This window comes from Schistocerca nitens, chromosome 2 (assembly GCF_023898315.1).
Source record: "Schistocerca nitens isolate TAMUIC-IGC-003100 chromosome 2, iqSchNite1.1, whole genome shotgun sequence".
NCBI lineage: Eukaryota > Metazoa > Arthropoda > Insecta > Orthoptera > Acrididae > Schistocerca > Schistocerca nitens.
The window spans coordinates 76,948,802-77,071,803 of NC_064615.1; the positions used below are offsets into that span (position 1 = coordinate 76,948,802).

General features: G+C 42.3%; 1 protein-coding gene across 1 annotated transcript; it reads left to right on the plus strand.

Annotated features, from left to right (window-relative positions):
- The first annotated feature begins 33,493 nt into the window (after window positions 1–33,493).
- On the plus strand, window positions 33,494–104,004 carry LOC126235752 (serpin B6-like). Its single transcript, XM_049944544.1, has 8 exons — window positions 33,494–33,645; window positions 52,311–52,400; window positions 65,249–65,428; window positions 71,147–71,354; window positions 90,126–90,340; window positions 93,853–94,038; window positions 95,378–95,516; window positions 103,615–104,004. Exons 2-8 carry the CDS (start codon window positions 52,323–52,325, stop codon window positions 103,758–103,760), a joined length of 1,152 nt encoding a protein of 383 aa, XP_049800501.1. The 5' UTR covers window positions 33,494–33,645; window positions 52,311–52,322; the 3' UTR covers window positions 103,761–104,004.
- Window positions 104,005–123,002: the final 18,998 nt, after the last annotated feature.

Below are 123,002 nucleotides of genomic sequence, written 5' to 3' on the forward strand. Positions count from 1 at the left end.
TTTGTGACAAAAAGTGATACGTGAGCCATAACTGGTAGAAATCGCTTCAGGCTTTACCCCACGTGGGAAACGTTATTGGCATTGTCACCAGTTCGGCTAGCTGCCCAGAAAACTGTGGACTCGATACTAATGTGGGTCGTTGTCGAATTTTTTCACATGTCAACTCATCTAACGCGCCACCCGCACACCCGAGGTGGCAGTGGTATATCGTCCCAGGAGTATTTTTACGCAAGTTATTATATTACCAAGTAACAGAGAGTGATGTAAACACAAAATTTGCTAGAAATGTCTCCAGACGTTTCGTGAGTTATGTTCGTACGTCACTCCTTTGTCAACCGCGTTTATTACTAGAAGCGGGTGGTTCTTACATCTACCTCTACATGATTAATCGGCAATTCAAAATTAAGCGCCTGGCACGTACCCACAGCAGGTTACATTTGCACCAAGTTTGGCTGAAATCGATCGAGTGATTCAGAAACATGCATACATACAATAAACAATATGATTTTTATAAATATTTAGATGGTGCTAAATATATAGGTAAGGAAGTCTGATTTCAAACCTTTTAGGTTGCAACTACTTCTCGTAGAAACAGCCGTTTTGTACCACTAAAAATCCGAGGAATATAATTTCTTTTTTGAATACAAGGCGGAAGAAAAACTGACGTACGAGGTGCATTCAAGTTCTAAGGCCTCCGATTTTTTTTCTACTTAACCATTCACCCGAAATCGATGAAACTGGCGTTACTTCTCGACGTAATCGCCCTGCAGACGTACACATTTTTCACAATGCTGACGCCATGATTTCATGGCAGCGGCGAAGGCTTCTTTAGGAGTCTGTTTTGACCACTGGAAAATCGCTGAGGCAATAGCAGCACGGCTGATCAATGTGCAGCCACGGAGAGTGTCTTTCATTGTTGGAAAAAGCCAAAAGTCACTAGGAGCCAGGTCAGGTGAGTAGGGAGCATGAGTAATCACTTCAAAGTTGTTATCACGAAGAAACTGTTGCGTAACGTTAGCTCGATGTGCGGGTGCGTTGTCTTGGTGAAACAGCACACGCGCAGCCCTACCCGGACGTTTTTGTTGCTGTGCAGGAAGGAATTTATTCTTCTAAACATTTTCGTAGGATGCACCTGTTACCGTAGTGCCCTTTGGAACGCAATGGGTAAAGATTACGCCCTCGCTGTCCCAGAACATGGACACCATCATTTTTTCAGCACTGGCGGTTACCCGAAATTTTTTTGGTGGCGGTGAATCTGTGTGCTTCCATTGAGCTGACTGGCGCTTTGTTTCTGGATTGAAAAATGGCATCCAAGTCTCATCCATTGTCACAACCGACGAAAAGAAAGTCCCACTCATGCTGTCGTTGCGCGTCAACATTGCTTGGAAACATGCCACACGGGCAGCCATGTGGTCGTCCGTCAGCATTCGTAGCACCCACCTGGATGACACTTTTCGCATTTTCAGGTCGTCATGCAGGATTGTGTGCACAGAACCCAGAGAAATGCCAACTCTGGAGGCGATCTGTTCAACAGTCATTCGGCGATCCCCCATAACAATTCTCTCCACTTTCCCGATCATGTCGTCAGACCGGCTTGTGCGAGCCCGAGGTTGTTTCGGTTTGTTGTCACACGATGTTCTGCCTTCATTAAACTGTCGCACCCACGAACGCACTTTCGACACATCCATAACTCCATCACCACATGTCTTCTTCAACTGTCGATGAATTTCAATTGGTTTCACACCACGCAAATTCAGAAAACGAATGATTTCACGCTGTTCAAGTAAGGAAAACGTCGCCACTTTAAGTATGTAAAACAGTTCTCATTCTCGCCGCTGGCAGTAAAATTCCATCTGCCGTACGGTGCTGCAATCTCTGGAACGTATTGACAATGAATGCGGCCTCATTTTGAAACAATGCGCATGTTTCTATCTCTTTCCAGTCTGGAGAAAAAAAATCGGAGGCCTTAGAACTTGAATGCACCTCGTACAACCACCACTGGAACCCATATCTGTTCTCTGAAAATATTTAAATTCAGAAATAAGTTTACTGTTTAAGGCTCCATATCTCTGTCTATAAAAACGGAACTCTTATAGTATCACTTGGTTGGCCGTCTGTCTGTCTGTCTGCAAGACCATTTTTGCTCATGAAGAGGTAAAGGTATGAAGTTGAAATTTATGTCGAATAAAGTCCACCTTAAAAAATTTAAGCCTCTGTTTCAGTGCAATAAAAATATTCGGCCATTTACGTCACATACTTTGATACTCGAAAACTCTCTCATCAGAACCTATACATGGTGTTACAAAAAGGTACGGCCAAACGTTCAGTAAACATTCCTCACACACAAAGAAAGAAAATATGTTATGTGGACATGTGTCCGGAAACGCTTTCCATGTTAGAGCTCATTTTATTACTTCTCTTCAAATCACATTAATCATGGAATGGAAACACACAGCAACAGAACGTACCAGCGTGACTTCAAACACTTTGTTACGGGAAATGTTCAAAATGTCCTCCGTTAGCGAGGATACATGCATCAACCCTCCGACGTATGGAATCCCTGATGCGCTGATGCAGCCCTGGAGAATGGCGTATTGTATCACAGCCGTCCACAATACGAGCACGAAGAGTCTCTACATTTGGTACCGTGGTTGCATAGACAAGAGCTTTCAAATGCCCATATAAATGAAAGTCAAGAGGGATGAGGTCAGGAGAGCGTGGATGCCATGGAATTGGTCCGCCTCTACCAATCCATCGGTCACCGAATCTGTTGTTGACAAGCCGGCCGCGGTGGTCTAGCGGATCTAGGCGCTCAGTCCGGAACCGCGCGACTGCTACTGTCGCAGGTTCGAATCCTGCCTCGAGCATGGATGTGTGTGATGTCCTTAGGTTAGTTACGTTTAAGTAGTTCTAAGTTCTAGGGGACTGATGACCACAGATGGTAAGTCCCATAGTGCTCAGCGCCATTTTTTTGTTGTTGAGAAGCGTACGAACACTTCGACTGAAATGTGCAGGAGCTCCATCGTGCATGAACCACATGTTGTGTCGTACTTGTAAAGACACATGTTCTAGCAGCACAGGTAGAGTATCCCGTATGAAACCATGATAACGTGCTCCATTGAGCGTAGGTGGAAGAAACTAAAATGAGCTCTAACATGAAAATTAAGCGTTTCCGGACACATGTCCACATAACATCTTTTCTTTATTTGTGTGTGAGGAATGTTTCCTGAAAGTTTGGCCGTACCTTTTTGTAACACCCTGTAGATAAAGTATCTACAAACATAACTAAGTTTGTGCAGAATCCTCAGAGCGGGAGTCAAACTCAATTTTTTCCGTTTTCTATTTTTAATTTAATTTTTTTTTAACGGATGGATTGTTATGTCTTACGGATATGAAACTGTTACGTGCTAATTGCATTATTAAATATACGTCTGGAATTGCATATTTTGCGAACTACAAAAACTATTAGCCATAACATATCAACAGTTTTTTAGATTAGCGATTAAAAGATACAAAATAAAAATTTGTAGGCGAACATTATAGGATACGATCAGTCTACAAGAAATCTAATTAGGGATTTGTCCATCGCTGTAGTAAGCTGGAACCGTGTTGTTCTAGGGACTCTGGCCCTGGAGGTCCCATGTTCACAAAAATATTTGCTAGTAATAGCAACTACAATGTTCAAGAAGAACAAGAGAGGAGAATCGCCAGGAAGAATCAGTGTATAACAAAATGTCTGTTGGTAATAGCATATACACTGTTCAAGAAGAATAAGAGGAGAGAATCAACATATAAGGAAGCTGTGAACATAACACTTTTTTTTTAAGTCATCAGTCTTCTGACTGGTTTAGTGAGCTCCGTCACGAATTACTCTCCTGTGCCAACCTTTACATCTCAGAGTAGCACTAGCAACCTACGTCCTCAATTATTTGCTGAATGTATTCCAATCTCTGTCTTTTGGCCAACTCCATCTAGTAGCATCAGATAACGCTACAGAACGAATTGATTCTTTTTTACCCTTTTCCTGTGCTTTCTTTTTCCTTATTTCTGTTTCATTTTCGTGACGCATTGAAAGAGATGTTTCAGGATGAGCGCTGTCAATTTATTTCTTTGTACAACTGCGTTTCTGCTTAAGTCATGCCGTGATCATGAGTGTACAGCCCATCAGAGTAACTTTTTACCTGTGATGTATCTTTGTACCACTTACTGCCTTTGTTTCAAATGGCTGCTGCTCCACCTACTTGGGTTATTTAGTACGAAAAGTTCCTTTGTGGTTTCTAGTTAGTGTTTCAACTGTCTCTCTAGATTCTTACAAGCTCTTAGGCTCGTGGTTATCCTTCATTTATGTTGATTGTGAATAGATCTTCTGGCGACAGTGGTCTAAGTTGAACAATGCCAGGCCGATAAAAACATTTTGACATTTCAAAGTAAACTTGCAGCACTTAATTAGTACTGCTTGCTTTTACTTCTTATTAGCACATGATTTCCTTCTGGCGGGATCTACATATACCCAGAGCATTAGACGTAGGAAAAATTCTTTGTTTTTTAAAAGTAGTGAAACGTTGTCCTGAATGACAATGTAACTTTGTACCAGCATTAAAATTGAAATTTTGCTCTAATAGGACATATTTATTATATATATTTACTTCCAAGCACTCAGCAACTAGAGAGGTAAAATGCTGCAATGTCTGTTTTGAAGTGTAATTTAGAGGAAAATGTATAAAATGGGCGCAAGTGTAATTATGAGCACCCCTCACGAAAAGGACATGGGAAGTGCTGCAGTCTGGCGACCAGGACTGAAAACAGTGCCTGTTGTTGATAGACGGTAGCGGTGAACAGTTGGAAGCATTGCTTCAAGCAGTGTAATTAACAGCGTCGGTTATTGTGTGCATTGGTGTTTGTTCAGGACTGCAAACGTGTGGCAGGTATGTGAAATCATCTTCTTTTTATATCCTTCTGATTAATTTAAAACAGTTTCTCAGTGATATCCGGAATAACGGAATCCTAAGCTACTTCTAGAAGCACGTTTTGCGTTACACCTTCTCTTAGGTTAGATGTGATGGTGGCCATGTTGCTTAAGACTGGTTCGTGTAAATATGGGTCCATTGGGTTGGTGTAAAAATGGGCCCCTAATTAAGGAGGGCCCATAATTACACCATCTCTTCTCTTAAACAATGTAAAACACATTTAAATAATTTTATGGAGATATGGCTAGTCGAATTTTGTTTAGAGTTCATATATATCGTACAATTCACACAGCAACAAACAAACAAATAGAATTTTCAAATTGCGATAATAGGCCCTAGTGCTTTTGTTCGTCTTTGCAGGGTGCCTAAAATAAAGAAGCGCTATGAATGTAAGGACCAGAGGCATCAGTGGGATAAATCTCAGATGGTACGTGTCTTAGCAAATGTGAAAGCGAAGGAGGCTTCTGTAAAAGGTGCTGCAAGAACAATTAGAGTGCCTCGTACCACTTTACAGAGATTTCTTAAACTTGATAAAGTTCCTTGGAAGGAAACCGATTTTAAATGCAGACCTCGAAAAACAGCTAGTTTCTTATCTCCTTGACATGGAGCAAAAATTTTTTGGGTGTGCTTTGGCGTATCTGAAAAGAATGGCATTTTTACATGCCCAGAGAAATAGTTTGACAACCCCTTTCAATAGAGGAGAAGACATAAAGATCAGCTGTCAATTCGCAAACCTTGTGGAACTTCATATGCCAGAGCCTTAGACTTCTATAAAGAGAAGGTGGTGGTTTTCTTTGATTTATTGGCAGACGCCTTTAACGCTCATATACAACAGACCGAGTGTATAACGTGGACGAGACAGGCTTGCCCATTATCAAAAGAAAATTTCCAAAAGCGATGGCGATGAAGCGGAAGAAACAAAATCCAGCTCTAACATCTGGAGAATGAGAGGCTACAATCACATTTATCGCATACATGAGCGCTTCGGGACATTATGTCCCGCCAATGATAATTTTCCCTAGAACCAACATGTCCCAAGCTCAATGCATCCTTCAGGATGGGTTCAAAACAATTTGTTCACCGAAAGGTTCGTTCACTTAAATGAGAAAACATGTCCGACTGAACAAAGACCTGTTCTCCTCATCTGCGATGGTCATTAAAGCCACGTTCAAAATCCAGATGTGGTTGACTTAGTGAAAGAACACCACGTGACTATCGTCTCCCTTCCTCCACATTGCCCCCACAAGCTGCAGTCTCTAGATATCACGTTCATGGAATCTCTGAAAACGTATTACAGCGAGGCAATGAGAAAATGGTAGCATCACAATGGGCCTCCTCTCACACCTTACGACGTTATGGAGGTTTTTGACCAAGCCTACCTTCGTACCCAATCAGCTGAGATAACAATAAACGGATTCAAAGTAACTGGGTTATACCCTATGAATAGTTACATCTTTACCGACACTGATTTCATAGCTTCTGACTCGGTTGCAGGAAAAACTTGCTCCACAGTGGAACGTAGGCCTAATGTTTCTAAATAACATGCTCCTCTACTTGCTATCTCTGGACAATCGATATCATCTGCTTCTTCTTGGAGTTATCCTGCTGCACAGTCACATCAAGTTCTAGCTATGCCAGTTGATGAAGCCACTGAAATGCCGGGAAGTTCTCCAGAGACTTCAACAGATGCAGTTTCAGCATTCGACATATCTCCCGTCCCCAACATTAAGAAGAGAATCGCAATGCGGGGACGAAAAGCAGCAACCGCCTGCCACATCACTGGAACGCCATACACATATCGGTTGACTGTCACTTGACAAAAGTTCTGTCAAGGAGAGGTCGTTGAGTTTCTCTCGGGTTAGAGGCCGCCCTGCGGACAGAGGTGCAAAATCCAAAGGCCTTCAGAGAAAGAGAATTTGTTCTACAAAACTGTATGATTCATCATCGAACTCTTCAGGCTCCTGCAGCCGTCACCTTGTGGACAGCGATAATGACCTTGATGTGAACGATGGGGACACACCAGACTCTAGCGATGCAAGCTGCATCTCTTGTGATGAAAAGTTCGCTCAAGACAGGAGAGGAGAAGTGTGGATTAAATGTGCTACGTGCCAAATGTGGGCACACTTAGATTGTTCTGGCGCTGAAGGAGCTATTTGTGTTTGCGATTACTGTAAATAATTTCGGATTTCATGCATAAATGTACAAAATTTGCTTTTTGTGGAGTAGTGTACCATTTTGTATTGTTTTAACCCATTTCATTAAAAAATTTCTTAAGATTTCTTGCACCGTTTTGCGGATGCCCGTATTGGCACCACCTTTTTTTAAGTTCCATTTTACAAGCTTTTTGTAAATCTTAGTTTTCGATCAGAAATAATGGACACTAATCATTGTTTCGCCTCTCATCATTTCTTAAACTTGTTATAGTTGTTAATGAAGGTATAAAATCTAGAATTTCCTTTAAGTCAAAAACAAAAGAGGGTGTCCATATTTATACCTTTTGCTATACCTTCTGCTCAGTACTTTCAAAAAATGATAAAAAATGGTACAAAGTTGGCGCAGTTGACCGTAATTGCTATTTTCATTTGTTCTGATGCTGTATGTTTTCACATTGGTTAACATGTTCTTCAATTTTTTTCCCTTGAAGAGAATAATGTGAAGTTGTAATTTTGAACAAAAGTGTAAACCTATGTACCAGGCATTTTTAAAGTGTAATGTGATGCAATTATGTGTTGAGAGACGTAGAGACCTAACGATAAGCAGACAGAGAAAAGCACCAACAAAGAGTCGGAAGCGAGAACGGGTATGGGATTGTCGTGCCGCATGTGTGTTCTGTGTACGTTGCTAATGTTAAATATCCGTTCGTGATTCTGGTGTGTGCCACGGACAAAGAATTAATTACGTGTCGCGTTGTTTATTATCTGAAATGCTACTCGGCACTTTAAGCTTAAAAACTATTATGTGCTTACCGCTAGGCTGTGTGAACGCTGTTAAGTGCACTGTTTTGGTTGTAGATAGCACAGACTGGTTAATGCGTACCGCAAAACGAGAAATTAAACAAAAACATGCTAACGCATTTCCTTGTCGTTAACTGATGTCAATAACTTTAATCTTAAATGTCCGGTGTACCGACCACTGCGACGTTTATGTGGATACGGTGATTACAGCACACGGTACTAATTCAGAAAACATTTTTTTCCTAACACGATACTAATTGTTTGATGTATACCGAGGACTGTTAAGTCAAGATACATGTAACTTAATGTACATTCGTGATGTGGAATCTGCCGAGCCGCGATCAAACGGAAAGCCACAAATTTTAAACGGTGACTAGCGACCTCTAACGAACATTATGGTGTCGGGATGTACCTCGCGTTAAACGAGGGAAGCGTGTGACTTTCGTCTTTTGATGTAGATGTATCAATTACAATAGTTCTACAAACATCGCGCACTTCTTCTGTAACAGCAACGGGAGGCTACAATCAAGAGGATCAGCAGGACGTCTGTAATCACCAGACTACACGCCGAAGGATTACGGACCAGTAACACGGACGTCGACGACTCGCCGAACGCACCAGTTAAGTGAAAACTAATTTACAATACGAAAGCTAAACCCACATGAATAGTTGCTAAATATTCAACTTATTAATTGTGTGAAAGTTACGTTAGCTTTTCGTAGTTACCGTCTTTCTAGTAACTGAAGTTGCACATAACACTGAATAGCATATTTCAGAGACTTTCAAAATTAAAGATTAAAATCACTTCTGTTCAGTAAATAAATTGGTTTTACAGGTGTAATTTCCTTGCAGGAACATCTTTCCTTTTATCCGACACAGTCCTCACTATTACAAATAACTGCTATGATAATCAGTGAGAATAAAATTATTCAGTCATTATTTTTAATCGATGATAAAATCTTCTCGGTTTGACAGCCGAGTCAATGCGTTGTTCTGCAGCAACGTATCAGAAAGTTCCTTACTTGCCATCTTCAGGCGAATGGCGAGTAAGAAATTAGCTGAAACGTTGCTGGAGAACAACGCATTGACTCGGCTGTCAACCCGAGCAGATTTTATCATCGAGATACGCCAAGAAAGCCTGCATTGTCATATTATTTTTGATTGCTTTTAATTGCTTATGCATATTTATTTGAATTGTTTGCTGGTGTTTTTTTACTTGCATGTTCTTTCGTTTTTGAGGCACTTCTCTTCTGAATTATTGTATGTTGAGCAGTTAAGCACTGTCCGGTATTACGTTAACAAATTGTAGCTGATCACGATTTGCTCAGTGAGTTTGTTGGTAGGTGGAAATATTTTTGTTTTTGACATATGTGTGGGTATTCATCATGTTATACTTATATTTGCCTTTTTTCCGTACGTCGACGTAATACACAATTCAAAAAAGTTTTGCATCACCTCGGTTCCTAGAGTTCCGGAACCTGTACAGAAAATTGGAATAGAGATCAACATAAACATCATTTCCGCCCTTTTTATTGCTCATGAAAACCTCACATTGCATGTCGTACCACCAAACAGCGAGACCTTCAGATATGGTGGTCCACATTGCTGTACACACCGGTACCTCTAATACCCAATAGCACGTCCTCCAGCATTGATGCATGCCTTTATTCGTCGTGGCATACTATCCACAAGTTCGTCAAGGCACTGTTGGTCCAGATTGTCCCACTTCTCAACGGCGATTCGGCATAGATCCCTCAGAGGGGTTGGTGGGTCACGTCGTCCATAAACAGACCTTTTCAATCTATCCCAGGCATGTTCGAAAGTGTTCATTTCTGGAGAAGATGCTGGCCGCTCTAGTCGAGCGATGTCGTTATGCTGAAGGAAGTCATTCACAAGAAGTGCACGATGGGGGCGCGAATTGTCGTCCATGAAGACGAATGCCTCGGCAATATGCTGCCAATTTTGTTGCACTATTGGTAGGAGGATGGCATTCACTTATCGTACAGCCGTTACGGCGTCTTCCATGACCACCAACGGCGCACGTCGGCCCCACATAATATCACCTCAAAACAGCAGGCAACCTCTACCTTGCTGAACTCGCTGGACAGTGTGTCTAAGGCGTTTACCCTGACCGGGTTGAATCCAAACACGTCACCAACGATTGTCGGGTTGAAGGCATATGTGGTAATCATCGGTGAAGAGAACGTGACGCCAAACCTGAGCGGTGCATTCGACATGTTGTTGGGCCCATCTGTATCGCGCTGCATGGTGTCGTGGTTGCAAAGGTGGACCTCGCCATGGACGTTTGGAGTGAAGGTGCGCATCATGCAGCCTGTTGCGCACAGTTTGAGTCGTAACACGACACCCTTAGCTCCACGAAAAGCATTATTCAACATGGTGACGTCGCTGTCAGGGATCCTCTGAGCGATAATCCGTAGGTAGCGTTCATCCACTGCAGTAGTAGCCCTTGGGCGGCCTGTCTCTTTGTATCTCCTCCATGTCCGAACAACATGACTTTGGTTCACTCTTGAGACGCCTGGACACTTTCCTTGTTGAGAGCTTTTCCTGGCACAAAGTAACAATGTGGACGCGATCGAATAGCGGTATTGACCGTCTAGGCATGGTTGAACTACAGAAAACATGACCCGTGTACCTTCTTCCTGGTGGAATGACTGGAACTGATCGGATGTCGGACCCCCTCCGTCTAATAGGTGCTGCTCATGCGTGGTTGTTTACGTCTTTGGGCGCGTTTAGTGACATATGTGAACAGTAAAAGGGGCTGTGTCTGTGACACAATATCAGTAGTCAACGTCTATCTTCAGGAGTTCTGGAAACCGGGGTGATGCAAAACTTTTTTTGATATGTGTATATAGTTAGTCATGGAGAGAGTCAAGAATTCTTGGTTTCGGTTACCGTGAAACATACGTAGGTGAGAAAGTAGGGGAGACCTATCAGGCTTCCTCCACGTTTAGTGTTCTAGCAAGATTAACGTTTAAATGGGTCCAGTTCCGTCATAAGGTATGGAAATATTGTGGAATGATGATATGCATTTGAAGTTCACTGAGACTGCAGGTACTACGACAGTGAATATTGCAGTACACAGTTTAATTGCAGAGGAGTAGACATCACTAAAAAGAGGAATCACAGGAGTTGTGCAGATAAATATGGATAGGAGAAGGTAATGGCGAAGGAAACCTGTCTAACAGAAGTAATATATCAATTCGTCTCTGAAAGAAGCAGATACAAAAATGTTCAAGAATGAATTGAATACAGCAGTAGCAGTTTCCACAAATAAACTTTGTCTCGAAACCTGGCAGAAAATCCAAAGAGATTCTGGTCGTAAGTGAAGTACGTTAGTGGCAAGAAACAATCAATACCTTCTCTGCGCTATAGCAATGGAGATAATATCGAAGACAGTGCTGCCAAAGCAGTTACTAAACACAGCCTTCCGAAATGCCTTCACAAAAGAAGACGAAGTAAATATTCCAGCATTCGAATCTAGAACAGCTGTCAACATGAGTAACGTAGAAGTAAATATCCTCGGAGTAGTGAAGCAACTTAAGTTACTCAATAAAAGCAAGTCTTCTGGTCCAGACTGTATACCAATTAGGCTCCTTTCGGAGTATGCTGATGCATTAGCTCCATACTTAACAATCATATACAACCGTTCGCTCGACGAAAGATCCGTACCCAAAGACTGGAAAGTTGCACAGGTCACACCAATATTCAAGGAAGGTAGTAGGATTAATCCACTAAATTACATGCCCATATCGTTAACGTCGATATGCAGCAGGATTTTGGAGCATATATTGTGTTCAAACATTATGAATTACCTTCTATTGACACACAGTCAGCATGGGTTTAGAAAACATTGTTCCTGTTAAACACAACTAGCTCTTTATTCACATGAAGGGTTGAGTGCTACTGACATGGGATTTCAGATCGATTCCGTATTTCTGGATTTCCGGAAGGCTTTTGACACTGTTCCACACAAGCCAGCTCGTAGTGAAATTGCGTGCTTATGGAATATCGTCTCAGATACGTGACTGGATTTGTGACGCCCTGTCAAAGAAGTCACAGTTCGTAGTAAATGACGGAAAGACATCGAGTAAAACAGAAGTGATTTCTGACGTTCCCCAAGGTAGTGTTATAGGCCCTTTGCTTTCGTTTATCTACTAGTAAAGTTATCAGAAGATCAAAACGAATTGCAAAAAGATTTAGAAAAGATATCTGAATGGTGCGAAATTTGGCAGTTGATCCTAAATAACGGAAAGTGTCAGGTCATGCCCATGAGTGTTAAAAGGAATTCGTTAAACTTCGATTACACGATAAATCAGTCTAATCTAAAGGCCGTAAAATCAAGTAAAAACCTAGGTATTACAATGACGAACAACTTAAATTGGAAGGAACACATAGAAAATGTAACAGATCTACTAAGGAGACTGCCTACACTGCGCTTGCCCGTTCTCTTTTAGAATACTGCAGTGTGGGGTGGGATCCTTACTAGATAGGACTGATGGAGTACATAGAAAAGTTCAAAGAAGGGGAGCACGTTTTGTATTATCGCTAAATATGGGACAGAGTGTCACAGAAATGATACAGGATTTGGGCTAGACATCATTAAAAGAAAGGCGTTTTTAGTTGCGACGGAATGTTCTTACGAAATTCCAATCACCAAATTTCTCCTTCAAATGCGAAAATATTTTGTTGACACCGACCTACATAGGGAGAAACGATCACCACGACAAAATAAGGGATATCAGAGCTCGTACGAAAAGATAAGGTGTTCGTTCTTTCCCCGCGCTGTAAGAGTTGGAATAATAGAGAATTGTGAAGGTTGTTCGATGAACCCTCTGCCAGGCACTTAAATGTGATTTGCAGAGTATCCATGTAGATGTAGATGTAGATGTAGAATAGAGACGTGCGGCCTACTTTCGGTAGAATATCGTCCACACCGGTAGAATATCATCCATACCAACCCAAAGATACCAAAGACAGATAAATACGAGAACTATCGCTCAATCAGCTTCACAGCTAACGCATCTGAGTAGAGGATTTGTTGACACTGAAAGAATGTTCGGACCCCTAAAATGCAGCCAGATACTTGAAATGCTCAACAAAATAACTACACTCTATGGAAAAAATACGGGTAATATGCAATACGTAGAAAAACAAAAAGTGATCAATGAGAATGGAAGAGCGAGAGAAAGCACAAGGATTAAAAATGGCGGAGCAATGTTAAACCTGTACATGTAATAAGCAATGACGGAAATAAAAGAAGGGTTCCGAAGTGTAAGAAGATTATGGGTGGAAAGTTATCAATGATAAGATTCACAGACGAATATGTTATAGTGGGGAATAGTTACAGACGTGTTGCGTATTATTAAATCTAACGAGCACAGAATATGGACTCAGAGAAAGCAAAGAAAGTCGAAGGAAATGAGTAATAGCAAATATCAAATAAGTGAAGCACCTGACATCTACACTGAGGGCCATTTGGGAGACAAAGTGAAGGCTTTTTCGAATTTCGGAAGTTAAATTACCCATTAAGCACGCACCAAACAGACTAGCATAGGCAATCTTCACTAAAAGAAGTCAACTTGTATTAGAATGGTTCAAATGGCTCTAAGCACTATGGGATTTAACATATGAGTCCTCTAGACATAGAACTGCTTAAACCTAACTAACATAAGGACATCACACACATCCATACCCGTGGCAGGAATCGAACCTGCGATCGTAGCAGCCGCGTGGTGCCGGACTGACGCGCCTAGAACGGCTCGACTAGTATTATTAGATATAGGGCTTAATTTGAGGAATTAAAGTACTGTATACCCCGTGGTCTAGGGGTAGCGTCTTTGATTGATAATCAAAACGCCTTCGGTCGCGTGTTCGATCCCCGCCACTGCCTAAATTTTGATAAATAATCAGCATTGGCGGCCGAAGACTTCCGGCGTAAGAAGTCAGCCTCATTCTGCCAACGGCCTTGTCAAAGAGGGCGGAGGAGCGGATAGAGGTTCAGGGCACTCTCTTGTCCTAGGGGTGGGAAATAGCCCCCAAAGGCGGGAGAATCAGCAATGATCAACGACATGAGGATGCAGAAGGCAATGGAAACCACTGCATTAAAGACACGTAACGTGTATCCACAGGACATGTGGCCTGTATTTGAAGAAGTGTCATGATGATCTCTCCATTGGCAAAAGATTCCGGAATAGTCCCCCATTCGGATCTCTGGGAGGGGACTGCCAAGGGGGAGGTTACCATGAGAAAATGATTGAATAATCAACGAAAGGATAACGTTCTACGAGTCGGGGCTTGGAATGTCAGAAGCTTGAACGTGGTAGGGAAACTAGAAAATCTGAAAAGGGAAATGCAAAGGTTGTTGTTGTTGTGGTCTTCAGTCCTGAGACTGGTTTGATGCAGCTCTCCATGCTACTCTATCCTGTGCAAGCTTCTTCATCTCCCAGTACCTACTGCAACCTACATCCTTCTGAATCTGCTTAGTGTATTCATCTCTTGGTCTCCCTCTACGATTTTTACCCTCCACGCTGCCCTCCAATACTAAATTGGTGATCCCTTGATGCCTCAGAACATGTCCTACCAACAGATCTCGTCTTCTGGTCAAGTTGTGCCACAAACTTCTCTTCTCCCCAATCCTATTCAGTTATGTGATCTATTAGTTATGTGATCTACCCATCTAATCTTCAGCATTCTTCTGTAGCACCACATTTCGAGAGCTTCTATTCTCTTCTTGTCCAAACTATTTATCGTCCATGTTTCACTTCCATACATGGCTACACTCCATACAAATACTTTCAGAAATGAATTCCTGACACTTAAATCTATACTCGATGTTAACAAATTTCTCTTCTTCAGAAACGCTTTCCTTGCCATTGCCAGTCTACATTTTATATCCTCTCTACTTCGACCATCATCAGTTATTTTGCTCCCCAAATAGCAAAACTCCTTTACTACTTTAAGTGTCTCATTTCCTAATCTAATTCCCTCAGCATCACCCGACTTAATTCGACTACATTCCATTATCCTCGTTTTGCTTTTGTTGATGTTCATCTCAATCTAGATATAGTAGGAGTCAGTGAAGTGAAGTGGAAAGAAGACAAGGATTTCTGGTCAGATGAGTATCGGGTAATATCAACAGCGGCAGAAAATGGTATAACAGGTGTAGGATTCGTTATGAATAGGAAGGTAGGGCAGAGGGTGTGTTACTGTGAACAGTTCAGTGACTGGGATGTTCTAATCAGAATCGACAGCAGACCAACACCGACAACGATAGTTCAGGTATACATGCCGACGTCGCAAGCTGAAGATGAACAGATAGAGAAAGTGTATGAGGATATTGAAAGGGCAATGCAGTATGTAAAGGGGGACGAAAATCTAATAGTCATGGGCGACTGGAATGCAGTTGTAGGGGAAGGAGTAGAAGAAAAGGTTACAGAAGAATATGGGCTTGGGACAAGGAATGAAAGAGAAGAAAGACTAATTAAGTTCTGTAACAAGTTTCAGCTAGTAATAGCGAATACCCTGTTCAAGAATCACAAGAGGAGGAGGTATACTTGGAAAAGGCCGGGAGGTACGGGAAGATTTCAATTAGATTACATCATGGTCAGACAGAGATTCCGAAATCAGATACTGGATTGTAAGGCGTACCCAGGAGCAGATATAGACTCAGATCACAATATAGTAGTGATGAAGAGTAGGGTGAAGTTCAAGACATTAGTCAGGAAGAATCAATACGCAAAGAAGTGGGATACGGAAGTACTAAGGAATGACGAGATACGTTTCAAGTTCTCTAACACTATAGATACAGCAATAAGGAATAGCGCAGTAGGCAGATATGATTGTCCGAAGGACAGACCCAGCATACAGGAAAGTCAAAACAACCTTTGGTGACATTAAAAGCAACGGTGGTAACATTAAGAGTGCAACGGGAATTCCACTGTTAAATGTGTTGTGGCTTGGCAAGACAGCCAAGCCACTATGAGGAAGCCGAAAGGCACGCGTTTTAGCTCACGCAGGCTGGCGTGAGGTCTGGAACAGGACAAGGTAATTAATATAGCCAATAATGTACGTAGCTGCTGGAATACTTAACTTTAATCCACAATTGGTGAACATCGCTCGTGACGGTACATGTTTTACAGCATCAATAGTAACTGGTAATGGCGCCTTGCTAGGTCGTAGCAAATGACGTAGCTGAAGGCTATGCTAAATATCGTCTCGGCAAATGAGAGCGTATTTTGTCAGTGAACCATCGCTAGCAAAGTCGGTCGTACCACTGGGGCGAGTGCTAGGAAGTCTCTCTAGACCTGCCGTGTGGCTGCGCTCGGTCTGCAATCACTGATAGTGGCGACACGCGGGTCCGACGTATACTAACGGACCGCGGCCGATTTGAAGGCTACCGCCTAGCAAGTGTGGTGTCTGGCGGTGACACCACAAAATGCAGAGGAGAGAGCAGATAGATGGAAAGAATACATTGAAAGCCTCTATGAGGGTGAAGATTTGTCTGATGTGATAGACGAAGAAACAGGAGTCGATTTAGAAGAGATAGGGGATCCAGTATTAGAATCGGAATTTAAAAGAGCTTTGGAGGACTTACGGTCAAATAAGGCAGAAGGGATAGATAACATTCCATCAGAATTTCTAAAATCATTGGGGGAAGTGGCAACAAAACGACTATTCACGTTGGTGTGTAGAATATGTGAGTCTGGCGATACACCATCTGACTTTTGGAAAAGCATCATCCACACAATTCCGAAGACGGAAAGAGCTGACAAGTGCGAGAATTATCGCACAATCAGCTTAACAGCTTATGCATCGAAGCTGCTTACAAGAATAATATACAGAAGAATGGAAAAGAAAATTGAGAATGCGCTAGGTGACGAGAAGTTTGGCTTTAGGAAAAGTAAAGGAACGAGAGAGGCAATTCTGACGTTACGGCTAGTAATGGAAGCAAGGCTAAGGAAAATCAAGACACTTTCATAGGATTTGTCGACCTGGAAAAAGCGTTCGACAATAGAAAATGGTGCAAGCTGTTCGAGATTCTGAAAAAAGTAGGGGTAAGCTATAGGGAGAGACGGGTCATATACAATATGTACAACAACCAAAAGGGAATAATAAGAGTGGACGATCAAGAACGAAGTGCTCGTATTAAGAAGGGTGTAAGACAAGGCTGTAGCCTTTCGCCCCTACTCTTCAATCTGTACATCGAGGAAGCAATGATGGAAATAAAAGAAAGGTTCAGGAGTGGAATTAAAATACAAGTTGAAAGGATATCAATGATACGATTCGCTGATGACATTGCTATCCTGAGTGAAAGTGAAGAAGAATGAAATGATCTGCTGAACGGAATGAACAGTCTAATGAGTACACAGTATGGTTTGAGAGTAAATCGGAGAAAGACGAAGGTAATGAGAAGTAGTAGAAATGAGAACAGCGAGAAACTTAACATCAGGATTGATGGTCACGAAGTCAATGAAGTTAAGGAATTCTGCTACCTAGGCAGTAAAATAACCAATGACGGACGGAGCAAGGAGGACATCAAAAGCAGACTTGCTATGGGGGGACTAATGACCTCAGCAGTTGAGTCCCATAGTGCTCAGAGCCATTTGAACCAGCCATTTGAACTTGCTATGGCAAAAAAGGCATTTCTGGCCAAGAGAAGTCTACTAATATCAAATACTGGCCTTAATTTGAGGAAGAAATTTCTGAGGATGTACGTCTGGAGTACAGCATTGTATGGTAGTGAAACATGGACTGTGGGAAAACCGGAACAGAAGAGAATCGAAGCATTTGAGATGTGGTGGTGTAGACAAATGTTGAAAATTAGGTGGACTGATAAGGTAAGGAATGAGGAGGTTCTACGCAGAATTGGAGAGGAAAGGAATATGTGGAAAACACTGATAAGGAGAAGGGACAGGATGATAGGACATCTGCTAAGACATGAGGGAATGATTTCCATGGTACTAGAGGGAGCTGTAGAGGGCAAAAGCTGTAGAGGAAGACAGAGATTGGAATACGTCAAGCAAATAATTGAGGACGTAGGTTCCAAGTGCTACTCTGAGATGAAGAGGTTAGCACAGGAAAGGAATTCGTGGCGGGCCGCATCAAACCAGTCAGTAGAGTGATGCCAAAAAAAAAAAAAAAAAAAAAAAAAAAAAAAAAAAAAAAACGATTGAATTATGTACTGTGGTAAAACCGAAATGAAGAGAGCTGAAGTGTTTGAAATGTTTAGTTGCAGAAGGATGGTGAAAATTAAGTAGACATAATAAATGAGAAGCCCCATCGTACAATAGGTGACGAAAAGAATGTGTGGAAAAACACTTATTACAAACGATATTCAGTGCCTATGTTGTTAAAAAGAACAAAGAGATCTTCCTTCTGACACGCAGGTATGTTCGAAATTGCATCGTACCTCTGCACAACACAGACAGTGTAATATCGTATTTATCGACCGATACCAGGCAGTGACTTTCAATTAAAGCATTCTCCCCTCTAAGGAAATGACGTAATGCGTGTAAGAGTAGAGGTTATGACGCAGGGACGACGACATATGGAAGTTTCGGTGCGGCCGAGAGTCGTGAACGGATAGCGGTTAAGGCGAACCCTCGTTTAAACCGGGAAATCCGGGTTCGAGCCGCGGTCCGGCACAAATGTTCACCGTCGTCATTTCCTTATACAGCTGTCGGTTGGTCGTATGCACAGCCGCGAATACATTTCATGTACTTATTAGGAAGAGAAACATGGTGATTGGACACGTTTTTCAATATTAGCGAACAGCTTCCGTACTACCAGAGGGAGACGTAGAGGGCAAAAACCGTAGGACAGAGAGTATAGAATATAAAAAATCGACAACTTTCGATGTACGTGTCACTCTGAAATTAAGAATTATCAGAATACTAGAGTAGAGAGACTATTGGGACAGTGTAACATCCACGAGATAAATTTTAGCTACAGTACGACGAGAGGAAATTATAACTCTAACAGTTATAAACATTATCTATCCGACATAGAGAAAAATAGCGAAATAAAACACAACGATGATAAATATTAATTTTTTATATAATATTTTATGATGTAATTAGATCGATGTGTATCATACAAAGACAATGATAATTGTAAATTCCTTTTATGATCTGCGTTAGTCTTCCTTTGTTTTTACCTTTTTTAGTTGGCTTTTGTAGGTTGCGGACTCAAGACGCATATCAAACTGAGGTCTGTTAAGAAATTGTAATTATTTGTCAATCATTACTTGAGAATAGAGTTCATTATTATTATAAATATGAGTGAATAATAATTTGTAACTTTAATTCCTCTCTCAATAAGCGTTATCTGTGTTAATTATTTCTTTCCGCTGCAAGGAGCGCAGCCATTGATGATAACGATTTGTATCGCATTTTTATCTGTGTTTCTTACGAAAGTATCAAAGGTTTGCTTGGTGAAAATTAGTCTAAATAGTGCACAATATAAAAGTAGAGTTTGACCGGCATTAGTTCAGATACTTATCCTTTTAAAGGAGATTTGCTCTAACAATAGAAGGTCTCTGTCAATTGTCTGCCTCCATCTTAACAATTATCTCAGCGGTAAATTCAAATTATGCAACTCTGTAGACATAATTGCCGAATGTAATAAAAATGTGTAAAAATAAATGTGCACCGGTGGTCCCGAACTCATTTTAATGAAAATAATTCGAATCAGATTGGTTCTTTAAAAACAGTGCACATAGCACGATCCATATAACAAACTTTTTCTTGCTGGTGTATGGAGCCGAAATTAATTAAGCACGAGTTGCGAAGAATATTGTTTAAGGTAACATTCGTCAGTGTTGTGCGCGGCTGATATTCGGTGGTTTGAATGATGATTTTGCTGAAGATAACTGTTTCCGTTATAATCAATAGTTGTATAGAATCTGTTGTATGAACTGTGATTTAGCGACACTTACACGGCTTACAGACAACACTTTAACACAACGTTAACTTGGTTTTCTTTAGCAGCTTGACCAAATCTTTAGCCGGGAGAAAAAATTATTTTGTAATTACTCACTGTAATGAAATAACACTATCATTTTCATTTACAAATTAGTTAAATACCAAACCACTGAATAACATAGCGAACGCCACAACAAGTTACCGCATTAGGACGTTTGTTTGAATCGTAAGATACATATCAGCTATAACTACTGAAAAATTGAGGTAAAAGAATGAATAGTTAAATGTATCGTCACAGCTGATAAGGATAGGGGAGAAAGTAGGGTAATATTACGTTAAATGTATTCCCAGAGCAGGAAAATTTTAAGAAAACAAATAATGAACGTGTGTCACTAAACAGTCAAAATATATGGGCAGGAAAGGTAACAGTCAACGTGGATTTTACTAAAAGAACTATTGTAATAAATGAAGTTCGTCCACCAGGGAGAGCCGCGTTGCTTCAGGTAAAGACGTGTTTACGTCGCACTGGCAGTTTACCGTTGCGTCAAGAGGAAGGCAGCAGACGGGCTAGGAGCAAGCGGACGACATTCCACCGTCCTCGCCTCTCTAGCTACGACTGCCAACCGGTAAGTGCGCTAGAAATTACGAGACAGAATTGTTTATGGTTCACTGTTCTCTTCTGTGTTGGCGTTACCTTTAGCACTGACGAATAATGTGTCAAGGGTGTAGCGTTTTGAATGATTGTCTCACTCTCTTTTATGTTATTGTTGGTTCAATTGTCCTGCATAGCTTGGCTTTTCTTGATTGTAGATCAGAAGGTTACTGCAGTATACAGTCGAAAGCCATTGAATGGTTAAAAACAGTGTCGTTCGGAAAATTAAACTAAGAAACGTCAGTCTTAATTTTATTCATACCTTACAATTTTACTTTATTTTCACGTGGAGACTGTGTCAGGAATCAAACAAATATTTGTTTCTTGCTAAACTCAGTAGCCATTTATTTTTTAACAGTGTTTACATTTCGTAGCACGCGCGCGTTTTGTGCGTGTGTGTGTGTGTGCGCGCGCGCGCGAGAGAGAGAGAGAGAGAGAGAGAGAGAGAGAGAGAGAGAGAGAGAGAGAGAGAGAGAAATTTACAGACATTTCATTTAGTGCAAGGCTTTTTGTGTCGTAATTACTTATTAGCCTACTTTTACGACTGTTCATTCGTATTACCATATTGTCTAGTATTCATTAGCTCAGAGCTACGATTTATTAGATGTCCTATCACAGGGGGAAAGCCATTCTTGGACTTCTAGTTTAATCTCTTTCTTGTAACGTTCTGAGATATCTTCAGTTCCTTCAAAGATTGACAAATGTATAGCAAATGTAATATTCTTTGTCCTTGGTATCCGGGTATGGTGACATTGAACAAGGAAATGGTTGGGGAGTGGGTCTTAATCTTGCTTGTCCCTCATAACACTCGCTATCACAGTTGTTGTTTAGTGTCGGTGTGTTACTGTATATGTGCTAGTTCGGTTTTGAGTCTTGTCACTGGTTATATCCTGTGTACCAGTGCGTGCTGTAGTGTCTGTATTACTAACAGAGAATATTTGCCCTGATAAGATTCTTTAATTTCTATCTTGCGTTGTTTTTCTGATATCGGCTGTGAGTCTCTGCAGATTGTGGGTGATAGATATGCCATATCGTTATAGCGAATTTTGGTATTGCAGGTCTTTCACAAATTTGTGTGCAATTTTACTTGAGCTATTATGCATCATAATATTGCTAGTTTCCGGTATGATGGTGGTTTAACGTATCCTGCATTATGTTATCTGCTTCTGTTGACTTCCTGTAGATGTGATTGCGTTTCCCGATTTCTACCCTCATTGTAATGTGTAGAATATTTTGTTGTTCATTTATTCATATAGAATATGGATCTGTTCATTAACAAAGAGGAACTTCCAAAAACGGCATTAAATGTTTAAAATAGATAACACGCAATAAATTATTCGCGCATCAGCAGAAATTCAATACCTAAAATTATTTTTAAGTTTACCGAAATACTGCTGTTTCTGTACTACATTAAATAGTATTAAATCTACTACTGATGCCTTTATGATCGTGTTTGTGAAGTCAGGTTTTTTTTGCGACGCATTTCATTGATTCTAAAAAACAGCAACCAATCGTGATGCCATTCATAATCTACGTTCACTATCCGCTGTTTTTCCCATTTGGCATATGTCCCACACGCTTGAGCAATATTCTGTCATAGGATGATTTGTAAGCAATATCTTTCGTAGTCTCATTGCATTTTCCTAGAATCTTTTCAATGAACCAAAGTCGGCTGAAGTCTAGATCAGGGCCAGGGACAGTCCCGGTTGTGCTTATCTGCTGCTGCTAGGTCGGCAACGCCTCAGTTTCGCGTAGCCAGCGGGATGATTCTTTGAGATAACCAATCAGGGGGCGAGAACAGAGGCAATGTATTTGTAGCGGCGAAATTGAAACCACTGTCTTGTTCGCTTTTCAGTGTATAGTGAGTTTTGAGAGAATGTTTCGTTACGGTTCTGTAAAGTGGACTGATTTAAGTGATTTAGTTTTGCACGGCAGAGTCATCCATTGGGCATGTATCACGAGTTAATTGCAGAAACACAAAAATGTATGAAACCTAATGGTGAAATGACATTTTAAAAAAATCAAAGGTTTGTGTGGGACGGAATCTGAAAGTTCCGCAAGAGCGCGCGCTCTTTAAGTGGATCGATGTTTTTTTCTAAAAAAAAAATCGTGGGAGAAGGTAGGTGAATCAATGTTTCTTAATAATAGCCGCAGGTTCGATATATTAATAAAGTTTGAGCTACTACCTTCTCCCATAATTTAATTAAAAAATATTGATACTCGGTGTGCTGGCTCAGGTCGATTGCGTAACAACACAGAACAGAAAAATATTTGACTGCTTTCTGGAATACGTCGTGGGTTGTGACGCTGTATCTCGTATGTAGATACTAACACAGTTAAAGTACCTGCGACTCAAACAAGGAGCAATTAAATTTATAATCCTCGTTTGCAAAAATGGTTCAAATGGCTCTGAGCACTATGGGACTTAATTTTTGAGGTCATCAGTCCCTTAACTAACCTAAGGACATCACGCACATCCATGCCCGAGGAGAATTCGAACCTGGCCCGCAGCTCGTGGTCGTGCGGTAGCCTTCTCGCTTCCCACGCCCGGGTTCGATTCCCGACGGGGTCAAGGATTTTATCTGCCTCGTGATGACTGGGTGTTGTGTGATGTCATTAGGTTAGTTAGGTTTAAGTGGTTCTAAGTTCTAGGGGACTGATGACCACAGATGTTGAGTCCCATAGTGCTCAGAGCCATTTGAGCCAATTCGAACCTGCGACCGTAGCGGTCGCGCGGTTCCAACTGTAGCGCCTAGAACCGCTCGGCCACCCCGTCCGGCAATCCTCGTTTACAGCAATGTTTCATCATTCCTTCCGAATATGTTAGTTCGAAGCACGTAGTCTGGCTGCTGATCTCATTGGGTGCATAACACATAGCTGACACCTTTTTTTTTTTCTTTTTTTTCCGCATCATACCTCATGGCAAACGTTGAAAACGTTCCTGCGCGAAACGCGTAAGTATTCCACTTTGCTCTGTTCTAGACTTTCGTCACTGAAGTCCGCCACCTCCCTAACCTAGATTGAGCCTATGTGATCATTTCACTTCATTGACCAAGAGGTCGATACATCGAGCTATTTCATCTAGTTAAATCATGCCCTTTGTTACTCACCGATATGACTGTAGATTATTACTTTCCTGCGTATTGCGAAGTGCACAGTTCATATGAACTCTTATCATGACCAAACTATATTTCTGCACTTTTTTTGCGATTAGTTGTTATAGATACCTGCATCTGCGAAAAGTAAGAGGTCATCAATGTATGTTAACAAGGGTCCGGAAACACAACAAGGACAAGCCTGATGTTATTTATCAGATAAATGATTACCAATCGACTTTATGCTCTTGACCAACACAAGAGGGAAACTTGCACTAATTTGGAGCCTATCATCCCATTATTAGAATGTTGGGGGAAATTGAGAAGGTTTCGTAACACCACAAATCCATTCATTTCACGGGAATAGAGGACATTAAAGCATAGACATCGCTTATGGGAGGAATGAATTTAGACTAAAAGATAAACATTGGTATTATTGGTATTGTTTTTGCCGTTGTTCTCAATATATTCGTGGGACGCAGTTTGCTACTAATTATACAGCGAAACTGTGAGTGAGAGAGTATGTAAATTCTCCCAGTTGAACATTAAGCGTATAATATGAACGTCGTATTTTCATGTTACTTTTTCTAATAAGGTTGCCATTAACCGTGTGTTAAACGAAACTTACTTCTTTCATTGTACTCGTAGATGGCGTCGGTTGCGTGGAGAGTTACTGAAGCAATGTCATCACGTGAAATCTTTGATTGGAAAATGGTCTCTAATTTGATTTCGGAAATCTTAAATTTACAAGCCTCACTACAGTGCAAGGAGGAGGTTACTTCATAACAGTCAAATTTCAATTATGTCGCAGCTAGTAGTAAAAGAAAGTAGCAATATCTGGAGTTCCCCAAGGGAGTGTTAAAACCGTCTGATGTTTCTGATTTGTATAAAACCATTTAGGAGACCAACTGGGCATCCATCTTAGCTTGGTTATGGGTCATGCTGTGATTTACCGTCATCTAAAGTCATCAGATCCACACAATCTGCAAAATAACTTACATATCTATATGGTGCGAAAAGTGTGGAGATATCCACACGAGTAATAAAACAAAGCCTCTAAATTTCGGTTACACGGTAAATCACACAAATCTTAAGGCTGTAAATTAAACTAAATCCTTAGAGATAGCAACTTCGAATAGCTTAAACTGGAGCGATCACTTAGACAACGTTGTGGGAAAATTAAAGCAAAGACTCAGATTTACTGGCAGAACACATAGAAACTGTAAAACGTTTACTAAGGAGACTGCATATACTACACTTGTCTCCCCTCTTCTAGAGTGTTTCTGTGCTGTGAGTTCCGTATCAGATAGGCTTGACGGAGAACAGAAAGTTGGTTTTGTATTATCGCGAAATAGTGTGACACGGATATGATACATGAATTGGGGTGGCATTCTTTACAGCAAAGCCGCTGTTACGTTGTCGCAGGTTCTTTGCATGAAATTCCAATCGCCAACTTTCTCCTCAGTGCGAAAATATTTTGTTGGAGGCCCACCTAAATAGGGAGAAATGATAGTCACAATAAGAGAAATCAGAGCTCGCACGGAAAGGTTTAATCGTTAGCTGTTCCTGCACCCTAATAGAGTGGGACGGTAGAGAAATAGCCTGAAGGTTTTTGGTTAAGCGCTTTACCAGGCTCTTACCTGTGAATCGCAGAGCTATCACGTAGATGCAGCTAGATTCTTCGTGACGATAAAACTGCTCTTATGCGCTTGTAGGCGCCCAAATTTTCCTTTTTCGATTCCTATGCAGAATATGTATACGAAGGTTGATCAAAACTGCTATCATCAAATACCGTCCTCCAAATTTACGCACCAAGATTTTGTGAACAATGTCTTTCTTCAGAAGAGTGCCATGTAGGCTTCCCATCTGTTAGAATGCCGTATGGTCATACCAGTCGGAATTCCTAGCAGCACGCGTCTGAATACGTTAGATCTTTTCTGTCATGTACACACAAGGCATCCAAACGTTGCAATAGTTCTCTATAACTGCTTGCACTAGAGTCTTGCATGCGATATCCGACGCTGATACATCGGACTGAATCATAAACTTTCTTTTTATGTTGAATGGCAGTACTCTATTTTTGTTCAACCAAAACCTTACTAAAAATGTCTTCCATTCACATGATTACTACTATTTTACGTGTCAGTCCCATTTCATGTGCAATGTATAAAAACAGATGTGAATACCACTGCTGTGGGATTAAAAACGTAAATATGCACTTTGATGATTGACAGTATACAGTGAAAACTCGTCGGTGGCAGAAATTCGAAAAATTAACTTTTACAATTAATCATTTACTGCACTATGTTAAATGAAGTTCGTTTACATTTCAAAATATTTATGTATCTGAAAATCTGCTGCACGTCGTGTTTCTAGTTTGATATACATTTATTTGCTGCTGAATAAATCAAACAGAAAGGAAACTTTTATTAATGAGCTGAAGGAACACATCTGCTTAACCCTGTGATCCACCGTGTCGACTGCAGTAGTCCCTTCTGTGGAATGTTCAGTCACGAGACACACGGCACCAGTGGGGAGTGCCCACTGCAGTGGACTGTGCGCATTTGCAACCTCAGCACTGATTTGAAAACGCCGAAGAAGCGATCATTAACTGCTGTCCACTGCAGTCGACTCGGCGCACAACAGGGTTAAAATCTGGACACTGCACAAAGATTCATTTTCAGGTTGTGAACGAAAGTGTACAGCGCAAAGAGTTAAATTACTTGGAACTACAACTGAATTTACACTACAAACAGCTGAGGTATGGGGCACTGTTAGCAGATGTCAGTATTCTGCTGAATGTGTAAAACAATGTTAAATCCCCCCACCAGAGTTCACCAGGATATTGAGAAACGCCGAACTGAGTCATTCTAAGATTCCATAGCACCGAAACTTATTCATGAGGTTGAAGACAATTGGGTGGACACAGACAGGACTGAAACTGTCGTGAAACCAAGGTATTAACAAACCGAAGCTTTCCAGTGTGTTCGACACGACCAAATGGAAGACAGGCAGTGACATCGGGAAACACGCAGGACTAAAATCTATGTGTATAGTTGCAGACCATGATGCAGCGAAAAGTCTTCAGGAGGCCATTTTCCAGCAGTGGGTATAAAGTGGACGACGATGAAGAACATTCACCATTGAACTTCGTTCTTTGATGCCCTTCTTGCTCCCACATTCAGTTAACATGAAGGGAGAAAGTTTTCGTATCGTGTGAACTGTTACCTACGTGCTGTCGTATTTCAACTATTTTAGTATTTTCTGAGGTGAATTGCAGTGGACCATAACACTTGGTTCAAGAATCATAAAAGAAGGTTGTATACCTGGAAGAATCCTGGAGATACTAAAAGGTATCAGATTATATAATGGTAAGACAGAGATTTAGGAACCAGGTTTTCAATTGTAAGACATTTCCAGGGGCAGATGTGGATTCTGACCACAATCTATTGGTTATGAACTGCAGATTGAAACTGAAGAAACTGCAAAAAGGTGGGAATTTAAGGAGATGGGACCTGGATAAACTGAAAGAACCAGAGGTTGTACAGAGTTTCAGGGAGAGCATAAGGGAACAATTGACAGGAATGGGGGAAAGAAATACAGTAGAAGAAGAATGGGTAGCTCTGAGGGATGAAGTAGTGAAGGCAGCAGAGGATCAAGTAGGTAAAAAGACTAGGGCTAATAGAAATCCTTGGGTAACAGAAGAAATATTGAATTTAATTGATGAAAGGAGAAAATATAAAAATGCAGTAAATGAAGCAGGCAAAAAGGAATACAAACGTCTCAAAAATGAGATCGACAGGAAGTGCAAAATGGCTAAGCAGGGATGGCTAGAGGACAAATGTAAGGATATAGAGGCTTCTCTCACTAGGGGTAAGATGATACTGCCTACACGAAAATTAGACCTTTGGAGAGAAGAGAACCACTTGTATGAATATCAAGAGCTCAGATGGCAACCCAGTTCTAAGCAAAGAAGGGAAGGCAGAAAGGTGGAAGGAGTATATAGAGGGTTTATACAAGGGAAATGTACTCGAGGACAATTTTATGTAAATGGAAGAGGATGTAGATGAAGATGAAATGGGAGATAAGATACTGCGTGAAGAGTTTGACAGAGCACTGAAAGGCCTGAGTAGAAACAAGGCCCCGGGAGTAGACAACATTCCATTAGAACTACTGATGGCCTTGCGAGAGCCAGTCATGACAAAACTCTACCATCTGGTGAGCAAGATGTATGAGACAGGCGAAATACCCACAGACTTCATGAAGAATATAATAATTCCAATCCCAAAGAAAGCAGGTGTTGACAGATGTGAAAATTACCGAACTATCAGTTTAATAAGTCACAGCTGCAAAACACTAACGCGAATTCTTTACAGACGAATGGAAAAACTGGTAGAAGCGGACCTCGGGGAAGATCAGTTTGGATTCCGTAGAAATGTTGGAACACGTGAGGCAATACTAACCTTACGACTTATCTTAGAAGAAAGATTAAGAAAAGGCAAACCTACGTTTCTAGCATTTGTAGACTTAGAGAAAGCTTTTGACAACGTTAACTGGAATACTCTTTCAAATTCTGAAGGTGGCAGGGGTAAAATACAGGGAGCGAAAGGCTATTTACAATTTGTACAGAAACCAGATGGCAGTTATAAGAGTCGAGGGGCATGAAAGGGAAGCAGTGGTTGGGAAAGGAGTGAGACAGGGTTGTAGCCTCTCCCCGATGTTATTCAATCTGTATATTGAACAAGCAGTAAAGGAAACAAAAGAAAAATTTGGAGTAGGTATTAAAATCCAGGGAGAAGAAATAAAAACTTTGAGGTTTGCCGATGACATTGTAATTCTGTCAGACAGCAAAGGACTTGGAAGAGCAGTTGAACGGAATGGACAGTGTCTTGAAAGGAGGATATAAGATGAACATCAACAAAAGCAAAACGAGGATAATGGAATGTAGTCAAATTAAATCGGGTGATGCTGAGGGGATTAGATTAGGAAATGAGACACTTAAAGTAGTAAAGGAGTTTTGCTATTTAGGGAGTAAAATAACTGATGATGGTCGAAGTAGAGAGGATATAAAATGTAGACTGGCAATGGCAAGGAAATCGTTACTGAAGAAGAGAAATTTGTTAATATCGAGTATAGATTTAAGTGTCAGGAAGTCGTTTCTGAAAGTATTTGTATGGAGTGTAGCCATGTATGGAAGTGAAACATGGACGATAAATAGTGTGGACAAGAAGAGAATAGAAGCTTTCGAAATGTGGTGCTACAGAAGAATGCTGAAAATTAGATGGGTAGATCACATAACTAATGAGGAGGTATTGAATAGGATTGGGGAGAAGTTTGTGGCACAACTTGACTAGAAGAAGGGATCGGTTGGTACGACATGTTTTGAGGCACCAATGGATCACAAATTTAGCATTGGAGGGCAGCGTGGAGGGTAAAAATCGTAGAGGGAGACCAAGAGATCAATAGACTAAGCAGATTCAGAAGGATGTAGGTTGCAGTAGGTACTGGGAGATGAAGAAGCTTGCACAGAATAGAGTAGCATGGAGAGCTGCATCAAACCAGTCTCAGGACTGAAGACCACAACAACAGTCCTGTATTTTCATTAAAGAGGGGGATTGGTTTTCCAGACCAACGGGGCGCGGATTTGAATCAGGTCCGTCTCATGTCAGGTTCGTAAATTTGCACTGTGTGCGTTAAGCTATATGAGTAAGTCTCAACAGTTGTCGTCCTCTTGGGCCTGGAGTGGAGTGATGCAGGTATCCATGACACTCCATCCTGTACATGCCTTATCTGCGAATAACTACCGCAATTTACATAGTTCTGAATCTGCTTACTGTCGTCATCTCTTGGACTCCGTCTACAATTTTTACCCCAGACTCCCCTCAAATACACTATTTCTTTTCTTAAGACTTTGATATCATCACCTCTGAAGGAGACAGAAGGCAAGCAGCCTAGTTTCGTGCCAGTAACACCATAGTACCATAACTTTCTGCTCCAATTGATTTGGCAGCTCTGTTGAGTTTTGTCTGTATATCCGTTTCCTCTCACCGATTATAAAATATTTGTGATCTTAAATAATTAGGGAAAAAGACGTCCGTATACTCTGCGTTATTGTATGGATGCAGAAATCAAAACGAACGTTTCTTTACGTGGAGGAATAAATCATTTTGGTGTGCTAAATAGCTGACGCGGCTCTTTTTATCCATTCATCGTTCAATTACCCTCATTTCACGTCTTAACTGTTCATTTAACCAGATTAGGTCTTTCTAGTCCTCTCTGACATGGAATGAAGTCTTTACGTACATATCAGTTACTTTAGGAATGATAATTTTAGTGTGATACTAAGGTCGCATTAATAGTTACAAATTATTTTAATGTATGTGTGGCTATAAGGGACACAGTGACATGCAAACTCTGTACAAATCGTAGATATACGTTGGCGTAATTAGTCTCATTTATCTGTTTCCATTGCAAATGTCCTGTTAGTTTACTTTGTGTGGTGCGAAATAATTATTTTAATAGAACCCGCAACTGGTAACCGTGAAGTAATAGTGAGTACACAAGAATCTGTCCAAACATTATGGCTCATCCTTCCTTTTTCTAAGCGGTTAGCCAGTCACATTTCCCTGTGCTGTTATTTTAGCGTTTGTCGTTGCACTTCAGTTATAATCCCAGGTGTAGTACCTTTCACCGTGACTGACGATGTAAGAGTGTGATTGTGCGGGTCAACACATTTGTTTCTTTTAATATTTGTAAGGGCGCTGGTAATGCCAGTAGTTGAGCACCCGTAAATTACACTCGCGCACATCGTTATTTCTATTGCTGCAGTTTTAATACTTTCACGGCAATTTCAGCACCGTAAGACACCGGTGTGGAAATATCGCATGCAACAGTGAAAATACCTCTCTGGCGGAAAAACAGACTGTTCTTGAAAGTGAAGCCACAATTCATTGCCGCAAATATTAGCAGCGAGATGACGAAATATCATAGAATTTTTGGATTGGTTGACAGCGAATTTGCTGAGACGATATCGGATTTAATGTCCAAACCCTTTTCAGTTTCCCCACAAATAGACTTAAAAACAAGTCTTACCCCAGATCTTCAGGAATCAGTCAAGCAACATTAAAAATTTTTGTACGAAGTGGAACTAAGAGAAAATAAGCCATCTGCTTTGCTCAGAGAGATGTCTGCTCTTGCAGGAACACAAGATACGGTTTTTGAAGAATTGTATTTCTTGAACGACAAGTAACCAATAGGTGTTCTATACTAGCAGGTAGCCAGGATTTGAACCTCGAAGAAATGGTTTCTAAGGTGGAAAAAATCGTAGAAATTAATACGCCCAGTCAGTTCGTATGCAGTACGGAAACTGTTCAGTCTCCATCTCAGGGTAACAGACTTTACCATATGGAAAGACAGTATTTCATACGAAGACATTGCGAAGTCACACAGCAGTGACCCAGAATTGGCCAAAGTGAAAAATTGAGACTTAGGTTGCTTCGTGTTTGTAACAATATTGTTACCTGATGGAACACAACTACTGTGTGATAATTGTACAGGTAAACTCAGGCTACATACTCCTCCACCTCAACGATAGCAAATCTTCCCTATATAAAGCTGTGGGCAAAAGCGTGTATCCGTTGGCAAGGAGCAAATACTTCAAAACCTAGAACGAGTACTCGCGGAGCATTCAGTGAAGTTGATATTCACATCTCGCATATACCTGTTGATCCAGTGGGACCATTGCTTTGTCCTCAAGGCTTCAGCAATCTTCTAACAATGACAAAAATGTTTACACGTTGGCCAGAGGCAGTTCCATTGAAGGACATACCGGCGTGAGATACAGACGACGCTTCAGTGGTTGCTGGCGACTCATTACGTTCATAGATTATTCCACTACAGTGCAAATCCAATGTTTACTATTGAGCGCGGTTTCGGAAATTTAAATAAGAATTGCTATATCTCTTGGGAAAGCTGGGCAATTTCTAAGGCGAAATTTTAGAGATACAGTAATTTAATCCAATGGTAAGCTCGTGGACCGTGTTTAAAACTATTACCTCTGAAAAGCTTTAAGAAACTTGTTATTGATATTTAGTTTGATACGCCTCACAAACGCAAGGCTGATTTACCGCTGCGTGAGTTACCCGTACCCAACAAACCTCGTAGCGCTGTCAGATCCACCGGAACTTGGATGAGCACGACATGCGGCCTTAAGAGTTCGACGTTAGAATACTCACAAGCTCGTCGCTTTTCAAATGCTACGTGTCACGCGTCTCTTTTCTTAATGTTTTAAGTAAAATACGACATACCGTAAGTAACTCATTATCTACTTACATACCCGTACTATATACAGGGAGAGTTACTAACTATTGCCACCTAGAATAACTCCGACAGTATGACAGTAGCTGAAAAGTTTGTGGGACAAATGTTGCATAGGATAACTAGGGCTATAATATTACGTTGGTTTTTTGTTGCTATTTGGGGTCGCGTCAGAGGTAGTGGTCAATTTTGTTTTTTGAAATGGGATGCTATAGTTTGGTACTTACTTTCCGATAGCGGCTATTGGGACGAATCCAATAATGTGTAACGTCTTTGAAGGTCAACGACGGTCAAAATGGTTGCATGAAACCATTTACAGAAGGTGTTCGTAATGATTACCATTGGTATCAATGCAGTGCTGCAACCTTCTTATCATGGATTGATCGGTATTCCTTATCACTTCAGCACTTACCGAAGCACATACTTTGACAATTCTCTCTCGTATATCGTGCAAATAGTAAATATTCGCCGAATGCGGCGTATCCATCTAATGTGCCATATACATGCAAACGGTTTTTCAATACAAAATAGGAACGGTAAGACTAGTAGCGTCGAATCAAGCGAATGTGAATGGTGTATTCCTTCAAAGAAAAAGTCTGTTTACGGAGAACGCCAATGAAATTCAGTGAGAGCTACAGACTCACACGGTGAAAGATATCCTCAACGTACTCACCATACATGTCATACATCTAAATATGATAATTTGAGAACAACTGGATCCTTAAAGCATCAGAAACATATCCGGCAAAGGAAAGTTACTAACGAGCAAACGGAAATTGGTACTCTTGCCACTGTGGTTTGAGATCCTTGTGTTCGCGTCAAATCGCAAGGGAATCTGGCATGAGCCAGAGTAGTATTGTTCGTGTTCTGCATCGCCATAAATATCATCCTCATATCAGTCTCCACCAAGAATTAACTGGTGCGGAGAGTAAGCGTCACATTGAACTGCCGATTGGCTCAGCTTCAGAGGGATGACACATTTATTAATTTGATTTTATTTACTGACGAGCCTACATTCACGAACCATGGAAATGTTTATCTGCATAACATGCGTTATTGGGCAAGTGAAAATCCATGTTGGCTGCGGCAAGTTGCACACCTAAAACCGTGGTCGGTGAATGTATGGTGTGGTATTCTGGAGGACAGAATCATAGGCCCCTATTTCACCGAAGGAAATCATAATGGTAGGAAGTATACAACATTGCTGCGAGAAACATTAGGTCTGTTATTGGAAGAAATACCTTTACGAACAGAATGTGGTATCAACACGATGGGTGGCCTGCACATTTTTCGCTGGTGGGTAGAAATGAGTTGCAGAGACAATTCCCAAATCGTTGGATTGGACGCGCAGGCGATGTGTCGTGTCCGGCTCGTTCGCCAGAATTGACGCCTCTGGATTTTTTCTTGTGGGATTCGTAAAAGACATTGTTTATAAAGACGTTCCAACTACACATGAAGATGTATCTAGCTGACCCCGAGCAGGAGCGTTCGTGTGTAACATAAAGTCGCGCTGGGCGTCCCAGTGCGACCAGCGATGCGCCACTAGCAGGAATTCCAAGGACTCTGTTGCGTCACAAAGCTGCAATCTGTGGTGACCAGGAAAGAGGTCATCTGCCATCTGCGCGAAAAAATAAGACTAGTTGTCGCCAAAGCGTTGCGGGCGGACTGCAGTAGAATTCCGGAGCAGCTCAGACGTGGGATCACCGTGCACTTGCAGAGGTAAGTGGTGCACGCACTGGGTCCCAATTGAACTAAGGACGTCGTTGGTTACCATCGATATGTGCGAATCAGATGTGATGTGTGCGAACGTTGTTAGTGGACTGTTCGCAAGTAGCTTATTTACAGAGAGCAAACACCCAAATCAATGCCAATGACCAGTTAAAATGAAAACCTACCAGAACATTAACTGCTGCTTCTTCATCACTAGAACGATGAGTAATTTCCGCCTAATTTATTTTGTTTAGTTGTCTTCTATTCGCCGATATCAAAACCTGACGACAGTACGGCTAGTAGCATTTATAGTTCACAATATGCTCAAATCCTGTGCACTGCACAGTTAGTCGTCTTCATATTACAACTCGTCCTCACTAAAAAAAATTATTTTCCGGTGTTTAACTTCTGATGAATTAAATTTTCTTTAAGAATAGACGCTGGTTTCCAATGGAGCTTCTACTTCAGCTTCCTATCTGTTGTTTATTCGGATAAGATAACCCTCGGAGTTTTTAGTATAGATTATGATTTACATCTCGAAGTAGTTGTACCCCAGAATTTTTGAAATAACACTTCATCTATATCGCTATTATTCATATCTGTATACAAAGACAATGTCCCGACTGACTGACTCAGTGCTTCGCCATAGTCCAGCCCAAACGGCTAAGTATCAAAACTTAAATTTGGAGAGGGTAAGGACCATACACTGTAGCCATCGTCTCAGAAGGGATTGTTGAAAATTAAACTCTCGAGAGGGTGGAACAGGGGAGGAAAGGCTTTTAGAAAATGTGTCGCTATTACGGCAAGTTTGAAGCTGCAACTACGAAACTTAGTGTTTCGTTTCTGTCAGTAATATACACGCGTTTCTGCATTTTTGGAAAATCATCCACTAAGGGGGAATTACAGGGGATGAAAATCTTAAAGTAAATATTTCGTTACATTAATTTTTTGATGGTAAATCTATGAAAATTGATATTCCACTTGCCTATTAGATATTGACAAATATGTGTAAAGCGATAGTTTCTACGGAAATACCACCACAAGAACGCAAAAGGCATGATTAACAAAAACCTTCCCCCCCTGCGGGTTCGGAGGTTAGAATAGGCCCGCGGTATTCCTTCCTGTCGTAAGAGGCGACTAAAAGGAGTCTCAAATGTTTCGGCCTTATGTGATGGTCCCCTCTCGGGTTTGACCTCCATCTTTTTAAATTATTCCGAAGAGCGAGCCAATTGGGGAAGGGCGCCTTACATGGTGCACTGTATCCGTCGTGTATTGAGACCTTTAGCCGGCTTTTTCGTCGTTGCAATGGTGTCCCGCTCGTTTTCCATCTCTTGGGCTAGGATACGTCCCTGGGTGCGATTACCACGCTGCACTCTGCAGTGTTGCTTTTAACTGCGACGACGACCTTGGACGTTTTTGCACCTAAGATCCAGCACGGTAGCCAGTCCGTTGTGGTGGGGCCGCCATGTACCCTGTTGGTTGTAGCCCCCTGATAACACAGGGATCGCTCTACTGATGCCTGCGCCGTTAACTCCCCACGTATGCCAAGGAGTAGATGCCCATCTCCCTGGGGCATCAGGACTCCCGGCAATGGCCATCCTGCCAGGTGGCTATTGCTGCGGCTGGGTGGCGCCCGTGGGGAGGGCCCTTGGTCGGAGTAGGTGGCATCAGGGCGGATGACCCGCAATGAAGCGTGGTAAATCATCTCTCGCTGGCGGCCAGCCACCAGCAGTCTCTAAGCGTTCGAGGGCTCATTTTAAAGCTAACGTTTACGACCCCAAATCGTTCCCATCCCTGGACACTCCATGGGAGGAACGAAAGGCAATGAATGACAGTGACGTCAATTCGCCCAGGTATCTTCGTCTGTACCAGAGCTGGTGGTGACTCGTTTCTATCCGTGAAGCCTCAGTTCTTTGTAGAGCATTTAGAGGACAAGTTTGGGGAGGTGGAGGGCTTGTCCAAAATGCGCTCTGGGTCAGTTTTGATATAAACGGCATCCTCTGCCCAGTCACGCAGGTTACTTGCTTGTGACAAGTTGGGGGATGTTCACGTTACCATCACCCCACATAAGAGTTTAAATATGGTCCAGGGTGTTATTTTCCATAGGGACCTCCTTTTGCAGTCTGATGACGAGCTGCGCGCCAATTTAGAGCGCCGAGGTGTACACTTCGTCCGGCGTGTTCATCGGGGTCCGAGGGACAATCAGGTAGCTACTGGTGCCTTCATCTTGGCCTTCGAAGGTGATACCTTACCAGAGAAGGTCTTGGTGATGGTCTACCGGTGTGACGTCAAACCCTATATCCCTCCCCCGATGCGGTGCTTTAAGTGCTGGAAGTTCGGTCACATGTCCTCTCGCTGTACTTCTAGCCCCACATGTCGAGATTGTGGACGCCCATCTCATCCCGATACTCCATGTGCTCCGCCTCCCGTCTGTGTCAACTGTGGAGAGCCTCATTCCCCTTGCTCGCCGGACTGCAGTATCTTACAGAAAGAACGCAAAATCATGGAATATAAGACCCTGGACCGACTGACTTACCCTGAGGCTAAGCGGAAATTTGAACGGCTACATCCCGTGCGCATGATGTCATCTTATGCCTCCATTGTCACTCCTGCTCCAGCTCCTTCAGCTGCAAGATACACAGTCAGCTCTCAGAGTCAGAGAACCTCACCTGCCCCTTGACGATGGGGGCTGTTGCTCCCACACCATCTACCTCGGGAGCAGCACCCACTAAACCACTGGGGACACCAGTCCCCACTTCTAAGCCGGAGAAGCGTAAGTCTCCTTCGGCTTCTCTCGCTCGGAAGGGATCCCTTGGGTCACTCCCTTCCCAGGTTCCTACCAGCGGCACAGCAGAAACCAACCAGTGGCTGAAAAAGCCACAGGTCGCTGGTCGACGGGCTTCGAGATCCTCTTCGGTCCCAGAGACTGACTCCGATAAGCCCTCTCAACAACGGCAACCAAAGGAACAGCGAGAGAAAACGACTTTGAAGACCCGTAAGTCCAAGACACCTGCGGTGGCACCTACTCCACCGCTACCTAAAAGCTCTGTGTCTGAGGATGAGGTGGAGATCCTTGCATCCGCTGAGGACCTCGATCTCACCGATACCTCGACGCAATGGATAGCACTTGCACAGGTGCTCCATCGGAGGCAGCAGGTGACCCAGCGGCGTAATATGCCTTCCCAGTCCCGTCACGCCTTTCTCCGCAATGGACAATACCATCCTCCAGTGGAACTGCAGCGGTTTCTTCCACCATCTAGCTGAGCTCCGCCAACTTATCAGCCTTCACCCTTTCTTCTGCATTGCTCTTCAGGAAACTTGGTTTCCAGCAATGCGAACCCCCGCCCTCCGTGGCTATCGGGGTTATTATAAGAACCGGGCAGCATATGAAAGGGTGTTTGGTGGCGTCTGCCTCTGTCCTTCACACTCTGCACAGCGAGTCTGTCCCTCTCCAAACACCTTTAGAGGCTGTCGCTGTTCGGGTGTGGATGCAACAGGTTGTTACCGTCTGCAGTCTTTACCTTCCACCGGATGGTGATGTCTCGCAGCATGTCCTGGCTGCGCTGATAGCCCAATTGCCGCCACCTTTCTTGCTATTGGGCGACTTCAACGCCCATAACCCTCTGTGGGGTGGGTCAGTGGCAAATGGTCGAGGCGCCACCGTTGAGCATTTATTGTCGCAGCTCGATCTCTCGTTTTTAAATGATGGTGCCTTCACACACTTCAGTGTGGCGCATGGCACATACTCCGCCATTGACCTTTCAATCTGTAGCCCTAGCCTCTTACCGTCTGTCCAATGGAGTGTGCATGACGACCTGTGTGGTAGTGACCACTTTCCGATCTTTCTGTCACTACCACAGCGCCCTAGCAGATGGGCTATGAATAAGGCTGACTGGGACTTGTTCTCCTCCACTGCCGCTCTTGAGCCTCTCTCTAATCATGACATTGATGCGGTGGTTCAATCGGTCACCACCGGCATCGTTACTGCCGCCGAATCTGCCATTCCCCGTTCCTCTGGGTCCCCTCGGCGGCAGACTGTGCCTTGGTGGTCGACTGAGATCGCTGCAGCGATTAAAAATCGCCGGCGGGCGCTACAGCGTCACAAGCGACATCCCTGCATTGAACACCTCATCACCTTCAAACGGCTGCGTGCGCGGGCCCGCCGCCTTATCCGCCAAAGCAAGCAGGGGTGCTGGGAGCGGTATGTGTCCACCATTGGCCTCCATGTCTCTCCATCGCAGGTCTGGGCCAGGATCCGACGCCTCTATGGCTATCGGACCCCTGTCAGCGTCCCTGCGCTCTCACTGAATGGAGCAGTTTGTACAGACTCAGGCGAAATTGCCAACAGCTTGGCAGAGCATTTTACTCTTAGTTCCGCTTCTTCCAATTACCCACTGGCCTTCCGCTCCATTAAAGAGCGGATGGAACGTCGGGGCCTTTCGTTTCGCACCCACCACCCAGAATCGTACAATGCTCCATTCAGTGAGTGGGAATTTTGCAGTGCCCTAGCCGCTTGCCCTGATACCGCTCCTGGGCCAGATGGAATCCACTATCAGATGCTGAAACACCTTTCAGTGGACTGCCAGCGGCGCCTCCTCGATCTTTACAACCGTCTTTGGGTCGAGGGGGAGTTTCCGTCGCAATGGCGGGAAAGCATTGTCATCCCCGTTTTGAAACCTGGAAAGAACCCTCTGGAGGTGGACAGCTACCGTCCCATTAGCCTCACCAACGTTCTTTGCAAGTTGCTTGAACGGATGGTGAGCCGGCGCTTGAATTGGGTACTGGAGTCTCGGGGCCTTCTGGCTCCGTCTCAGGGTGGGTTCCGTAAAGGCCGCTCCGCCACCGACAATCTGGTGAGCCTGGAGTCGGCCATCCGTACTGCCTTTGCCCGCCGTCACCACCTGGTCGCTGTCTTTTTCGACATGCGGAAGGCGTACGATACATGGCGTCATCACATGCTTTCTACGCTTCATGGATGGGGTCTTCGGGGTCCTCTGCCGATTTTTATCCGCAATTTTCTGTCGTATCGTACCTTCCGCGTGCAAGTCGCGGCCTCGTATAGTTCCTCCCACGTCCAGGAGAACGGTGTGCCACAGGGTTCTGTTTTAAGTGTCTGCCTGTTTTTAATAGCCATTAACGGGCTCGCTGCGGCCGTGAGCAATTCTGTCTCCGCTTCCCTGTATGCTGACGACTTCTGCCTTTACTACAGCTCTACTGGCATTGCAGCTGTTGAACGTCAGCTACAGGGCGCTATCCGCAAGGCGCAGTCTTGGGCTGTAGCTCATGGGTTCCAGTTTTCGGCAGCCAAGACCTGCGTTATGCATTTCTGCCGGCGACGTACTGTCCACCCGGAGCCGCAGCTTTCTCTTAACGGCGAACTTCTTTCAGTGGTGGAATCACACAGGTTTTTGGGGGTGGTTTTCGATGCCCGGTTGACTTGGCTGCCTCATATCCGGCAGCTCAAACAGGCGTGTTGGCGGCATCTCAATGCTCTGCGATGTTAGAGCCACACCCGCTGGGGCGCCGACCGATTTACCCTGTTCCGGCTCTACCAGGCGTTAATTCAGTCTCGTCTGGATTATGGGAGCCCGGCTTATGGCTCAGCTTCCTCATCTGCGTTGCGGGTGCTGGACCCAATCCTCCATAGCGGGATACGCCTTGCCACTGGTGCTTTCCGCACCAGCCCTGTGAACAGCATACTAGTGGAGGCAGGTGTCCCTCCACTGCGGTTACGACGCCAACAATTACTGGCTGCTTATGCTGCCCATGTTTTTAGCTTGCCCGGGCATCCAAATTACCGTGTCCTGTTCCCGCAGTCAGTCGTCCATCTGCCAGACCGTCGGCCCCGGTCGGGTTGTCCGATCGCCGTACGCGTCAAGGAGCTTCTCTCCTGGCTTGGGTTTTTCCCTGTTCCACCTCCTTTCCGGGCACCTCTGCGTACAGCCCCGTGGTGTGTTCCTCGCCCTCCAGAGGCCTTCCGCCGCCGCTTTTATTCCATCCTGGCCACGTATCAGGGCTCTGGAATTGTTTACACTGACGGTTCGATGGTTGCTGTTCGTGTCTGGTATGCGCTAACTCTAGGGGACCATTCCGAACAACGTTCCTTGCCGGATGGCTGCAGCGTTTACACTGCTGAGCTGGTCGCCATCTTTCGTGCCCTAGAGTATATCCGCTCCTGCTCAGGTGAGTCCTTCGTTATCTGTAGCGATTCCCTGAGCGGTTTACGAGCTCTCGACCAGTGTTTTCCTCGTTCTCGTCTGGTGATGGCTATCCATGAGTCCCTGCATACTCTTGCGCGTTGCGGCCGCTCTGTGGTCTTTGTGTGGACCCCCGGTCCCGTCGGTATCCCGGGCAATGAACATGTTGACCGCCTGGCCAAACAGGCCACCAGTGAACCCACCCTGGACATTGGCCTCCCGGAGACTGATTTGCGGGCAGTCTTCCGCCGCGAAGTTCTCTCGCTTTGGGACACTGAATGGCGCAATCTGCCCACGCCAAACAAACTCCGTTCTCTCAAGGCGACGACGCGTGTGTGGCAGTCATCCATGCGAGCCACTCGCAGAGATTCAGTTTTTCTTTGTTGGCTCCGCATTGGCCACACCCGACTGTCTCACAGTTATTTATTGCGTCGTGAGGACCCGCCTCTCTGTCGCTGTGGGGCGGTTTTGACGGTGGTGCACATTTTATTAACTTGTCCGCTTTTAACTGTGCTCAGGCAGACATTTGCGCTGTCTGATACGCTCCCTGCCCTTTTACTAGATGACTCTGCCATGGAGGACTTAGCTTTGCGTTTTATTCGGGCAGGGGGTTTTTATAGTTTAATCTGAGTGTTTGTTTTTTAGTGTTGCTTCTGGCTTTTAGCCTCTGATTTTAAACTGAGTTTTTAATGTGTTCTTGGTGGTTGGCTTTTCCTCTTTTTTTTTCTCTCTCTGGTCGGCCAACCACCGTCACACTCTGTGTTTTAATTTGTTTTGTCTGATCTCTGTCGGAGTCTTTCTCGTCCTGTGTCGTCTGACGTCTTTCCTGCTGTTCGTTTTTTATTCTCTTTGGGCGGTTTTAATTTTTTGGAAAAAGGGACCGATGACCATCGCAGTCTGGTCCCTTTAATCCCACAAACCAACCAACAAAAACCTTGGACTCCAGCAACCAGAATCGTTATTGTTCAGAAGTACATTTTGCAAAGACCATGCTTTTATGACCTCATACAGTCTGAAGAGGATAGGTGGTGTCACAGTTTACGAGCAACATAAAAATTTGACTGTTGTTGTGGTCTTCAGTCCTGAGACTGGTTTGATGCAGCTCTCCATGCCACTCTATGCTGTGCAAGCTGCTTCATCTCCCAGTACGTCCGGTAGCCTACATCCTTCTGAATCTGCTTAGTGTATTCATCTCTAGGTGTCCCTCCACGATTTTTACGCTCCACGCTGCCCTCCAATGCTAAATTTGTGACCCCTTGGTGCCTCAGAACATGTCCTACCAACCGGTCCCTTCTTCTTGTCAAGTTGTGCCACAAACTCCTCTTCTCCCCAATCCTATTCAATACTTCATTAGTTATGCGATCTACCCATTTGATCTTCAGCATTCTTCTGTAGCACCACATTTCGAAAGCTTCTATTCTATTCATATCCAAAGTACTTACCGTCCATGTTTCACTTCCATACAAATACTTCCAGAAACGACTTCCTGACACTTAAATCAATACTCGATGTTAACAAATTTCTCTTCTTCAGAAACGCTTTCCTTGCCATTGCCAGTCTACATTTTATATCCTCTTTACCTCGACCATCATTAATTATTTTGCTCCCCAAATAGCAAAACTCTTTTACTACTTTAAGTGTCTCATTTTCTAATCTAATTCCCTCAGCATTACCCGACTTCATTCGACTACATTCCATTATCCTAGTTTTGCTTTTGTTGATGTTCATCTTATACCGTCCTTACAAATACTTCCAGAAACGACTTCCTGACACTTAAATCAATACTCGATGTTAACAAATTTCTCTTCTTCAGAAACGCTTTCCTTGCCATTGCCAGTCTACATTTTATATCCTCTTTACCTCGACCATCATTAATTATTTTGCTCCCCAAATAGCAAAACTCTTTTACTACTTTAAGTGTCTCATTTTCTAATCTAATTCCCTCAGCATTACCCGACTTCATTCGACTACATTCCATTATCCTAGTTTTGCTTTTGTTGATGTTCATCTTATACCGTCCTTTCATGACACTGTCCATAGCATTCAATTGCTCTTCCAAGTCCTTTGCTGTCTCTGACAATTACAATGTCATTGGCGAACCTGAAATTTATTTCTTCTCCATGGATTTTAATACCTACTCCGAATTTTTCTTTTGTTTCCTTTACTGCTTGCTCAATATTAAGATTGAATAACATTGGGATAGTCTACTACCCTGTCTCACTTCCTTCTCAACCTGACTCCCTTTCATGCCCTCGACTCTTATAACTGCCATCTGGTTTCTGTACAAATTGTAAATAGCCTTTCGCTTCCTGTATTTTACCCCTGCCACCTTCAGAATTTGAAAGAGTATTCCAGTCAACATTGTCAAAAGCTTTCTCTAAGTCTACAAATGCTAGAAACGTAGATATGCCCTTTCTTAACCTAGCTTTTAAAATAAGTCTTGGGGCAGTATTGCCTCACGTGTTCCAATATTTCTACGGAATCCAAACTGATCTTCCCCGAGGTTGGCTTCTACCAGTTTTTCCATTCGTCTGTAAAGAATTTGCGTTAGTATTTTTCAGCCGTGACTTATTAAACTGATAGTTCGGTAATTTTCACATCTGTCAACGCCTGCTTTCTTTGGGATTGTAATTATGTTGTTCTTGAAGTCTGACTAAAGAAAAACAAAAAAGAAAATGCAGACCATACAGTGTACGCGAGCAAAGTGGCGGGTACTAAGCTAGTATATTTATAAAAATAACGTACGTACATTCAATATCTTCTCCTAACTCAATGGGTCGGTTTCTAGAAAACTTGGCACACTTCTCGCTTGCTATCTGAAAAAAGTTACTCGGACATTAAGGCACCCATTACACCCTGCGGCCTAGGGAGCGTTGAAAAATGGTGATGTGAAAGCATTTAGGAAAGGATGAAAGAATCTCAACCTAGTTTTGTATATTTGTGACTCATTAGGTGTAAAATAATTACCGTAGGAGTAAGATTCGCCAACTACCGCTAAGGGTGGGGTTGGGAATGAGAAGTGGCGGGTTGCACGTAAAAATGTTGAAAGCGAACTGTTGGTATTTCCTATAGTTAGGTGACGTAATTTGTGAAGCACTATGTCTCCTATTTGTGTTCACTGCGTCAGCCAAGTGTCGAGAATGAGCACTATAGCGAGACAGTTTATAAGTAAACCATCGGAAACATAGATACTTTCTGCGGGATATATCCTGACAGCAATGTAGGGTGACAGTCTTCTTTGAATTTTCTCTTTGGAATATTTGTTTTAATTTTATTAATAATATTAACCCATGTTTCCAACGGCCTTGCCGCAATGGTAACACCGGTTGCCATCAGATCACTGAAGTTAAGCACTGTCGGGCTGGGCCAGTAGTTGGATAGGTGACCATCCGGTCTGCCGAACGCTGTTGGCAAGCAGGGTGCACTCAGCCCTTGTGGTGCAAACTGAGGAGCTGCTTGACTGAGAAGTAGCGGCTCCAGTCTCGTAAACTGACATACGGCCAGGGGAGCGGTGTGCTGACCACATGCCCCTGCATATCCGCATCCAGTGACAGCTGTGGGCAGAGGATGACACGGCGGCCGGTCGGTACCGTTGGACCTTCCATGGCCTGATCGGACGGAGTTTAGTTTTTTTACTAAGCCTTGTCTCATATTGTCGAAAAGCCACATCATAGAGAAAAAAATTCATACCGTCTCCATCAGGATTGCTCTCTTTTTGAAAAAGTGTATTTCTGTATCCCTGAACTACCGTCAGATATGGTTATATGGACTAAAAGAGCAACTCGTGCAAACTGACAGCAAAATTTACGTATTACTACACAGGTTAAAAATAAAAACTTAATTTTTTAAATTCTGTGACGCAGCATGTAAATTTTGCAGAGAGGTCGGATGGGTCACTCTTGTAAGCGATACAGTTAGACTTGAGGATGGATCAGAAGACCCAAAAGGGGTCATTGGGATATGAAGTAAGGCAGCCTAGGCAGACAACAAACTGTCACATAGTGTAGTGTGTTATGATAGAATTTTATCATTTCCTTTGAACATTCTACAGTCTGCTGCTACTGTTACTGTTGAGCAGTGAGTGATCTGAATCCATAACAGTGTTTTCGGAAACTCATACCACCAGCTGGAAGTATTTTCACTTTCATATAGCAGTCTGACACAATAGAATTAAGGTTCAGTTGGCTCTGAGCACTATGGGACTTAGCATCTGAGGTCATCAGTCCCCTAGAACTACTTAAACCTAACTAACCTAAGGACATCACACACATCCATGCCCAAGGCAGGATTCGAACCTGCGACCGTAGCAGTCGCGCGGCTCCGGACTGAAGCGCCTAGAACCGTTCGGCCACCAGCGGCCGGCAGAATTAAGGTCATAATATTTAAATATACAGTACAATCATGGTTTAGGAAAATTTCACATTAATCTCTTGTCATTAAATATTGACATCTAGTTCTGTCAGTATACGGCCTTGCATTGTTTCGCAGAGTTAAGTTTCCAATAATGACAAGAAATTGGTACTACTACTATAAACTTGTCCTAGATTCGCTTACGAAACAGTTCGTGGATTACTCGATCTGAAGATGGTGGCTGTATTGAACTTCAAATGTTCACTGTGCCACACGCAGTACAAAAATACTAATTTAACGCGTTCCAACCGAATGCGCTATAATCATCACAAATATGTACACACAAGAATCTTAAATACATTTAGCAAAATTAATCGAATCTGCATTGCATTATGTAGCCGTAAATCATGGACGCAGTTAATATTTTCATTTCACGGTTTCTAAGGAAAGCTGTATGTATCATACATCTCTACAATACGTTTCAGAAACTTTCCATAATTTCAACTGGAAAGGGGTAGCTTTAGTTAGTGATAATTTAGTATGAGGCTAGCCATCATAAACGCTTAACTACTGTGAAACTAGAGCAGTCTCGTGATAGGTTTTCCTTCCATGGGAGTCAATAGTAATTTTGGAGTGTAACACATACTTCTGAATATTTGATTTTGTGATAATTCTGTTTGTTTTCCTCTAACACAAATTTGTTACTCCAATGTGACCAACTTCCACTTCTCTTACTGCTTTATTCTTCACCTTTTCTCTGTACTGAAATATATTTTGCAGTTTTATTGTTCTGATATAAATCCAGAAGCTGTTCTCGTAGATTTCCATTAGTTTCTACTTCAAAATTCGTCTGTCTACAACGTAAAATTAAAGTATATAGCCGAAAGTAGAAAGCACCTTGAAAGTCATAATGCATGCACGGTAAATAAAATGAAAAATAAAGTACAGCTTTTGTTTGCACTACTCTTCACTTACTTCCTGGCGCAACCACATCACAATATTTCACAGTAATTTATATGTGATGCGTGCCTTTGAAAATGTTTTCAAAAGCGGTGTCCTGTATTTTCAAGCGAATGCACACATTGTTCGGTATCTCCTTAAGAGATATTACGGTTCTGCTAAAGAGTCATATGGCACTGTAGACTGAGAGATGTAAAGCTACTGAGGCTTTTGCCACTACTAGCCACAAATAATTGCGGTTGCAGAAAGAGCTCGCTGAAGGAAAGTATACGACCAAATATTTTCATATGGTTCGCTGAATCAGCAAGGGAAGGACATAAAAGGTTTCTCTTAAGCCCTAATAGCATTCCAAATAAATCCTGAAGACCTTTTTACTAGTATAAAAGTCGAGTTTACAATTTCGACCATTCGTTTATTCATAAGCAGCACATAAATACATGTGAATAATGGGCTCACATCAAACTGATAAGTTAACTGAACCGTAATTCAAAGCAGAGCATTGACACAGTAGTGCATGAAGCCTCGCAAAAAACTACGAAGGCCTGTACCTTACTCGTTAAGTTCGAGTGTGTCAAACCTGGCAAACGCTCTGGGCGAAATCTAAAGTTTATCATCACTGTCATCGCGACTACACAGCAAAATCTTGGTAGTTCACGGTTTCTTACAAAACAGCGCTAAAGCAACAAAGTTTGGGTGACAGTGAAAAACTCATAATCTTTAGAGATCTGGCAGAATCTAGAGTCTCTAGAATTTCATAAGTTTACAGCTCGCGATCACAAAAATATTTCAAGTGCCAATAACATAGTATGAATCCAAAGCACCGTTCTGGCCACACACCAAGACACACGAACTTACCAAGCTGAGGACAACCCTGTGAAAGACCGTAACCCCTTAAGAAACATGAGCTCTGTCCTACTTCCCTTTTAAAAAACTTGATCACGTGGTTTCTACGCTCTTACAACTTGATCAAAATCCGTAATTATTGGACGTCTAACAGTATATAGGAATATAATTCAGCAAGGATGTTATTCCACTTGGCCTTCATCAGAGACAACTGGCCAAAGGCCGGCCGAAGTGGCCGGGCGGTTCTAGGCGCTACAGTCTGGAACCGCGCGACCACTACGGTCGCAGGTTCGAATCCTTCCTCGGGCATGGATGTGTGTGATGTCCTTAGGTTAGTTAGGTTTAAGTAGTTCTAAGTTCTAGGGGACTGATGACCTCAGAAGTTAAGTCCCGTAGTGCTCAGAGCCATTTGAACCATTTTTTGAACTGGCCAAAGAGAAAGACAGGCCACGGTCCACACGTCACAGCATGTGACACCACAGTACGAGCAGCCGTCTCTGGTGGACAGCGAGTAACTATTCCAGACAAGTTTAATAATTCTTAACTGCGCATTAAATTCGATAACACACGGCAAAGTTAACACACATTGTGGGTACCTTTTCACTGTCATATTTCCCTGGGGTCCGGCACGGAGCCGAGTGTTAGCGAAGTATGGCAGGAAGTTGACTAGTTGTAAAAGTCACAGGTTCGTTGCGGGACCAGTAATTCTCGTGGGCCCCTCGGAAACGTGCGGTGAAGTCACAGTAAACAAGTACAGTGGAGACGAAGGAAAATTCATCACACTGTGTTTCTAGGTCATTTGCGCATATACAATCAACTCTAATAACTCGCTGACTCAGGATAAACCGACCGATTAGCCCTCACTCCCAGGTGCAGTAATATCGTGAACGTGCTGCTAACGTCACGGCAGGTAACGGTTGCGTCACGGGGAAAGCAGGAGACTGCCTGGGAGGGAACGCACGTCACGCTCGCGCCACTGCCAGCCACTGCCAACCAGTAAGTGGGGTGGAATAAACGTACGACTTTCTGTGCTGTAGGCTGTCGTAAATGTGGAAATACTCGTCTCTATTAAATTCATTTTATTCGGTTGACCATTATATTACAAGCTCTTAGTTTTCACTATATAAAAGTGCACTGAAGTGACAAAAGTCTTGAAATACCTTCTAACAACCTGTCAGACCACCTTTATCTCGGCGTAGTGAAGAAACTCGATGTGGCATGGACTCAAGTCGCTGGAAGACCTCTGCAGAAATAGTGAGTCACACTGTCTCTATAGTCGTCCATAATTGAAAAAGTGTTGGCGATACAGGGTTTTGTACACGAACTGGTCTCCCGTTAATGTCCCATAAATGTTCGATGGAATTCATGTCGAGTGGTCTGGCTGGCCAAATCATTCGCTTAGATTATTGATAATGTTCTCCAAACCAATCGTTAACAATAATTGTCCGGTGACATGGTACATTGTTATCCATAAAAATTCCATGCCCATGAAAGGCTGAAAATGGTCTCAAACTAGTCGAACATATTATGGACCCAGTCCATTCCATGTAAACACAGCCCACACCATTATGAAGCCACAACCAGCTTGCATAGTGCCTACATCTCCAACTATCTACATAGATACTCCGCAAATCACATATAAGTGCCTGGCAGAGGAATAATCGAACCACCTTCACAATTTTGTATTATTCCAATCTCGTATAGCGCGCGGAAAGAATGAACACATATATCTTTCCGTACGAGCTCTGATTTCCCTTATTTTATCGTGGTGATCGTTCCTCCCTACGTAGGTCGGTGTCGACAAAATACTTTCGTATTCGGAGGAGAAAGATGGTGATTGGAATTCTGTGACAAGATTTCTTCGCAACGAAACATGTCTTTCCTTTAGTGATTTCCAGCCCAAATCCTATATCATTTCTGTGGCACTCTCTCCCATATTTCGCGATAACACAAATCGTGCTGCCTTTCTTTGAACTTTTTCGATGTACTCCGTCCGTCCTATCCGGTAAGGATCCCACACCACGCAGCAGTAGTCTAAAAGAGGACGGACAAGCGTAGTGTAGGCAGTCTCCTTAGTAAATCTGTTACATTTCCTAAGTGTCCTGCCAATAACGCAGTCTTTGGTGACCCTTCCCCACAACATTTTCTGTGTGTTCCTTCCAATTCAAGTTGTTCGTAATTGTAATACCTAGCTGTTCAGTTGAATTTACGGCTTTTCGATTAGACTGATTTATCGTGTAACCGAAGTTTGAGTTCCTTTTAGCACCCACGTGGATGACCTCACACTTTCCATTATTTAGTGTCAACTGCCACTTTTTGCACCAATGAGATATTTTTTCTAAATCGTTTCGCCGTTTATGATCTTCTGATGACTTTATTAGTCGATAAACCAAAGCGTCACCTCTAAACAACCGAAAACGGCTGCTCAGATTGTCTCCCAAATCGTTTATTTAGATAAGGAACAGCAAAGACCCTATAACTCTACCTTGGGGAACGCCAGAAATCACTTCTGTTTTACTCGATGACTTTCCGTCAATTACTACGAACCTCTCTGACAGGAAATCACAAATCCAGTCACATAAATGAGACGATATCCCATAAGCACGCAATCTCACTACAAGCCGCTTGTGTGGTCCAGTGTGAAAAGCCTTCGAGAAATCCAGAAATACGGAATCGATCTGAAATCCCCTGTCAATAGCACTCAACACTTCATGTGAATAAAGAGCTAGTTGCGTTTCACAGGAACGAAGTTTTCTAAACCGATGTTGACTGTGTGTCGTAGACCGTTTTCTTCGAGGTAATTCATAATGTTTGAACACAATATATGTTCTAAAATCCTGCTGCATATCGACGTTAAAGATATGGGCCTGTAATTTAGTGGATTAATCCTATTACCTTCCTTGAATATTGGTACGACCTGTGCAACTTTCCAGTCTTTGGGTACGGATCTCTCGTCGAGCGAACGGTTGTGTATGATTAAGTATGGAGCTAATGCGTCAGCATACTCTGAAAGGAACGTAATTGGTATACAGTCTGTTGCCTAGTGGACAACTTGGGTTCATGGCTTCGTGGCGTGACCAGGCCACAATTTTCCAGTCGTCCAGGGTCCGACCAACATGGTCACGAGCCCTAGAGAGGCGCAGCAGGCGATGTAGTGCTGTTAGCGAAGGCACTAACATCAGTCGTTTGCTGCCATTGCCCATTAACGGCAAATTTTGCGCAATAATCTAACGGATACGTTCGTCATACGTCCCACATTGAATTCTGCGTTTATTTCCCGCAGTGTTACTTGCCTATTAAGCACTGGCAACTCGACGCAAACGCCGCTGCTCTCGGTCGTTAAGTGAAGGCCGACGACCACTGCGTTGTCCGTGGTGGGAGATAATGCGTGCAATGGGCTACTCTCGGCACATTCTTGACGCTGTGGATCTTGTAATATTGAATTTAAAAATTGTTCAAATGGCTCTAAGCACTATGGGACTCGACATCTGAGGTCATCAGTCCCCTAGACTTCGAACTACTTAAACCTAACTAACCTATGGACAGCACACACATGCATTTCCGAGGCAGGATTCGAACCTGCGACCGTAGCAGCAGCGCAATTCCGGACTGAAGCGCCTAGAACCGCTCGGCCACAACGGCCGGCATAATATTGAATTCACTAACGACTTCGGAAATGGAACGTCCGATGCCTTTAGCTCCATCTACTATTGCGCGTTCATAGCTTGTTAATTGCTGTTGTGGGGACATAATCACGTCGCACGAATCACCTGCGTAAAAGTGATACCTCCGCTGATGCACTGCGCTTTTATAACTTGTGTACGCGGTTCTACTACCATCTTTATATGTGAATATCGCAGTCCCATGACTTCAGTCACATCAGTGTACAGTCCTAAAACGACAAATTGGTCAATTCGTTATCCAGTGTTAAAAAAATTCATCTCTAAGCCTTGGAATTTGTTCACCATATTCGATACTGCACTTTAAGTAGTCAAAAACATCTTCAAACACATCGGCGTGGCAGCCTTACACTAATCAAAACGTCAAAATTGTAGGTGGGTTCAGACGAGAATTATCATGCTGGTATTAACGAAGAGTTGTTCAATAAATTGCTTTTAACTGTTTACTGATTCCTTTAATAACAAATGTGACTTGCCATTTTCGTACCTTGTAGAAAGAGCTTTTAAATGAGGTATCATATTATTACTTAGTGTGCTTGCTACAGGTTTTATTAATGTTACAAACAGCAATTATTACACATTTTAATAACTTCATCAGTTGTTTACAAGCACGGTTTAATTTTCAATGAGCTCGTCTCACCGCCACAAATCTTAAGCTGTCTTTAGTTTTCTTATAGTAAGCGTGTAAGGCATTGGAAGTATGGCTCTGAGCACTATGGGACTTAAATGCTGAAGTCATCAGTCCCCTAGAACTTAGAACTACTTAAACGTAACTAACCTAAGGACACCACACACATCCATGCCCGAGGCAGGATTCGAACCTGCGACCGTTGCGGTCACGCGGTTGCAGACTGTAGCGCCTAGAAGCGCTCGGCCACCCCGGCAGCCCATTGGAAGTACTTATTACTTTTCACTCCGTACTCTAAATCACTTGGGACCACTTCCCGAGCACGGGGTCCCGGGTTCTATTCCCGGCGGGGTCAGGGATTTTCACCTACCTCGAGATGACTGGGTGTTCGTGTTGTCCTCATCATTTCTTCTTCATTCATGAAAGTGGCGAGACTGGACTGAGCAAAGGTTGGAAATTTGTACGGGCGCTGATAACCGCGCAGTTGAGCGCCCCTCAAACCAATCATCATAAGTCACTTGGGCCAACTAGCTCAGCGGGCAAGCCAACTCAGTTGCCGCGCTATATGGATTTTCTGATGCCGACTTGCTGGTACGACCAGCCGGCCAGCACCTGCCCTGCGCCAAACGCTTGCTATGACCAGCCGCCCTCTGTGACAAAGGCCTGGCCTCATATAGCACAGCCACAGAACGGCGACGAACCGCCCAACCAAATATTCAGCCCTCACACAATTCTTAGCGGGCTAGCCACTCGCAATATCAGGCAGACCCTGAGAGGTTGTTCACCAGCCAGTTCGGAAAGGCTTTTCTTCCTCCACCCACACTGGTCCCTTTCCTCGCGGTGTATGAGAATTGCCTTCCGTGCACCTGGTAAGTATAAGAGACTGTATGTAATTGATATGTGTATATTGCCGTGTCATATTGCTATGGTACAGTGATTAGAGAAGGTGCAATCTCAGCGCCATGTCACCATCGACAGTTGCATAAATGAAATGAAATGTCGTGTGGCTAGGGCCTCCCGTCGGGTAGACCATTCTCCTGGTGCAGGTCTTTCGAGTTGACGCTGTGGTGTCACCGCCAGACACCACACTTGCTAGGTGGTAGCTTAAATCGGCCGCGGTCCATTAGTACATGTCGGACCCGCGTGTCGCCACTGTCAGGATCGCAGACCGAGCGCCACCACAAGGCAGGTCTCGAGAGACGTACTAGCACTCGCCCCAGTTGTACGACGACGTTGCTAGCGACTACACTGACGAAGCCTTTTTCTCATTTGCCGAGAGACAGTTAGAATAGCCTTCAGCTAAGTTAATGGCTACGGCCTAGCAAGGCGCCATTAACCATTTGTAACTTTGCATGTACCTCAAGATAGTCTCACTTGTATCATCCAGAATGCTGTATACCAAAGGACAATATAAAAGTTAAGTGTTCTAGTAGCTACGTTCTTTTCTTTATCACATTCATTACGAATCCTGTTCCAGACTTCGCGCCAGTCGACGTGAGTTGACGCGTGCCCTTTCGGCTACTTCACTGTGGACTGGCTGCCTTAACAGTCCACTACAGACGCCACTTCGGCGACCTGCGCGTCGATGGGGATGAAATGATGATGATTAGGACAACACAACACCCAGTCTATGAGCGGAGAAAATCTGCGACCCAGCCGGGAATCGAACCCGGGACCTTAGGCTTGACAGTCTGTCACGCTGACCACTCAGCTACCGGAGCCCGACCGACAGTTGCATAAATACCTTCACTCAACGAGAGACTGTGCAGAATTTAGACACTCAATGCAGGTCTGATGATCACGAATTTTACGCCCTCATCTCTCCTTTCCGGCCGAATACAGGTGGTGAAATTCCTTCCACCAGCATCGGTGACGAGAGCCGCCACACAAGACTGCGTTAGAGGCCGCGGCTGCGGAGGCGGCAATGATGCTGCAAACATGTAACTCATTTCCCGGCTGAAATCAAACGGGGGTTCGATTACATTTCAGTTGTTCTAATAATCTTTCTCTGTGCAGATAACCGTCGACATGGTCGCTGGAGAAGCTAACGCAACGCTGGAGACGATATCTCAAGCAAACTCTTTATTTACATTCGACATCTACAAGGTAAGCATTTGAGGCAGCAAAACGTGTTTTCTGATATCTAAAACTTTCTTCATGTAATTCCTGACAGTATAAATTGCTCAACATTCTCATTATTTTACTTCTAATTAAACTAAGCCGCCTCTAATCGGAAGTCTCCCAGAGTTTTTCATGCATGCATTCATTTCGCTCCTACATGTTTCCCAATACCATTTACCGAAGTTCCATTACTCTGTTCCCTAGTTCCTCACTTATCTCTTCGAATTCAAAAAAGCACATACGGGAAAGGTACACTATCCATTAATCTGGTTGCATGTCCTGTCCATTATTTAATTCTTCAGTAGTAAAAGGTTTTCCGGTGGCATGTACAACCAGATCCATTTATTTTCTTTACTGATTCTCAACAAGCAGCGAGGGAGGGGGCACAGCGATTAGCACATTGGACTTGCATTCAGGAGGGCGACGGTTCAAATCCCCATCCTACCACCGATTTCCGTTATTTTCATGAAATGTTCAAAGTTGATTAACCTGAAAGAGCATGACCAGTTTCCATCGCATCCTTCACCAATCCGTCTTTAATGACTTTGCTCTTGACAGGTTGAATTCTCTTTCCTTCTCAACATCTGTACACTGACAGATGCACTTATGACAAACTTTTCGTTTCAGACCCGTTAGGAACCTAGTTTTGGGGCCTTTTTTTTAACACGTATTCATTTATAATCACGTACACACTGTAAGTAGGCTGTTTATGTTTTCTTATTGGCAACGTTACGTAGCGCTATGTATGAAAATCACTGGCTGTGCTGTGTGCAGTCTGTGGCTAGTTTGCATTGTTGTCTGCCATTGTAGTGTTGGGCAGCGGCAGCTGGATGTTAACAGCGCGTAGCGTTGCGCAGTTGGAGGTGAGCCGCTAGCAGTGGTGGATGTGGGGAGAGAAATGTCGGAGTTTTGATATTTGTAAGAATGGATGTTATGAACTCTTACATATATTATGACTTTTGATGACTATTAAGGTAAATACATTGTTTGTTCTCTATCAAAATCTTTCATTTGCTAACTATGCCTATCAGTAGTTAGTGCCTTCCGTAGTTTGAATCTTTTATTTAGCTGGCAGTAGTGGCGCTCGCTGTATTGCAGTAGTTCGAGTAACCAAGATTTTTGTGAGGTAAGCGATTTGTGAAACACATAGGTTAATGTTAGTCAGGGCCATTTTTTTGTAGGGATTTTTGAAAGTCAGATTGCGTTGCGCTAAAAATATTGTCAGTTTAAGCACAGTCCTGTATAATTGTTCAAAGGGGACGTTTCAACACTACCGTCAGCTTTGATGAGAATAGTATAGGTCATCTGCAGTCTCCTTGCAGGGTTCCCCATTCCCCCCAGGTACCTTACTGATAGGATAAAGTTTGTGACTTGGAGTTTCCGGCATAACAACTCTTGTCTCCTCAGGTTTGCTGTCGGATCCTAAAATCAACGTGATTCAAAATTTCTGCCATTAAACTGTCACACCTTCAGGAGAATGCTGCTGCCGCTGCTGCTGCTCCCGCTGCTCTTGTTGCTACGTCCCCTGAAAAACTGATGCCGAGGCTGGAAATAGTAATCCTATACAGTGTGATTCACGAAGATATGCAAATATGCTAATATGTTATTCTAAAAGTAAAATCAAAGAAAAAAGCTCATATGAACGTAGGTCCACAAATGTACAGTTACGGAGTTAGGGCCAATAAAAGATTTTGCCTGAAAACTAGCAACTTCACTAATATGAAGCCATCGCAAAACTGTAACGATTTCCATTTATTTATTCTGTTATTGATCCGGTGAATCTAATAAAACATATCCCAAACGTATGTCTCCAGTAGTTTCCCAGAACATCCAGAGAAGCAAAGAAGTAATTTCGTAAAATTTTCAGTGTATTAACTACTCAAACGGTGGCTGGAAGGGAACGTCCTCTCATCCACTACACGCCACAGCGAACCCTATAACGCCCCATTTACAGAGTGGGAGCTGCTCAGTGCCCTTGCACATTGCCCTGACACAGCTCCTGGGCCTGATCGCATCCACAGCCAGATGATTAAACATCTCCCATCTGACTGCAAGCGACATCATCTCGTCATCTTCAACCGTATCTGGTGCGATGGCGTCTTTCCATCGCAATGGCGGGAGAGCACCATCATTCCGGTGCTCAAACCCGGTAAAAACCCGCTTGATGTAGATAGCTATCGGCCCATCAGTCTCACGAACGTTCTTCGTAAGCTGCTGGAATGTATGGTGTGTCGGCGGTTGGGTTGGGTCCTGGAGTCACGTGGCCTAATGGCTCCGTGTCAGGGCAGCTTCCGCCAGGGTCGCTCTACCACTGATAATCTTGTGCCCATCGAGTCTGCCATCTGAACAGCCTTTTCCAGACGTCAGCACCTGATTGCCGTCTTTTTTGGCTTACATAAAGCATACGACACACTTGACGGCATCATATCCTTGCCACATTGTATGAGTGTGGTCTCCGGATACCACTACCGATTTTTATCCAAAACTTCCTGTCGCTCTGTACTTTCCGTGTCCAAGTTGGTGACTCCCATAGTTCCATTCATATCCAAGAGAATGGAGTTCCACAGGGCTCTGTATTGTCTATTTTTAGTGGCCATTAACGGTCTAGAAGCAGCTGTCGGGCCCTCCGTCTCAGCTTCTCTGTATGCAGACGACTTCTACATTTCGTACCGCTGCTCCAGTACTGTTGTTGCTTAGCTGCGCCTCCAGGGAACCATCCACAAGGCGCAGTCATGGGCTCTAGCCCACGGCCCTCCAGTTTTCAGCTGCAAAGTCGTGTGTCATGCACTTCTGTCGGCGTCGTACCGTTCATCCGGAACCCGCACTTCATCTTAATGACGATCCACTCACTGTAGTGGAGACATACCAATTCCTAGGACTGGTTTTCGACGCTTGATTGACTTGGCTCCCTCATCTTTGTCAGATTAAGCAGAAGTGCTGGCAGCACCTCAATGCCCTCCGTTGCCTGACCAACTGGGGTGCAGATCGCTGTACGCTGCTGTAGCTCTACAGAACCCTTGTCCAATTCCGAATTGACTATGCGAGTGTGGTGTATGGTTCGACAGCGCCTTCGGCATTGCATTTACTTATCCTGTGCGCTACTGTCCGGTTCGATTACCGACAAAACGAGTCCGGTGACCAGCGTACTGGTCGAGGCTGGTGTCCCTCCACTGCAGATCAGACGTGCACAACTGCTCGCCAGTTACGCAGCACACATTCATAGTTCCCCTGAGCATCCAAATTTCCGTCTCCTTTTCCCCCGCTGCAGTCCATCTCCGCATCGGCAGAACAGATCGGGGCTAACGATTGCGGTTCGCGTGCGATCCCTACTCTCCGAATTGGAGTCCTTCCCTTCACCACTTCCAGTCACATATGCCTCCATGGTGTACGCTTCGGCCGCAGCTTCGTCTGGACCTTTTCCATGGCTCTAAGGACTTGGTTGGTGGGGAGGCTTGCGTGCCTGAGCGATACAGATGGCCATTCCGTAGGTCCAACCACAACGGAGGGGTATCTTTTGAGAGGCCAGACAAACGTGTGGTTCCTGAAGAGGGGCAGAAGCCTTTTCAGTAGTTGCAGGGGCAGCATATAACACTCCCCTCTGCTGTTATTACTGCACCATAACCTCAATGCTAGAAACAGGTTGTGACATAAAACTATTTTGTAAAAGCAATTATGGTACAAAGCAGCAGAGCAGTGTTACCCTCTGGGAGGAATTTTGTTAAGTTTGACCGCGTTGTTCCTAACGGAAGTGGCTTATCGGAAATGAAAGAATTACGTAAATATTTGAATAGTACCAAACAAAATTTTGCCTATCTGCACTGTTCAACGGATAAAGAAAACGGCCGCCAGCCTAACTAGGCAAGAGAATGATTAACATTCTCGTTTAAGAAAGTAGGTATAAGTAACTATAACGGACAAACACAACCTAGACTTGGCCACACGCGAGTGCAATGAACTCTGACACACATATGTTTTAAGATTGAAGCTACACACTGGAGTAGCACAAACTATTTGCAAAATTATAACACGTACAGGAAAACACTATCACTTTCAAGGCTTACACAAACTGAGTGGTCTTTATACTGTTAATATGCACACAAGAGAGACAACACTTAGTAATCATGAACATATAATTTCCTACTATGCAGTTTTCCACTTTTACTACCGTGAGACATAAAATTAACATTTATGTAGGATACTGACTCACTTTCTGCGATTTACAACAGGCAGTAATGTGATCATTTACTAAGCAAAACTTTATAAGCCTGAGTCTTAAGAACTTTTAATTTTGCAGTTGGCAACAGCACATTAATAAGCAGTATTACTAAGAAAATTATTTCGGCAAGTATCAATAACTTTAACTCACTCTCTTGCCACATTAACTTTAATTTTACTCTGTCCAATAGGCATTAATTAGCAAACTGAGTTTTAACGTACTTTCAATAAAGACACTCGGTAATCACTTTTGTTCAAACGGAGAGGACCCTGAGAGGTATTATGATGAGGAGAAAAGTCAAGGTAGGTACATAAGTTCAGATATAAATTACCTTATATTTCAGTACAATAACACATCCATTAAGCTGATCCTTCACTGTACATCGTGATAGTATTATGTTACAGTGATTGCGCAATGTGGTGGCAACTGCAGGTTGGTAGATGGAATTGCAGACAGAATTGCTGGACTCTGTCATTTCTTGGTGGCGATGATAGATACAAATTCCAGAATAGCCCAGCGATTTATCCATCCATCCGAGGCATTGGAAAATAACAGGAAAGCCTCTCTCGAAACCAGCACTATGCAACTTTTACACGGCAGTGCACGGACTCTTAGCTCATCTCTGACTGACTGCTCGTCCCCGACTGACTATTCGTTCCACCTTTTCCACCTAGGCCAACCACAATTCGCGCGCTACACAGTTCCGTTCCCGAGGGGAACCACACTACCTCTTACACACAAAATTACTAAGATTCCTAAGTGAGGATCAGCAGTTTACATAACAGCAAACAAACGCATTGAATAACACAGAACATTTGCATATATTAACATGTCTACCATAAATTATTCACACAAAATTACAATCATATACAGTAAGTTTTGTTCCCTCCAAATGGGACAAAGAATATAAATTGTAGATACACTACTTTGCATTGAACCAAAACATGACGTCAAAGTTTGTACAAAGAAATGAGTATACAATTTTATGTTATCGATTCAAACAAACACATTTACAGAAGCTCAATGATGTAACATTAAATGAGACAAAGACAAAATGGGTCAGTATAGCATTAGAGCCATGGTGTTACAAGCAGTCTGGCTGATTGACTGATCTGGCCCTGTAACACTAACCAAAACGGCCTTGATGTGCTGGTACTGCGAACGGCTGAAAGCACGGGGAAACTTCAGGCGTAATTTTTCCCGAGGGCATGCATCTTTACTGTATGGTCAAATGATGATGGCGTCCTCTTGGGTAAAATATTCCGGAGGTAAAATAGTCCCCCATTCGGATCTCCGGGCGGGGACTACTCAAGAGGACGTCGTTATCAGGAGAAAGAAAACTGGCGTTCTATGGATCGGAGCGTGGAATGTAAGATCCCTTAATCGGGCAGGTAGGTTAGAAAATATAAAAGGGAAATGGATAGGTTAAAGTTAGATATAGTGGGAATTAGTGAAGTTCGGTGACAGGAGGAACAAGACTTTTGGTCAGGTGAATACAGGGTTACAAATACAAAATCAAATAGGGGCAATGCAGGAGTAGGTTTAATAATGAATAAAAAAATTGGAGTGCGGGTAAGCTACGACAAACAGCATTGTGAACGCATTATTGTGGCCGAGATAGACACGAAGCCCACGCCTACTACAGTAGTACAAGTTCATATGCCAACTAGCTCTGCAGATGAAGAAATTGATGAAATGTCTGATGAGATAAAAGAAATTATTCAGGTAGTGAAGGGAGACGAAAATTTAATAGTCAGTAGGAAAAGGGAGAGAAGGAAACATAGTAGGTGAATATGGATTGGGGGTAACAAATGAAAGAGGAAACAGTCTGGTAGCATTTTGCACAGAGCATAACTTAATCATAGCGAACACTTGGTTCAAGAATCATAAAATAAGATTGTATACATAGGAGAATCCTGGAGATAGTAGAAGGTATCAGATAGATCATATAATGGTGAGACAGAGATTTAGGAACCAGGTTTTAAATTGTAATTCATTTCCAGGGGTAGATGTGCACTCTGACCACAATCTATTTGTTATGAACTGTAGATTAAAGCTGAAGAAACTGCAAAAAGGTGGGAATTTAAGGAGATGGGACCTGGATAAACTGAAACAACCAGAGATTGTACAGAGTTTCAGGGAGAGCATAAGGGAACAATTGACAGGATGGGGGAAAGAAATACAGTAGAAGAAGAATGGGTAGCTCTGAGGGATGAAGTAGTGAAGGCAGCAGAGGAACAAGTAGGTAGAAAGACGAGGTCTAGTAGAAATCCTTGGGTAAAAGAAGAAATATTGAATTTAATTGATGAAAGGAAAAAATATAAAAAATTCAGTAAATGAAGCAGACAAAAGGGAAACAAACATCTCAAATGAGATTGCTAGGAAGAGCAAAATGGCTAAGCAGGGATGGCTAGAGGACAAATGTAAGGATGTAGAGGCTTATCTCACTACGGGTAAGATAGATACTGCCTACAGGAAAATTAGAGAGACCTTTGGAGAAAAGAGAGCCACTTGTATGAATATGAAGAGCTCAGATGGAAACCCAGTTCTAACCAAAGAAGGGAAAGCAGAAAGGTGGAAGGAGTATATAGAGGGTATATACAAGGGCGATGTACTTGAAGACAATATTATGGAAATGGAAGAGGATATAGATGATGAAATGTGAGATACGATACTGAGTGAAGAGTTGGACAGAGCACTGAAAGACCTAAGTCGAAACAAGGCCCCAGGAGTAGACAACATTTCATTAGAACTACTGACGGCCTTGGGAGAGCCAGTCCTGACAAAACACTACCATCTGGTGAGCAAGATGTACGAGACAGGCGAAATACCCTCAGACTTCAAGAAGAATATAGTAATTCCAGTCCCAAAGAAAGTGGGTGCTGACATATGTGAAAATTACCGAACTGTCAGTTCAATAAGTCACAGCTGCAAAATACTAACGCGAATTCTTTACAGACGAATGGAAAAACTGGTAGAAGCCGACCTCCGGGAAGATGTTTGGATTCGGTAGAAATGTTGGAACACGTGAGGCAATACTGACCCTACGACTTACCCTAGAAGAAAGATTGAGGAAAGGCAAACCTACGTTTCTAGCCTTTGTAGACTTAGAGAGAGCTTTCAAATTCTAAAGGTGGCAGGTGTAAAATACAGGGAGCAAAAGGCTATTTACAACTTGTACAGAAACCAGATGGCAGTTACAAGAATCGAGGGGCACGAAAGGGAAGCAGTGGTTGGGAAGGGAGTGAGGCAGGGTTGTAGCCTCTCCCCAGTGTTGTTCAACCTGTATATTGAGCCGGTAGTAAAGGAAAAAAAAAGAAAAGTTGAAGGAATTAGATTAGGAAATGAGGCACAAAGTAGTAAAGGAGTTTTGCTATTTGGGGAGCAAAATAACAGGTGATGATCGAAGTAGAGGGGATATAAAATGTAAACTGGCAATGGCAAGGAAAACGTTTCTGAAGAAGAGAAATTTGTTAACGTCGAGTATCGATTTAAGTGTCTGGAAGTCGTTTCTGAAAGTATTTGTATGGAGTGTAGCCATGTATGGAAGCGAAACATGGACGATAGATAGTTTGGATAAGAAAAGAATAGAAGCCTTCGAAATGTGGTGCTACATAAGGGCGCTGAAGATTAGATGGGTAGATCAGATAAATGAGGTATTGAATAGAATTGTGGAGAAGAGGAGTTTGTGGCCCAACTTGACAAGAAGAAAGGACCGGTTGGTAGGACATGTTCTGAGGCATCAAGGGATCACAAATCTAGCATTGGAGGGCAGCGTGGAGGGTAAAAATCGTAGAGGGTGACCACCCTCACTTAGCAGATTCAGAAGGATGTAGTAGGTTGCAGCAAGTAATGGGAGATGAAGAAGCTTGCACAGGATAGAGTAGCATGGAGAGCTGCATCAAACCAGTCTCATGACTGAAGACAAAAACAACCGACGACGACGACGACGACGACGACGACTCGGTTAACCCCTCTGCTTTCCGCTGTCCCTTCCGCTCGATTCTTGACGTTTTCTGGTGCTCGAAACGGTTTACACCGAAGGCCCAATGGCTGATGGTCACGTAGGCTCCGCATATGTTCATGGAGGACATATTGAGCAACACTCCTTGCCAGTTGGTTGCAGTGTTTTCATTACAGAGCTGGCGACCATATCTCGTGCTCTTGAGTACATCCGCTCATGCCCTGACGAGTCATTTCTCCTGTGTACTGACGCATTGAGCAGCCTACAAGCTATCGACCAGTGCTACCCTCACCACCCTCTGGTAGCGTCCATCGAGGAGTCCATCTATGCCCAGGAACAGTCCCGCCGTTCCGTGGTGTTTGTGTGGACCCCAGGCCACGTTGGAATCCCCGTCAACGAACTTGCCGACAGGCTGGCCAAACAGGCGACGCGAAAACGGCTTCTGGAGATAGGCCTCTCCGAAGCTGACCTGCGTTCTGTCTTACACCGCAGGGTTTTCCGGCTTTGGGAGACGGAATGGCATAACAGCACACACAACAAACTGCATGTCATTAAGGAGACTATGAATGTGTGGAAGCTTACCATGCAGGCCTCTCGCAGGGAATCAATTGTCCTCTGCCGGCTTCACTTTGGCCATACGTGACTAACGCATGGTTACATAATCCGTCGCGAGGACCCACCGCAGTGTCGCTGTGGCCCCCAAATGACAGTCGTCCACGTCTTGCTGGACTGCCCACTTTTAGCTGCTCGGCGGCAGCCTTTTAACTTTTCCAGCACCCTGCTTTCGGTGTTGAGCGACATTGCTTCGACAGCAGCTTTAGTTTTACATATTATCCATGAGAGTGGGTTTTATACTTCCATGTAGGTTTTAGCTCATGTCCTTTGTCCCTCTGTGTCCTCCACCCTAGTGCTCTTAGGTTGTAGGTTTTAATGTGTTGCAGACTGGCTGGCTTTCCCTTTCTATTCTCGTGGTTGGCCAGCCACTGTAATCTTTCATGTTTTACTCTCTTCTGTTTCTAGCGTCTTTCCCTCTTTTGTTCCTTGTATTCGTTGCCTTCCCTTCCATCTTGTGGCTTTTCCTTTCTTTCCGTTTTGTGTTATATGTTTCGTCCGTTTTATTCTCACCCTTGTGGCATTGTTTCATGAGGAACAAGGGACCGATGACCTCGTTGTTTGGTCATTTCTCCCCCCCTTTCAACCAAACACTCGCTCGTAGTCTGCAGTTTGTTTATGGAGGACGTAGAGGATACGGCACTGAGAACTTCAGCTTTGCAGCAAACGTGCTTCTAGCAGAGCACATACCATTCCCGACGCTGTCAGTTTAGCCCAAGAACTTGCACATTTGATGGAAGCTTTTCAGTGGATACTCTGAGAAGCAGATTCCTCAGGCTATGGTGTTCGGACCATCCCAGGAGGAACATAAACAGGAACATAGATACGTGGCCTTTGAGTTACGTCGGGGGCACATCGGTAATAGACTGGAATAATTTTAAACTGTTTTAACATTAAGACGGTGTTCCACCCACCTTTGAAGATTAGAGCACCACAGAAAGATGACCCGGGGGTTAGGAAGACTGGCATACACAAAATTCCATGTCAGTGTGGGAAGGTCTCAGTTCAGGACAGATGCTTGGATCACTGTCGCTACACGAGGCTACAACAGCCAGAAAAATAGTCGGTAGCAGAACATTGCCTTAGCAAGGGACAGAGGATGAAATCTGACGAGATAGTGGCCAAAGCTTCCGGTTTTTGGAACATTGTTTATGAAGACGCAATTGAAATTAGGTTGGCACACAATTTGAGTAATAGAGACAATGCTTTTCCTCTTAGCAGGACATGCAGTCCAGCACTATCCCGCATCAAAACAGAACGTTCTTCGGTGCGGGCGGTCAGTGTTTGCGTTCGATATATCGTTGCCGCCGGCATTCTGCAAAGGTCGGCGCCACATACCTAGTCATGGAGGTCAGCATCTGTGATGGGCGGCACATGTAGCGTGCACGGTACGGGTGGTTATGCAGGACGACCATTTGTAGCCGTGGCACCAGTTTTTAGAGGGATTCATGAGCAGTATCAGTGTTCTCCTGAAGATGTCGGACTGTTCGGTAGCCGAAATATTGAATCATGTTGGTTTCAGGATCGGGCAGCAGAATCCGAGGAGAGTTTCAAAATGAAGTTAGCAATAAGCTGTAATACTAATGTATAAATTCATCATCAAACTGAAATATGCTGAATCAATGCGTTACTCAAAGCCTGTAAGAACATTTAAATTATGTGAAATCTGTCTCAAAGTCGAGTAGTTCCCTCTATTAGGTATTAAACCAACCCTTTCTCTTTTACTAGTTTGAAATCTACTTCTTTTATTCAGTATGTGATGATTTTTGTGAATATTAATAAGTTAAGGAAATATTTTTTCAGCATATCCTAGCATTCCCTTCTTACGATTGGCCTGAAGCTCCCATATTCTCCTTAATAACTGCCTTGCTCCATACGAGATCCTTATTTTACTAGTTTCTTACACTTTACAAATGGTTTAACTTGCTACTTGACTTAGTCAGCTGGGGAATGGCTACATGTTGCCAAATAAACTGCCATTTTCATTTACCTTTTCCTGCCTGATTAATCTTTTCTAGTCCTGTATCTACATTGTAGCCCATGGGAATTAGTAAATTATCATTTGACTCACACCATATAACATAGTCGCTACTGAAAAACCAAACATAAGGTTATTTCCCAAAAATTACGTCTCACAAATGCCTTTCCTCTGTGGAAGGACGAGGAGATCAATGTTTGATGTCCCGTCGACAACGAGATCATCAGACACCGAGCAAAAGCTCGGATTAGGGAAGGATGTGGAAGGAAACCGGGCGTTCCCTTTCAAAGGAATCATTCTGACATTTGCCCAAAGCGATTTAGAGAAATCACGGAAAACCTAAATCAGGATGGTCGGGCCCGGATTTGAACCGTCGTCCTCCCGAAAGCGAATCCAACACTGCTCCACCTAGTTCAGTTCCATTAGTGGCAATGCTTTGCTGAAGAACTACGCAATAGCTCCTGATCACCATCTCAACCATTTCCAGAAGAATGGTCCCATGACTTCCCAGATTGCCGCTGTAAACTCATCAGTAATGTGAAGTAGCCGTGAAACAATTTCGTTTTTTTGATGACACCACCGAAAAACCCTAAGCCCTTTCATGAAAGAACTGTGAATCTGTGCCAGAGTAATGTTTTGAGTTTCATATTGAAAAGTACATTTAGATAAGTTACCATTATCACATATGACAAGATTTGTCCGAAATGCGCCATCCCGGTCAAGTCTAACCAGAAATGTTGCACGGAAATGTCGCTTACTCACGGGTACCTCCTGGCAGTAAATGTTGAGCTAATTGCAGTTTATAAAGATGAAACTTCAGATCTTCTTCCACAATCCTCACAAAGGCACACAATGGATTTATAATGTTTCGTAATTGGGCGAACGTCAGATTTTTGTGCCTACGTTGCTGAGCTGCTCAAAGTCGTTGAATATTTCCCGGTGTTCGAGCTGTCATTTCAGTCCGCTTATGCTTGACATTGTGCCTTGCGCCATTATTTCATCCACATGGATACCGTCTTTGTCTGGAACACGCAAATGACCTTTCCCACGAAGCTTTGCGAGTTGGACAGTCGCGATGTTCTACACACCACAAAGGTGGCCCTATGCCTCAGTACGCACCTGCACTGGCGAACTTCACATACGGTACTGAACTGATAGGCATACTACGTGACATACAACGTGCGGCAGAAGGCGCACCCACTTCTGCATCTTAGCTGGGCAGCCAGATGAAAATGTAGTATTTCCCATGGGCCACCCCACTCTTTCAACTTCATTTTACTAGCCTGTTTGAAATGTTTAAAATTAAATCCTGTATAATTTCCTTACTCTTAGATAAAATATACTTAATTTCATTTTTAGTTTAATTTTTTTTCATATGGTTTATTTCGTATTTGTTTTACTCAGGAGGAAGGTGTTAATCAACACCTCTGTAATATCTACCAACACATTAAAAAATTATCCATTGCGGAACCGTCCTTCAGTTTTCGCCCCAATTTGTCATTAAAGTCCTCCTATTACGGTTCTGTAGCAACATTAGCTCTCAAGTATGAGGTGCTATTGTTTTTCGTGGAGGTTTCGTACCTATATAACACAATGTCGACATTGACTTCGGTGATTTCGATGGAAAAAGTTTAATCTTTAAAGTGTTACTATTCTGAGATTACTTCAGTACCATCAATATTGTTAGTAATTTTCTTATTTCTGTAAAATATATACATAAATATCCTCCCTTTTCTATTCCTCAGTGGCAAAACATATATTTTGATTTCTATTTACTGCTCGATATTTCGTTTAACTTATTGTAAGATGGTGTCTCATTTTATTTTATTGCTTTCCAAGTACGCCTTTTTTTTCAGGCTGCAGGTGTCTGAAATTCATGCTTCCTGAATAAATAACTGTAAGCAAGTGAATTTCTTCTAGGCCCAAGTTACTGTCTTCTATTAAGACTTCATGTAGCAAGCTTAAGAACTACACGGATTCACTTGATATTTCTTCGGCCGTGTTTCAAGAACATTTCAGAATATCTGGCTAAATGATTAAGTGATCTTCACATTCTGTTTCAGGATTTGGCAAATGGAACAGACAACCTGTTCTTCTCACCTATAAGTATACAAGTGATCCTAGCACTTGTGTTTCTGGGTGCTCGTGGAGATACAGCCAAGCAGTTAGCGAGAGGTCTGCGTCTACCTGAGGACAGAAATGTGACAGAGGATGGATTCAGTGCTCTAACGAGTCGGCTACAGGTAGAAATCTCTGTCAGAATTTCTTAAATTATCTCTCTTTGGATAATGTACCTATCTGTCAAAAGTTATTTCACTACAGACCCATTACCTCTATTTAAAAGGGTCAGAACACAGGAATCCATCGTATTTGATCCGTACAAGAACTAGTTCAAAGAAAACGCTCGGCGAAATTAATTACCTTCACTGGGATATAAGATCTCACTATCAGTTTTTTCGTGAGTTGATACATACGCTGCCACATTCTAAGGAGGTTGGTCGGTCATAAACCACGACAACTTCAGCAGAAATGAGAAGTTGGTTATAATATTTACCATTTAGTGTAGGTTACTCCGTCATAATGGTGGGGTGCAAGTTCTATCGCAATTGGGTGGTAGTTTGTGAGGATCGTGAGCATTGGGTCATGGTGATACACAGGGTGCTCAGAAACAGTCTGCAAAGCTTGTACGTACGTATATTGCAGGGTACGTTGTGCTCAGAAATAATTCTTAAGAAACCAATTTGTTGCTCTGTTTCCAATATATTTATTAGTGAAATTAGCCAATCAGGTCGTTGTGCGGGGAAATGCAAGCGGCCCGCCAGAGACAGCGTCGTAAAACGTGTTCTTCATCGTGTTTCCTAAAGCAGAACAAGAGAGATGGATAAAGTGGACGTAGGACGGAAGTAAGGATCGAATCCGGGCCAAAGGCTGAACAGTTTACACGCTGAGAACAACTGGCACTAATTGCATGTCAGGCTGCTTCATTCGCACGCCGCACAGCTACCTGACTGGCTAACATCAGTGCTAAATAACTAGGAAACGGCACAAAGTATGGAATTGTTTCTTAACACTCTCTTCTCAACACAACTTAAAAGCTTTTAGAACTGTCATCCCGTACAACCCAAAACGAGTTTGACAGTTTGAAGGAGATATTAAATACTGTTGTGTGGAAGACATAGAAGACTCTGGTAGTTATAACTTTTCGAGGTGTTATTCACTTAATGTACAAAATTCCTCTTGTGGGCAAAACCATTCTACTTCGGTTTTTCCATCCTTCGTACATATAATTCAGAGGGTCTAAAGCCGAAGGAATGCGCATTTCGCTGCCTCTCTTTCTGCTTTGTTATTGCTCGCGTAGCAACTAATATATGAGATAAAATATGTGGCTACGAAAAGAACCCCGAAATACTTTTCAGGGACGCTGTGCTGTGACTTTCTTTGGATCATTAATTTTCAGCAAAACAAAATATACAGTTATTATTCTGGATCTGGCTTTCTATTAAAGGAACATTGTTTAGTTACTGGAACTCGCTATAAAGTTCAACATATCTTCTTTACTTTACAGTTATTGAAAAGGATACTGAAAATTATTTCGTTATCAATACTGATGTTACAGTACGCAATGTTTGTTCAACATCAAAATTTTGCAGTGGCTTTTTGTTAACAGTAAAACACCAGTAAGTACCACGACTAACACGAGAACATGAGACTATTAGCAGAGAAAAAGATGTTTTTACTATAATGTTTGCCAGACCTGAACTACGCACAGCAAGATTTCTTTTATGTTATGAAGGTAAATTATCTTTTTGCACTGTTAATAATATATCATCCGCAGCCCCTGTCCACCTATAAAACACATCGTAAAATCTGCTGCTCTGCCCTGCAATCCCGACAGCTGAAAGAAATAATTTTAGTTCACTATTACCTGTCCGCTTCTTTGCGGTATGATTGGTTTCATTTAATGCAGTTTGAATGCGCCGCGGCAGCGGCTCATTCGTTCGTAGCGCAGCTCTGCACCACGAATAATATTTAAATAACTGAAAATTTCTTAAAAGGATGGGATAAAATACCAGGCACGCTTATTACAAATCATAATGCAAGTTTTTAGTAAGTAACTCTATTCTAAACATTTAGACAGATTAAATTATTACACACCTTTACAAATCAGTACCTAATGGCGTAAGTCTCTTAATCTTGGCAAAAGAATGCTACGCAAGCGTACAATATAACGTCAGACTCTTCCTACTCACGTAACTCAAAGAAGACAACAGAGAAATTAATGTTCAGTCACTACTATTTACACTCGTTGTGACATATTCTCATCTTTGTTTGATATTTAAGAAGTATCGTCTGTGGCGGTTTCAGTACTCGCCGACACAGATATTATCTTTTAAAAAAATTGGTACATAATTATAGACAAGTATAAAACATGGCACATAACGGTTTCTCTTTATTACATAAAGTTAACACAATCGTTGTCCACGCAATTACAATCATCCAGTTCAATTATGCTTTTCTCCTTTTTTACGACATAGAATATGTGTTTTGTTAGGAGACGTTACAGGCACTACGGCAACTACAACAGTTATGAAATACATGAAAGGTATTCGCAATTGCGAAGACGAGCAACCATCGGTTGTATAAGGGAATAACTATGAAAACTTCTGCAAGACCAGGATTATCAGCTTATCGCGAGCGGTCGCCTTACCATTTGGCTATCAGAGCCCGACCCGCTGGCAGACCCAAACGTCCATACAGCATGTCACACGGGCACAGGTATTGTATAATGTGTGAACGAGTACAGATTGTGACACAGGGACGACGACGTTTGGAAGTTCGGGTCTAGCCGTGGCTCGTGCACGGAAAGCCGAAGCGGTTAAGGGGCTCCGGAACGCCCTATACTTGCAATGTTAAAATAACGCTTATAAATTACATCTTTCCTCACAAAGTATTTGAGGTAGGAAGTTGAACTTTTTACAGATTATTTATTGGAATATGGGATACAACTTAACACAGGGATTTTACAAAATTTTAGTTCAGTTATTAAAGATGATTTTTTCAATTGTAATGAAAATTCACAACATTTTTTTGCAATTTTTTATTTATATATTCAAAAATATACAGTTTTTTGGAAAAAGGCTGTGTTAAATTATGCAGAAGGTACTGTGTAACATTTACTGAAAGTTTGAAACAAATATGTTTGGAAGATCCTTAGAAAACATGTACTTAGTATGAGAAAATAAAAGTTTTGGGAATCGAGCGACAAAGATTGGATTAACTTTTTAGTGCATTCCAGGTCCATAGGATGGATTATCTTCATCCTCTGCAAACTCCTCCTCCAGCTTCCTCTTGTTCCTCCTCCTTTTTACTCTTGCCTGTATTTCTAGACTCTTTACAGCCCTGTCTGCAGCCCGAAGGCGTTCCTTGTCTAAAGCAAGCATCGCTCGTACCATGTTAGAACCTATCTTCATTCCCATATTTCTAAATACCTTGCACCTTACAATGTTGCCATCATTGAAAGTCGCAACAGCAGCATACACACCAAAGTGAAGTGTTTCTATTCCAACAAATACAGTCTTGGGGATTCTCGACCATATAACACTATTTACACTTTCATTGGGGTTTTGAGTTTTTCCGTGAATACACTTTTTCAACAGTTCAGGTGCTGCTAAGTCTCTGAAAATAGGTTTTATCACCTCCATTATTGCATGAGGCAGACTATGCTTATGAGTGTACACTTCACCAGTTAGCAATCCTTTGTTATATTTACACCAACTGTCTTCTTTGGGACACAAGCTATGTTGGGGATTTTCATCGTCTTTATTGTTTACAGTAATAACAGATACCTTTGGCTTTCCAACATTTCTCCTTATCTTAAAAGCCTTCAGAGGATTTCTAATAACTTTACTTTTACTCATTATTATACTTCAACAAAACAGAGACTCAAGAAACAGAATTAATTACGAATATTTTCGAGATAACGACAGAGTAAATAAACATGAAACAATCGACAATCACACCAGCGATATATATTGAACCATCACAGGTTAGCCACAACACATACTTTATCTCACATCACTAAAATGTACCTGATGAACACGGACGTTAATAATAACACAATTTGACAGCAGTTTAACAGCGCCGCAGTGGGTCACGCCCATGTAGAACACATTTCAAAAAAATTTAAAAATAGTTGTAGTCTTCGGAATTGAATAAATTATATATCTATTAAAAGGTAATAGTCTGCAGATTCAGAAAACGCAAAAAAGTAAAAATTGAACTTCTCATGATTTTGAGCCTTTCTGGAGCCCCTTAAGGCGACCTTCGACTACTTATCTCATGCAAATTTTCATTATGCTCGTTCCCTTATACAGCTGATGGTTGGTTATATTTCATGTATTAGAGCATAATCATTCATACATGTAGCAGTCTCCTAACTCCTATTACGTTTCAGTTAGGCCTATTTCGTTTATACCATGATTTGGGCGACGAAAACACTTTGATACTACACAGTGGGAAAAAAATTGCAATCGCCTCCAGGACTATGTTCAATGGCACCAGGGAATTACATGTCGACACTGAAGACATGAGATGTTAGTCACCTTCATAGGCGGTCATACGACGCTCAGGACGTCTTTGCGCCCTATGGCTCTGCAGGCAGTAACAGCACTGAGGAAACAGATAAACAGTATGTATAACATACATTCTGGAGTACAAACATACCCCGTCGCAGAACAACTTGAGCCATTTGAACAGGGTCGCATTATGGACCTGCGGGAAGCTGGATGGCTGTATCGATGGGTTGATGTATGTGTTGGGCACAATGGACTGGAGTGTCGATGTTTTCAACTGTGGTATGTGGAACACTCGGACACCAAGAAAAGGGGTCTGGCGTAGTACAAACGCATATACACATTGACGCATTTTGAGCGGTGGCCAACCGAACGTCATCCACAGAAGAAATCTGGGCACACTTCACACGTGATGTGGCAGCAACGACCATTGAGAACAGTCCACTTGCTGAACTACTAAGACGACCTCTACCTTTGTCCAGGTTATCACTGACACCACGACACCGCCAAGCACGGCTACCCTGGTATCGTGGAAGGGTCGACTGGAGAGCACTAATGATGGGTGTACTTGTGTATGGCATACACCGTGAGCGGCTTGCCTGGACTTCAAATGTGATCGCGTATTGTAACCGGTCTCTCACAACATGATGTTCCTGCTTGGTGAAGTAATGAAGTAATCAATGACTGCTGCAATGCACAGGCTGTTATTCCAGTACTGTTCACCTCTTCGACCAGAAGGTAATGTGCTGTCTCATCAGGACAGTGCACGTCCACATACGGCTGCCAGCGGCGCAACGTGCTTTCATGGTCTAAAGCAACGGCCCTGTCCAAAAAGATCACCAGCTCTCTAACCAATTGAACGCGCATGGGACATGTTATACGGGGAAATTTCTCTTTCTCCAGAGCCTGCAAGAAAAATTGCTGAATCTCAACACAACTTTCAAGGTCGCTGGGACAGTCTATCGCGGGATGCCGTTCTGTGCGAGTACCTTCAGGATCATCTGCCTTTGACAGTACACGCCTGCATTGCCGCCAGAAGGGAGACAGTGTGTGATGATTCCACTGTTTGGGCACCTTCTACTGTGACGTGTGGTTAATTTGATCCGAAATTATCACATACGCCTACAATGATAACCTGCCTGTCACAACGCTTGTCAATAACATGATCTCGCTCTTGAGTTTTTTTTCTCTCTTTTCTTTTGTCGGCAGTGTACACGTGGAAAGATGAGGCGCTTCGTCCTCTGACGCGCTTCGTCCTGATTAAGCGAAAATAAACATTTGAATTTTCGTTAACCAAATTTCATTATCACTGAAAAGTCAAAAGTGTTCTGAGAATTGAGTATGAAATACATTTTAATACTTCAGTTTTTGTGTGTTTTAATATTTCAGGAAAGTAACGACGTGCTGCTTAACGTAGCTAACAGGATATTTATTAAGAATGGTTTCAACATTAAGGAAGAATTCAACAATTCCGCTATTAGCTTCAAGGCTGGAGCAGAAGTAGTGGATTTTTCACAAGAGGAAGCAGCACGGAAAATAATAAATGACTGGGTAGAAAATAAGACGAACCAGAAGATAAAAAGTATAATCCCTCCAGGTAAGCAATTTTTCTTGTCCAGTTACTATTCGCACTAAGCATGACGCTGAATGATTTTCAGTTTTATTTTACTGTATTGATGGATACTTTCATCTTAACACCATAACTACTTTAGTATGGTCCCCAGTTGAATTGTTTTAACCCACATGAGGCACTACGATCCATGGCAGATAGTAGTTTTTTTACTACTATTATTTATCACTTGACGTTGCGTTTGCGAATGATGAGCGACAATATACATCAGTAAGCAGTTATGTACGTTAAACTTTCTTTCCCGTCATGATCATTTCACAATATGTATGTAGAAATTAGTGTGTTGCTTGACACTAAGAAGTTTCGCAAGTAAACGTATTCGTGACACTTCCCACTATTTCGGCGTGTGCTCCGTGAGTGGCGTGGCGCAATCGGGCAGTAGAAGTGAATTCTTTTCTAAAGATGATAGTTTTCGATGGATCTTCTCTATCGCTTGTCCTAATTCAATCGCTTAAGATTTCTTAACACAACAGAAATAATGTAACACCCAAGTGATTGTTATCGAGAGTTACTAATGCTGCCTCCATAGAAAAATATTTATATTTCTTTAGGATGCAACTTAAACTAATTGCCAAATTTACTCTGAAGATGTCTACCGATGACAATATACTCGGATTCCGATACATTTCAGACATCATTGCACTTATGTGATAGGCATTCGGTGATTGTCATCCATCCAGATATGTTGGAAATTCGTTTCATACATCATATTACGTTTCCAGATATTCTATTTAGGTCCTAAACTGTTAAAAAGTATTGAAAGTGTTGGAATCTGTGGCATTTTCTATGCTCGGAGTCGATAAAATAAGATTCCTCATTGAACGTAGCGTGCCGCGAATCAAACTTCTGGGTTTAATCGGTGTAATGTCTTTCACTTTATGGTCGCCGTCGATTCCAGGTTCACTTGGGCTGTGAGCAATGTAAATACTGATAAGTCAAAATATGTCTTCGTATCTCAGTATTTATTCTTCAAACGACTCAAGAAAGATGCTGACGACTGATATCCGACGTGCTTATGCACAATTGCCAACCTACATTTCGTTGGAACTCAGAAAAATTAAAGGAATTTCTGGTCTAAGTGATCTACCACAACATTAGTTCCCTCTCACGAGACGCCTGGCATTCCTGTAGACTCAGTTTAAAGGTATCCCTCGCCCCCACCAGTTTAAACGGTGTGATATCACATCAACTTAATAATCCAACTACGGTACTTAACGGCTACCGCTATTTTAATTTACGTTGGCAGAAAGTTTCTCCGTTGCATGTTTTTTGAATGTATGTTAATGGGGTAACAATCACAGTTGTGCCCACTATTCTTTGCGTATATCTGTCTGACATCGAAACAAAATAAAATTTTACTAAATTCTGAACGACTGTGTGTGTGTGTGTGTGTGTGTGTGTGTGTGTGTGTGTGTGTGTGTGGCCGCGGCCGCGCGTTAACTCCGAACCGATTCTCGTGAAATAATTGTCCGTAACTCACATAAGCGTGATTACTAGGAAAACACTTCAATCAGTTTAGATACAGAAAGAACAGTCTTGGTTGGACAAGACAGGTTTATTTAATCTACACACGTGACGCGTTTCGCCTGTTCTAGATATAATCACACAATCAAGGGAAATTACAAACTGATAAAAGTATAAATTGCTGTTAACGACAATAATAAACGAATAAATTGAAAATCACAGAAGGAAGTCAAAACTCGATTGGACTATGGGGCACAGGACACATGTATGTTTCAGGGGTTGGTGGTGGTGGGGGGGTACTAATTATATAAATTATATATAAAATACTGCACCACGACTGAGCTTACCCAATAAAAAACATTGCCAATCAAGGCAGGGGCTTCAAACGTAATTAAAAGTCCCATATAATAGGGAGATTACCGCCAGATACACAGTCGATGCTTCATTACACATATGATAACTCTTCATACTCTTATCCAAAGCATCAAACGAGATTAAAAGTCCCAAAGAACTGGGGCAAAACAACCGGATAGCGACTACGGTAGTTACGGAGTGATTTCAATCAGCGTACGTTGTTGAATCAGAACGTAAAGATCCACGAGAACCAACTGTAGTCACAACATATTTGTTCCGCCTTCATAAGCTGCAACACCACCACGGACAGCGGGCCGTTCGGCGAAGGACGAAATATTTCCACTGATACATATTTTGGTAGCGGTCCTGTGATATGTTCCATATACTGTTTGAACGGTGAAATAACTAATCTTGCAGCTGAAGGAAGGAAGGAAAAGATTGGCCAAGAAGCTGTTAATCCACCCATTAATAGCACGAAATTAGGGGCAGGAAACTCAAATACGTCCAATGAACTAAGAAATCCCGGGGTCTATAAACATAGACAGTAGTTGTTAAACGACGAAAGAGCAAGTTTTGGAGATGCGATTCCGCACCCTATCCCGACTTAGAAGTAATAGCCGCTATCGACAGGGGATCTCAAGTTGATTCCGTATTTCTAGATTTCCGGACAGCTTTTGACACCGTTCCTCACAAGCGACTTCTAATAAAGCTGCGGGCCTATGGGGTATCGTCTCAGTTGTGCGACTGGATTCGTGATTTCCTATCAGGAAGGTCACAGTTCGTAGTAAATCATCGAGTAAAACTGAAGTGCCGGCCGAAGTGGCCGTGCGGTTAAAGGCGCTGCAGTCTGGAACCGCAAGACCGCTACGGTCGCAGGTTAGAATCCTGCCTCGGGCATGGATGTTTGTGATGTCCTTAGGTTAGTTAGGTTTAACTAGTTCTAAGTTCTAGGGGACTAATGACCTCAGCAGTTGAGTCCCATAGTGCTCAGAGCCAGTAAAACTGAAGTGATATCAGGTGTTCCCCAGGGAAGCGTCCTGGGACCTCTGCTGTTCCTGATCTATATAAATGACCTGGGTGACAATCTGAGCAGTTATCTTAAGTTGTTCGCAGATGATGCTATAATTTACCGTCTAGTAAGGTCATCCGAAGACCAGTATCAATTGCAAAGCGATTTAGAAAAGATTGCCGTATGGTGTGGCAAGTGGCAGTTGACGCTAAATAACGAAAAGTGAGGTGATCCACATGAGTTCCAAAAGAAATCCGTTGGAATTCGATTACTCGATAAATAGTATAATTCTCAAGGCTGTCAATTCAACTAAGTACCTGGGTGTTAAAATCAAGAACAACTTCAGTTTGAAATATCACATAGATAATATTGTGGGGACGGCGAGCCAAAGGTTGCGTTTCAGTGGCATGACAGAAGACGCAACAAGTCCACGAAAGAGACAGCTTACACTACACTCGTTCGTCCTCTGTTAGAATATTGCTGCGCGGTGTGGGATCCTTACCAGGTGGGATTGACGGAGGACATCGAAAGGGTGCAAAAAAAGAGCAGCTCGTTTTGTATTATCACGTAATAGGGGGGAGAGTGTGGCAGATATGATACGGGAGTTGGGATGGAAGTCATTAAGCAAAGACGTTTTTCGTCGCGGCGAGATCTATTCACGAAATTTCAGTCACCAACTTTCTCTTCGGAATGCGAAAATATTTTGTTGAGCCCAACCTACATAGGTAGGAATGATCATCAAAATAAAATAAGAGAAATCAGAGCTCGAACAGAAAGGTTTAGGTGTTCGTTTTTCCCGCGCGCTGTTCGGGAGTGGAATGGTAGAGAGATAGTATGATTGTGGTTCGACGAACCCTGTGCCAAGCAGTTAAATGTGAATTGCAGAGTAATCACGTAGATGTAGAACCACAGGCTGCCAAGTTCGGGGTTTCACTGATATTCGGACCTCAAAGCTTTGCAATGTAGCACGTATTTGGATAGAATAAGTACGAAATGGAAGAAACGTACAGCCGTCGACTAATAACAATAAATGGCCAGGTGCAAGTCTTCAAATTTGGCACGACTTCGGCGACTAGCGTGTCACCAATGTACATACACTGAAGAGCCAAAGAAAGGGGTACACTTGCCTAACATCGACTGGGGCCCCAGCGAGCAAGCAGAAGTGCCGCAACACGACGTGCATGGACTCGACTAGTCGGAAGTAGCGCTGGAGGGAACTGACACCTTGAATCCTACAGGGCTGTCCATAAACACGTAAGAGTACGATGGGGTGGAGATCTCTTCTGAACAGCACGTTGCAAGCCATCCCAGATATGCTCAAAAATGTTCATGTCTGGGGGGGGGGGGGTTTTGGTGGCCAGCGGAAATGTTTTAACTCAAAAGAGAGTTCGTGGAGCCTCCCTGTAGCAGTTCTGTACGTATGGGGTGTCGCATTGTCCTAGTGGAATTGCCCAAGTCCGTCGGAATGCACAATGGACATGATGGATGCAGGTGATCAGACAGGATGCTTACGGACTTGTCACCTGTCAGACTCGCATCTAGCCGTATCAGGGGTCTCATATCACTCCAGCTGCACACGCCCCACACCATTACAGAGCCCCACCAGCTTGAACAGTCCCCCGCTGACATGCAGCGTCCATGGCTTCATGAGGTTGTCTCCATACCCGTACACTCCATCCCCTCGATACAATTTGAAAGGAGACTCGTCCGAACAAACATGTTTCCAGTCAGTCCAGTTTGATCTTTGGTGTGACGTCATAAGCGAGTGACTGCGTGTGAGATCGCTCTCTAAGTTTTCATATATTTTTAGGTTTCAGATACATATTTTAACGGTTTTTGTGATAATATTTACTATATAAGTGACGTATTAGTTGTTTCTTCATTCACCTCTGCCTTTCTTTTGTTGTGACCTGATATTTGTGAGTGTTTCGTATCGAGCAACTTAACCTCTTGCCTGTGTTTACATTCCGCGCTGACCAGTTGCAGCTGTAGCGGCGCATTGAAAGCTAAGTACAAATTAATTGTTTGTGTATAGTGGTTTATTTAGGAACTTTAGTAGTCTTCAACCGGTGTTCTTGATGTTTCCTGGTGAAATAATTTCAGAAGAACCTTTTGGGAACTGTTTTCAGCTTCGTTACTGTGCCATTAGACGTTTGATTCTCTTTCTGTATTAGTCTTTTGTTATATTCACATTTGTTGTTTATTAATACTGTTAATAACAGTCGTTACTTCCCTTGTAGAGTAAGTTTGTGATTATTGTAGTCAGGTTTTTAACATCGTCTTATTGCAGTAGCGGAACTTAGAAAAAGTAAAATTTTACCATGAGTGAGAAGTGTGGGCTTTGCCGTAGGTTCGTGAGTAGTGGGGAAGCCAGTGGGCATTCTGGTGAGATCTTCTCCTGGAACTGCAGGTTATGTAGCAAGAATAACTTGATAAAGGAGCAGGAGCGTAAGATCTGTGCCCTTAAGGTGCAGTTGAAAAACGCACAGGAGGAGCTAGATAGGATGAGGAAGGAGGAGGAGGTTGGGGAATGGGAGCTGGCTGTTGGCAAGAGATCTGCTAGGAGAAAAAGATTTTCAGATAGTTTTACTATTGGTGTTTACAATAGATATGACCAACTGTCAGTCTAGTGGAGAGGAATCTCTAGTAGCTGTAGATGTAGGAAGTATGCAGCAGACCTCAGTAGTTACTGTGCCTAAAACAGTTGCAAAGAAGAAGATTCTGCTGTTAGGTAGTTCTCATGGCAGAGGTGTAGGCCAGCAGTTGCAGGATGTGCTGGGGAGTGAGTACCAGATCACCAGCATTGTGAAGCCTAATGCTGGGTTGGCTCAGGTGACTGTTAACATAGGGGAGTTATGTAGGGATTTTACTAAAGAGGATCAGGTAGTGATTGTGGGTGGGGCTGGTAATATTATTGGTAGGGATGGGGAGTATAACATAGATGGTGACCTGGAAAAGATAGCCACTCAGACTGGCAACACGAATGTGCATTTCGTGGAACTGTTTCAGCGTCACGATCTGCCTCATCTTAATACAGCCGTCAGGCGTAATAACATGGGACTTGGGGGTGCGCTGATGACAGAAAGCATGGGTCACATTTCAGTGGTGTCGGTGGAGTCTATAAGCAGGACGGGTTTCGCTAGACATGGCCTGCACCTCAACAGGTATGGGAAGGGGAGGTTGGCAAAGCTTATAGGTGTCAGCATAGGTGGGATCACTCATGGGAAAATTCCTGCAGTAGTGGGTGTTAGAGCTGTATCTTTTTTAGATTGAAGTCAGCTGATAGGTATTCCTGCTTGAGGGAAGTCTCTCTAACAAGGGAATCACTTTTGACAAAGCTTAGGTATCCGAGTAATGAGGGTATTAGTATATTTCATCAAAATATACAAGGTATTAGAGATAAAGTTAGTGAACTGCTTATAGATGTTGACTCTGAAATTATTGGTATATCTGAACACTTCTTAAATAAGGAGATAATTCAGAGGCTTCCTTTACCAGGATACAGGTTGGCTGGCAGCTTTTCGAGGAGCTCTTTGCGGTGTGGGGGAGTAGCCATGTATGTGAAAAACGGCATCCCATTTGAGTCAATTGATGTTTCAAAGTACTGCACTGAAAAGGTGTTTGAATGTTGTGCAGGTGTGGTTAAATTTAGTGGAGTTAAACTTCTAACTGTTGTTATTTATAGATCCCCAGACTTCGATTTCACAACATTTTTGTTAAAGCTAGAGGAGGTTCTTGGTTCACTTTATAGGAAATACAAAAAGTTAGTTATATGTGGTGACTTACATATTAATTGTATAAGTGACTGTGCAAGGAAGAGGATGCTGGTAGACCTCTTTAATTCATATAATCTTATGCAAACCGTATTCTTTCCAACGAGAGTGCAAGGGAACAGTAGAACAACCATAGACAACATTTTTGTTCATTCCTCATTACTAGAAGGGCATTCTGTTAGCAAAAAGGTGAATGGCCTTTCAGACCATGATGCACAAATTTTAACTTTAAAAGATTTTTGTGCTGCAACACGTGTTAAATATAGTCATCAGCTGTTCAGGAAAGCTGATCCAGTTGCTGTAGAGACCTTTGTAAACCTTATAAAGGAACAAGAGTGGCAAGATGTTTATAGCGCTGATACAGTACACGATAAATATAATGCTTTTCTCAAGACTTTTCTCATGCTCTTTGAAAGTTGCTTTCCGTTACAACGTTTAAAACAGGGTACTAGCACAAACAGGCAGCCTGGGTGGCTGACTAGAGGGATAAGAACATCTTGTAGAACAAAGTGGCAATTATATCAAAACGTTAGAAACAGTCAAAATCTAAATGCAGTAGCCCATTACAAACAGTATTGTAAGGTGCTTAAAAATGTTATTAGGAAGGCAAAAAGTATGTGGTATGCAGATAGAATAGCTGAGTCTCAGGATAAAATTAAAACCATATGGTCAGTCGTAAAGGAAGTTGCTGGTCTGCTGAGACAGGTCGAGGATATAGAATCAGTGCGTAGTGGGAATGTCCGTGTTACTGATAAGTCGCATATATGTAGTGTATTTAATAAACACTTACTGAATATAGCAGGTGAACTAAATAGAAACCTAGTCCCAACAGGGAATCATATAGCGCTCTTAGAAAAAAGTGTTCCGAGACTTTTACCTGAAATGCTCCTCCATGTTACTGACAAGAGGGAGATTGAGTTAATAATTAAATCACTAAAGACCAAGAACTCTAGTGGATATGACGGGGTATCTAGCAGAATACTGAAGTATTGTTCAACGAATGTTAGCCCAGTTCTCAGCCACATCTGTAACTTTTCCTTTAGGAGTGGTCGGTTTCCTGACCGATTAAAGTACTCGGTAGTGAAGCCACTTTATAAAAAAGGAGACATTGAAAATGTTGACAATTTTAGACCTATTTCTGTGCCATCGGTGTTTGCTAAAGTTATCGAGAAGGTTGTATATACAAGTTTACTGTAGCATTTAAATTCACATAATTTGCTGTCAAATGTTCAGTTTGGTTTTAGAAATGGCTTAACAACTGTAAATGCTATATTCTCTTTTCTCTGTGAGGTTTTGAACGGATTAAATAAAAGGTTGCGAACGCTAGGTGTTTTATTTGATTTAACTGAGGCTTTTGACACTGTTGACCACAAAATATTACTGCAGAAGTTGGACCATTATGGAGTAAGGGGAGTAGCTTACAATTGGTTCGCCTCTAAGAACAGAAAGCAGAGGGTAATTCTCCGCAATATTGAGATTGGTAGTGGTGTTCAGTCCCAATGGGGCACTGTTAAGTGGGGCGTTCCCCAAGGGTCGGTGCTGGGGCCACTGCTGTTTCTTATTTATATAAATGATATGCCTTCTAGTATTACAGGTGATTCAAAAATATTTCTGTTTGCTGATGACACCAGCTTGATAGTGAAGGATCTTGTGTGTAATATTGAAACAGTAACAAATAATGTAGTTCATGAAATAAGTTCGTGGCTTGTGGAAAATAATTTGATGCTAAATCACAGTAAGACTCAGTTTTTACAGTTTCTAACTCACAATTCAACAAGAACCGATATTTTGATCAGACAGAATAGGCATATTACAAGAGAGACGGAACAGTTCAAGTTCCTAGGCGTTCGGATAGATAGTAAGCTGCTGTGGAAAGCCCATGTCCAGGATCTTGTTCAGAAGCTAAATGCTGCTTTATTTACCATTAGAACAGTATCTGAAATAAGTGACACTTCAACACGAAAAGTAGTCTACTTCGCATTTTTCATACGCTTGTGTCGTATGGTATTATTTTTTGGGGTAATTCTTCTGATTCAAAAAGGGTATTTTTGGCTCAAAAACGGGCTGTTCGAGCTGTATGTGGTGTAAGTTCGAGAACGTCTTGTCGACCCCTATTTAAAAATCTGGGAATTGTGATATTGCCCTCACAGTATATATTTTCTTTAATGTCGTTTGTTGTTAGCAATATTAGCCTATTCCCAAGAGTTAGCAGCTTTCACTCAGTTAATACTACGCAGAAATCAAATCTGCATGTAGAATGCACTTCCTTGACTCTTCTGCAGAAAGGAGTGCAGTATTCTGCTGCATCCATTTTCAATAAGCTACCACAAGAACTAAAAAATCTTAGCAGTAGCCCAAACTCTTTTAAGTCTAAACTGAAGAGTTTCCTCATGGCTCACTCCTTCTATTCTGTCGAGGAGCTCCTGGAAGAGCTAAAAAATTAAGCAAATTCCAGTGTTACATTGTTGATTTTCTTCATTTAAACTTAAGACTTGTCACCTGAATGGTTTTTTTATATTTCATTTTATCTGTTTCTAATATCGTGTTATAATTTCATGTATTGACTCGTTCCATGACCATGGAGACTTTTCCTTAATTTGGTCCCTCGGAACAATAAATAAATAAATAACAGTCCAAAAAATGGTTCAAATGGCTCTGAGCACTATGGGACTTAACATCTGTGGTCATCAATCCCCTAGAACTTAGAACTACTTAAACCTAACTAACGTAAGGACATCACACATCCATGCCCGAGGCAGGATTCGAACCTGCGACCGTAGCGGTCGCGCGGTTCCAGACTGAGCGCCTAGAACCGCTAGACCACCGCGGCCGGCCACAAACAGTCCAACGTCGGTGTTTACGGTCCCAGGCGAGCAGTAAAGCTTTGTGCCGTGGAGTCAACAACGGTGAGCCTTCGGCTCCAAAAGCCCATGTCGATGATGTTTCGTTGAAGGACTCGCACTTTGAGACTTGCGATGGCCCAGCATTGAAACCCGCAGTAATTTGCGAAAGCGTTGCACTTCTGTCCCGTTGAACGACTCTCTTCAGTCGCCGTTGGTCCCGTAGTCTTCGCGGCAATATAGAGAATGTGGCTGCAGCTCAATAAAAAAGTTTCAGTCAAAGACCACACTATATGTAGTACTGACAATGACGAGGGAGGAGGAGGTGTAGTAGTAGTAGTAGTAGTAGTAGTAGTAGTAGTAGTAGTAGTAGTAGTAGCAACACTGGTGGGAAACCACATAATACTCCACAGAATAACCTTAATTTCTATAAATAATAGACTACACTTTAGAACCAGCTACCCAAGGAATTTGACTGTGTAGGGTGCACACACATTTTCTTAGATTTTTAATATTTTCGATTCCATAGCAGAAATCCATGAAGTCACAACCTTGTTGGTCACTGAATTTTCATGGTTCAAAAGTCGGCTAAGATCTGGGAGCCACAGACAATCCTAGGGACAATGTTGTAAATTGTGAGCGTCGATGAAACTACTTGTGAACTTCTGGTCATCTCAATCTTCTGTCAGTCTCTCGAATAACCACAGTATGACCTTGGAGTACAAACGACAGTGATCGTTTGTTCCAAAGTAATCCACCACGTAAGTTTGAACTGTTGACTATTAATAGGCCCACTACCTTTCTTCCTTTCCTGCCTCTTGGCACAGGACTCGGCATGTTTTCTAACAGGTCAAGTGAGTCTCACTGGCTCAAGTTCGGTTTCAATGAAGAAATACACTGGAGGAGAGGATAGAACTTCTGTATCTCTGCTGCATGACTCTCGGGAGTTCCTTAGTCGTACCCATTAGCACCAGCTTCCAGTCATTTGACCTTAGGGGGCGTGGTTTCCAGCATCTTAAAAATGTCAAAATAGTCACCCCTGTTGGAGAACCTTTCGATCAATCGAATCTCCTTTAATGCGATGGGGATTTATACGAATCGATCGACGAATGCGGACAGTGACAAAGTACAGTATGCAATATAACGGCGCAGAAAATTATCAAGCTTTTAATTCCATAAGGGCGTAACAATCTATTAAGCAGAATCCACTATAACGATAGAATCAGTATCATACGGCGTATCTTGCACACAGCGCAGTATAGTGATAATAGATTCCTCAAGTGAACCGAAGAGTCTCGACGACAATCAAAATGGAGAAAAAGTGTGTCGTCTCTGATTATAAACATTGTTAAAGAATATTCATCTTGAGATACCTCTTATGTCCGTTTTTGCGTTACCGATAAATTAGATTTTGGATGTGATCCGCCTTGATACACTTTTTTTCTACTCAGACGTACATACGTTTCGTGAAGTTACAGCATCATTATGGACTTAATGGCGTTGTAACTTCATCGAAATATGTCTGGGTAAAATAAGAAGAAAAAATATTTGCTCAAGGTGGATCGGATTGCAAAAACTGTTACTAAACTAGTTTCTACAAATAAACAAGCAGGAAATGCAATAAATATATGCATTATTACAGTACTTTTGTATTGTTTGACCCAAGGAGGTAGAATATAGGGGAGATGGCGTCGTCATTGCCGATTATAGACATCAGTTGAAACCTGCCCGCCATCTTGGTGAATGTCAGAAATTTATTCCTCCGCTAAAACCATATGTTAAACCTACCCTGTTCAGGTTAATGTGTTGAACTGACAATCAGTTCTGAGTGTGTAGTTTCAAACGTTAATGGATGAATATTCATTTTCAGGCAGTTGAAAACTTGATTTTGATTTTTTGGGTTAATTCCATTCATTGTCGGTCACCTACGCCGCCGCAAAACAGTCGAAAGGTTTATTACTGTTTTAACTGAGATCGAAGAGCAGGAATGCAATAGGAAACTTTACCAAGACTCAGCAATATGGCTGAACGAGGCTAAACCTTCCCGGCGTAGGAGTGTGTCCCTATATTCTATGTTCTTTGGTTCGGCCACATCCGGCGCTCTGCTCAAAACACTTACACTTTCTTACATCTCCTGAATATGAATAAATGTTAACTGAATGTTTTATTATGAAGATACTCATGCTGACAACAGAAATTGTGTGTATGTGGAGGATTTCGTAGTTACGGCACTATTTACGTAAAGTTTAAACATGTTTATAACATTTGTGTATTCGTTTCATGTAGTTGCTAGCACCATACACTTTCATTTGGTGTGTCACAAGTGTAAAATACGTAATGGATTCAGTTATTAAAATGTTTATAAGTAATAATAATAGTACGGGACATTAACAACTTTTTAGCTGTTGTTACAAAAATGGTTAAATTGTCAATTTGTTCGTCCCTTTACTGTGATTCGAAATGTCTGTTTCAGTATTTCAGGTCACAAAGCCCCTCACTCCACCTCAGTTCATTTCGCGGCCACCCCGTCAGAATTCCCGCAGACGTCTTTCCACCAGGGAAAACCGCTGCACCTCGTTGCTTGCTTGCCATCGCTGCGTCTGCGCTCCATCTTAAGCTCGACTGCCTGCGGTCCAGCGGACAGTTGACCATCCCAAAACAAAAAAAAAACAAAAAAAGCCATACCGGCCTGGAGCCGTCCTGTCTGACACAAACCGCCCTGCGGCAGACCAGTCACCTTCTCCTAATCTCGTAGACTACATATAACCGCGACTCCACCAGCAGTTCCCCAGGCCAGCCAAAACTGGCTCGCCATATCACGACTTCGGCGCTGAACCGCGCAGTGTCTGCCCCAGTCCCCTCCCCCTCCCCAAGAAGTAGGCACCCAGATGCTCCACGTGGGGCGTCGACTGCGCTCCCGTCTTCATACACGCATGCTCTGACAACACTGTCCGTGCCGCTGCGCTCTGCGATAAGCAGGTGTGTCCTGCCTCTGGTATGCCAGAGAGCAAGAGCAGTGTTGGTGTGGACGTCTGGGTGGGTGGGAATTCAAACGTGTGGTGTAATGGTTATTTCACAGCACAAATTGACCCTTTAATGCGCAATGTAGCTGATCAGCTACAGACTTCGTTTCTTCTATGTATCCTATAGTGAGCAACATTTTGTAACAAATTAGTTACGTAGTTACGTGTATACACTCCACTGCAGCTGCTAGGCTGCTAGTAGTTCATCATACCGATCGTAAATGGCAGGATGAACTGAACCAATTAGACAATCAGCTGTGTGGGTGTACTGACGCGCGTGTGTTTTGGCGGAAAGCAGAGACCTTTTTTTTTTTTGTTTCGTGGGTTTGAAAATTACTTTCTTATTTTGAAAACGTAAGTAGATATGGTGTAGACAGTTAATTCGAGTGTCTTTACGATAGATTTGAAATTAGGTCTCTTTTTGTGCTTGAAAATTTTTTAAATTAAATTAACAAAGCATTATTATTGACAATTGCTACAACATTTTTCGTAATGTAGGCTCTATAAACTAAACGTAGTAATTTTTACAGCTTGAAATAAAAATTATGCACTTAGGGGTTAACTGACAATTTGTAGAAAACGATACAAAAAGCAGTCAGCTAAATGGTACTACCAGACAGCTTGTTTATAGACGACGCAAGACCATAGCTTTCCTGCATAGGTAATGTAATTAGAGATACATTTTTATTGCGTAGATTAGATCGTTACTAAATCTGACGTTCATTTTATTTCCATAAAATGTATTACTGTTGTTATACAGGGTGAGTCACTAACTATTGCCATCAAGAATGATTCCGAAATTATGATAGTAGCTGAAACGTATGTGACACAAATGTGGCTTGGGGACAACGGGGGCATTACACGACGATATGAAGATAAACTTTGTTTTTTTTTTAATGGGATCCTGTAGTATGGTACTTATTTTCTGATAGCTGCTACAGAGACGAATCCAATGGTGTGTAACAGTAAGCCGCGCGGGATTAGCCGAGCGGTCTATGGGCGCTACAGTAGTGGACTGTGCGGTTGGTCCCGGCGGAGGTTAGTCCTCCCTCGTGTGTGTGTGTGTGTGTGTGTGTGTGTGTGTGTGTGTGTGTGTGTGTGTGTGTGTGTGTGTTTTTTTTGTCCTTCGGATAATTTAGGTTAAGCAGTGTGTAAGCTTAGGGACTGATGACCTTAGCAGTTATGTCCCATAAGATTTCACACACATTTGAACATTTTTTGTAACAGTAAGGCCTTTGAAGATCAACAAGATGGCATGAACTTCCATTTACAGATGATGTTCGAAGTGATGACCATTGGTATCAATGCAGTGCTGCAATCTTATTATCATGGATTGAGTAGTATTCCTTATCACTTCGGCACTTACCGGAGCACATGCTCTGACAATTTTCTCTTGCATGTCGTGCAAATAGTAAATATTCGCCGAATACGGCGTATCCATCTAACGTGCCATTGACATGTAAACACCATTCGACGGTTTCGCAACACAACACTAATAGGATCGGTAAGACTAGTATCGGCGAATCAAGCGAATGTGAATGATGTATTCACTCGAAGAACAAGTCGAGATGCATTATCATTTAAGGAGAATGCCAGCAAAATTCAGTTCGAGCTACAGACTCACACTCTGAAAGGTATCCTCAACGTACTCACCCTACATGTCGCACATTTAAATATGTGTACGAGAACAACCGGATCTTTAACGCATCGGAAACATAACTGGCAAAGGAAAGTTACTAACGAGTTAACATAAATTAGTTCTGTTGCCACTGTGGTTCGAGAACCGTGTGTTAGTTCGCGTCAAATCTCAAGGGAATCTGGCGTGATGCAAAGTAGCGTTGTTCGGTTCTGCATCGCCATAAATATCATCCTTACCATATCAGTCTCCACCAAGAATTAACTGGTACCGATTTTAGGCGTTGCATTGAATTCTGCCGATGGGCTCAACTTCAGATTCAGAGGGATGAAACATTTATTAATTTGATTTTATTTACTGACCAGGCTACACTCACAAACTATGGAAAAGTTAATTTGCATAACATGCATTATTGGGCAACTGAAAATCCATGTTGGCTGCGGCAAGTTGCACACCAAAAAAGACTGTGGTCGGTGACTGTATGGTGTGGGATTTTGGATGACAGAATTACAGACCCCCAATTTCATCGATGGAAATCTTAATGGTAGGAAGTGCACCACATTCCCGCCAGAAAAAAATTGGGTCTGTTATTGGTAGTAATACTTCCAGGAACAAGGGACAGAAGTTGGTATCAACGCCATGGGTGTCTGGCACACTTTTAGCTGATAGCTAGAAATGAGTTGCAGACACAGTTGCCAAATTGTTGGATTGGACGCGGAGGAGATGTCGTGGCCGGCTCGTTAGCCAGACTTGACGCCTCTGGATTTTTTCATGTGGGCATTCGTGAAAGACTTTGTTTATAAAGACGTTCCAACTACACCTGAAGATATGTGAGAGAGAATTGACGGAGCATGTGCTTCGATCAGTGCCAAGGTGATAAGGAATACCACTCAACCCATGATGAGAAGATTGCAGCAATGCATTGATACCAATGGTTATCACTTCGAACATCTTGTGTAAATGGACGTTCATGCCGCCTTTTTTACCTTAGTTGACTTCAAAGATCTTACTGTTACATATGATTGCATTCGTCCTGATAGACGCTATCAGAAAATAAGTACCAAACTATAGCATCCCGTTTAAAAAAAACAAAGCTGACCTTAATATCTCTGAAGCGACAACACCTAGCAACAAAAAATCGACGTTACGTTATGGCCCCTATTATCCCATGCAACTTTTTGTCCCACAAAATTTTCGTCTCGTATCATGCTTTCGGAGTCGAAACATTCTTGCATCGTAGTCAAGTGCGAAAAAGAAACTGAAGAATGAAATGTATAGACCATAACCTTATCACTTGAATTACCATTGTCATTGCAGTAAATTATGGAGCAAATCACCTTCCCGGTCCTTATGAGCCTTTTATAAGGGATCTTAGCATTGCATGTTTGACTCCCCTCTGCCTCGTCGCCTGCCCCCCCCCCCTCCTCCGCCCCCCAGGTGGCTCACCACTCACTGGTGAGTCCGTGCTTGGCTACCATGGCGCCCCAGAATTAGTAGAACTTTACCCTTCCTTGTTGCATGTCTAACTTCCTGTTAAGTTTTTTTCCCTCCATTGGGGTACATGTCTAGTATCTTTTTGGGGATCTATCCTGAATTTTCAGTAGCCTGACATCAGAACAGCCCCTCCACTAATTTTTAGTCCTTCCTTTCTTTCTTTCTTTTCTCCTTTCTTTTCTCCTTTCTTTTCTCCTTTCTTTTCTCCTTTCTTTTCTCCTTTCTTTTCTCCTTTCTTTTTCTCCTTTCTTTCTTTCTTTTTCTCCTTTCTTCCTTTCTTTTCTCCTTTCTTTTCTCCTTTCTTTTCTCCTTTCTTTTCTCCTTTCTTTTCTCCTTTCTTTTCTCCTTTCTTTTCTCCTTTCTTTTCTCCTTTCTTTTCTCCTTTATTTTCTCCTTTCTTTTCTCCTTTCTTTTCTCCTTTCTTTTCTCCTTTCTTTTCTCCTTTCTTTTCTCCTTTCTTTTCTCCTTTCTTTTCTCCTTTCTTTTCTCCTTTCTTTTCTCCTTTCTTTTCTCCTTTCTTTTCTCCTTTCTTTTCTCCTTTCTTTTCTCCTTTCTTTTCTCCTTTCTTTTCTCCTTTCTTTTCTCCTTTCTTTTCTCCTTTCTTTTCTCCTTTCTTTTCTCCTTTCTTTTCTCCTTTCTTTTCTCCTTTCTTTTCTCCTTTCTTTTCTCCTTTCTTTTCTCCTTTCTTTTCTCCTTTCTTTTCTCCTTTTTTTCTCCTTTCTTTCTTTCTTTTCTCCTTTCTTTCTTTTCTTTTTTCATTCCTTCTTGAAGTGTACAGCCCACGTTCTCAAATGTATCACGTAATTCCCGGCCCCTGCTTGAGAAGTAGGTTTCGCATATACCAATCTCACCCTCTCCCCAGGTACAGGCCAGGCCCAGGGAGGGGGATTGCCTGAGCTGTAACCAAATTGCCAAATGGTCCTTCTCCTTCTGTCATGTGTTTCGGAGGTGTGGCCTGAGGTCTGAACCATCACAAATGGCAGGTGCGCCCCCCTCTGAGGTGGTGGGGGGGGCGGGGCGGATATCCCCTGTTGGAAGGAGCGCACCTTTGGAGACACTGGCAATCATGGGGATTTTCTTGTTGCAATGAGCCAGTCATCATCTTCACAGTGAATGTCTGCCAAACGTAAACAGAATGAGGCTAACAAATCAAAGACCCTCTCAGCTGCACCTTGGTTAATCCATTTATTATACAGAAAGGTGTTAACGCAGTTGCCGGCGCTGTAAAATCCTGTTATCGTTAACGCAATGGGAATTCGATTTTGGAGACTACTTCAGATTCTCAAGCAAACCAACTGCCTGCATCATCGCTCATCCATGGATATCCTGTTTGTCGAGGCCCATCTAACAATGAATTCTTCACATGGTGTTATGTACACTAGGTTGACAGATGGTCTGAAAGAGCCAGGAAACCAAACTTAACACTCTGATCAGGGCGTCATTGCAGTGCATCGGGTGATGAAACTCTAGATGCATCCTTATTGCCTACACACACCCCTTCTCTCATGTTTGACAGATCAGTGCTTCCATCCAAGATCAAAGCAGGCTATGAAGTTATTACGCTTAGACCATACATTCTGAACACGATGCACTGCTACCAATGTCTTCGTTACAAACACACTCAAATGTCCTGTCGACACCTGACCAGATGTGTAACTTGTGGTAGGGATGCTAATGAGGCCGATTGTCCGACTCCTTCCTGCTGTATCAACATCCTCCCAAGATTGTCTCGAGTATCCCAATGAGCGGGCCATCCAAGAGATTACGGTGAAGGAAGAACTGTCTTTCCCTGTGGCTTAAAAGTTGCTGACTAGTCGGAACCCATGTGTTTCACCATCTGGCACATTACCATTCTTGCTACATCTTGGTCCACAAAGTGCATGTCAGTGCAGACACGAGACCCCAAATTCAACACCACTGTTGCAAAATCGCCCAATGTCACGGTAGCATCCACGCCTCCTTCTCCTCCTCCTCCAGCTGTACAATAAGCCACTAAATTTTCGCCTCACAATGCAAAGCCACCTGCTACGCAACCAGCAATCTGGAAAGGACAGAACGAATACTCCGGCAAAGACTTCTTAAGACCCCCAACCAACAACCGTCTGAATCGTTATCCTTCGCCGACTAGGAGATCCTCTTCAACGGTATCTCTGTGCCAAACATTTTTCAGTCCTGGGCTCCGCAGACTGACCGAGGGACACAGGCTTTTAAATTGCGTCGTCTGCTCAGACTGTATTAGTGCCCTTCAAAGCCTCTATATGCAGTCAGTCCATCCCTTAGTGCAACGGGTCCAGGAAAGCTGCCACTCGCTCATGTTGATGGAGCCACTGTAATGTTTCTGTGGGTTCTTGGTCACGTCGGTGTGACAGGAAACGATGGCGCTGACGCTGCTGCCAAGGCTGCAGTCCTCGTACCTCAGCCCGCTAGTTCTCATATTCTCTCCGACGTCTGTCTTGCCGTCTGTCAGCAGATGGTATCAGTTTGGCATCACCACTGGTCTTCCCTTCAAGGGAACAAACTCAGGGGAATTAAACTACTCCCAGCGGCTTGGCCGGCCTCCTCTCGGCCATTTCGCCGCGAGGAGAAAATTTTAGCTCGGTTGCATATTGGGCACTGTCTTTTTAGCCATTGTCATGGTGATCCCCCCCCCCCCCCCCCCCGACACTGTGCTCGTTGTCCTCAACCATTGACGGTTTGAAATTTCCTGACAGAATACCCTTTTTAAGCCACCTACGTTGTATTTGCTGTTTGCCGTCTGAGTTATCGGCCGTTTTATCGAAAGATGTGCAGGCTCTCGACCGCGTCTTATTTTTTATCAGTCGTAGCAATATGACGATGGACATTTAAGTTCAGGCCCTCAGTTGTCTCTATGGCGTATTTTATGGCCCTGTCTCCAAGAGAAAGTCACTATTTTTAGCTGTCTTTCCGTCCGTCTCTTAGGCTTATCGCTTTTAACTGCTATTTCGTCTTCATATTCTACTATTTTGACATGGGCACGTATGACAGTTTTTTTGTGCCCCAAAACAAAACAATTGCATGTTTAAAATGGTACTCCGTCGAGTACTGGCATTCTGCTGCGTTATGGAACGATATATTGTATTAGTATGGTAATCTTGGTGAAGATGCCAGCTGAATTTTGTTTCAGGTGTTCTGAATGACTTAACCAGGATGGTACTGGTGAATGCCATTTACTTCAAGGGCGAGTGGCAAAAGACGTTTAATAAAGCTCTTACATCACCAACACCATTTCATGTGGCCCCAGGATCAACACAAAGTGTGAACATGATGTACATTAAAGAAAATTTCAAGTACTCTGACCTATCTGAACTGGAATCCCAGGTGCTGCTTCTCCCATACAAGGTACCGTATTAATCGTGAATCTGCAGTAATTCCACGGTAAGTAAATTTGACAAAAGAAGTAACTTTATAAAGCAGTGAGATTTTCACACAAGAAATATTTTTAAATATTCAAGCTTCACAATGCTAACACAAAGCAACAAATGTTTTGTTATTCTATCAGTGATGATCCTTTCACGTGTGACAAACAAATGACAAAATAGTTTTCGAGAACTAAATTTAGTGTCAGTGCTGCGTTATTGATTTATTTTATTTCTCGTTCAGCTACAGGCAAAGCGTGATACACTTACAAACATCAACATAAAAATTTAAATTAACATTAACAATGATTTACAATAAAATTTTCAGGGTTTCCAGCCACAAAAGTGCTTGGTCACTTATCACATGTATGTCCATCAGATTTCCTCCCTTAAGTCCGTGTACGTCGCACTCAACTATATGCTGCATGGTTTGACTCTCTCCGCACTCACAATTGGGGTCCTGGGAGAAACCCCACTTTTTCAACAAATATCCGCACCGACCAACACCTGTCCGCAGACGATTTAGAGTTACCCACACTCTACGTTGGAGTTGGAAGCCTGGAACTCGTTGAGATGGGTCCTCAATAAGGAAACTGTTATTCACTTTGCTTTCCTGCCATTGCTGTTTCCACAGGTTATCGATATCAATCTGTTGTTTGAGTTCTTTCCAGAAGGGATTTCTTGACATCAATCTGTCAGGGGGAGGAGGTAGGTCCCTGAACTTTTCTTTGTACCTCTGGATTGCTCTTTCACGTCTAATCGAGGGTGGTTCGATATTGGCAAGGACGGGCAGCCAAGGTTTCGGGGTGGGTCTTACTGTTCCTGTTATGAGCCTCATTGTCTCGTTAAGTTGCACATCAATATATCTGACATGCCTACTGCGGGCCCAGACGGGTGCGCAATATTCCGCTACACTATACAGAAGTGCCAGTGCTGATGTGCGTAGAGTTTCAGTGGAACATCCCCAGGTTGTTCCTGCCAGTTTCATTATGATGTTGTTTCTTGTTTTCATTTTTTGGGCGACTTCGTACAGGTGGCTCTTATATGTGAGAGTGCGATCTAGCTTAACACCCAGGTATTTTGGCGTTCTATCGTTTTTCAACAATTTACCTTTTATTTGCACTTTTAGCTCACGATTTGCATCTTTGTTACACAAGTGCATTATTGATGCCACGGATTTAGTCGGATTTACTTTGAGGTGCCAGTTGTCATAATATTGTTGTAGTCGTTTCAGATCCCTATTTAAAATTTCTTCCAGTTCTTCGAAAGTGTTGGCGTGAGCCGCGATAGCGATGTCATCTGCATACATAAAAGAACGAGATTCCAGGTTTGGGATGTCCGCTATGTATAAATTGAAAAGGCATGGAGCCAGCACAGACCCTTGGGGGAGGCCATTTTGTAGTGTCCTGTAGCTGCTTGTTTTCCCATTCAGAGATACCTTGAATCTCCTGTTTATCAACATATTTCTGACTAGATCTATGATCTTCTTGCATTTCACGACTTTTGACAGTTTATACAGTATCCCTTTTGTCCATACGGTGTCGTATGCTGAGGTGAGATCTAATAATACCATGCCCGTTTTCTTTTTGTTTTGGTAACCTCTTTCAATGAAAGTGGTTAGGGCGAGAACTTGGTCGCAACAATCTCTTCCTTTTCGAAAACCGCCTTGCTCTGGGGGAAGAGCAGCTTCTATTTTACTTTCTATTCTGCCTAGGATGACTCGTTCAAACAGCTTGTAAGTGGTGCACAATAAAGATATCGGTCTATAATCTTTAGCATTCTCTCCTGTTTTCCCTGGTTTCTGGGTGGCTATGACTTGTGCGTTTTTCCATTGCTTTGGTAACCGGCTGGTATCTATGATATTAGAGAAAAGAGAAGACAGCCATGCTCTTCCCTTTGGCCCGAAGTTCTTCAAGAATTCTGGAAGAAGGCCGTCACAGCCAGCTGCTTTACCAGGTGACATTTTCTTTAGTGCTATATTTATCTCTTCTTGTGTTACCCAGTTCGCTAAGCCTGCTTCCTCCTCGCTTGCATCTAGCTCTTCGTTCATCAGTTGGTGCAGTTCTTTTTTCTTCGAGGCGGAGGCATGGATTCTGGATGTTTGTAGTATAGAAGAGCATATCTTGTTAGGGGTCATTTTATTATTGATGTTCCGTCCCTTGAATTGTGCTCCGCCAAGTTTCCTCAGTAGACTCCAGCTCTTCTGTGAGGAGTGCGTAAAGTCCATTTGTTCCATCCGCTTTTGCCATCTCTGTTTGCGTTCCTCGTCCATAGCTCTTATGAGCTGTTTTCCTAGTTCTGGATTCTCTGTTTTGTTATATTCATCGAGTAGTTGTTCGCACTCCTTTGTCCAGCATGGGATGTATTCTTTCCGCGCTCCTCTTGGTATTGAGTTATGTGCCGCTTTAATAATTAACTTCGTAAATCTGTCGTAATTTTCTGGAATTGGGGGAATTCTGTTTACATTATTTTCAATGGTATCTTTAAACTTAACCCAGTTAGCCTTCCTGAGGTTCCAGCGGGCTATAGGGGGGCTCTTTATTACTGGTATTTGGATCCCAAGGTCTATAATAACTGGTCTGTGTTGGCTCCGAGGAATACGGCTCAGTACAGTTCTCTTAGACGGAAGTGCTATTCCAGTTTCTCCAGACGAGACAAAACAAAGATCGGGCGTTGATGTTGTGCCCCACGCTCCTGAACAGAAGGTGGGGGTATCTTTTGCATCGTATATTAATGTATAATTATTTATATCTGCCCAGTCTGCCAGCATGAGTCCTTCTTTGTCGCAAGACTGATAGCCCCATCTGGGGTGGTGGGAGTTAAAATCGCCAATTATGACTGCAGGGTGTTGTGGGTTAGGTAAAACAGGTTGTTCCCATTTTTCTGAAGGTGGCTTGTACACGTTATACACAGTCATATCGTTTAGTTTGATTCCCACGGCAAAATCGTGGTGCATAGTTTCCTCAATATTATCAACCAGTTCTTTCTTGATCAGTGTTGCAATACCGTGTTTATTATGGGCTTTATAGCCCACAATTTCATAGCCTGGTATTAGAAGTCTCGAGATATTTTCTTCTGATAGATGTGTTTCCTGCAAGGTCAGCACATCAATTTTTTCTTCTGTTAGTAGCTTTGTGAGGATGTCTCCTTTTGTCCTCGTGTATCCTTCTATGTTAACTTGGCATATACGTATTCGTCCACGCACTTGGCTCCGGGGGGGAAACTGAGGCATTTGTCTCGCTCTCTTGCGTTATTGATGAAGTTACATAAGAACTCATATTACAGATGTGAGAAATTTAACTTTATTCAAATCATAGACTTCTCGTCTACTTAAAATGTTTTTGACTTAACCGTCTCTATTTTGTTGATTGAATGTGTAACCTGAAATGTGAAAGTCACTCTGTGACTTTTGTGAAACTGTGAGCTTTATACAATATAGAGCAGTTTTGACCAAAGTAACATATGCGTTCACTGATTTTCTTTTCCACGCAACAGGGGGAGAGGGTCAGTATGTTGATAATACTGCCCAGAGAGCAGAACGGCCTTCCGAATCTTGAGAAGAAACTTACCAACATAACTCTTCAAGACATTTTAGCCAGAACGAGCAAACGAGAAGTGCGTGTGTTTTTGCCAAAATTCAAACTGGAATACAAAAAGGAGCTTACAACGACGTTACAAACAGTAAGTAAAAATAACAGTAATTTAATGTAGTAACAGTATTTCACATCAGTTACGTAATGTAATCAAGTAAATGTTGAAAAGTACCCCGCTACTCGCCTGTAACTTGCCAAGAGTTTTGTTACATAAGCCTGACGTACCGTAATTAATAGCAAATACTGACACACGTGAAAGTATACCAGAATGAAAACGAAAACTTTCGAGTAACTGTGGGTCCGCAAACAAACCTTAGTCAGATAATTACGAATATGTAGTTACTAACTACCAACTTGTTCAGATGTATGTGAAATGTAACTTCCCGATTAAGTCGCCATCTCTTCGCTTTAAATTCTTTGGCGAAAGAGATAAAACTTGCTTGTCATATAACCAAAACGCTGTGTGACTTAAGCACTTTGAGGATCATATGTGATATTCAGTGTCGGAATGAAACACATGCGCTTTACCGACCTTTTATATTTTTTACATAATTTACTACTTCACATCCATAAATTCTGTGCCTAATTAGGTTCATTATTAATAGCTCAAGTTGAAATCCAACTTCTCTGTCGCCCTCACATACTAACGCAAGAAGTAGCAGGTACTTCGCACAAAAACAGCTATGTAAAAGATTCTTTGTACATGATATCAAATAACGAAAGTCGGAGAGGTTGAAAGAAAAAACTGTGATAGACACAGAACACATTTTTTCGTTTTAATTAAATTGCACTCATTAGAATATAGTCCATAATAGATGTAATGAGTACTGGCAACTATCTGATACGCCTCTAACCTGCGATGTCCAACACTGATTTATGAATTTCGTCAAACTCTTCGTCTGTGATGGCAGATCTGAACGAATTTAACGCGGATCATTTTGAATTCAGTAATCCAATTATTCACTGCTAAAAAAGAAGGCACGGCTCTATTTAATTTCCAGAGGAGAGCAAGAACACAAATATAGTTAGGTGCTAGTCCACGGACACTAAGCTGATAGATTCTGACGTAACGTGGAATATTTCAAGGTCAGAGAACTGTCCTGTCCTAATACTCCGTGACCCTGGTCATCTTAGTGATGCGGGTAATTTTTTGTGTGCCTGTGAGAAGTACTTCAATAAGAATATAGGGTATAGTTAAATGATGATTGTGTGAGAAATTGATTGCTTTGGAGAGCCATTTTACAAAATAATTGCGGTTTATAGTTGTCTATTTATATTGGTGCTGACTGGCATGCAGCATTATAGATGGAATAACGCCTAACCGATACTTCTTCATTTACTTGTTATTACACAAGACGTTTAGTATTTTACAACTGTTACACTTGGTTCAGAATTCGCTACTAACGTCTGTCTAATTTAATTTTCAGCTTGGTATTACTGACGTGTTCGATGCCAGCAGGGCAAATTTGACAGGTATTAGTGATGAGCCACTAGCAATTTCCAAAGTTCTGCACAAGGCTTTCATAGAAGTCAATGAAGAAGGCACAGAAGCAGCAGCAGCTACTGGTAAGTAATTGGGGAATTAACTCCAACGACGCAATCTCACGGGGAGTGTTACTTTTATACAAACACGGGAGGTTCCTCTGTACCACATTGCACGGCCTAATAACAAATAATTAAACAACTACGGAACAAGTTACAGCATCAAAAACCCGAGCGAGATGGGTCGGTGTGAGATAGCAAATTTCATTATGGAAGTGTAATGCCAGAAAGAAATCCTTGCAAAGTCGTTCTCAACACAGCAACATATAATTCGTGTAGCAATGCTCGCTTGAATCGAGAAGCAGTATGTAGAGTTCCAATAGCGTAGCAAGAGGACGACTCTGAAAACGATATGACACAGTTGAGCTCCCTTCCAGTGCTTACAGAGGCAGTTTGGCTCCAGCCGATGGGACCAGGTGATTCACTCGGAACGCCATCGATCGATTCGAAGTTGCCGGTCCTCGAAACCTCTTTCACTCCACAACATCGATATCTTCGGTGACGGAATCAATGGCATAATCCGGACGAGAGAGAGTGATAATTTCCTCGTTGTCAGATTTCGTGTCACTGCTAATGAGACGACCCTAACACACCACACTTGGATAGTATTCTGAGAGACACAAATGCATTCGCAATTACGAATATGGACAACCATTATCTGTAGAATGGAATGGCGACGGTGAAAATGTGTGCCTGACCGGGACTCGAACCCGGATTTTCCGATAATCACGAGCGGTCGCCTTTCGACTCGGCTATCCGTGCACGACTCACGCCCAGACCTCGGCTTCCATTTGTCGACAACCATACATCTACAACGTGTACTCCCACAGCTATTATGTATATTCCCGTATAGTCACACATTTTACTTGAAAGTTGATTCTTCGGCGCCAACGGATGAACACGATATTGAAGTGCCTGTGTTATACCGAATTACGATGCAAAGTTCCATTGGACATATGCACGTCCAAAGGAACTTCGTGTCGTAATTTGGAATCACACAGGCACTGTGGTATCGTCGTATTCTAAGACCTTTATTGCTTACACTTCCTTACCAATGACTAATTATGACTACTATGTTAAGCTACAAATTTATTTCAATACGTGGAGATTTCGTTCTGCGATTTACGCGTTTTATAAGGAGAATTATGAAACCTGCAAACATATGTGCCTACATGGTGACTGCGTCAACTGACTGCTCACTACGACAATGGTCCAGTCGCAAGAAAAGTCTCGCGCAGTGTGTTTGCCTCGAGCGTCAGAACTTCAAACAACAGTGGGCAGCGAGTTCGTACTTAAAAGACGGGAATTTCATTCAAAACGAGTCTACAGAAACCAATATTTTACAATAATTAGGAACGTTTTAGTGGAAGTAGGTACTAACTCTCAAAAATCGTGAAAAGTGCCAATATGTCTTTGTATCGTGTTACCTTTTCAGCATAACTCGGTCTTCCTTGTCACGCTAGAAAACTGATAGGCGAATTTGCACTCTCACTTAAGTTAATCAGTTTTTAGCTTAAAGTGCTTAGATTATTTTACCCTGAGTAATTATAATTTTTGACTGTTTATGACCATCCCTTGAGGTACAGAAGCACAAGGTCGGTGTTTTTCAGTCAGGGACACACACACATTCACACAAACATTCAGTGTTCGCACAGTGAGGTGCTGACTATAGGCATTAATTTGAAAATCCGAGGATTAGCCCAAAATTAAAAATTGGTTGTCACAAGCTGCAACTATGTATTGTTTAAAGCCTACTGAGCAGAAGAGAGGTGAGAGGGGGTCTACTACTGTGTGGAATACAGTCTGGTTGGATCTTGAACTGCTTCATATCGCGGAAGCAGTAAGTAGGGCATTTTTATTTCTGTGTAGAGAACACTTGGCTGAGGTTTATATTCCATGCACATCTACAGACGTATTCTGCAGACTACTGTGAAGTTCATTATAGGTGGTACTTATTGTTGTATCACTATTTAGGGTTTTATCCCGTTCCAATAGTGTATGCAGCACGGGAAGAACGACTGCTTATACAGCTCTGGGCTCGTAGTAATTATTCTTTCTGTTATCGTGACCTATACGGGAGCCCATATTTAAAAGAATGAAGTGCATTTCTAGAGTGTTAACTTAGTGCTGGTTCGTGGAACTTCGTAAGTATCCTTTCACGGGTTAATTGACGTATGTGTGAAGGTGTCTGACAATTCACCTTTTTGCCGGCAGGGTGGCCGAGCGGTTCTAGGCGCTACAGTCTGGAACCGTGCGATGTCCTTAGGTTAGTTAGAACTACTTAAACCTAAGTTCTAGGGGACTGATGACCTCAGATGTTAAGTCCTATAGTGCTCAGAGCTATTTGAACCATTTTTTGTGAGTTGTGCAGGGATACCCAAATCGGTTTAAGCGACCGCTCGCGTTTATTGGTAAATCCGGGTTCGAACCCCGCTCCGGCACAAATTTTCTTTATCGTTATTCCCTTGTACAGCTGTTGGTTGATCGTATTCGCAACTGCAAATGCATCTCATATAAATATTTCACCTTCCTCATTGAGATTTTACACGGCTGTTTATTTGCCTTATAGGACATAAAACTATTTCTACATGTTCTACTTGGACTTTTACTCTAATGATTTCATTATTAGTGTTGTCACTTTCAAAATGGACAGCCGCGAATGTCGGTTTACCTGTTCTCATTATATATATTTTCAGCAAGCATGAGTTTCCGAACGAGTTGGAACAGTTTCCAGACAAGATCTTTCAGTATTATTTCGAACAACGCCATGTTTCACTCGCCACTTCCGAAACCGTAATTATTTCAGTTGATACTGGATAATTGATGTCTACACAAGTGACGACAGTGTGATTGGACAACATCTGTGCTATGAACTCAGCTTTTATAAAGGTTTTGGTTGATTGCGGGATGTAGGTCGGGTGGTCGATAGGACAGAATTGTATCTGACGGATGGATCACCGTCAACAGTGTGGCATAGCCTCAAGTTACGAGACAGTGCGAAGAGGCTGCAATTTAATCCTGGATATTGGTACAAGGACTTGCGATCAGCAAGTTCACGCCACCATCCTTCCTGTCCCCACTGCCGTAAAAACAAATGAGAAAATTGGCAAAAGCTTGCGGCGTGCCCGGACGGTCGCCCTCCAAATACTGACCACGTCTGATAGAGCATGACTTCGGTGATCTGACGGGACCTAATGGGTCTACCTCGACGCGGCCGTTCACTGTGACTGACTGCACCACCTCCATTTCACATTAGCGTATTCTTTCCATATGAGAAAAAACACAACTTCATCAATAACACACTTACCAATAAAACGTGGAAGTTGCACGGATTACTGAGCGCTCAGTTTTTATCAGGTTTCAGCGAGCTGTGACTGATACTTTTGATTTTAGAAAAAAGATGTGTCTGACCATGAGCATCGTCCCTTTAACGTTCCTGCCAATTAACTAGAGGAGTGTCCGCCCCCGGTAGCTGAGTGGTGAAGTGCCGGCACGGTAGCTCAGCGTGTTCGGTCAGAGGGTTAGCTGCCCTCTGTAATAAAAAAAAAACTGAGTTAATCGATCAAAAACGAACTTAAACGGATGTCTGACGACGTCCGCCCCGAGCACATGCAAAGAACAAAAAACGAACAAAATGAGATTAAAAAAAAAGTAGTCAGCGCGACGGACTGTCAATCCTAATGGCCCGGGTTCGATTCCCGGCTGGGTCGGAGATTTTCTCCGCTCAGGGACTGGGTGTTGTGTTGTCCTAATCATGATCATTTCATCCCCATCGACGCGCAAGTCGCCGAAGTGGCGTCAAATCGAAAGACTTGCACCAGGCGAGCGGTCTACCCGACGGGAGGCCCTCGTCACAAGCCATAATAATAATAATAATAATAATTATTATTATTATTATTTCTTTCTTTACTTTCTCAGACTTTTTAGAAGTCTGGTTAAGAATGGAGTGACGCGGACCTTTATCAAGCGTCACTTCCTTTTTGCTGTACGGTACATGTTATATTGCATTTAGGAACTTTCGGGTAATTGAACATGTATCAATAATTACGGATTTCTGTAGTTGTATATATATGTTTGGATGTAGCTGTATTGCATTGATGTACTGGTGGATATTGTGTGGTATGACTCCTGTAGTTGATAGTATAATTGGTATGATGTCAACTTTATCCTGATGCCACATGTCTTTGACTTCCTCAGCCAGTTGGATGTATTTTTCAATTTTTTCTCCTGTTTTCTTTTGAATATTTGTTGTATTGGGTATGGATATTTCGATTAGTTGTGTTAATTTCTTCTTTTTATTGGTGAGTATGATGTCAGGTTTGTTATGTGGTGTTGTTTTATCTGTTATAATGGTTCTGTTCCAGTATAATTTGTATTCATCATTCTCCAGTACATTTTGTGGTGCATACTTGTATGTAGGAACTTGTTGTTTTAAAAGTTTATGTTGTAAGGCAAGCTGTTGATGTATTATTTTTGCGACATTGTCATGTCTTCTGGGGTATTCTGTATTTGCTAGTATTGTACTTCCGCTTGTGATGTGATCTACTGTTTCTATTTGTTGTTTACAAAGTCTGCATTTATCTGTTGTGGTATTGGGATCTTTAATAATATGCTTGCTGTAATACCTGGTGTTTATTGTTTGATCCTGTATTGCAATCATGAATCCTTCTGTCTCACTGTATATATTGCCTTTTCTTAGCCATGTGTTGGATGCGTCTTGATCGATGTGTGGCTGTGTTAGATGATACGGGTGCTTGCCATGAAATGTTTTCTTTTTCCAATTTACTTTCTTCGTATCTGTTGATGTTATGTGGTTTAAAGGGTTGTAGAGGTGGTTATGAAATTGTAGTGGTGTAGCCGATGTATTTATATGAGTGATTGCTTTGTGTATTTTGCTAGTTTCTGCTCGTTCTATAAAGAATTTTCTTAAATTGTCTACCTGTCCATAATGTAGGTTTTTTATATCGATAAATCCCCTTCCTCCTTCCTTTCTGCTTAATGTGAATCTTTCTATTGCTGAATGTATGTGATGTATTCTATATTTGTGGCATTGTGATCGTGTAAGTGTATTGAGTGCTTCTAGGTCTGTGTTACTCCATTTCACTACTCCAAATGAGTAGGTCAATATTGGTATGGCATAAGTATTTATAGCTTTTGTCTTGTTTCTTGCTGTCAATTCTGTTTTCAGTATTTTTGTTAGTCTTTGTCTATATTTTTCTTTTAGTTCTTCTTTAATATTTGTATTATCTATTCCTATTTTTTGTCTGTATCCTAGATATTTATAGGCATCCGTTTTTTCCATCGCTTCTATGCAGTCGCTGTGGTTATCCAATATGTTTGTGTTTAGTGTGTTTTCCCTTGACTATGCTATTTTTCTTACATTTGTCTGTTCCAAAAGCCATACTTATATCATTGCTGAATACTTCTGTTATCTTTAGTAATTGGTTGAGTTGTTGATTTGTTGCTGCCAGTAGTTTTAGATCATCCATGTATAGCAAATGTGTGATTTTGTGTGGGTATGTTCCAGTAATATTGTATCCATAATTTGTATTATTTAGCATGTTGGATAGTGGGTTCAGAGCAAGGCAGAACCAGAAAGGACTTAATGAGTCTCCTTGGTATATTCCACGCTTAATCTGTATTGGCTGTGATGTGATATTATTTGAATTTGTTTGGATATTAAGTGTGGTTTTCCAATTTTTCATTACTATGTTTAGGAACTGTATCAATTTAGGATCTATTTTGTATATTTCCAATATTTGTAGTAACCATGAGTGGGGTACACTATCAAAAGCTTTTTGGTAATCAATGTATGCGTAGTGTAGCGACCTTTGTTTAGTTTTAGCTTGATTTGTCACCTCTGCATCTATTATCAGTTGCTCTTTACATCCTCGTGCTCCTTTGCAACAGCCTTTTTGTTCTTCATTTATAATTTTGTTCTGTGTTGTATGTGTCATTAATTTCTGTTTAATGATTGAAGTTAATATTTTGTATATTGTTGGTAGGCATGTTATGGGGCGATATTTAGCTGGGTTCGCTGTGTCTGCTTGATCTTTAGGTTTCAGATAAGTTATTCCATGTGTAAGTGTATCAGGGAATGTGTGTGGGTCTGCAATGAAACTGTTAAATAATTTAGTTAGATGTGAATGTGTTGAGGTGAACTTCTTTAACCAGAAATTTGCTATTTTATCATTTCCAGGGGCTTTCCAATTGTGAGTAGAATTAATTGCTTGGGTGACTTCATGTTGCAAAATTATCACTTCAGGCATTTGTGGTATTATCTTGTATGTGTCTGTTTCTGTTTGTATCCACCGTGCATGCCTGTTATGTTGTACCGGGTTTGACCATATGTTGCTCCAGAAGTGTTCCATGTCTGTTATGTTTGGTGGATTGTTTATTTTAATGTGTGTGTTATCTATTGTCTGGTAAAATTTCTTTTGGTTTGTGTTGAATGTTTGGTTTTGTTTCCTTCTATTTTCACTTTTTTTGTATCTTCTGAGTCGTTTGGCTAATGCTTGTAATTTCTGCTTCTTTTCGTCTAATTGCTCTGTCGCTTCTTGTTGTGAGATTTTACCTAACCTTTTTCGTTTTTTTTCCGAGATTTCATTTCTTATAAATTGTGTTAGCTGTCCGATGTCTTTTCTCAGTTTTTCTATTCTGATCTGTAGCCTGTGTTGCCATGCTGGTTTTGTGGGTTTCTTCTGTGTGTTGGTTGGTTCTGATCTCTGTCTAGTGTGTATGTTTAGTGTAGTGAGTGCTCCTATATAAACCAGTAGTTGTAACTCTTCCATAGTTGTGTTTTCATTTATTTTGTTGTGTATGATTGTGTTGATAGTTTTTATTGTTGTTTCGACTTGTGGGTTATTTGGTGGTCTATGCAAGAATGGTCTTATGTCTGTATTTGTGTCTTTGTATTCTATATATGTTAGCTGAAATTTTTCTTCTATATCTAGCATCTGTGTCACTTCGTGTTCTATTTGTGCTTGTTCTGGTGGCTGTCTTAAGATTTCGTTTTCCTCTGATTGTTTAATTGGTGCGTGTTGTTCTTTGTTTGTTTGCTCTGGGATGTTTGAGTCCATTACTGTATTTTCTTCTTCTTCTAATTGCACATTATTTTGTTCCAGTATTTGTTGTACTTCTTGTTTGATATTTTCTAATTCTGACTGGGGTATCCTGTTATTTTTGATTATTACACGGATCTGATCAGCTAGTCGTTGTTCTGTTAAAAATTTTAATTCTGGGTATCTGGTAATAAATGTTGTGTATACTTGTGATCTGTATCCAGTTGTGTTGGTTCCTAGGTTTGTTGCTTGGTAATAACAGAACATGAGGTGTCGATTAACTTCATCTGACCATCTCATCCTCTGTCTTTGTTTTCCTTCTAGGGTGGTTGCAGGAAGCATATCCTGCAAAACACCTCTATTTGGATTTAAATCATTTTCCAGTTGGCTAGCAGTGTCGTTACCATTGTGGGCGGGCATAGGGTTCAAGCGTCGTCCCCGACCATGACGGCGCTTGTCCGAGGCTTCTTCAGTTCTGTCCTGAACCAACTAATCACACTAAAAGGGGGGTTAGCCCTATTAGTGGTTTGTTCTTTTCGTCGCCTTTTACGACTGGCAGAACATACCGGAGGCCTATTCTTTTCCCGGGCCTCCACGGGGTTTATTATTATTATTATTATTATTATTGTTGTTATAACTAGAGGAGTCGAATCACGTAGCCAGATTTGGATTTCTCTAACTGCTAATGAATTTTGTGAGCCTTCACTAGAAAATGACACGTCGATTATCGATTGTCTTCTGTCTGCACTGCGTTATGTATCTAGCACATTTGGTTAATGACTGGAAACAATAGTGTTTTTGTGAAAACCCCTCGTACGTTGTTGTTGTTTTGTTGTGTACTGTGTAACGTTGCGGAACTGATGGTTGTGAACTTGCAGCAAAATCATCTGATTTACTTTGTCTTAACATTGTTCTCACAGGTTTCCAGCCGCTACTCTATTATTAGAACGTATTTCAAAATGAATTTTCTTCGTACTGCTACTTAATGTTTCTTATAACTGTACAGTATAGCCTGAAACATAAAATAGTATTTTCTATTATAATTTCTCTCTAATTTTCAGCTGCTCTTATCGGCCTCTCTCTGGCCCTTCCTTTACCTGACCCACCCGTCATCTTCAAGGCAGATCATCCGTTCGTGTTCCTGATACTGGACCAGCAGACGCACACTGTGCTGTTTGCAGGTCGCTACTCAACTCCTCCTTTATAAATTCTGATGGACGAAGACTTCCATGAAAGTTATGTTACTTTTGAGAAATATGTATTGTGTTAAAAACAAATGTATGTTTGTCCATGATGTACAAATATTCCTAAACAGGAAATTGTATGCAGAACGCAGTAAATATGGTCTGAAATATGTGAATAATGTATTACACATAACGTTGAATAATAATACTGTAAAACATGTCACAATAGCATTTCAGGAACTATTAAAATGAAATCTGGATTTTAAAGTTCACAGGCTATTTTGTCTTCATTTTTCCCCTCCTGACAAGTTAGATGCCTCCACCACGATTTCCTCTCCTGCATCAACTTCATGTCAGAGTACCACTTACATCCAAGGTCGTTAATTATGAACGGAATGTATTGAGATTTCCTTCTTTCCTTACTTCCTTACATTTGATGATCTGCCGGCCGCGGTGGCCGTGCGGTTCTAGGCGCTGCAGTCCGGAACCGCGGGACTGCTACGGTCGCAGGTTCGAATCCTGCCTCGGGCATGAATGTGTGTGATGTCTTTAGGTTAGTTAGGTTTAAGTAGTTCTAAGTTCTAGGGGACTGGTGAGCTAAGATGTTAAGTCCCATAGTGCTCAGAGCCATTTGAACCATTTTTTAGTTACTTCCTGATGTCCGAGCACATATCCCAACATCGTATTTCTTCCTTTGATTTGTGTTATCCCGGTATTCCTTTGATCGGAGATCCTGCGGGGAACCTCATTTCTAACCTATATGGCGACTTAATTTTCAGCACACTTTTGTTCCTTATCTTCAAAGAAAATAGCAGAATAATCACTGATTTTTGTCGATGATGTCCTTCCACCAATTTTATTGGAATTTCAGAACCTTTGTTTTATTGGCACTATAGTGCTTTCATCTACAGTTCGAATTGTGGTAAAAAGACTGTACTCATATCAGAGACCCTTTTCAATCTGAATTCTTCTCTCTTGGTGAACATTCTTATTGCTACCGCTTGGTTCTTTTGCACAGTGTATTTTCCCATCTTTTGCAGTAGCTTATATCTAGCCTTTAATAACTTAAACCATCATGAGTCACATTACATTGACAAACACAGTTTCTGTGTCGACAAATCTTATGAAACCCCCCCCCCCCCTTGATGTTTATTAAGTCTTGCTTTCATTACCGAGGCAGACATCAGTATTGCCTCTCTGGTGCTCTTACTCCTGAAACCTTTCTTTACAGTGAGCGCCAGAGCTTCGGTATATTGTACTGAAGACATTTTTATACGGCCAAAATTTACTATTAAATAACACATCGTACATAATACTGGTTTCCATATAACGCCATTACCTATTAACTTCACAACTTCAGTGATATTGTTCAAGATCAGTACGTCTTCTTTCCCTTTAACAGTATCAGGCCGGGTTGACATTTATGGGGAAAGTGAAGTACCGTAAATGTCCCAAACCAGCCTGATGCTGGATAAAAAGGAAAGCAAAACGAAGACATTGTGTTTATGAATAAGGTCACTTTACTACAACAGACATATTCGTTCTAAGAATATGAGCAATTATACTGTACATTTGCTACTGTGACGAAATACCATTTTATTTATGAAGTCTGCGAGATAACTACGTTACGTGGAAACCAGTATTAATAGTACAAAGTATTAAGCAGTTCTTGGTTTCTCAAAAAATATCTTCAACACAATATACTGAAGCTGTGAAGCATTCTGTAAAGGAGAGTTTTGCGGGGTAAGGGCACCAGACATGGAGTTTCGACGTTTCTCTCGATAATGAGAGCAAGAATTAATAAAATCAAGATAATGTGATAGGATTTGTCGAGACAGAAGAAAGTGGCTGACTATGTAACGTGACGTAAGATAATGTAGAGCATCAAAAGATAGGCATGAGCTATAGTCAAAGACGGGAATATACGATATGCTTAAGAACCAGGAGAGAACCATAAAAATATAAGTAAAGAAGTGCTCAGATGGAATGGTCTAGAGTGCTGGATACCATCTATGACACAAATAAACATTAATCGTCATGGATTACTGTATCAGTTCCGTACAGTCCTTCAGTGCATTATTTCTGCTTACCAGCTCCCTCTTAGTTGAAACTAATTTTTTACTCTTAGCGTTAATGCTTTCAAATTGTCAGACGGTTACTTTCATATTTCTCTATGCTGAGTCTGTTCCTCTGCCAACTTTTTCTATTCCCGATTCTTGACTTGTTTTTCCCGCTGGCATTTTTTCCTTGTACTACTTCACTTCATTTCCAAATGACTAATATTGCTGAATTTTATTTTCCTAAAATTTTTGTAGTTCTTCTTTCGTGCGTCACTTCAAGTATTTTTCTGACACCTATCTTCGTTGTACAGGGTGAGTAAGGAGGAAACGTAAAAGCTTCGATGGGTGGTACTATTAGTGATTCCGAACACAGAAACTGCATATGGACGTAAGGCCTAGTCACAATCACTTTCTAGTTAGGACACATTTGTATGTGTTATTGAGTAACTCGAAAATCGCACCGTCCAGTGATAACGTTTCGCAGTGCAGAATTAAACTACGTTAAACATCCTACAAAAAGTTTATTTTTCTCTAGGACTAATAGTTCGCACAAAGAGAGCTCGAAAATACTGAAAATCTTGAGCGAAGTACAGGAACTGTAGCTTTATCGGCCAGTTTCAACTAGTTTCCAGATTTGATAAACAAGTATTAGTCTCAATTTCTTCTGCAACATTGCAGTACTTTGTGAACAATGACAATCTTGGAATAATACTTGCATTATATGTATCCTGCCTACGAAATCATTTGAAAGAGGCATTTCTCGGTATGAAGTCATTTCGTTCAAAATCACAAATGCTATCACCTCTCAAAGCCTGTACCTTTCCTTCAGACTTCCCTGGTATTTGTCGGTCCAAAACCTGTGACTCCTCTTCAAAGTTATGTCCATTTCTCATCAACTGCCCAATTTACTGTGGACCATCATTCTTGCACTCTGCAGCGGAGTGTGCTCCGTTTTGAAACTTCGTGGCAGATTAAAACTGTGTGTCGGGATGGAAATCGAACGTGGAGCATTGCTGTTATGGTGCAGTGTTCTAACACGCTGAGCTACCCAGACACGGCATAGAGCTACTTCTCACAGTACCTCTCTCCTGCTGTCATAACAGAAGTTCTCTTACATACCCCGCGATTTTTTTGGAAATAATCCCTTAGCTTCTGGTTGAGCCATGTATCTGCTGTAGCACTTTCTTCTAGGAGTGCCAATCTCGCAATAAAGCTGAGTAGTGACTGGATAACTCAGTGTTTGCGAACCTGAAATTTGGGAATATTGTAGTTTAATGAAATACTACGGTCGCCCGTCCACTTACAAACGACAGATACGGAAGTTACTGTTGTTGTTGTTGTGGTCTTCAGTCCTGAGACTGGTTTGATGCAGCTCTCCATGCTACTCTATCTTGTGCAAGCTTCTTCATCTCCCAGTACCTACTGCAACCTACATCCTTCTGAATCTGCTTAGTGTATGCATCTCTTGGTCTCCCCCTACGATTTTTACCCTCCACGCTGCCCTCCAATACTAAATTGGTGATCCCTTGATGCCTCAGAACATGTCCTACCAACCGATCCCTTCTTCTGGTCAAGTTGTGCCACAAACTCCTCTTCTCCCCAATCCTATTCAGTACCTCCTCATTAGTTACGTGATCTACCCATCTAATCTTCAGCATTCTTCTGTAGCACCACATTTCGAAAGCTTCTATTCTCTTCTTGTCCAAACTATTTATCGTCCATGTTACACTCCATACAAATACTTTCAGAAAAGACTTCCTGACACTTAAATCTATACTCGATGTTAGCAAATTTCTCTTCTTCAGAAACGCTTTCCTTGCCATTGCCAGTCTACATTTTATATCCTCTCTATTTCGACCATCATGAGTTATTTTGCTCCCCAAATAGCAAAACTCCTTTACTTTAAGTGTCTCATTTCCTAATCTAATACCCTCAACATCACCCGACTTAATTCGACTACATTCTATTATCCGCGTTCTGCTTTTGTTGATGTTCATCTTATATCCTCCCTTCAAGACACCATCCATTCCGTTCAACTGCTCTTCCAAGTCCTTTGCTGTCTCTGACAGAATTACAATGTCATCGGCGAACCTCAAAGTTTTTACTTCTTCTCCATGGATTTTAATACCTACTCCGAATTTTTCTTTTGTTTCCTTTACTGCTTGCTCAATATACAGATTGAACAACATCGGGGAGAGGCTACAACCCTGTCTTACACCCTTCCCAACCACTGCTTCCCTTTCATGTCCCTCGACTCTTATAACTGTCATCTGGTTTCTGTACAAATTGTAAATAGCCTTTCGCTCCCTGTATTTTACCCCTGCCACCTTCAGAATTTGAAAGAGAGTATTCCAGTCAACATTGTCAAAAGCTTTCTCTAAGTCTACAAATGCTAGAAACGTAAGTTTGCCTTTCCTTAATCTTTCTTCTAAGATAAGTCGTAAGGTCAGTATTGTCTCACGTGTTCCAATATTTCTACGGAATCCAAACTGATCTTCCCCGAGGTCGGCTTCTACTAGTTTTTCCATTCGTCTGTAAAGAATTCGTGTTAGTATTTTGCAGCTGTGGCTTGCTCACCAGATGGTAGAGTTTTGTCAGGACTGGCTCTCCCAACGCCGTCAGTAGTTCCAATCGAATGTTGTCTACTCCGGGGGCCTTGTTTCGACTCAGGTCTTTCAGTGCTCTGTCAAACTCTTCACGCAGTATCGTATCTCCCATTTCATCTTCATCTTCATCTACATCCTCTTCCATTTCCATAATATTGTCCTCAAGTACATCGCCCTTGTATAGACCCTCTATATACTCCTTCCACCTTTCTGCTTTCCCTTCTTTGCTTAGAACTGGGTTTCCATCTGAGCTCTTGATGTTCATACAAGTGGTTCTCTTATCTCCAAAGGCCTCTTTAATTTTCCTGTAGGCAGTATCTATCTTACCCTAGTGAGATAAGCCTCTACATCCTTACATTTGTCCTCTAGCCATCCCTGCTTAGCCATTTTGCACTTCCTGTCGTTCTCATTTTTGAGACGTTTGTATTCCTTTTTGCCTGCTTCATTTACTGCATTTTTATATTTTCACTACTTCATCCCTCAAAGCTACCCATTCTTCTTCTACTGTATTTCTTTCCCCCATTCCTGTCAATTGTTACCTTATGCTCTCCCTGAAACTCTGTACAACCTCTGCTTTAGTCAGTTTATCCAGGTCCCATCTCCTTAAATTACCACCTTTTTGCAGTTTCTTCAGTTTTAATCTACAGGTCATAACCAATAGATTGTGGTCAGAGTACACATCTGCCCCTGGAAATGTCCTACAATTTAAAACCCGGTTCCTAAATCTGTCTTACCATTATATAATCTATCTGATACCTTTTAGTATCTCTAGGGTTCTTCCATGTATACAACCTTCTTTCATGATTCTTAAACGAAGTGTTAGGTATGATTAAGTTGTGCTCTGTGCAAAATTCTACCAGGCGGCTTCCTCTTTCATTTCTTAGCCCCAATCCATATTCACCTACTACGTTTCCTTCTCTCCCTTTTCCTACACTCGAATTCCAGTCACCCATGACTATTAAATTTTCGTCTTCCTTCACTATCTGAATAATTTCTTTTATTTCATCATACATTTCTTCAATTTCTTCGTCATCTGCAGAGCTAGTTGGCATATAAACTTGTACTACTGTAGTAGGTATGGGCTTCGTATCTATCTTGGCCACAATAATGCGTTCACTAAGCTGTTTGTAGTAGCTTACCCGCGTTCCTATTTTCCTATTCATTATTAAACCTACTCCTGCATTACCCCTATTTGACTTTGTGTTTATAACCCTGTAGTCACCTGACCAGAAGTCTTTGCGACTGCTACGGTCGCAGGTTCGAATCCTGCCTCGGGCATGGATGTGTGTGATGTCCTTAGGTTAGTTAGGTTTAAGTAGTTCTAAGTTCTAGGGGACTTATGACCACAGCAGTTGAGTCCCATAGTGCTCAGAGCCATTTGAACCATTTGAACCAGAAGTCTTGTTCCTCCTGCCACCGAACTTCACTAATTCCCACTATATCTAACTTTAACCTATCCATTTCCCTTTTCAAATTTTCTAACCTACCTGCCCGATTAAGGGATCTGACATTCCACGCTCCGATCCGTAGAACGCCAGTTTTCTTTCTCCTGATAACGACATCCTCTTGAGTAGTCCCCGCCCGGAGATCCGAATGGGGGACTATTTTACCTCCGGAATATTTTACCCAAGATGACGTCATCATCATTTAACCATACAGTAAAGCTGCATGCCCTCGGGAAAAATTACAGCTGTAGTTTCCCCTTGCTTTCAGCCGTTCGCAGTACTAGCACAGCAAGGCCGTTTTGGTTACTGTTACAAGGCCAGATCAGTCAATCATCCAGACTGTTGCCCCTGCAACTACTGAAAAGGCTGCTGCCCCTCTTCAGGAACCACACGTTTGTCTGGCCTTTCAACAGATACCCCTCCGTTGTGGTTGTACCTACGGTACGGCTATCTGTATCGCTGAGGCACGCAAGCCTCCCCACCAACGCCAAGGTCCATGGTTCATGGGGGGGGGGGGGTGCGGCGGCGGCGGCGGCGGCGGCGGCGGCGGCGGCGGCGGAAGTTACTATCTTCAGTGAAAATACGCATTTTCGTAACAATTACTGAAAATTATGTAGGCAGTTAAAATGAAAGATGTTCTAAAATGTTCGAAAGTTGATTAATTTATTAGGAGTGTTCAGTCGCATGTTAGTCATTACTATGACATCGAACGTGCTAACGACACAAATACAGAAACAAAATTAGAAAGTAATGTTAATTAGAGCTTTGAATTTTACTTTTCCAGAATAAATAATTGCAGTATTGATTAGTGCTTTCTCGCGGAAGTAATGAATACAGTGAAATTCAAAACGGTTTTAAAAAATACTTGCAATTCAGTTTCGAACTTCGTTTCCACTGGAACAGCAAAATTTTCAGATTAATTTTCTAACTCTTTCACGAATTTAGTATGCAAGTCTCTCTCACTAATGTGACACTCGGTTATTATTTAAAACTGGCTCAGAATTTAAACCAACCTAAGATTATTTCATTCATTAAAATGAATCAGCAACACAGGCAGACCTTAATTTCTAAACTTGTGAAATGGTACAGTCTTACTTTGTGCCTACAGCAGCTCCACTTCAACGTAATGATTTGACGACGACGACGATTTAGGCAAAAGGCTCTTCTCCTTATGAACAGTCTACTGTGACCCTACTGTTTATCACAATGAAGTTGACAAAGTAAGTTTCGTGTGCACTTTTTGTAGTTATTGATATCCTACTTCACTTACTGTCATCTTCTAAAAACGTCTTTATGCTGTTGTGTACCAGTGATGTTAGTGCCATACTGATATTATCGTTGATTATAGCAAAATCCCTAACTGTGCCACCACATATACTACATTTTTACAATATTGTCTGAAAATTATTTGTAATAAGTTAGTCTTATAATACTTCAAAAATTAGTGGTGACAATAAAATTACGATAATCTGAAATTATTATATAATCTATGGGACAAAACATATCTGATATACTATCTTGTAATGTTATGCACATCCCATGTTTCATTGTTCTGTGCTTGCAATAAATTCAGAAATATACATATTTTGTTGCATAAAATATAGAGAAATAAAAGTGTATATATAACAGCTTAGCTGCAGTCTGAATTTGAAATAATGTTCGTTTACATATCACAAATTATATAATCATAACTTGAAAAACTATTGTTTGTCAGAAAATGTATTTTCCTGTGTAGCGTTTTGTTAGTCACACTGCGAGGTTACCCTCACGTAAGCGAATGTATAATTTTATTCATCATTTTTGAAAATCACAATATGTTTTCATCAATGACTTCATGCACTGAAAATTAATAGTGTTTGTTATAGAAAAGTCACTGTATCTATTTGCACTTCAATGGGATTTAGTGCTAGAGAGTGTGTGGATAAAATATTTTTGTCCTCTACAAAACGTCTGTGTCTTCTATCATTTTGATCCTCTAAGTTACAGATGTATACAAGTTATGTCTAAGAAAAAGACGTTTCTCTGGAGGAGAAAGTAATTAGAGATTAGGACATGGCATTGATATGGGTATCCACTATCAATGCTCATTCCACTACTGATCCATGATTGGCTAAATTGAAATAATTTAACAAGACAATGTTCAAACGTGTGTGAATTCCTAAGGCACCAAACTGCTGAAGTCATCGGTCCCTACACTTACACGCTATTTAAACTAACTTACGCTAAGAACAACACACACAACCATGTCTGATAGAGGACTCGAACCTCTGGCGGGAGGGGCTTCGCAATTCCTGACGTGGCACCTCAGAAAAGTCAGTGGCCGACTAAGATGCTTACGCAACACGAAAGTGTGTCGACCACCAATATTCAAGAGAAAAAGATCAAGCTCTGGGAGCAATGTTTGCATAAATATATCATAGCCAGTGGTCGAAGTTCCACCCCACAAAAGGTTGTGAGTATTAGTCATCCAAAATTAGGAAGAAAGGGGCAGCACAGAAATAAGTACAGACAGCACCATCTGGGACACTTCACTATAAAGTGCGAGATAGAAACTACAAACGTCAAAATCTGGCGACGTCCTCACATGAACAGCAACAGCCTCCAAAGTCGTATCAACTGCAGGTATTCTCTGTAGGGAGTCCAGAACGAACATGCAAAATTCACCTGACACTTTGTCATAGTCTTCTCTGTTCTGAAAGTAAACCTGATAGCTGCAAAGGGTACTGGGAGGTCAATGCAGAAGGCAGGGGAAATGTACAAAGGACAGAATAGCTCAGTCAGATGGTAAAGAAAACCGCTCCATTTCCACTGGAGGGTCACACTACCGGTATCCTGTGGGGAATGTGAAATGGGCAATGGAGACAAGTCATTCTCTAGGGTCACCTACTGCCAAAGGGTGCCGATTACATCATGAATTCGTGTGGGGTGAGGGAGGGGGCACGAATGGGGATCTGGTGCCACAGTGGCCACTGGAAACTCCCATTCGGTTACTTAGGTGGAACATGTGGAGTCCAGTGACATGGGGAGCACCAGACCCTCAATCTTGGTGGGTATCTTTTAGTCACTCTTTTCCTTGCATGATTTCGATGTCTGCAAGGACCCTAGTTTCGTGGATGGAGGTGGAATGTATCGCTTTACAACCAATAACCTGTCGCTCCTTCAGTCGCTGTCTGGTATCCAGCTGCTGATTAGCAGAACCCTGAGAGAGAATCATCGCAGAGAGAGGTGGCGCAGTGGCTAGCCCACTGGACTCTCATTTGGGAGGACGACGGTTCAGTTCCACGTCCGGCCATCCTGATTTAGGATTTCCGTGATTTCCCTAAATCGCTCCAGGCAAATGCCAGGTTGGTTCCTTTGAAAGGGCATGGCCGACTTCCTTCCCCGTCCTTCCCTAATCCGATGAGACCGATGACCTCGCTATCTGGTCACTTCCCCAAACAACCCAGGCCAACCAGAGGAGAATCGTGACTGACCTCATCTTGGTGAAAGATGCAGGACAAAGGTGTTGCTTCTCAAGCTGGGAGTTGATGAACATCCGCATTGGATGGGGAGTTGGCGTCCGCAAAGTGATCATGGGGAAACAGTAGGAGGAGGACCCCACAACCAGGGAAGTGGGTACAGCCAAGTGTCCCTGAGAGTTGAGATAGAACAATGAAAATTAGGGATACAGTCACTGGAGAGGACAATGTCATTGTTATCATAGAAAATGTCATCACCACACGTACAGGACGCAAATGATATTTCATCTTCGAATCTTGATGCAGAAGTCACTAAAGAATCTTGTATTCTTAGATCTTCACACTAGAACTTGCAATCTATGCCCTCAATTATTTGCGGGGTTTATTGCAATCTCTGTCTTTCTCTACAGTTTTTACTCTCTCCAGCTGCCTCTAGTACCTTGGTAGTTATTCCACAGTGTCTTATCAGATGTCCTACCATCTTGTCCCTTCCATTGTAGCTCTGCATCTAAATGTTTCGATTCTCTTATGTTCTGGTTTTCCCAGAGCCTACGTTTTACTACTCCAGGCCTATGTTTCATATCAGTATATTTCTCTTGGCCAGGAATACCAGTGCTACTCTGCTTTTGATGTCCTCCTTTCTCTATCATTATTTACTTCGTTGCCTAACTTCATGTACTTCGCGACCATCAATCCTGGTGTTAAGTTTCTCGTGTTCTGATTTATGCTACCTCTCATTGCTTCATCTTTTTTCGATTTACTCTCGATTCAAGTGCTGTACTCCTCAGACTGTTCATTCCATTCAAGAGCTATTTTATTTCTTCTTCACTTTCACTGGACATACCAATGTCACTAGCGAATCGTATTATTGGTATTCTTGTCTTACACCCCTTTCAATCCAAGCACTTCGATATTGGTTTTGCATGTTTATAATTCCCTCTTGGGTCTTACAAATTTTGTATTGTACCATTTGACATTGTGGAACGCTTTTTCTCGGCCGACAGATCCTATGAACGTGTCTTGACTGTTCTTTAGTCTTGCTTCCATTATCAACTGCAACATCAGAATTGCCTCTCTGGTACCTTATGCGTCCAAATGATCGTCATCTAACACCTTTAATTTTCTTTTCGATTCTCTCGTATATTATTTTTGTCAGGAACTTGGATGCATGAGCTGTTAAGCTGATTGTGCGATAACTCTCGCACTTGTCAGCTCTTGTACTCCTCTAAATTGCGTGGATGTTATTTTTGTGAAAGTCAGATGGTATATTGCCGGACTCTTATATTCCGCACACCTACGTGAATAGTCATTTTGTTGCCACTTCCCCAATGGTTTTCGAAATTTTGATGGAATATTATCCATCCCTTCTGCCATATTTGATCTTAAACCTTCCAAACCCCTTTCAAATTCTGATTCAAATACTGGATCCTTTATGTCTTCCTTGTCGGCTCCTGCTTCTTTTTCTATCACATCGGGCAAGTCTTCCCCCTCATAGAGGCCTTCAATGTACTCTTTCCACACATCCGATCTCTCCTCTGCATTTAACAGTGGTATTCCCAATGCACTCTTAATGTTACCAACCTTGCTTTTAATTTCGCCGAGGGTTGTTCTGACTTTTCTATGTGCTGAGTCATTCCTCCTGACAATCATTTCTTTTTCGATTTCTTCAGATTTTTATGCAGCCGTTTCGCCTTATTTATTACATCCCCATTGATTTATATTTCAATATTCCTGAATTTCCCTGAACATTTCTGTACTTCCTTCTTTCATCGATCAAATAAAGTATTTCTTTTGTTATACATGGTTTCTTCACGGTTACCTTCTTTGTATCTGTGACTATCATTCTTCTTCAACTGTACTTCCTACTGACCTATTCCTCATTGCAGTATCTATCGCATTAGAGAAATTCAAACGTATCTCTCCCTTCTGTAGTACCTCCTCTATCCCACTCCTTTGTGTAATGATTCTTCCTGATTAATCTCTTACACGTCAGCCTTCTCTTCATCAATACTACATCGTGATCTGAGTCTGTACCTATTCCTGGGTACGCCTTACAATCCAGTATCTGATTTCGAAATCGCTGTCTAATAGGGACGTAATCTAATTGAAATCTTTTTGTATCTCTCGCCCTTTCCAAGTATACCTCCTCCTCTTGTGATTCTTCTTGAAGTTTGAGGGTATTTTGCCTGTCTCATACATCTTCCTCACCAGATGGTAGAGTTTTGTCATGACTGGCTCTCCCAAGGCCGTCAGTAGCTCTAATGGAATGTTGTCTACTCCCGGGGCCTTGTTTCGACTCGGGTCTTTCAGTCCTCTTTCAAACTAGTCACGTAGTATCACATCTCCCATTTCATCTTCATCCTCATCTACATCCCCTGCCATTTCCATAATATTGCTCTCAAGTACATCGCCCTTGTCTAGACCCTCTATTTACTCCTTCCAACTTTCTGCTTTCCCTTCTTTGCTTAGAACTGCTTTTCCATCTGAGCTCTTGATATTCATACAACTGGTTCTCTCTTCTCCAAAGGTCACTGATTTTCCTGTAGGCATAATCTCTTACCCCTACTGACATGTCTCTACATCCTTACATTTGTCCTCTAGCCGACCCTGCGTAGCCATTTTGCACTTCCTGTCGATCTCATTTTAGAGACGTTTCTAGTCCTTTTTGCCTGCTTCATTTACTGCATTTTTATATTTTCTCCTTTCATCAATTAAATTCAATATTTCTTGTTACCCAAGGATTTCTACCAGCCCCTGCCGCGCGGTGGGTATGTGCGTTGTCCGTAGCGTAAGATGGTTTAAGTTAGATTAAGTAATGTGTAGGCTTCGGGACCGATGACCTAATTAGTTTGGTCCCGTAAGACTTTACCACAAATTTCCAATTTTTTCTACTAGCTCTCTTCCTTTTACCTTCTTTATCCTCTGCTGCCTTCAATATTTCATCTCTCCAAGCTACCCATTCTTATTCTACTGTATTTCTTTCCCCTGTTCTTGTCATTCGTTCCCAGTTATGATTACTTTATGCTCTGTGCAAAATTCTACCAGGCAGCTTCCTCTTTCATTCCTTACCCCCCATTACATATTTACCTACTACTTTTCCTTATTTTCCTTTTCCTACTATTGAATTCCAGTCCTCGATGACTATTAAATTTTCGTCTGGCTTCACTATGTGAATAATTTCTTTTTTCTCACCATACATTTGTCCAATCTCTTCATCTGCGGAGCTAGTTGGCAGACAAACTTGTACCACTGTGGTAGGCGTGGACTTCGTGTCTATCTTGGCCACAATAATGCGTTCACTATGCTGTTCATAGTAGCGTGCCCGCGTTCCTACTTTTTATTCTTTATTGAATCTACTCTAGCATTGCCCATATTTGATTTTGTATTTATAACCCTGTATTCACCTGACCAAAAGTCTTGTTCCTCCTGCCATCGAACTTCACTAATTCCCACTATTTTCTAACCTATCTGCCCGATTAAGGGATGACATTCCACGCTCCGATCCGTAGAACGCCAGTTTTGTTTCTATTGATAACAACGTCATCCTCAATAGTCCCCACCCGGAGACCTGAATGGGGGACTATTTTACCTCCGGAACATTTTACCCAAGAGGTCGCCATCATCATTTAACCATACAGTAAAGCTGCATGCCCTTCAGAAAATTTACGGCTGTAGTTTCCCCTTGCTTTCAGCCGTTCGCAGTACCATCACAGCAAGGTCGTTTTGGTAATGTTACAAGGCCATATCAGTCGATCATCCAGACTGTTGCCCCTCCAACTACTGAAAAGGCTGCTGCCCCTCTTCAGGAACCACACTTTTGTCTGGCCTCTCAACAGATACCTCTCCGTTGTGGTTGCTCCTACAGTACGGTTATCTGTATCTCTGAGGCACACAAGCCTCCCCACCAACGGCAAGGTGCATGGTTCATGGGGGGCAGTAAGGTGCAACGTAAACAAACTAACATAGGAAGCGCAGCTCTGTATATGTGGTCGACGAGCGCTAAAACAAGCAAAGGTTACAATGAGTCTACGTGGGGCAGAATTACCACACAAAGCTTTAGAAAACAATATCCAAAACAAGAATCGAAGAACAAGTTAGTAGTTTTCTGAGCTACAGATTGATTCTATTAGTAGGCCCACTGCCCATGCACGCTCGTCATATGTACAGTAGGAGTCTGCTGAAAGATATGTAAACTTCTTAAATGAACTAGTGTCATGAATATTCTATTTTAGAAATAATTTTACGTAAGGGATATAGAGTCTTACTCTCACTGTTAGTAAATATTTTTGTTGTGCTCAGTGCTGCAGCTTCTTGTATCCCTTTTCAGAGTTTAGACATTGGATACTTAGTTTGCTGTTTTGTATGCAATAATTTTAATTGGTCAAGTTTGAAAACATGCTAAAAATAGAATTAAGGTTATTAAGATCTTTAATCCTTACAGTCAACATTGTTAAAGAAGACAATTAACATTTTACGCGTTTATCCTTTTCGAGGAAAAAAATTTTGTCTAGGTTTGGTACAATATTCCATGAGACAGCTAACCTCAAAGATTTAGTCATCTTTCTATCGCTATGTAGTAAGCGGTTCTAAGTTTTAGCGAGCTTTAAAAGGGAAGGGAGAAAAAGCGCTCACAAAAATATACTTGGAACCAAAGATTGAGAGAACCTTGAGCGCGTGCTTGTGCAAAAGAGGATACCTCCCTCGTGGAAAACCGCTGTAAAAGTCATCCATGGTTGTATACATAACAAAGTGGTCCTTCAGGCGGATGTTGCAGGTCAATCAGCTGTAGCTGAAACACTTACGAGACGTCCTCTGCTCGAAGGGAAAACGGGCGAACAGATACATCTAAGGCCGGATGAAGCTCACTTAGCTCGAAAAATCTGTATTTCAAACTCTTCTCTGAATTCGCAAATGATTTAAACATAATCTGAAGAATCTACATCTTCTTTAACGCTGTCTAATGCAGGGAAGTGTCCACGATCCTCCTCGCGCACTTGTTTTTCCCACAAAATATGTTTGTTTTTAGTGCTTAAACGTCTGCAATAAATCAACAACGCGTTGGAGCGAAATTCTCAAAGTACTTATCGGACAAGTTAGGTCGCTCAAAAACCCCAAATTCGCCACCCACTTAGGATCACGAAGTACTGGACGTCCTTTCATTTCCAAAAAAGGTATTGATTTCGTCCCTCAAGAAGAAAAACCGATGAAGCGCCTTCCCTTTGCTCAGCCACCGTACTTCGGCGTGGTAGAGGATATCCGGGTATTCCGCTTCGATATCAGCCAGAAATTATTTAAGTTGGCGGTGTGTGAATCCATGCGTGCGAAGATAATTAACCTTGCCAACAACTGTCTTCATAACATTTTTTATGTTGACAACCTTTGCACGAAGTGCTTCCTGCGTATCAGACAATGGACTGCCGCGAATAAGGAACAGCCGACTTCAGCCATTTTTGACCTGACGTAACCCAGGAACCAGTGTGTATCCCTCGTAGCGCAGTGGCTCCATCCGTTATTGCACTGGTCAGACGTACCCACTTTAAATCCCCTGACTCGAACACATCTTCCACGGCTAGAAAAAAAAAAACCATGGGTGTGTCTTTTAATAGTATAAGGTCGAGAAATTCTTCGGTGACACGCAGATTGTCGTCGACACCGCGAATGAACATGACAAGCTGAGATATGTCCGCAAAATCCGAGGACTCGTCAAGAGCGATAGAAAATGGAGGTTCCGCTCTATATCCATTGATTGCTGCTTCATGTCTGACGCCATATCTTCGAGTCGGCGAGCAACAGTTTGAGGCGAAAGGGCCAATTTTTCAAAATTTTCCGTGAGGTCCGCTGGACAAATAAAAGCCACCGAGTCAACCAGATTCTCAGCAGCAAAGGGTTTCCCTGCTTTCGCAATTCTCAGCGAGTATTTGTAACTTGCACGCAAACTTTGTCCACCTGTTTCCTGCTCCTAACACGGCAACGGGATAAAAAAAAAAATGTTCAAATGGCTCTAAGCACTATGGGACTTAAAATCTGAGGTCTTCAGTCACTTAGACTTACAGCTACTTAAACCCAACTAACCTAAGGACATCACACACATCCACGCCCGAGGCAGGATTCGAACCTGCGACCGTAGCAGCAGCGCGGTTCCGGACTCAAACACTTACAACCGCTCGGTCACAGCGGCCGGCAAAGAGAGAAAAACACCCTTACAATTAATTTTGTGCAATCCGTTTTTAAACCATTTTAGCATTTTGACAATTGTTTCATTCATTGAAATCCAAACAAAAAACTAACAAAAAAGATTGGTTTTAGGTGCGTATTGCCCACTTCCTCTGAAAAGCGGTCATAGACGTAAGCAAGGATAGCGAAATGTGGTCGCAAAATAAATTTTTTTTCTATTGGAATATCTGCGTTTTAATTAATGAAAAACATAGATCCGGCAGGTCCTGGAGGAGGTTCGAGTCTCCCCTCGGGCGTGTGTGTGTGTGTGTGTGTGTGTGTGTGTGTGTGTGTGTGTGTGTGTGTGTGTGTGTGTGTGTGTGTGTGTGTGTCCATGGGATAATTTAGGTTAAGTAGTGTGTAAGGGAAGGGACTGATGGCCTTAGCAGTTAAATCCCACAAGATTACCCACACATTAGATTATTTTCTTTTTTTTTTTAACATAGATCAAACTACAACATACGTTCTCCCATCCATCAAAACACAAATACACAAAAACAAAGAATGACACGTAATGACACTTTGCCGTCCGAGAGAGCGTTTGTGACGGTTTTTCAGAAAGTGTCAAAAAATAACGCACCTGAAACTTTTCCTTATGTCTGGGCGGCGCGATTTAATGCATCTCAAATTTATAAATTAACCGAAAAGAAATATTCCTTCTTGCTGACAGTCTGATATTCAATAACTAGCACATTGCTAAATGACATATCAGATTATAAAATACAGTTATATTTATCATCATTATAAATTATAAAGAGTCACATACAGTAATAGGAAACATTTACTTCACTGTAATGGTAATTTGAAATTTTTTTTTTAGGTTCTTCAAGCTTTGACTGGCGTTCCTCTTGTGACAAATTTTCGAAGTGATCTTTGTGACAGGTATTAAATTGCCGTTCAATCGAGTGCTTTTTTAAATACATGAGGTTCCGATGACATTTGGCATGATTTTCGACAGCAGTACAAAAGAAATTAATTTCCCATTCGGGTTTAAACAGTGTAAATAGTAATCAAAATATCCACGGGTGTACTGCCGGTCTACAGTGTCCAACGGGCACAATATTTCGGCGATCATACATGTCGCCATCATCAGGTGAACTGACGGACTGAGCTCCTGTGAACGTGCCGGCACGGAGATCCGTACACTATGGCAGCTCAGGTGGAACTGGGTTCGGTCGCGGCGGCGGCGGATTTAAATACCCTCCGCCCGCCGGTCGCGCGGTGGAACAGATTGCGACGGCGTCTGAGATGACGTCGGTGTGATGGCTCCGTCCGCCGTGGTCGTCACAACTATACATTTGCTCGATTTACTCTTGATTAACCCAATCGCTGGTTCCCAAGCCTTGCTAAGATTATAGCCACAGTCACGATTTATGAGGTCTCCGTGCCGGCACGTTCACAGGAGCTCAGTCCGTCAGTTCACCTGATGATGGCGACATGTATGATCGCCGAAATATTGTGCCCGTTGGACACTGTAGACCGGCAGTACACCCGTGGATATTTTGATTATCAAATACGCCGGGAGAAACTCAAGAATCACAGTGTAAATAGTGCCTCTCCTTTTTTTTCTGCTGCTGTTGACCATCCATCTGGATCCACTGTAGCTTTAGTCTGTTGAGTAACGGTTTTGTGTGGTATCAACGCTTTTGACCGCTGCTGGCACGGTGGTCTGTCTTCCGTACGAAGCGCGCGCACAGCGGTATGACGATTGACGAGCCGCTGCGTGCAAGAGCGTACGGTCAGCTAAGCGACTCGGCCACTGCGACAACATACGAATTCGCTCGGGGCGCTGGCCTCGGGCGATCGCGGGCGCTAGCGCCCCAGGGGCACAGTTTGGACGACCCTGAATTAGAGCATGCAACAGGTCTAACTACACTTGCCCGTCCTCGTATAGAGCATTTGTTAGCGGTATATGATGCGTCACATTAAATTGCCGGGGGACAATTAAACGGTTTAAAGAAGGGCAGCTCGTTTCTTTCGTCTCCAAATAGGGCAGAGAGTGTCCCGCATATGATATACGAGTTGGGATGGCAATCGTTAAAACAACAGTGTTTTTCATTGCAGCGAGATCTTTTCCCTAAATTTTCCTCGCCAACTTTCTCCTCCGAATGCGAAAAGATTTTGTTGGTGTCCACCTACATATAGAGAATGGATCACCTCAATAAAATAAGAGAAATCAGAGCTGGCACGGTAAGATATGTGTGTTCGTTTTTCCCGAGCGCTGTTCGACGGTGGAGCGCTAGAGAAATACACTGGAGCGCCAAAGAAATTGGTATAGGCATGCGTATTCAAATACAGAGACATGTAAACAGTCAGATTACGGCTGTAGCGGGACTTCGAATTTCGCCGCGCTACACTCGTTCCCTCAGATATAAATTATACCGTCGCAGCGATATGAGCGCTCGACGGCAGAGAAAATTGTAACTCTTTTTTTGTTTTCTATCCGTCTTTTGTCTCTCTTGAGAGCGGAAGCTTAATGCAGACGTAAAAAACTTATTAGCTAGTCTTGGTCTGATTAAGACGAAAAACTTATTAATGCGTAAAATAAATTGCATTCAGTGTCAAGATGATTTTGATTTGTATAAATTAGTGATTCCTGGATGATTGCCAGATTTCGGAGCAGCTACTACTTTTCATGCAGAAAGGAAGTAGGAGATTTTTGAAGACCTGGACGCCGCACGAAAGAAGACAAGTTAACATGGTAAAGGATGAACTCTTATCTACGCCATTTCCCCCTGTTAATCACATTGTTATTCTCTGTTCTTTTCAAATAATTTTCGTAGTGGAAATTGGTTTCACTTTTGCTCAGAAACGCCACAAGGACCACCCCAACAATAGCTTTTCCGAATCACCAAGTCCGATAACTTTTCTGTAATACGAAATCCGATTTGCATTTCATTCTTTCCCTTTTTCACGGTCATTAACAATTTTAAAACCCACTTTTTATTCACCATTTCTTCCCACATTTTCAACCATTTCTTTTCTTCTCTTTTTCGTTTTTATTAACCACTACACGGAGCTGCTATCGGCTACGCCTATATAAGACAACAAGTGTCTGGCGCAGTTGTGAGATCGGTTACTGCTGCTACTGCGGCAGGTTATCAAGATGTAAGTGAGTTTGAACGTGGCGTTATAGTCGGAGCACGAGCGGTGGGGCACAGCGTCTCGGAAGTAGCGACGAAGAGGGGATTTTCCCGTTCGACCATTTCACGAGTGTCCCGTGAATATCAGGAATCCGGTAAAACATCAAATCTCCGATATCGCTGTGGCGGAAAGAGGTCTTGCAAGAACGGGACCAACGACGAATGAAGAGAATCGTTCAACGTGACAGAAGTGCATCCATTCCGCAAATTGCTGCAGATTTCAGTACTGGGCGATCAACAAGTGTCAGCGTTCGTACCATTCAACGAAACTTAGCCAGTAAGGGCTTTCGGAGCCGAAGGCCCAATCGTGTACCCTTAATGACTGCACGAGACGAAGCTT

Bases quoted from the DNA above. Each gene is read 5' to 3' on its own strand.
- LOC126235752 (XM_049944544.1), top strand. From the start codon at position 52,323: ATGGTCGCTGGAGAAGCTAACGCAACGCTGGAGACGATATCTCAAGCA. The intron at 71,355-90,125 runs GTAAGCAATTTT...ATTTTGTTTCAG, and splicing joins AAAAAGTATAATCCCTCCAG to GTGTTCTGAATGACTTAACC. The intron at 95,517-103,614 runs GTAAGTAATTGG...TCTAATTTTCAG, and splicing joins AGAAGCAGCAGCAGCTACTG to CTGCTCTTATCGGCCTCTCT.